Source organism: Saccopteryx bilineata, chromosome 5 (assembly GCF_036850765.1).
Source record: "Saccopteryx bilineata isolate mSacBil1 chromosome 5, mSacBil1_pri_phased_curated, whole genome shotgun sequence".
In the NCBI taxonomy this organism is placed as follows: domain Eukaryota; kingdom Metazoa; phylum Chordata; class Mammalia; order Chiroptera; family Emballonuridae; genus Saccopteryx; species Saccopteryx bilineata.
The window spans coordinates 213,506,698-213,628,593 of NC_089494.1; the positions used below are offsets into that span (position 1 = coordinate 213,506,698).

Sequence of the window (121,896 nt, forward strand, 5' to 3'; positions counted from 1 at the left end):
CAATTTAACCATATAAGAGTGGGTCTTTTTAAATAGGGTCATAAAAAAGGTAATATAGTCAATCAGAATGGTCTTGGTAAGAGCCAGGAAAGGGCCCAAGTCAAAATGCAGCTAAGTTAATGGCCTCAGGAAATGCAAGAGGGTCTGGAAGACAGAATTTGCAGATACTATTAGAATTTTCTCCTTTGCCTTATTTGAGCCACGACTTCAATACAAAAGTACCTAGATAGGGCCCCTGCAAAATATGTCCATGAGGCCCTTTAGCAGGCCCTGCTTTTCCTCAACTGGAGTAGCTGAGGCAAAATTCTATACAGGGAAACAATCTTTAAGGCCTTTTAATCACTGGTAGGCAGAATGGTACTGACTGCTTTTAAACTGCAAAGCAGTTCACTTCCCTGTGTCTTACAGATAGCAGGTTTTAGCAGGATCTAGACAGCAATAGAACCAAAAACCCAAATTTTATTTCATTCTTAAGGCCATGGATAGAGCTGTAGAAAGGCTAACTTTGGACTCATCTGGTGCTTAACACAAACTTAAGGATACCTTCTTCCCATAGCATGACCTTAAATTGACTACTCATTTATTTAATCTGTGGAAGCATAGATGGCTTCCTGCAGATACTCAACTCTTTCCAATACAGCAAGTCTTTTTTTTTTTTTGTATTGGTTTTGGGAATACAGCTTAATCATTAGACAATCATACTTTACATAGTGTTCCCTTTGATATGTTCAGTACCTCAGCTGACACCATACATAGTTGTTGCAATATTATTGACTATATTTTCTGTTTTACTCACTTTCCCAAGATTATTTCGTAACTACCAATTTTTGCTTCTTAGTCCCTTTACCTCTTTTACCCAGTGTCCTAAAACCCTCACCTCTGGCAACCACCAGTTCTCTCTCTGTATCCATGAGCCTGTTTCAACTTTGTTTGTTTACTTTATTCTTTAGATTCCACATATAAGTGAAATCATATGGTAGTTGTCTTTCTCTGACTGACTTATTTCACTGAGCATAATACCCTCTAGGTCTATCCATGCTGTTACCAATAGTAAATTTCATTTTTTTTTTGTATTTTTCTGAAGCTAGAAACAGGGAGAGACAGTCAGACAGACTCCCGCATGCGCCCTACCAGGATCCACCCGCACGCCCACCAGGGGGCGACGCTCTGCCCACCAGGGGGCGATGCTCTGCCCCTCTGGGGGGGGTCGCTCTGTCATGACCAGAGCCACTCTAGCACCTGGGGCAGAGATCAAGGAGCCATCCCCAGCGTCCAGGCAATCTTTGCTCCATTGGAGCCTCGGCTGCGGGAGGGGAAGAGAGAGACAGAGAGGAAGGAGAGGGGGAGGGGTGGAGAAGCAGATGGGCGCTTCTCCTGTGTGCCTTGGCCAGAAATCGAACCAGGGACCTCTGCACGCCAGGCCGACGCTCTACCACTGAGCCAACTGGCCAGGGCCTCATTCTTTTTTATTACTGAGTAATATTCTATTATACATATGTATCATTAGGTTTTTATCTGCTCATCAATTGATGGACACTTGGGTTGATTTTATAGCTTGGCTCTTGTATCTTTATTGTATGCGGCTTAAGTGTCTGTTTGTCGCCGATAGCTTATTGGTTGCTTGCGTAACTGTACTAGCCAATGGGGTGAAGTTGCCACGGCATTCAAATAGTCCCGCCTTCTGGCATGCCACCTCACAAATTGAGGTTAAAGATTGGAGCAATTATTATGCTGTTAAGAAATCTTAACACCAGAAGGGGTCTTTGCAATGATACAAGACTAGAGGTTCTCCAATTGAAAAATAATGTCATAATAGCTAAGTCTTTGACTGGCTCCTCTAAAGGTGAAATACATGTCATTCCAAGAATTGATTTGGCTCCATCTCAAACAGGGTTGCTGTTTCAATTGAGATGTAGACAATTTCCTGTAAAACTTGCCTTTGCTATGACCATCAATAAGTCTCAGGGCCAAATGCTTAAGCGTGTTGGCATTTTTTTTACCTGAGCCTGCATTTGGACATGGTCAACTTTATGTTGCCTGTTCAAGAGTTTGTGAAAGAACGGACGTAAAATTAAAAATAATTGATAGTCCTCTGCAAGGCAAGCTTAAAAATGATGGAAAGATCTACACGAGAAATGTTATGTACAAAGAGATCTTTGACATGTGAATTAACATTTTATTATTTAAATCACCTTTATTTATTGAGCTAGTGGTGGCTCTTAAGAAATGTACCGCCAGTGGTTTCCTTCATTGCACTCTACTTTAAGCAATTGAGTAAGTAGAAGGGGGAAACCCCGTGGGGCAGTAAGCAAAGGGGTGTCCTCGCCGCCTGCCCTGGGTAATTCAGTTTGAATTAGCAGACACCTTTGCACAAATCATTTTAATTACAATTTATAATATCTAGAACAGTGGTCATTTCATATGACCGCAGGGCTTTCTAGTTAATAAATAACCCTGCAATGAACATGGGGTGCATATATTTTTTTAAATTAGTTTGTTGAGTTTCTTTAGATAAATCTCCAGAAGTGGAATCACTGGTTCACAAGGCAAACCCATTTTTAATTTTTAGAAGAAACTCCATAGTGTTTTCCATGTTGGCTGCACCTATTTGCATTTTTACCAACAGTACATGAGAGTTCCCTTTTTTTCACATCCTCACCAACATTTTTCATTTGTGAATTTACTGATGAGCACCATTCTGACAGGTATGAGATTATATCTCATTGTGGTTTTAATTTGCATTTTTTAACAATTAGTAACATTGAGAATATTTTGATTTGTCTATTGACCATGTTTATTCTCTTTGGAGAAGTACCTATGCAGGTCCTATGCCATTTTTTAATTGGATTTTTTGGGTGTTTAGTAGTATAAGTTTTTTATAAATTTTGGATATTAACCAGGATATAACCGGTATATCATTGATAAATATGTTATAGCATTTAGTAGGATGTCTCTTTGTGGCTTTACTTCTTCAGTTCTTTCTCTTTTCCTTCTTCCTTCTGCACAAACCTTTTACAACTTTCACATACTTTCTTATTTATTCAGAAATAACCAGCTTTCAAAAAAACTTATTTTCATCCTTTTCCTTTAAAAAGTATCTCTATGCCTTCCAGGGGTCCCCAAACTTTTTACACAGGGGGCCAGTTCACTGTCCCTCAGACTGTCGTTGGAGGGCCACTACATACAGTGCTCCTCTCACTGACCACCAATGAAAGAGGTGCCCTGCCCCTTCCGGAAGTGCGGCGGGGGCTGGATAAATGGCTTCAGGGGGCCGCATGCGGCCCACGGGCTGTAGTTTGGGGACTCCTGCTAGACCTTTTATCACTAACCACACAATTTTTTTCCAATTAATCAGAATTTTCAATTTTCAGAAACCTTAACTTTCAGTGATAACTAAATGTGAGTTATTAGTATTTTTTTAGACCGATATATTTATGAATATATTTATGACCATTAGAAAGAGTTTCTTTTTTCTATTGGTAGACATACTTATATTTTCAGAAGACATAACAGAGATAACAGGAACTTTTTGCTCCCAAACAAAACAAATATTTTCTGTTAAGAATTTTAAAAGACCTTCTTTAAAGTTAAATCAGAAGTAATATCAAATGCTTTTCTAGACCACCTATTCCAAATGTGGGAATAATTTTATAGTTTCTTATATATGTAAGTGATATTATTCATAGTTGTAGGGAAGACAAGACTTGGCAGCCTTTTAAGAAGGCCAAAGAGAAGGGAGATGGTGGGCTATTGAGCTGCTTGACTTTTAAAAGTGCCACCTTCTTTTCCCTTACATTGAGGTTGTGGACAGCCGGCCTAGGGTCTGGAGTGGCATTAATTCTTCTATTGTTCTCAGGATTATAGCAGCTCCCAGACCTCCAAGAGGAGGCTTTAAGATGTTTAAAGGGCTTTTTTTTTTTTTTCTTTTTCTGAGTTTTACTGTCTGGAAAGGGAAGTGAGATCTTTTCCCTACTTTGAACTATTATTTTCTTTCTAAGTAGCTTTTTTAATAAGAACAACATGTAAGCTGATGCATATCATAATAAACCAAATCTAAAATAAAAACAAAATTCAAACAAAAGATATTTATAAACTAAATCCTTCAGAAGGAGGAGGGACTGAGACGCTAATCTTGAAACCTTATTTTGTACCAACCAGTACTGTAAACAACCTTTACAAGGTCCAGATGACACAAAGCCTGAATGGCAGAGACAGAGAATTCCCAGTGTGCACAGAACAGCAAAAATTCCTGAGAGAGAGGCAGACCTACAGACAGATGAGACAGATGAGAGCTCCCAAACCGAAACTGATGACATAGAAACAAGACAATTATTACAGTAGAGACACAAGCATGATACATAAATAAAAACTGATTAAACCAAATAGTAGAGTTACAGTTTGGCCCTTATTACAGGAGATAATGAACACAGAGCATAATAATTAACAAGGCAAGACTTTGCAGAATACAAAAACAAGTTCAGGATACACAATTCCATTCTATTCAAATTTAAATGAGTGCTCCTTACATATTTCAATTTTAAAGCAGCAATGCCTACAGCATCTAGATACAGAGTATCTATTGCACAGGGTCTTTAAAACCTGAACAGTTTATCTTAATGCTTTTCATTGACTTAGTTTAATTTTTGAGTCAGCATTTTTTGATTTTGAGAGGAATTTGATAGGTGGGTCAGGACTATCAGAGAGAATGAAGGGTGAAGAAGGCCTGGACATAGGGCATTTCTGGCTATTTTTCATTGCAGTGACAGAGTTATCAAGGTCTCCTAAGGTTTTGAAATTTAAACTGTCATTCTCTGGCCATTGAGAGTGTTTTTGGCTTGATGTCTCCCTTAAGGCTAAGCTGGACTAAATTTTTGAGGAGACAGCCTAAGGAAATGGTTTTCCAAGGTGTGGGGTGGGTGTTGCCCTCAGTGAAAGGAGAGAGAGAATGGCAACAAAGGCAAAGGTGAGAGACTGACTGAGCCCTGGGAGCAGCTCGTTAGGGACAGGCATCCCCATGGATAGCCCAGCTGCCTGGAAAGAACAGGAGTTCCTTGTCAGGCATCCTCAAGTCTAAAGAATCCTTAGCAAGGAGGCGGGGAGAGCAACCCAGCCTAGTGCAAGGAGTTTCAGATGGAGGCTGAAGCCAGGAGAGAGCTAATTGAATAACCTGGTGGAAGGGATTGTAAGGTCATTCATCAAAATTGATGACCAGTGTGGACTAAGAAGTCGGCAGTAGAGAGGAGAAATAACCAATGTCTGGCAGCCTTCTTGGCTGGCTCAAAAGGGTCATAGGGGAGGAAGTCAGTGTAAGTTGATCCTGCAACCCTGAAAAGGATTTGGAGGTTAGCCCATGACAGCTGTTCCTGCCTGCTACTCTCCAAGTTGCAAGCCCAGATGGTTCTGGACAGGGTGCTATTCTAACCCTGCCCACATGGGATCCTCCCAGGTTTTGGCACCAAATGTTTGTTTCTTTGTTTGTTTGTTTGTTTATTAACTGAGTAAGTAAGTGAGAGGAGGGAAGATAGTGAGACAGATTTCTGCATGCTCCCTGACCAGTATCCACTAGGCAACCCCTGTCGGAGGCCGATGCTCAAATCAATTGAGCTAGTTTCAGTGCCTGCGGCTGACATGCTGTAACAGCTGAGCTTGCCTCAGTGACCTCAGCCAACGCTTGAAACAATCAAGTCACTGGCTGAGGGAGGGGGAGAGAGAAAGAAGAAGGACAAGGAGCAGGTGAGAAGCAAGTGGTTGCTTCTCATGTGTGCCCTGACTGGGAATTAAACCTGGAATTCTACACACTGGACCCACGCTCTATCCACTGAGCCACTGCCCAGGACCTTCAGCACCTAATGTTAGGTTGCCAAAGAAAGGACACACAAGGCCTGATTAGTTTTATAAGAAGTTTATTTATGCATCTGTGAACAGATGGGATGAAACCTAGTGGCTTCAGCCTCGAGTGTCTGGGAATGCAAGCCTTTCTAGGGTGGGTGAGCAATGTTAACCAAGTGGCTAGCCTTGACGGAGAGCCAGGAGCTTAGCCTTGATGGGGAGCCCTGGAGCAAGGTGATGGTTGATTACACAGCAACAGTGTGATTAGATACTGATGGTAGGAGAGCTAGGGAATTGCACTGGAGCCTAATCACTTAAAGTTTCTCCTGGCTAATAGAGGTTTTGTAAAGGGGCCATGGACCTGAACCTAACACCTACATAATGATTTCAGATTCCATACTGCAACATTAATTCTTACCTGATATCTAGTCTGCCAGCTTGCCCTATGGGTTTTGGACTTGACTATCCCAAAAACCGTGTAAGTAAATCTTTTAAAATACATCTCTTTACATATATCTATAAATCTATACTCAACATTACCCCTTCCCATGCACATGTATATTTGTGTGCATGTATGTGTGTATAAATACATCTCTTTATAAATAATGTATGTACATATATAATATATACTTATTTTTAGTATATATATCTGTACTTATATAATAGCATGTTTACATAATATGTATTTATTTAGTAATATAGGTACATATAATATATGTATATAACATACATACATGCAGCAGGTCTTTGAATAACATTGTTTTGTTCAATGTTTTTTTCTTAATAATGTTGATGAGATGCCATAGGAACTTGTTTATAACAATTAGCCCATTGTATAATTGGCTTGCATTTCATTATACATTGTTTAGCTTAAAGTCACAGAAACTTCAAATGACTGTGAGAAGTAACTGTATATTTAATCACACATACACATACATCTTATCTATTTTGTTTCTCTGGAGAACCCTGAAAGATTTACAGCTTGTCTGGACAATTGTTATAAACTAATTAGCATACTGGAAAAGTTAAATCTAGAAATAATTTCTCCTTTTGTTGAACACCATTGATTTCTGCTATAATGTTAATGAATGCTAAGTAGTGGTTTCCGAAGCCCAAGTTTACCTGGAATAATTGTTTATGGAATATTCTTTCTAAATGTAGCAGAGGTGGTAGTAGGGTTGTAATTTTTTTTTGTGTATCTTAATTACTCTTTCAACTTTTTAATGTATTTCACATCAGAAACATTCCTTACATTCTCTAAAACTCTGAAGGAAACGCATCTATTCCAGTAATAAAAATTTAAGCTGCAACAATACAAAAAAACCCACCCTTGACAAAATTACTAAACACTCATTTGTCTGTGACTGATGAGAATTAGAAATTGTGAGAAATATGCTGAATTATGAACTTCTATTTCACAAAGGCAATAAAATTTTATTGTGTCTTCTTTGGACTTGGAGTTTCAATGGAATTAATATTTACTTTTTAACTTCCCTTAGGAATTTGTTGAAGAAAGTGAGAACATGATCAAATGTAGAATATTTCTATGCTGTTAGCATTTAATAATTACAATGTTTTATTTTATATTTTATCCCAATTATATAATTTAATTTTATTGCAGAATCTCTGATAATCTATTTTAATCAGCAGGCCTACACATAACTTGATTTAGAAATGAATAGAGAGTAAATTATGTAATGATCTTTAAGTTGATTTAATTAATGTGCTCTTTTGAGTCATTTTATGGTTTTCTATGGGAAAAAATCTGACTTCCCACCAGCAGTCCCAGGAGGATAGACTGGTATTGAAGGAGTAAACTTGCAAAGTTGGTACCAAGACAGCTCTGATTTAAACTGCTGATCTCATTTCTCAAGGTAAATGACTTCAGTCCAGGTTAATCATAGTTGAATGGTTAAAGCCATAAAAAAAGAGAACACATATTGAAAGAGTGTTAGTAGGGCATCTTTCTTCCTCCCCCTTTCAGTTTCCTTTTTTATGAAAGGAACTCTGTTAGTTACTCCAGGAATCCTTTTTCTACTTTACTAACACTGGTGAGGTGAAATCAGTATCTAATTCATATATTTGGGGGAAATAATTGAGCAAGCTCTGTTCAGCTGTGCTTTTCTACCAGCTTCTCTGCACACTAAAATATTCTCTTTCGCTCTTCAGATGTAGATCCCCCTTATAGTCATACAGACCTATTGCAATTCAGAATTACTTCCATCTAAGTCTGACTAATCTTGAGGTCAGAATTAACAAGCCGATCTGTCCAACAAACATAAAATTAAATTTACTGACTTGTTTTTAATTAATAATAAACTTATTTTGACTTTTATTCTAACCTTTTAGGCCCTTTCTCAGAACCTGGGTGGAAAAACAGAGGCTCTCTTTATTGAGATCTATTCAAACATCTTAATATCTGGTTTCAAAATTGTGCCAAATACAACTATGAAACTACAACTCCACATTCTCAACTGCCCTCTTTTCCCCTAAATAACTTATGGTCCTATTTCTAATGCACAACATCAGAACAAGAAGGCCAGGGCTGGTTAGCTTTGTGGTAGAGAGTTGGCCTGGTATGTGGAAATCCCAGGTTTGATTCCCAATCAGGACACACGGGAGAAGTGACCATCTGCTTCTCCACCACTCCCTTCTCCTCTTGCAACCATGGCTTGAATGGTTCAAGTAAGTTGGCCCCAAGTGCTGAGGATGGCTCCATGGCCTCATCTCAGGCACTAAAATAGGTCAGTTGCTGAGCAATGGAGTAGTGGCTCTAGATTGGCAGAGCATCACCCTGAAGGGGGCTTGCAGGGTGGATCCTAGTCAAGGTGCATGCAGGAGTCTGTCTGTCTGCTTCCCTGCCTCTCAGCATCCGATAGATCAGATCATCTTTTTCCCAATGATTTACAAACCTTATATTTTTAAATGAAATATACTATACACACACATACATAAATTTCTGGATTGATAAACTATGTAAGAAAGTTGCAGTCTTAAATCATGAAATTGTTTATATGAATATATGTTTATTTTATTTATTATTTGCTTTTTTCTCTATTGAATAACAAAGTACATTCATTAACTTCCTGAATTTCTTACCACTCTGAATTATGTATTGATATATAAGTAATTTGTCTATAACTGGCAATATATCTTATTTTTTTTCCAGTCAGCATAGTGAATCGCAGAATAAGTATTCACTAAAATGTTGTTGAATACATACATGTAACTGAAATACTTTACACAAATATAAATTATAGAAGGGATTATGGATATTATTAATATATATGTATTTTCTTGATTTTTAGGAGTCTTTGTATGACAGAGACAGAGAGATACAGAGAGAGGGACAGATAAGGACAGACAAACAGACAGGCAGGGGGAGAGATGAGAAGCATCAATTCTTTGTTGGGGGACCTTAGTTGTTTGTTGATTGGTTTCTTATATATTTCTTGATCAGAAGGCTACAGCAGAGCGAGTAACCCCTTGCTCGGGTCAGAGACCTTGGGCTCAAGCTGGTGAACTTTACTCAAACCAGATGAGCCCATGCTCAAGCTGGCGACCTTGGGGTCTCAAACCTGGGTCCTCTGCTTCTCAGTCCAATGCTCCATCCACTGTACCATCTCCTAGTCAGGCTTGATTTTTGGAATACTAAACCATTGTTGTTTTTTCTCTTTCATTAAACCTTGGGTTAAAAATATCATATTGTCAAACTTCACATCAATGAGGGTACTAATGTTAATAGGTTGGCTATAACTTGCTTTATCGTCTGGATTTATTAATAGGGATTTTAAGATAAGATGATGATACCAACTAATATCCCCTCAAAATCTTTCTACTATAAGAGACCTTCAACAGATGGTTATATAAGTAAACAGTAAATTTAGCCTGGTATGTAGTTTGTCCAGTTATGTCTGTAATGAAAATATGCTTTCCCATGTATGGGTACAGACAGCTTATGTAAGAGTGGAAGAGGGTTAAAACAAAAATTTGGTTTATAAGACGGTAAGCCAGTGTCTGAAAGGTGCTGCACAGGAACTCTCATTCAGATTGCCTTCTATCTCTTCCACTCAGAGTTTCACAATGCCAAAGTAGATAAAACTGAGAAAAGTCCTTCTTCTTGCTTTCACCGAGCAGTAGACTGAGTAAGGAGACTGGCAAGCATTGATACTTTCAGGAGTCTTGACTTTTAGATGGATACATCATACACTTATTGTGCCAACACAGGCAGCAAAGGAGATTTGTCTTTGTGAGCTGGCCCAGAAGACAGGAAATCAGAGACTACCATGGGGACCTGGGGTTGGAGCCAAGACATCCTTCACATGATTTTCAGGGGAAAAAAATCTGAGGGAATTTAAGGGTAACTGAAATTTCTGTTTAGCCAGCAGAATTTTTGGTGCTGTTATCGGTGCTGTGGTTTCTGTTTGTTTTTTATAAGAATTTGACTATCTTTAGCTAGGACATACAGTCTCCAGTTCAATGTAAGCTTCACTACTGCTTCTTGTTGATTTATGCATTTAGGTCACTTGCCTGATTCACAAAAAAAAAAAAAATTAGTTTTTTGCTCGTCCAGAAAGGTCTCATCTAGTTCTTCCACATGGTATATGGTTCTCCCTCAAAGCAATATTATTTGTCTGCACAATTTGGTATCAGATGTAATGTTCTGTTTGAATCTAAAATACATTGCTTTGTTAAACCATCCAAAATCTTTTCTGTTCTCACACGCACGGCACCAGTGGATTCTCATGGAGAGAAGGACTTGGAATATTAATCTCCAAACCACTACTTGGTACTATGAAGGAGAACCACATTTTTAAAAAATGTACCCTGACTAGGGATGGAACCCATGACCTTGGAGTATTAGGTTGATTCTCTAGCAAATTGAGCTACCTCAACAGGGCAAGAACCACATTTGAAAATTATATATAATTGAAGTTTTGGTATAGTGTCTTGCACCAATGAATTCTTACTAAATTTTAATGAACAGAATTATATTTGCAATGTTTTAATATATAAGGGAGAATTTTAAAATTATTAAGAGAATATTATGTCCAGATATATATTTTGAAAAAGTTAGGAACAAATGAATGTTCATGGAATAAACATACAGAGTATATATATTGCTTCAAAATTGTTCTATCAAATCCATCTGTCATGTGTATACTTCGGAATAAGAAATTAAATGTCATTAATCTTGTGTAGAGGTACACTTTAAAACACACACATACAAAGATAAAAAAATAAAAGAGGACAAACACAGGCACGCCCGAACTGGGAGGCAGTTATGAACTGCCTTAGGCAAAACTTTGTTTGGTAGTTGTGTTGATTCTGCCCCATTCTGCTATCACAGGTGTGTTTAGTTCAAAGCATTTATTCAGTAAAATTTCCCAGATAGTGAGAACATTCTGACATGAGTAGTGATGAGCTACTACGGGATGTGGTTGCCAAAAACAATGTTATATAAGCCAGCTTTCATACTCCTACATGGATCCTATAAAGTGTAAGTAAAACCCAAAGAAATAAATAATACTTTAATGTTATGTTTCATGGCTTGTTTATTAGAGACAAAGGAACTCTTGGATCTTAAAAGTCAATAAGAGTACTTGCCTATTCTTTTTCTGAAGTGAAAGTGATCTTGCTAAATACAGTGTCACTAAAGAGATATGAATGATTTTCAAACAAATTTCACACATATTTTCACATTTTGTCACGATAATCAAAGACCAATCAAAATTATTTCCAAGGTTATAATACAGCCTAATAAGTGGTTTTAGTAAAAATTCTAAAATGAAAAAAAGTCTCATTTTTTAAATTTTTCTCTGAAATTTCTTTTCTCTAACAATACTAAAGTATAGTTTCCTGTTTCATCTCACTATACATAGTTTAAATACATAGGTTTAAAATAATCTCAATAGTTTTATCACATTTCCAAATAGTTTCAAATTTAGAATAAGTGTATGAAAATTCTACAGGCAATAATTTGAAAAATTGGTTTCTTTCCTTAAAAACATGCTTATTGAATCTTTAAACATTTTTTACTTAGTAAAATGAGTTTTACTAAGCTGACTTCTGGCATTTAGTGGGAATGTAATAGCTTGAGATAAAATACCACTAGGGCCTTCTGTTTTGTGGAAATAACAAAAATTTTTCCAGGTACATAGTCAAATTAGAAAACCTAGTGACAAAAATAAGCAACATGAGTTGAGAAGAGACATTCAGAACTAGAACTTGATTTTTAATTCTGCCAAAACAACTATGAAATTATAGAAAACATACTTTATTTTTCTGTGTCTAGTTTTTTTTATTTATTTTAATGGGAAAAATCACATAGTGTCTGAGTGTTATTCTGCAGTTACCAAATCACCTCTTTCATTAAAATGAGGGTAAAATATTGCCAAATACGACTCTCCTCTAAAAGGTACCTTCTGGGAAAAAGTCAAAACGTCTCAGGAGGAAAGAGATATTGCAGATGTTTAAGCAGATGGTTTGCTTGGAGATGAAAGTAGAGCACATGAGGCTTGGAATGAACAACTTCCATGCAGAATTGGAAGTTGAAAATAATTTTAACTATAAAAGTGAGAGAAAAATGAATAGAACTCTGTGAGTGTGTGTGTGTGTGTGTGTGTGTTACTTAGATTATTTCCTTCCAAGAACATTTATTGTCAGCGGCCAGTAGCAAATGAAAAGTAAGGAAAAACAAAAAAATAGAGATAAAAAGAAGTTAAAGAAAAGCATGATGGAAAAGCACTGCAAGATGCAATGGTCTGAATCAAAACCAGTAGGTAGTAAATTTAAAGTCTTCTAAAGCCCCCTAAGAATTAGGGTTACCTAAGTAATTTCTGTACAGAATAATCATTGGCTACCTAAGTAATTTCTGTACAGAATAATCATTGGTTACCTAAGTAATTTGTGTACAGAATAATCATTGGTTACCTAAGTAATTTGTGTACAGAATAATCATTGGTTACCTAAGTAATTTATTTTTTTAGAACTTTGAAAGCAGGTGTTTTGTAAAGATTGTCTGTGAACTTTATGTAAAACTACTTGGGTTTCAAGAATCTCAGTTTCTCATCCTTCCAAATGTATATTTTTATTATAAATGCTACTAAAGCTACCACAAAATTTTTTCAGATTATTTTTCAAAAAGCAATAAAATACACATAGCATAAAATCTATTGACTCCAACACACATAGAATTGAACAAATCACTACAGAATTTATGACTGGGAAAGTCAAGAAAGGTCCATGACATTCAATTCACTGCAGCAAAATATTCAGAGGTTTTATTAAGAGTGATCAGACAATTGACTATATAATCAAATTATAAATGGCTTCATTGCTAAATGTAATGTTTTGGTATTTCTCATCTAACATGTATTTATACACGGCAAAATAAACACACAGACACACCACACACACATACACACACAGAAACAATTGTTAGTATTTCAGATTATTTTTTTTATGTAACAAACTATCCCAAAATATAGTGATATAAAACAAAACACTATTATTATCCTCAAAGATGCCAAAGTTCAGAGATCCAGACCAGATAAAATATACTGCTCACAAAAATTAGGGGATATTTCAAAATGAATATGAAGTGATAAAATATCTGCTAATTTTTGTGAGCAGTATATTATAGCTGTTTCTGCACCCATGATGTTGGAGGACTTAACTGGGAAGAGTCCAATCTCAAAAGGCTGGATGCTGAATCCCTCCATGGATGCCTGGGCTGTGTTGATTTGAAACCTGCACTCAGTTGGTGAGGGACACTAGTGGACTACATGTTCTTTTCTCATGGCTTTAGCTTACTCCTGACGGACATAAGGGCCTCACTGTAGAATGATTATTCTGTACAGAAATTACTTAGGTAACCCTAATTCTTAGGGGGCTTTAGAAGACTTTAAATTTACTACCTACTGGTTCTGATTCAGACCATTGCATCTTGCAGTGCTTTTCCATCATGCTTTTCTTTAACTTCTTTTTATCTCTATTTTTTTTATGACCCAGTATCAGAAGTTAAATAGTGTAATTTTTATTTACTCTCTTGGTTAAAGTAGTCAAAAGGTCACCCATACTCAAAGGTAAGTAACAAAGACTCCTTCTCACGAAGAGGAGTACAAAAACATTTTATAGCCATTTTTAAAAGACCATCACAATAATGTCAGTAGTAAGTATTGAAACAAAATTTCCTATTACAAATGAACTCTTGATTGTTCTTACTTTATTCATTGGGATAGAAAATATTATTAGATTTTATTTATAAATGTTTTTTTCATATTGATTCCAAATAAAATAAGAACAGTAGGATTTCTAGAAAAGGGGGTCACTTACTTACTTCCCCTATGTTTCTATCTAGTACTGAAATCACACAAACTATTCTTTGAGTTCTCCTGAGAGGTACGGATTTGCAGGTAAGCCATAAAAGAACTGACTGTTGCTGAAAAGGAAGAGCAAATCTTGGTTAAAAAGCATGAGGTGGCCAGATGGCCAAACTCTTCTGACCCAAACAAGAAATAAATAAAACAGGGGTTGACTCAAAGTGAAAACTATTCTTCACTGTTTACCCCTACACTCCCCAGTCTCTGGCACACTGGGCTTGTATGGTGCTACCATGCCATTAGTTCTTTACCATTCATCTCCTCATATGTTTGGTCTTCCAGAATCTTTCTCCTGCTAGTTAGCCTTACTCTGGAAACATCTCTTTCTATGGAGCAAGGAGTCTGGGGAAGCCAAGGATTCTGTTATTCCTTCTAGACCATGTTTTTGGAGACCCAATCCTGTAATTCCCAGCCCAAATAGTCTCAGCCCACTCCCAGATCTATGAAGGTTTTTGCCCAGGTCAGTCCTGCTTTAGGCAGACCTCTGCTGTAGGTATATTCACCCTTTAGGCTTGAAGAATGATGAAATGGCAGCTTTTCTTTGGAAGGAGAGATATGGACAGAGTCTGAACTTGTGGCTTAGTTTGACCAAGTACATTTACATAAGGTGCCTTTGGGTGGTAAATAAAGTTAGAAGAGGCTGTAGGCTTTTATTATTACTCTTGTCTTGACCTTACAAATGCTAGAAGCAGGATAGTTCCAGGTTGTTTTTTATTTGATTATATATCTACGATATAATCTATAAAATGGTTCTTTCTCCCTAGTCTCTCTTCACCTTGACATGTTATTTTCCTGACATGTGACTCACCAGAAATGGAAATGTTAATATATACATATTTTATTCTATGTGTGTTATCACTTGTCTGAATGAAAGGTACAGGGTGTACAGTCACCAGCAAGGACACTCACCTCTTCTGGCACTCTAAGTGGGAACTCAGCAAACATCTCAGAGGGTTATTGTTGGGTGGTGATTAAGGCATCCAGCATAGTTTATTATGTACAATAGTTCAAGAAGTTAATTATTTCTAAAAGTGTGTGGTTTAAGCTGGTTGCAAAGTATAGAAGAGGTCAACCTGGAATATTTGTTCCAAAATATATAATTTACAAATGAATTTCCTGACTGCAATTGATTTATAAATGACCAATTACACTGAAATAAACTGTAAAAGAGGTTTACCACTTAAAAATTCTCCTCACTAAAATAGTACCATTTAAGTTGAACTTATCTACATACAGAAATTTTTGAGAAGACTAGAGTACAAAAATAAAGAAACAGTGATATTCAGGTTAAGCCAGCTAGTTTAGGTCTGATTCCAAATGCTTCTGAGCTCTCCGGGGGTCCTGTATGGGTTACAGAATTTTAAGGGCTGAACACTCGAGGCTTTCAAAATTTCACTCTCACTGCTAATTTCTTGCTTTTATAAAATTGTTGGAAGTCTTATCTTTGAGTCCTCCTGAACCATACATTTACTGTGAAATACTAGAGCTACTTGAAAAATAAACATTTATTGATAAAGTACAGTGTCCGTTGATAACTTTCACTGTTGTTACATGGCATATGATGTAACTTTTTACTTTTATAATGATTGTATGTTAACTATTTCTCTTTTGTACTCTGGAGCTTATATAAAAGGATGAATCTGATATCTGAGGGTTGCCACAAGTTACCCTCACAGTCCCCTGAGTATGCTGAGTCAACTTGGACATCTTTACTTGCTACCAGAATAAGTGAGTGTGTTAATAGGTATATTTTGTCCTGATGGAGAAGTCTTATTCAAAGTGCTGACAAATAGCTTCAATGTACACAGTCATTTTATACTATCATGAAACCCTCAAAAATGTAACCTGGGAAGACTTGCCACAAAAGTCATGTAAATATATTTACCACATGTCTGAGTTGATTAAACATATTGTTTAGTACACTTCTCCCATCATATTCTGAATAGCATGGGTCAAAACATTTCAACAACACACTGGCCATGTAGCTCAGTTGATTAAAGTGTGATTCCTACGTGTTGAGGTTGCAGAGTTCAATCCACGGTCAGGGCTCATACAAGAATTAACCAAGGATGGCATAAAGGAGTGGAAAACAAGTCTTTATACTCTCTCTCTCCCCTCCCCTTCCTGTCTCTCTAAAAATTAGTACATTAAACAAACACCATTTCAACAAAAAGGAAGATCAGGAGTGGTTACCTAAAAAATAAAATAGAAAAGAGAGCAAAAGAAAACAAAAGGAGATGTAAGAGGATTTTTTAGAAAAGTAGGTGAGTGATTTGAGCATTGTCCTGATATGCCAGGGTTGCTGGTTTGATCCCTGTTCAGGACACATACAAAAATCAACCAACAAATGCATAAATAAGTGGAACAAAAAACAGATGTATTTCTTTCTCTCACACTTACTCTTTAAAATCAATTAAATTATTTTTTAAAGTTCCCTTTTAGATAGGCACCATTATTAGCTCCATTTTATAAATGGAGAGACTGAATGATTAAATACTCTAAATCAGAAAGCTCATTTACTTAGCTATTAAGTATGGCATAGTTATATAAACCTTTTGAAAATACAACTAAGATGAAAACAAGACCATAAAATTTTAAAATAAGTAAATAAGCACAATATTTATGGGTTGGAAAGATACTTCTTTCTGTACAATATGGGAAATACAGCAGTACTTAGAGTATAAAACTAAATAGAGCAAAATATTCTTGGAACCAGTTAACTAATGATTTTTGAGAGATAGAAGAAAATGAGCAGCCTGACCAGCATATATAAATTATGATGAAAGAACACTTTTGGAGATTTAGTCCCTTCAAACAAGAAGGCTACAAAAAAATGCATTAACAGGAAGATTTTTATTTTTTTTTTAGCGAGAGATACAGACAGAGAGAAGGACAGTTAGTCAGTTAGGGAGAGACAAGAAGCATCAATTCCTTGTTGTGGCACCCTAAATGTTCATCAATTGCTCTCCTATATGTGCCCTGATTGGAGGGGTTTAGCGAGTGAGTGACCCTTTGCTCAAACCAGCGACCCTAAGCTCAAGCCGGCGACCTTGGGCTTCAAGCCAGTGACCTTTGGGCTCAAGTCAGCAACCTTGGGATCATGTCCACATTCAAGCTGGTGACCCTGTGCTCAAGCTGGTGAGCCCATCATCAAGCCAGCGACCTTGGGGTTTCGAACCTGAGTCTTCTTTGCCTCAGTCCAATGCTCCATCCATTGTTCCACTGTCTGGTCAGACCCAACAAGAAGATCTTATTTAAGTGCTACACAAAGAACTCACAAAAGAAGAAAATCCTATTTAAATAGATTCAAGGAAAAAAGCAAGAGATTTTTTTAATATAATAAAAAATAAGAAATGGGACAAAAACATTTTTAAAAATTACGTTTTCCAAATTAAAAAATAAAATAGTGGAACAGTAATAAATATCCATGAAATCCGAGTTATCTTAAAAGTTAAATGAAAGAACTATCTTACAAAGAAAAATACAAAGAAAAAGAAAAACACTGGTGACAATTTGAGGTGTTAGACAAAGGAGAGATCAAGAGCACTATGTAAAGAATAATAAGGGGTTCAGAAAGACAGAAAAATGGAAAAACAAAATCAATAATCAAAAGTATTTTTAAAAATGTTTTACTGTGCTGAATAAAGAATTAAAATTTTAGATGAAATATGTTCAACAAATCCAAGGAGGGCTTTAAGAAACAAATTCTCCCAATGGAAAGATTTCAACATTTGAAGAGAAAAAAGTTTATGCTCAGTCAGAATAAATTGGTTTATTTCATTTCAAAGGGAAGAAAATCAGATCACTATTCAATTTCTCATTTATAATAATAGAAACTATAATGTCTACAGCTTTTCAGAAAAATAAATACTTGTGCCTTAAGAATCTCCTGCAAAAATATTACTCATGTGGCAAAACAAAAGTAAAATATTTTTGAGAACATTTAATGGTTGAAACAGTATTCCACTCATTTTCATTTTGAGAATATTATTAAAAGTATTTTTACCAAAAATAACCAGTATAAATATCTCATGATAAGATAAAATGAACCTGACCAGTGCTAAGAAGAAACTAATAAAATGAGTAGTAAAGTACACACACTGTTAATGTGCTTAGAAATTGCTTGAAAAGGATTTTTAAAATAAGAAACATAAGTATAAGCTATTCATAAACATATGTCTAACATATAGGAGAGATAATATATTACCCAAAATATACAAAATTGACAAAACAAGTCTTTTTAAAAATGTATGAAGATGGTGAAGAAAATTTTTCATACGGAAATATTCAAATGTTCATTAAACTTACTCTTTCTAATATTATAGTTCCAGTAATCATTTTTTATTGAATTTATTGATGTGATATTAGTCAATAAAATTATATGTTTCAAGTATACAGTTCTACAATACATCATTTGCACATTGCACTGTGTTAACATTTAAAGTCTAGTCTCCTTCTGTAACCATTTGTCCCCTATTTACCCTCTTCCACTTGCCCCCACCCTTCTCTTCCCTCTGATAATCATCATACCATTGTCTGTGTTCATGACTATTTTTTCTCTTAATTTCTTCACCTTTTCCTCCTGGTCCCCTGAAACCCCTTGCCCTCTGACAGCCATCAGTCTGTACTCAGTATCTATGAATCTGTTTGGTTTGTTAGTTTATTTTGTTCATTAGATTCCACATATAAGCTAAATCATATGATATTTGTCTTCCAGCAATCTTTTAACACAGTGGGACAGATATCCATTGATTTTTGCCACTTGTCCTATTCTTCATCTCCTCTCCCATTTTTGTTTACTTCTCTACCCAACAGATCTTATGGTTCATCAATCACTATGTTGCATCAATCATACATCTAAGCTACTCTACTCCATCCTCACATTGGTCTGACAAAACCCTAACCTTGACAGCTGTAGGAGGCTGGGAAATCCACTTAATCCTCCTGCATAGTACTATTTATTTTCATAATCATGAGTTTATAGTCACCACACTGCAGCATTCTTGTTTCATTCACTTTTCCACTCTTCTAAGATTATCCCATACTTTCTCTGCAGTTCTCAGAACTCTAAACCAATTTCCACTCCATGACAAAGGCAATTGAAAGAGAATGACCACAAACTCTTCCAAGCCAGCCTCTGCATGTCTGATTTTTTATGTTCTCCTCACCTTGTTCTGCGAATGTACTGTCTCTCATGCCCATTTATTCTCTTGGGTCGTCAAAAGTATCATTCTACCAATATATTCATCTTCCTTTCACAATCATTCAGTCATTTCATGAACATTATTTCTTCCATGTTAAAAACAAACAAAATGAATTAAAACAATAAATAGCAATTTTGAAAAATAAATAAGGTGTTAAAACCTTTGATAAATCTAAAAGAATAAGAAAAATAAATCAAGTAAGAAGAAAGAAAAGAAGGAAGGAAGAAGGAAAAAGGGGAGAAAGGAAGGAAAGAAGGAAAAGACAAAACACATAAAATGAGCATTTTGAATGACATGTCTAAATTATATGCTATAAAGAAGAAATAATGAACAGAAAATGTTGAAACTAAAATTATAGTTTAAAATAAACAAACATAAAGACAAAGATATTGAGGATTTTAATATTATCATTAATATTCATGACATAATTGAGTGATAGAAAAAATTTGAATAATAATGCACAGCCCTCTCATTCATGCATAAAGCATTTACCAAGTTAACCATTCAATAACTCTTAAATACAAAAAAATGTAAATATATTCCAAATTAAGAAATGATACAGGCTATATCTTTTTCTGATTAAGTACAGTACTAGAGATTCATTATAAAAAATGAAAACAAGGAGATGACGTCAGAGTAATGGCGGGGTAGGAAGCGATACCGATAAATCTCCCCCAAAACTCAACAAGATCTTCAACCAGAAACAGAAAAACCTATCCTTGGAGCCTCCAGATGTTTCGCAATACATCCGAAGGTATGGTCGAGCGAAAAATTGGCTAAATATATAACCAAACCACGAAGGAAATAGAGAGTAAGAAATGCTCCGCCTTCCTCACTAACCGAAACAGGACGACTTTCTCTGGGAACTGTGAATATAGAAACTGAGGCGGGCAAAGGGGGTGAATAGATCCAGGCCGTGGCACAAACGCCCGAACCAGGCTGTGGCACAGAGATCCAAGCTGAGGAAAAACTGTTTCTGTGGCAACCCGGGCAATACAAGCTAACACTCGCGCCAAACCCAGACAAAGAAAGACAAGCAGGGCAGCTATTTTACCCGATCTCCTGGTCGGCGCGCGCAGATAGTGGGTGAGAGATTTCCTCCAAAGCCCTGGGAGTGGGTGCCCGTGTTACCCCACAGAGAGGCAGAGTCAGAGGCCTTTGTGTGGGCCGAAAGCGGAATCTCTGGCCAGCCCCAGCGCCTTGGGAAAGCCACGCACGGGAGGAAGTGAGAACTAATTCCAAAGGTGGAACTTTTCCGTGCTGGTGGGGGTTTCACTCAGAGGGAAATGCGGCCGGCCTGATTCCTGGTCTGTGCACGCAGATAGCGAGAGATTCCTCCGAGTGCCTCGGCAGTGCGCGCCCGTGTTATCGCACAGAGGAGCAGAGTCAGGGGCCTTTGTGTGGGCCAAAGCGGAATCTCGGGCCGCCCCAGCGCCTTGCAAAAGCCACACACGGGGACAGAGTGAGAGCCAATTCCAACACTAGAACTTTTCCATGTGGTTGGGGGTTTCACTCAGAGCGTGAGATTGCCGGTCGGATATCCTGGTCTGCGAGCACAGATAGTGAGCGAGAGTTTCCTCCAAGTGCCCCGGGAGTGGGCACCCGCCGGTGTTACCAGACAGAGTGGCAAAGCCAGAGGTCTTTGAGTGGGCGGAAAGCCCGCCTGATTATGCTAGCAGCTCTGACTGACTGAGCCTTACCCAGAGCCCTGTGCTGAGTGGAAATAGAGTGGGGAGTTGCCAGCTCTTTGAGCCTCTTACTATCCAGGCAGAGGCAGCAGCAACCCCATAGCTGGATTATCAGGCTACTAATTGAGGAAGGAAAGACTAGGAGAAAGGCTCCAGGAACACGAACTCTCTCACTGTTGGAGCCTATAAATGCTAATGAGCCTCGACTGCCAACGAGACTAAAGCACAATACATGACATTGCCATAGAGACTTATCAACTGCAAACCTCTACCTGAGCATGCCAAAGGGGCAGAACCCAGGGTACAGAGTCACCGACCAGGAAGAGGGAGAGAAAAGAAAAAGCAAGAAGATAACCTCTCAAAATCAAGAATAATCTGCAGACTTTATAACCTATCCCATTTTATTATATTTGCTGGTTTGTTTCTCTTATCTTCATTCTTGATATTTTTTTTCCTCTTCCAATTTGGCCAATAAACTCTCTGCCGGTCTTACTCTCTCCTCTCCTTGAACTACACTACCCATAAGTGTTACATCTCCCATTATCTTTTCTTTCCTCTTCCTTTCTCTCTATGAGGGTTGCACTCCAAAACCCTTAACTCTCTCTCTCTCTCCTCTTTTTTCTTTTTTCTTCTTTTAGTGGTTCCCTCTTTTTTTCTCTCTCTCTCTTTCTTTTCTCCCTCTATATTAGTTTCTTCCTTTCTCCTTTACATCTCCTCTCATTCAAACCTCAATAACAAACAAATTATCTTATCTGGGACTCAAACTTATGTTTGTGGCATTTTGGGGGGTTTTTACTTCATTTTTTTTAACTCACTAGCAGTGCTCCCATCCCTGGCTCTCCATTTTATCTAGTTCTTGTTCCACTAAATACAATAGTAATTTTTTAATTTGTCCCCCCATTTTGCTGTTTCCCTCTTATTCCTCTCATCATAACTCTTAGTCAACCAACACCTAAAAGCAAATCATTTAATTCTTGACCCAAAATTTTTTCTTATTTGCTTTTTGTGGGTCCATACCCCCTTTTTTTTTCTTTTCTTTTTTTTTTTTTGCCCCTTTATTACTTTTCCCCAATTCAGGCCCTCCATTACAGGCATTGATCGTTATAATTCAGAGTTCACCACAAGATTTTCTCAAGAAAGAGGGGAGAGGAGAGGAGAGGAAAAAAGGAGGAGGGAAATAATTTCCTTTTTTTAAAATTTTTATTTTATTTTATTTTTCTTTATTTCATTATTAATTTTTTTTAAAAAAAAACAACTCTTTAATTTTTTATTTTTTAACTTTTTATTCTTTATTAAATCTCATTAATATTATCAACAAAACTACCCTCAAATGCCATTAAGGAAGAGAAAAATGGAATATCATGGATACAAAAGAAAGAGAGGTAACACAGCTAGATGAGGAAAAATCTATGGAGAAAAATTTTAATATGTTGGAAACCTTGGAGCTAAATGACAGAGAATTCAAGATAGAAATCCTAAAAATCCTCCAAGATATACAAGAAAACACAGAAAGGCAATTTAGGGAGCTCAGAAAACAACTCAATGAACACAAAGAATATATGTCTAAGGAAATTGAAACTATAAAAACAAATCAAACAGAGGTGAAAAACTCAATTCACGAGCTGAAAAATAAAGTAAGAAGCTTAGCTAATAGAACAGGTCAGATAGAAGAGAGGATTAGTGAAATAGAAGACAAGCAACTTGAGGCACAACAGAGAGAAGAAGAAAGAGACTCAAAAATGAAAAAAAAAATGAGATAGCCCTACAAGAATTATCTGACTCCATCAGAAAGAATAACATAAGAATAATAGGTATATCAGAGGGAGAAGAGAGAGAAAATGGAATGGAGAATGTACTCAAACAAATAATAGATGAGAACTTCCCAAGCCTGTGGAAAGAACTAAAGTCTCAAGTTCAAGAAGCAAACAGAACTCCGAGTTTTCTTAACCCCAACAAACCTACTCCAAGGCATATCATAATGAAATTGGCACAAACCAACAGCAAAGAAAAAATTCTCAAGGCAGCCAGGGCAAAGAAGAATACAACATATAAAGGAAGTCCCATTAGATTATCATCAGATTTCTCAGCAGAAACTCTACAAGCTAGAAGAGAGTGGACCCCAATATTTAAAGTCCTGAAAGAGAGGAACTTTCAGCCACGAATACTATACCTATCAAAGCTATCCTTCAAATATGAAGGAGAAATAAAAACATTCACAGATACAGAAAAGATGAAGGAATTTATCATCAGAAAACCCCCACTCCAAGAATTACTAAAGGAGGCTCTCCAATCAGATACAAAGAACAACAACAACAAAAAAAAAACAGAGCCACAAGTAAAAGCTCCAAGAAGAACACAATAAAACCAAATTTAAACCGTGACAACAACAAAAAAAAGGGGGGGGGAGAAGATGGAGATTAACAGTAGTAAAGGACGATGGAGTGCAAAAGTACTCACAAAATAGTTCGCTACAATGAACAGGGTAGGGACCCTTTTCATTACTCAAAGGTAACCACCATTGAAAAAACCACCACAGAAGCACATGAGATAAAAAAGATAGCAACAGAGGAAAGATGTATGAAATACAACCAAATAAAAACAAAAGACAGAAAAACGAAAGCGAAGGATCAAACAAGACACACAACTAACAGAAAGCAAGATAAAAATGGCAATAGGGAACTCACAACTGTCAATAATTACACTAAATGTAAACAGATTAAACTCACCAATAAAAAGGCACAGAGTAGCAGAATGGATTAAAAAAGAAAATCCAACTGTATGCTGCCTACAGGAAACTCATCTAAGTAACAAGGATAAAAACAAATTCAAACTGAAAGACTGAAAACAATACTCCAAGCAAATAACATCCAAAAAAAAGCAGGCGTAGCAATACTCATATCGGATAATGCTGACTACAAGACAGAAAAATTACTCAGAGACAAAAATGGCCATTTCATAATGGCTAAGGGGACACTGAATCAAGAAGACATAACAATTCTTAATATATATGCACCAAACCAAGGAGCACCAAAATATATAAGACAGCTACTTATTGACCTTAAAACAAAAACTGACAAAAATACAATCATACTTGGAGACCTCAATACACCGCTCACGGCTCTAGATCGGTCATCCAAACAGAGAATCAACAAAGACATAGTGGCCTTAAACAAAACACTAGAGCACCTGGATATGATAGACATCTACAGGACATTTTATCACAAAGTGACTGAGTATACATTTTTCTCCAGTGTACATGGATCATTCTCAAGAATTGACCATATGTTGGGCCACAAAAAAAAATTAGCAAATTCAGAAAAATTGAAGTTGTACCAAGCATATTTTCTGATCATAAAGCCTTGAAACTAGAATTCAACTGCAAAAAAAGAGGAAAAAAATCCCACAAAAATGTGGAAACTAAACAACATACTTTTAAAAAATGAATGGGTCAAAGAAGAAATAAGTGCAGAGATCAAAAGATATATACAGACTAATGAAAATGACAATACGACATATCAGAATCTATGGGATGCAGCAAAAGCAGTGATAAGAGGGAAGTTCATATCACTTCAGGCCTATATGAACAAACAAGAGAGAGCCCAAGTGAACCACTTAACTTCACACCTTAAGGAACTAGAAAAAGACGAACAACAACAAAAAAAAACCCCAAAACCAGTCGAAGAAAGGAGATAATAAAAATCAGAGCAGAAATAAATGAAATAGAGAACAGAAAAACTATAGAAAAAATTAATAGAACAAGGAGCTGGTTCTTTGAAAAGATCAACAAAATTGACAAACCCTTGGCAAGACTTACCAAGGAAAAAAGAGAAAGAACTCATATAAACAAAATCCAAAATGAAAGAGGAGAAATCACCAAGGACACCGTAGATATACAAAGAATTATTGTAGAATACTATGAAAAACTTTATGCCACTAAATTCAACAACCTAGAAGAAATGGATAAATTCCTAGAACAATACAACCTTCCTAGACTGAGTCAAGAAGAACAGAAAGCCTAAACAGACCTGTTAGTAGAGAAGAAATAGAAAAAACCATTAAAAAAACCTCCCCTAAAATAAAAGTCCAGGTCCAGACGGCTATACCAGCAAATTTTATCAAACATTCAAGGAAGACTTGGTTCCTATTCTACTCAAAGTCTTCCAAAAAATTGAAGAAGAAGCAATACTTCCAAACACATTTTATGAGGCCAACATAACCCTCATACCAAAACCAGGCAAGGATGGCACAAAAAAAGAAAACTACAGACCAATATCTCTAATGAATACAGATGCTAAAATACTAAACAAAATACTAGCAAATCGAATACAACAACATATTAAAAAAATAATACATCATGATCAAGTGGGATTCATTCCAGAATCTCAAGGATGGTTCAACATACGTAAAACGGTTAACGTAATACACCATATCAACAAAACAAAGAACAAAAACCACATGCTCTTATCAATAGACGCAGAAAAGACTTTTGATAAAATACAACACAATTTTATGTTTAAGACTCTCAACAAAATGGGTATAGAAGGAAAATATCTCAACAAGATAAAGGCCATATATGATAAACCATCAGCTAACATCATATTAAATGGCACTAAACTGAAGGCTTTCCCCCTTAAATCAGGAACAAGACAGGGTTGTCCACTCTCTTCACTCTTATTTAATGTGGTACTAGAGGTTCTAGCCAGAGCAATCAGACAAGACAAAGAAATAAAAGGCATCCATATCGGAAAAGAAGTAAAGGTATCACTTTTTGCAGATGATATGATCCTATACATCAAAACCCCAAAGAATCCACAAAAAGACTACTAGAAACAATAAGCCAATACAGTAAGGTCACAGGATACAAAATTAACATACAGAAGTCAATAGCCTTTCTATATGCCAACAATGAAACAATTGAGAATGAACTCAAAAGAATAATCCCCTTCACGATTGCAACAAAAAAAATAAAATACTTAGGAATAAACATAACAAAGAATGTAAAGGACTTATATAATGAAAACTATAAACCATTGTTAAGGGAAATCAAAAAAGATATAATAAGATGGAAGAATATACCTTGTTCTTGGTTAGGAAGAATAAATATAATCAAGATGGCTATATTACCCAAAGCAATATATAAATTTAATGCAATTCCCATCAAACTTCCAATGACATTTTTTAAAGAAATAGAGCAAAAAATCATCAGATTTATATGGAACTATAAAAACCCCCGAATAGCCAAAGCAATCCTAAGGAAAAAGAATGAAGCTGGGGGCATTACAATACCTGACTTCAAACTCTATTATAGGGCCACGACAATCAAAACAACATGGTATTGGTAGAAAAATAGACACTCAGACCAATGGAACAGAATAGAAAACCCAGAAATAAAACCACATATATATAGTCAAATAATTTTTGATAAAGGGGCCAACAACACACAATGGAAAAAAGAAAGCCTCTTCAATAAATGGTGCTGGGAAAACTGGAAAGCCACATGCAAAAGAATGAAACTGGACTACAGTTTGTCCCCCTGTACTAAATTTAACTCAAAATGGAACAAAGATCTAAACATAATACCTGAAACAATTAAGTACATAGAAGAAGACATAGATACTCAACTCATGGACCTGGGTTTTAAAGAGCATTTTATGAATTTGACTCCACAGGCAAGAGAAGTAAAGGCAAAAATTAATGAATGGGACTACATCAGACTAAGAAGTTTTTGCTCAGCAAGAGTAACTGATGACAAAATAAACAGAAAGCCAACTAAATGGGAAATGATATTTTCAAACAACAGCTCAGATAAGGGCCTAATATCCAAAATTTACAAAGAATTCATAAAACTCAACAACAAACAAACAAACAAACAATCCAATAAAAAAATGGGAAGAGGATATGAACAGACACTTCTCCCAGGAAGAAACACAAATGGCCAACAGATATATGAAAAGATGCTCATCTTCTTTAGCTATTAGAGAAATGCAAATCAAAACTACAATGAGATACCACCTCACACCTGTTCGATTAGCTATTATTATCAAGACAGGTAATAGCAAATGTTGGAGAGGCTGTGGAGAAAAAGGAACCCTCATACACTGTTGGTGGGAATGTAAAGTAGTACAACCATTATGGAAGAAAGTATGGTGGTTCCTCAAAAAACTGAAAATAGAACTACCTTATGACCCAGCAATCCCTGTACTGGGTATATACACCCAAAACTCAGAAACATTGATATGTAAAGACACATGCAGCCCCATGTTTATTGCAGCATTGTTCACAGTGGCCAGGACATGGAAACAACCAAAAAGCCTGTCAATAGATGACTGGATAAAGAAGATGTGGCACATATACACTATGGAATACTACTCAGCCATAAGAAATGATATCGGATCATTTACAGCAAAATGGTGCTATCTTGATAACATGATACGAAGTGAAATAAGTAAATCAGAAAAAACCAGTAACTGCATTATTCCATACGTAGGTGGGACATAAAAGTGAAACTAAGAGACATTGATAAGAGTGTGGTGGTTACGGGGGGAGGGGGGAAAGGGAGAGGGAAAGGGGGAGGGGGAGGGGCACAACGAAAACTAGATAGAAGGTGACAGAGGACAATCTGACTTTGGGTGATGGGTATGCAACATAATTGAACGACAAGATAACCTGGACTTGTTATCTTTGAATATATGTATCCTGATTTATTGATGTCACCCCATTAAAAAAATAAAATTATATATAAAATAAAATGAAAACAAAATCACTGTAACTTTGAAGTTTGATAAATAAATTGCTCCCCAAATGTGTTTTTCAGGTATGCAAATCTCAAAGTACTTACTTTAAAATGTCATTCATTTTCTCCAATATTTTCCCAGATTTCATACCCAGATGAAATTTTTTTTTGAAGATTATATAAGAAAATGGGTTCAAGAGTTGGTAAGTGCCCTGGCCAGTTTGCTCAGCGGTAGAAGGACAGCCTGGCATGTGGAAGTCCCGGGTTCAAATGCTTGCCAGGGAACACAGGAGAGGCATCCATCTGCTTCTCCACCCTTCCCCCTCTCCTTTCTCTGTATCTCTGTATCTCTCTCTCTTCCCCTACCACAGCCAAAGGCTCCATTGGAGCAAAGCTGGCCTGGGGCTGAGGATGGCTCCATGGCCTCCACCTCAGGTGCTAGAATGATTCCAGTTGCAGCAGAACAACGCCCCAAATGGGATGAGCATGGTCCCCTCGTGGACATGCTGGGTGGATCCCGTTGGGGCGCATGCGGGAGTCTGTCTGTCTGCCTCCTCCTTGCTTCTCACTTCAGAACAATACAAAAAAAAAGTTGGTAAGTACAATAGCTATAATTATATGCATAGATAAAAGGAAATGCAATTTATTTCATTATTTCATAGAAAATATAAATATATCATGATAGAAGTTTCTTATTTTTTATTAAATGACTTGTAGATTGTCTTCCAAACCTGGACTTCTATGAGGAAACCACTCCTATAGAGATGATTTCTACGTAGAACAATTAATTTGAATATTTTAGGGTTTGTTTAATTGGAACTGTTAGCAATAAACATTACCTTGATTATTACATAACCTTTATATCTATAATGCCTCTATAGTTGAAGGCCTGAATAAGACTATTAACTTGTGATATTTTTAGCCAAAAGATGATAAAATTCTTAAGATCAAAAAGGGATGCCAGAGTTTGGTACTTTCAGCTTAACATTTCTTGGAAAAGTACTTGAATGTCCACACAAATAAATTTAAGAGAGACATGAAGCCAGAAAACTTACCTTTTTATCTTCTAAGTGGGACATGAAACAGTTTATTATGAGGGGTAAGGAATGGAAATTGCAAGCCACAAATTCCTCAGTTTAGCTGAGATGGTGAATAGCATTTAAAACAAAGATCAAAAACTAATGGTTCCTTGAGATTTCTCTGCCAAGGTTTTTTTTTCCTTAGTGTTTTTTTAATAGTACTTTCTAAATTTCATGTTCTTCTGGAAACTGTTTTCTGTATAGGAGCCATCTCAAATTAATGACAGTGAAGTAGAGAAAAATCTGCAGAATTTTCTGGCCATGGTTTTATCACTGTCATTTTGCAGCCAAAATGTAGTGGAGTGAGAAATATATGGATATAACTCCTGAAAGTAAAATATACTTACAAAGCTTCCAATTGTCAGAAAGTTCTCAATTTCTCTGATCTTGATTTCTTCGTCTATAAAATAAAGATATAAAAATTTTGCCATGATTCAACAAGAAATTGTAAAAGCACTTTCAAAACTATAACATCTAAGTATGTATGTATTGTGTGACAGCTGTAAATACTAGGCCTTTGGTGAAACCCTCATCTTACTCATGAATTCTTTTCCATCAAGTACTTTATCTAGCTCTAGGAAGTGCTGCCCCCACGTGGATGGTAGCAAATAATGCTGACTAGGTATGATGAGTCAAAAATCGTTAGAATTTTCATAATTTTGTTAATGAAGTAAAAATTAAGTTTATCTAAATATTTCGGTGTACATTAGACATTTTGTTGTACTTATATAAATATATAAGTGTATATATTTAATAAAAAACAAATGTATGATATAAAGCAAATTATGTATTGTGTACATGTGTACACAGATATACAAAACCAATGTAAACACACACAGCATGCAATAAGAAATTTCATGGCTATTCTATAATCACTAGTTTCCTTGATATCTAACTTGAAATACCTTTCCAGGTTATAGCTATTGTTGACTATAAGTTAAGATAATAGAAGTATGTGTGTGTATATATATATATATACATTATATATATATGTATATAATGTATATATATATATACACACACACACACACACACAACACGATCAACAGTCCAAATGCGATAGAAACGTTTACCTGAAACCTATGATCAATGTCATCCTATTAAAATTAATTTCTAAATTAAAAATAAAATAATAATATATGTATAATAAAACTTAAAGCAGTTTGCATTAACAATTGACATGGACCCATTGACATGTTGTTTAAAGTAATTTAAAATAATAAAATTATATAACATTATTTATTATTAATTATTAACATTTCTAGAGTACTATCATTACAATTTAATTGATATCTAATATTGTCTGATGTAGTTTTCAAAACTATTAATATAAAATGTAGCGAGTTTTAAGCTACAGCTGAAAAATAATTTTATCTCTCTAACAAAATGTCACTCCCTGGTCCCATAAGAAATTAACAACAACAACAATAATAACACAACAACAGTGATAAACAAGATGGTATTATTTTATCATTATTGTGTTTTAATATTTTTTTGGAAATTATTCACATTTGCCATTTCATGAGAGAGAATGTTTCCAGGCCTCAGAAATTTGTTATTTCAAATTGTTCAATCAGGAGTCTAAATAGATTCAAGTTGTAAAGAACTGGATTGAATTGCTTTGTGTCTAAATTTAATATACATTTTATATAAACTTTATAGTTCTATTAGAAAAATATTATTTCACATGAAAGGAAACTAAAATTGTCATGATCAACCTTGTCAAAGGATGTGTGTGTGGGAGTGTGTGTGTGAGTGTTTGCATACAGTAGGTTGAATATTTATCAACCTACTATAACATATTATTCCCATTATACTGTGGTACCATCAACTTAAAGACAATATTCTCTCTTAATACTGGACAGCTACATACATACATAGAGAAATGGGACAGCAAGGAATTGTGTGTGTTTGTGCATGTGCAGGGGGGTGTGAATTGAATTTGATGGGAGTGATTATTAATTCTCTTGAAAATATATTGGGCATGTGAAAGTAAATAGAGGCAGAAAATCTGTAAAATTATATTAATCAATCTATGGGAAGTTCCACTGTACAGGGAGACAAAGAGAATTGGTACATAAACAGACTAAAAAACATAACTTTTCCAACATTTTAAAACGTACATCTATGTAATCTTTATTTTAGAACTAGAGCACTTCTGATAACTTAAAATATCCCATCATCATCAATCACTTCTTCCTCCTTTTATTTCAGATTTAACCACTATCTTCACTTTTTAATAAAGAATCTTTTTTTCTTCCCATAATTTTTTAAGATGTGTATTCATTACTAGACAAAATGATTTAGTTTTAGTCATTTTTACATCTTTAAGGAGTATTCTTTAGGAGAGTTTGTTTTGTGTAGATACATCAAGCTAAGGAAGATCCTTTTAATCTCAATTTTCTATAGTTTCTAGAAATCATAAAATGATGTTGACTTTTACTAACGGCTTTTTCTACAATTATTAAAATTATCATATTTCTCTCCTTTAACCTGTTAATATTGTGAATTATATTAATAAATTTTTGAACATTAAACTTAAATTCCTGAAATAATTCTGATTTATACATGAAGCTTATTAATATATAACTGATAAGTTTGTGCTATTTGTTTTTGGCTTGTAGATATCAATGTGATTTTTCTATAATATCTTTCTTGTACTTTCTAAGTCATGTTTCAGTATCGTTGTTATCTACCTCCATAGGAGAAAATTTTAAATGACCTATTCTTAGAAATTTGGTAAAATGTGTCCAGGAACTCATTAGTTCTGGATCTGGAGTGTTTTTGTGGGAATTTATTTAACAATTGACTCAGTTTCTTACATGGTTAATGGACAACTTTAGAATAGATTGATTTTTTTTCTTGCATCAGTTTTGGTAACTGAATTATCTATTTTCTTTATTTAGTTTTCTTATTTTACTTATTTTTGCATAAAATTAATCAACATTTTTACTTTTCTCCTCTTATAACACTTTAACTACATTTACCCCTTATGCGTCACCTGTTATTATTACAAATATTGTATTTATTTTTCTGTTATCCTTTTGTATTTTATGAGTTTTTTGTGCTGGTTTCAATTAATGGTAAGATTTAATCATATATGAATCATCTGTTTTACATATGCATATTTGGATACATATATTAAAATTAGCAATATTTTAAAAAATAGCTAAAAATAAAAAAATACAAAATAATACTATTGTTATTTAATGATAAAGACATAAATCACACAAAGAAATTCAGGAGAATGCAAAAAGGTGAATACTCTGAGGAACAAATGGGCAGGCAAGGTATAAAGAATTGTGTTATAGAGTTTACTTCCTCTGGCTGGTAGTCAGATAAATTAGTATTTGTGTTATCTCACTTTATATGTAAAATTATTTATAACATATTATTAAATTAAATAACATTTCTGAAATTACAGTTAAAGAGCCAGCTTTATACCTCTTATTATAAATAGCGTAATAAAACCCTTTTCATCTGAAAAAATAGTAAGCAAAAACAAAGACCTAGACAATAAATATATTAGAAGATGAAAGTAAAAACAAAGAAAAGGGGTTTACAGAATTAATACAGGCAAAGAAAGCCTAGATGAAGCTGAACAGGTATGTACATTGTAGAAGACAGGAGTCGGCAAAGGAAGTTTACAGTTGTGAGTACACAAAAGTTTATCCTTGCATTTTTATTTATTATTCTATTATTTATTATTATTAACCAACTTTTGTCTGCCCTTATAAAACAAGAATGTCTAATTTTTACAGATATTGTTGCCTGGCTTGGCTTTGAGACCCCCACTCTATTCAGAGAGGACATTTGCAGCTGAGATATTCCTTCAGATTCTCAGCCACTGCGAGTGGCTGAGGCAACAGCATTTTTTGTGTTTCTGTCTTTCCTGTCTTCTCTAAATCCTTGATTTCTCATCTAGTCTTTAGTTGATTATTCAGGTGGATTGTTCTATAATTTAGCTGTAATCCTGTTTGGACTTAGAAAAAGGTAAGCACAACTTCCACCTACTCTACAACCATCATGGATTCCCCTGAAAGTATTTTTTAATGAATTATCAAAAAAATTTCTGGCAGTTAAAACAGATGTACATACATTGAATGAGTTCATTATTTAAATACATTATAACAAATAATTTTTAGGAATAATATAAATCAAACACACACATACATACTAACAATATCCCACACATTGGCCTTTTGGCAGAAAAAACGTTGTTGATGTCAGTGTTATTTTTTATAAACAAAATTGGAAAAAGACAATAGAATATGATCTAATAAATATTTAGTGAAAATGTATTTATCAAAGAAATCTGTTGTTATGCATGCTTTCACCCAGGTATGTATGTGAATGATTTATTACTAGATGTACAAAGGCCTAAAAAGTTCTTATCCGAGGGAATGTCTGGAAATCTTTACTTGTATAATCAACAGTTGAAACTCTATAGAAACATTTCACTTGAAACCTATGTACTCTTATTGATCAATGTCACCCTGTTAAATTTAATTTTCTAAATAAAATTAAATGAAAAGAAATACTTGAAGACTCATTTCATTTAGTTGATAAATTAATTATATTAGTGATCCAAAGATAGAGAAATCAATCTGTAAAAAATGTGCTGATTTCCTTTTATCTAATTAAGAATGTTTGTGGTTAGGAATATGACATGTAAACAGACTAGAATTTGAAGATCTATGTGTAGCTTCTCATGTTTCCCTTTCTTTCATCTCCATTGCCATCATGCAAAGTATATCTTTGAGAAACTAATCCTTACATAAAATATGTATAAAATTATTGCCACATCTGTTTTCCAACTAAAAAAATAGTTGGTCATATTCTTTTCCAGGATTAGTTATTACTAAATATGACATTTTGGGAGTCTATGGCAAAACCAACTCTCACCACTATAATCTCAGAAACAAAAAAGGACACTTTAATTTTTAAAATTATTTTAATAACCAATAATAATACTAATTTTATGTTGCATGAGTTTGAGAGATATTAATTTTATATACTTCTTAATAATAACCCAAGATTATTAATCATTACAAATCATTATTTCAGTTTGATCTGGGCATTCTCAGTTGATGGGAGCACTAGAGATTATGAAAGCAAAGGCAATATTCAATGTAAATTCTATTGCCAGGGAAACAATAGAAGCCTAAACCTTTAACAAAGTTAATCTGTTTAATAATGCAATGTATGAGGAATGCTAAGAGTAAACAAATCTGTAAAATCTTTTCTCCACTTAAGATCATATTTCTCATCATACACAGTTACCCAACTAAGGGTTATTTAAGTTCAGCTACCTGACAGCAAGTAATTGCTATTAGCAGTTCAACTGGAAACTTCAGGTAAGAAATTTAAAGCAATATAAAAATCTATAGAAAAGCACTGTGTAATGAACAATTGGATTTATTTTATATTTTATTCCCAAAAGCAATATCAACTATGACAAATTTGTTGGTTAGCTCTTTGGTTGTTTTATTACTTCTTTTGAAAATGTTTTTAGTTCTGTATTGGAATAATTTAAGAAATTTTTCCCCCCATGGGTTTCCCTTCAGAATAATTATGTAGTTTACTGAGGGAAGTGTATTAGAGAGCAATAAATTGAGAGTTTTGTCTAAGTATCAGTCCATTGGCTTCTTTAAAAGTTCATCTATTACCTGTACTTCCTACCTGTGGAAAGGTTGTTTGTTCCTTCTTTAGCTACAAATAAAATAACAAATAAGATTTATAGTAATGTATGTTGAAGGCAAAAATGGTTCTTACAAGCGACAACAATGGTCTTCAAAACAGCAAGAGTATAAGTATCAAGAAGTCATCCTTTGTGGGCATTTTATTTTCTTAATATTGTACAATGGATCATTTGTATTTATGTATTATGTAGATATATAAGTTTTACAGAAAATCAAATTTATTTATAAAAGAGAAAATTTAAAATTTCTCAAGAAAATACTGTTGTAGCAGTAATAACCAATTATAATATAAACACTGCTTGTTGCTTTTTTGCAATTAATTAAAGCACATTTTATCATCATCTATAATAAAATATTTAATAACATCAGCTTCTCAAATATATTAATTTTTCTTTGAATAGACGATTTCACAAATACATGTGTCATAGTTTTAGCTATACTTTCTCCAAATTTTCTGGAAAGAATAGCCTAATTTTTCAGTGATTTTTAAGATCAAAATAATTAAAATCACAAGTATGAACTCTCATTTTGGAAAAATCTTTTGTTTCCAGCTTCTTCAAACTTTTATGGTTCTTCATTTAATTTTATAATATTTTTATTTTAATTCTTTTCTGTATTAATTTTTTATTGAATTTAATTTATTATATTTACATAGATTCTACTGTTACCCTGAATGCATCCTTCCTCCCCCGTATTCATCTCAACATCTCCCCATAGCGTCCTCCCCCCCTTCCCTTCAGGTTAATCCCATCCTATCATCCCCTTTCCCTCTGTCCTTTTTTCCTCTGATCCCTTTGATCTCTCCTCTGTCTCAATTCCATTTGTCAGTTCACATTGTTCATTGGATTCCTCAAATGAGTGAGGTCGTATGATATTTTTCTTTTACTGCCTGGCTTATTTCACTTAACAATAGTTTTTAGATCCATCTGTGCTGTCGCAAAAGGTAAGTTTTTTCTTTTTTATGGTCTCATAGTATTCCATTGTATATATGTACCATGGCTTTTTAATACACTTGTCCACTGACGGACACTTGGACTGTTTCCAGATCTTCACTATTGTGAACAATGCTGTCATAAACATGGGGTGCATTTCTCCTTTTGAAACAGTGCTATGGTGTTCTTGGGGTATATTCCTAAAAGTGGGATAGCTGGGTCAAAAGGCAGTTTGATTTTTAATTTTTTGAGGAATCTCCATACTGTTTTCCACAGTGGCTGCACCAGTCTGCATTCCCACCAACAGAACAGGAGGGTTCCCTTTTCTGCATATCCTTGCCAGCACTTATTCTGTGTTGTTTTGTTGATGAGCGCCATTCTGACTGGTGTGAGGTGATATCTCATTGTGGTTTTAATTTGTATTTCTCTAATGATTAGTGATGTTGAGCATTTTTTCATATGCCTATTGGCCATCTGTATGTCCTCTTTGAAGAAGTTTCTATTCATTTCTTTTGCTCATTTTTTGATTGGATTGTTTGTCTTCCTAGTGTTGAGTTTTACAAGTTCTTTATAAATTTTGGTTATTAACCCCTTATCAGATATATTGTCAAATATGTTCTCCCATTGTGTAGTTTGTCTTTTTATTCTGTTCTTACTGTCTTTAGCTATGCAAAATCTTTTTAGTTTGATATAGTCCCATTACTTTATCCTGTCTTTTATTTCTCTTGCCCATGGAAATAAATTGACAAATATATTGCTGTGAGAGATGTCAGAGAGCTTACTGTCTATGTTTTCTTCTAAGATGCTTATGGTTTCATGGCTTACATTTAAGTCTTTTCTCCATTTTGAGTTTATTTTTGTGAATGGTGTAAGTTGGTGGTCTAGTTTCATATTTTTGCAGGTAGCTTTCCAATTTTCCCAACACCATTTGTTGAAGAAGCTGTCTTTACTCCATTGTATGCTCTTACCTCCTTTGTCAAATAACAGTTGTCCATAAAGGTGTGGGTTTACTTCTGGGTTCTCTGTTCTAACTTTTATTTTAAATTATGAACACAGTCAAATTTAAATTTTACCTTCGTAACTTGAGAACTCTCTTTTTTTTTTTTAATAAATTTTTATTAATGGTAATGGGATGACATTAATAAATCAGGGTACATATATTCAAAGAAAACATGTCTAGGTTATTTTGTCATCAAATTATGTTGCAAACCCCTCGCCCAAAGTCAGATTGTCCTCCGTCACCCTCTATCTAGTTCTCTGTGCCCCTCCCCCTCCCCCTAACTCTCTCCCTCCCTCCCTCTCATGTCCTCCCTCCCCCCCTACCCTTGGTAACCACCACACTCTTGTCCATGTCTCTTAGTCTCATTTTTATGGAGAACTCTCTTAATACTGGTCACATTACAACATTGGGAATTTGAAGCTGGTGTATGGAATAAAGAATTTGCAGTTATTACCCACTGAATAAGGCAATACAAGCCACCTACACAAGGTTGGCAGGTAGCACCTTCAACATTTAAACTCTTACTTTAGGGAGATGAAATCCATTGGGTCATTTAAATTGAAGGTGCAGTTTTAATACAACCACACAATGTCAATAAAGTCACAAGATTTATTACTTACAGATTCCAGAAGTGAGTGCCACAACTGAGCCAGAGGAAGAGCAATCTTCCATCTGAGGTCACATGCCAGCAGGAAATCAAGAACAGGGTAGCAAACACTTATTACTTTTAAGGTGGTTGGGGTAGAAGTCACTAATTTTTCTGGACTTAACTCTAAGTGGTTATTTTAAAAGGTGCCCTGGGAAAAGTAGAATGAAAATTATGGCAGGCATTATAAATTTAGGTCCTTATCTAAATATCCAGATTTGGGGTGTAGGTTTATTGTTATACTGTAAAATACCTAGGCAGAAAAACAAAGTTGTTCTTTCTCCAAAGTTGTTTTTCTCATCACAATTGATTTCATGATGCCTAGAAACTAATTTCCAGGAAAACTCATAGGCACTGTCTAGACAGTGGGGATATTAAAAACCAGTAGCAGGGTTTTGGTCACCCTACACATAGAATATTTGAGCAAAGCAAAACAACAATCACCAATATCCATAGACAAATAACAGTTTGAAATGTTGTCCTTAGACATCACACATCTCCCTTTTGTTGGGGTCCAGACAATAACATAAATCGAAGTCCTTGGGTAAGGTTGAGGTAGGTATTTGTTTAAAAACATAAATGTTGCCCTGGCCGGTTGGCTCAGTGGTAGAGTGTCAGCCTGGTGTGCAGGAGTCCTGGGTTCAATTCCCAGCCAGGACACACAGGAGAAGTGCCCATCTGCTTCTCCATCCCTCCCCCTCTCCTTCTTTTCTGTCTCTCTCTTCCCCTCCTGCAGCTGAGTCTCCATTGGAGCAAAGTAGCCCGGGCGCTGAGGATGGCTCCATGGCCTCTGCCTCAGGCACTAGAATGGCCCTGGTTGCAACAGAGCAATGCCCCAGATGGGCAGAGCATCGCCCCCTGGTGGGCATGCCGGGTGGATCCCAGTCGGGTGTATGCGGGAGTCTGTCTGACTGCCTCCCCGTTTCCAACTTCAGGAAAAACAAAACAAAACAAAACAAAACAAAAAACAAGCAAAAAAACATGAACAAGATTATGGAATACTTGTACTTACGGGGTCATCTTTTGTTACTGTGTATAAATTTATCCAGAATTATTAATATCCATGCAGCAGTTACTACCTTATACAAACACATAAATATTTTCCTTGACTAATAAATAATCCAGAGCTAAATGGTTAACCAACCAGATGGCTGACCAGTTGATGTTTGCCTTAATGATTTGTCGCCGCATTCCCAGTGCATTGGGGCCTACCCCAAGCCCTTTGAGGGACAGTAGCACATATGTTCTTAAAATACTAAAGATGGATTTGCATACTTTAAAAAAAAGTATCATTTATTGACTGATTTTAAGAAGACAGAGGGTAAGAGATATATAGAGAGAAGCATTAATTTGTTGTTCCACTTAGTTGTGCGTTCATTGGTAGTTTCCTGTATGTGTCTTGACCAGGGACTAAACCCACAACCTTGGCATTTCGGGAAGACAAACTAACTGACTGAGGTAACTGGCAAGGGTGGATACTGCATGCTTTTGATGTGAGAAGGCGGAAAAAAAGATGACTGGGTACCTTGCTTAGTGACTTGAAATGTTGGTTCCGGGGACACTAAGTTACATAAGTTTAGACAGATAGAACTTCCCAGGGGCCAGCACAGAAACAAAGGAATTGAAGATTGAAGGTAAGAGAAATGAACATTTAGAGTGCCAGGTATGTGCAATAGCCTCAGGGCACTGGGTTCATGGTGGGTACCAATTGTGGCATCAGGGAGGTGAGAAGAAGTTGGGGTTCTTTCCAGATGGCTGGGCCACAGGGCCCAAGACCATGAGAATTGTGCTCTTTTAGTTGAAGGATAGGTTTGATTCATGTAGTGTTGGTGCCTGGGCAGATACAGAGGATTATGAAGGGCACATGGGGGCTTCTTCATGGGAGCTGTTGAACATCATAGGGAGCAGGAGTGAGTTGCAGGTTCATGTGGGGTACCTTCTTGTGGACAAATGGGGACAGGGTCAGTAAATCAGCTGAGTAAGCCACTAACTTGGAAAACAGCATTTGTTGATCCCAGAAATCAAAGAGACCCCCAAATCGCACTCTGGTTTTGGCCCGTATTAAGTTTATTGGAATCTTGAACAGAAGGATTTTGGATCCATGAGCAGTGATTGTGGAGAAGGGTTCCTGTTCTCTTGGTGGGTCCAGGTGCAATTATTTTCACTTCCTGTGTGGAGTTATGGTTAGGGAAAATGAGCCATCAAGTAAAGCAACTATATTTTGGTAAGAGAAGTCTAGAAATAGCATAGTGGGTCAATGTTCTTCTAAGGGGCCAAGGATATCTATGACCTGGGATCATAGTTAACTCCCTGCCTTCTCTAGGCCCAACAACTAGCCTCCCATTTCAGTGCTAATATAGAGGAACTCCCCTTGGCTTCCAAGATAGACTGTGTCCCCATTCCCTTCCTGGGGAATAGAGGCAGAGCTCTAATGTCCCATTAGCTGATCTTGGCTCAATACCAGACTGTCAAGTATGATTTTTGTCAATCACCTCCAGTCTTGACACTCAGGAGGGTCTTGTTGAGAGACTTCTGAGGAATATACCCACCTCAGACTGAGGCCTGTAGGTTGGTTTCCACAGGGGAATCTGATTGCCTACAGCGCCCACAATTTAGGGTGTGATTCATGGCAACACCCAGAAACTAAAATAGACAGAGCATAATGCAACGCCACAGATGGCAAGAAAACAGTGGATCCTTTCAAGAAAGTTAATAAGTGGTCCTGGCCGGTTGGCTCAGCGGTAGAGCGTCGGCCTGGCGTGCAGGGGACCCAGGTTCGATTCCCGGCCAGGGCACATAGGAGAAGCGCCCATTTGCTTCTCCACGCCCGCACCCCCCTTCCTCTCTGTCTCTTTCTTCCCCTCCCACAGCCAAGGCTCCATTGGAGCAAAAGATGGCCCGGGCGCTGGGGATGGCTCCTTGGCCTCTGCCCCAGGCGCTAGAGTGGCTCTGGTCGCGGCAGAGCGACGCCCCGGAGGGGCAGAGCATCGCCCCTGGTGGGTGTGCCGGGTGGATCCTGGTCGGGCGCATGCGGGAGTCTGTCTGACTGTCTCTCTCCATTTCCAGCTTCAGAAAAATACAAAAAAAAAAAAAAAAAAAGAAAAAGAAAGAAAGTTAATAAGCCATTTGCAGGTCAGAGCGTTTTGTAGGGGTGCAAACTGTATCCACAATCCCATCTGCCTGGTAACCAATTGTGTTGTATAGAATTAAGATATGCAGATTATGACCTACAAAATGAGGAGACATAAGGGGGGATGAGTGAGGGGGTGGGAGGGATGGTAGCTTTCTCAGCATCTGAGTTCCCACTTTGGGGACGTAAAATCCTAGGAGCTGTTTTGATTGGAGAAGTATTTTCAATACAACCACACAATGGAAATAAAGTCACAAGATTTATTACTTTCTGATCCCAGAAGTGAAGGTGCACAGTTGAACCAGGTGAAGTGCAGTCCCCAATCATAGGTCACGAGCCAGCAAAAGATATAGAATAGGGTAGCAAGCATTTATTACTTATAAAATGGTTGGAGCAGAGGTCACTAACTTTTCCCAGGTTTAACCCTAAGTGGTTATTTAAAAAGGCACCCTGCAAAAAATAAAGTGGAACTTACAGTAGGCATTCTTTTTTTTTTTTTTCTTTTTTACAGAGACAGAGTGAGAGTAAGGGAGAGGAATAGATAGGGACAGAGACAGGAACAGAGAGATGAGAAGCATCAATCATTAGTTTTTCATTGCGACACCTTAGTTATTCATTGATTGCTTTCTCATATGTGCCTTGACTGCGGGGTCTTCAGCAGACCGAGTAACCCCTTGCTGGAGCCAGTAATCTTGGGTCCAAGCTGGTGAGCTTTGCTCAAACCAGATGAACCCACACTCAAGCTGGCGACCTCGGGTTCTTGAACCTGGGTCCTCCACATCCCAGTCTGACGTTTTATCCACTGCACCACCACCTGATCAGGCACAGTGGGCATCTATTTTATAGTCTATCAGGGGTGGATAAGAAAACTGCATGTATAACTACAACAAAAATCAACATAGTTTATCAAAATCAGCATGTATTATGAAAAGAATTTAAATTTTAGAGTCATTTATGCCAAAGAATATTAACTTAACACTATGCTGGTTAATAATTTAAGAGGTTCTTGTGAATATCAAATAATGCAATTAAATAAATAACAAAATATGTATTACTATATAATAAATGAATAAACATACCATAAATAATATAATTGATGTAATATTATGTACCAAATATAAGATAAATATATATTTAAATAAATATAATAATAGTGATTAAACAAGTATAGTGCTTGGAATAAACAAATGTTTAAAAATTATCTTTCTCATTTAATTTCTTCTCTTAATTAGAGAAAGTAAAAAGTGCTCCAGATGAGATGAAATAGATAAAATGATGTTTTAGAGCTCTAAAGAGATTGCTTCTAGTTGTTCTTTTTTTTTTTTTGCAGGATTAAGTATAGGAAAAGTCTTAATTAGCAATCCAGTATTTGTTACTTATCTTAGAGTTAGAAGTATTCAAAAGAAAACAAGAGAAACAAGAGGCCCCAAATGGAGTCATTTATAATAAGCCTTGTTACAGTTTTGACTTTTCCCAGGAATGGAGTCTTAAACTGATCCATCAGAAATTACCGGGTTTATACCAGTGAGGCAGTCTGCCTGATGGATCCCTACCATTTCCCTAAAGGAAGGTGCCCTTGCCACCAGTCTGGTTTTTGTTAGTATAACTTCCTTGTCCCTCCCCCTTCAGCCTATAATAGTTGTTCATTTTGTACAGATCCTCTTAATTCCTTTCTGTCTGCTAGATGGGATGCTGCCTGAATCATGAATTGTAGAATAAAGACCATAAGATCTCTAAAACTTAATTAGTTGGTTTTCTTTTTATTAACAGAAGCATATGGACATAAGTGACAAGCAATTATACAAAAAAAATTTTGTCATGTGTGTTACATCATAAAAATTTTGATATTTTAAAATATCTTAGTAATTGTGATTTCGAGAAAACCAACTTTTGAGGGAAAAAAACACTTTGTTTTTCTCAGTTACTGCCTAGACATTTTACAGTACGATAACCTTACTTACACCCAGAGGATGGATGTTTAGATAAGTATCTCTTTGATTAATTAGTAGGGAGATCTGTGCATATTAGGTAGCCAATAAACTTATATAAATTGAATGAAAACTATACAGTCCTATGCCATTTAAAGATGGGGATGAATTCTTAACAAATGTCATTTGGTGATTTCATCAATGTGCAAATATCAGAGAGAGAACACTTCCACAAACCTAGATGGCTAGCCTATTACACACCTATTGCTCATACACTATAAATCTGTACACTGTGTTACTGTACAGAGTGCTGTATGCAGTTGTGACACAGTGTAAGTATTTATGTATCTAAATATAGGATAAGTACAGTTAAAGAGAAAAAAATACTTTAAAAAAGATTTTTTAAAATGGCACGCCAGAATAGGACACTTACTATGAATGAAGGTTACAAGACTAGAGTTGCTCTGGGTGAGTCAGTGAGTGTGTGGTGAGTGAATGCAAAGGGGTAGGGAATTAATCTCCACTACTGTGCCATTTTTAAATGCTGCGTTTAGGCTACACCAATTTTATAAAATAGCATGAGATTAAACCAAGCACAAGAAAAAACAATGCAATCAAGATATAATATGAGCTTGTGGCTGGTGTAACATAGTATATTGTTTTATAACAAACTTTTTAATAAATAGAAACTACACTCTAAAATAAAAATTGTACTATAGTAAATGTACAAACCAGTAAGATAGCTGTTTATATCATTATCAAATATTATGTACTGAACATGTTTGTATGTGCTGTACCTTTATATGACTGGCAGAGCAATCGTTTCGCTCACACAGGCATCACCACAAACACTCGAGTAATTGAAATGCAGTGTGATGGCCACAGTGTCAATAGGCAATAGAAAATTTTCAGCTCCACTGTAATCTTATGGGTCTACTCTCATATATGTGGTCCTTCAGTGATGAAAACTTTGTAATATGGCACATAACTGTATTTTAATTTTCACAACTGAATCTGACTTTTCTGATAGTAAATAAAATGGATAAAATAACAGAGAATTAAGATAAATTGTTTATTCTAGTGGATTATGATAACTATTTTAAAATCTCCTGCCAAGTCACTATGGATCAGGTGGACCCTAGCAGGCAGAAATTCTGTGTAGACTAGAAAGTCTTACTGCACAGAGCTTTGAATTACAATCCACCCTGTGACTGTCTGATTACTCTGCTAAGCTCTATAATGTAATTTGTAAAGGTTAGTAAGTGCTTTAATGAAGAAGTCAATGTCTCATCAGACATTATCTTTGGTAATAGGATAGCTCAGAACAAGCGTCAATAAGTATTGTAGGATTTCTAATTTTAGCAGATTTATTAAAACAAAAGAGTCACCTCTGTTTATTGAAGGACAAATGTATGCACAATTTTCAAAGATTTTTATTCTTATGACTTGATTCTACATTATCCAGTGTGGGTTACAAAAACTTGTATTATACTTTTTATATTGAGTTAGCATGTTCGGGGTAGTTTATCATTTATATAGATAGGTGCCTTATAGTTGATAATGTGATATCCATGATACACTCTAATGGGGTAATCTATCCTAGTAGTTGGTTGGTTACTGCTTAAGAATGTCCAAAATCAGCAGTCCTGTAGTCAGGTCTGTTTTTCTGTTAACTTCATAAAGAGTTGCTTTTAAAAAAAATGTTAGTTTGGCTCAGTCAAAGGTTATTTTGGTCAGTTTAAACATTTCAGATGCTCAAGGAACAAGATGTGCGTCTTGACATGGTTCCATTTCTATCAATTTTCTGAATACAATAAGCTTTGGAGCCAAAGAGCCATAAGGTAGCTATCATCAGTTTCTTAATTTGTTCTATGAACTTGGCAAGTTACTCAGTTTCTCTGTCCAATGCTTCCTTCTTTGATGTAGTAATAATGATTGTATCTACCTTATTGGACCTCTTTTTAATGCAAAGTAAGTGGTATTTACATATGTAAATACTTTGCATAACATCTGACGCACAGTGAGCAGTTAACAAATGCCAGCAATTATGAGAGTCTGGGTAGAGATGTAGTTGTTATTTACATAGGCTAGCTAGTTTTTTGAGCATCACATTTTATAAAAACATGCTGGATTTAGCAATCCTTTTCAAAAGTTTCTCTTCACATTACCCATCACCTCCTGCATATATAGGACATAGTTTAGTTATTTACCTGTAATTTTTTCTCAGTGATTGTCTTTTAAGTATTCTCTTTGTAATAATCTTTATCTATTAATAACTAGTAACTATGTATATAATAATAATTATTGCTAATGACATTATATAAAATGTATTAAATACTAAAAAACCTATAGAATTAGCATTTCTACATTCTAAGCAAAGTATAAAGTTAGCATCTCTACTTTTCAGGTAACATCTGAACTTTCAGTTCCAAGGTCTGAGTTAGAGTTCAGATATACTCTGGTGTCAAGCAATCTAACCATAAGAATTTAACAATTATGAGATGCAAAGAAAGAGTTGAAGGATCAAGTTTAAGAAAAAAAATCATAACCAAATCTAAAGCAACACATTACCCTTAAACTTGTAATTATCATAAGATATGAAGCTACCATGATGAATAACACTCAGTAGAGAAAAAGTTCTTAAGGATATCATTACTTTGAATCAAACTGAAAAATAATTTGTCTTTTTTTTTTTTTTTTAGTTTGAAAAGCAGAGAAATTCATTTGTGTCACATCTCATCAACATCTTCTACATCAAGCCACATCATGTTTAAAAAAAACATTTTGCTGTTGTCTCTTCAGATAAGTCTCCTAGGAATCACTCTTGGTGGGAATGTTCTAATTTGGCCAATGGAAGGTAGTCATTGGCTAAACGTTAAGACAATTATAGATGAGCTGATTAAAAAACAGCATAATGTGACTGTCCTAGTTCCTTCTGGTGCACTTTTCATTGAGCCCACCTATAATTCACCTCTGAAATTTGAAGTATATAAGGTGCCCTTTGGCAAAGAAAAAGTTGAAGAAGTGATCAAGAACTTTGTTTTGACATGGATGGAAAATAGACCATCACCTTCAACCATTTGGACACTCTATCAGGAGATTGGCAAAGTCCTCCAGGACTTCCATGCAGTATGTAGGGAAATCTGTGATGGTGTTCTCAAAAACCAAAAGCTGATGGAAAAGATGAAGAAAAGCAAATTTGAGGTCCTGATATCAGATCCAGTATTTCCTTGTGGTGATCTAGTAGCTTTAAAACTTGGAATTCCATTTATGTACTCCTTGAGGTTTTCTCCAGCATCAACAGTGGAAAAGCACTGTGGGAAGACACCATATCCTCCTTCCTATGTTCCTGCGATTTTATCAGAACTCACTGACCAGATGTCTTTTACCGACAGAATAAGAAATTTCATCTCTTACCATCTACAGGACTACATGTTTGATACTATTTGGAAATCATGGGATTCTTATTATAGTAAAGCTTTGGGTATGTAACTTTTTTTTCTATTATTTGAATCTAAGTAAACATAGCTTTGTGACCTTTTTTCTTTTTTATATGACTTTTTTTTCAATCCTACAAGTTGATTACTATCTATTATTATCATTTGATAGCAGAAAAAAAACATAAAAGACAATATCCTATAGTGTTTTCTAATTTTATGGACTTGAAAATACCAACTAAGTTTCTTTATGCATAAGATACAGTGACAAATACCTTAGTTTAAAAAAATAGACCTTGATTCTTACTTACATATTGCATTGAAAATAGAAATTGCCTAGCAACTTTAGTGGTACATGGGGATAGCTGAAAGAGATTAAACTTTTTACAAGGTCATTATAAATAGACATTTATGTCTGTGTGTGTGTTTAAAAACACATGTATGTGGATAATCTCTGATTACTGCTCATAGATTTCTTACTGTTTAATAGGCACTCCTTTGGATAGGGAAGGCACAAAAAAGACAGAGTTCCAGGCTTCATGGATTTCAGAGAAGTTAGACATGAAATGGAATATTTGCGATATGAATGACATGAATAATAAAAATATATACAACGTACAGAATGGTATATAGAAGATAGGCAGCATATGATAGAGTGGTGTTCTGAAAAACTTCAGAGGTGATGCGCAAGAGTATTTTTAAATAGTAAATATGAATTTTCCTAAAAACTAAGCGTGCCAGTGTTGTGGAGCCTAGAAATATACAGTGTGGTGGGTACTACTGATGAGTCAGTATTTAAGAAGGTTACAGTGTAGGGTGGGGAGGCATGGTAAAGCACTCTGAAGATGTCAGTATTGCAAGAATTAAATATTTTCAAAGCATCTTGTATGTCATGCTAAACATCTTGCTCTGTATCTAATAAATAATTGAGAACAGCTTAAAGAGATGTATTATTACATATAAAACACATAGACAGATGTGGACTTACAGGGGACAAAAGTTACACTGCAGGCTACGGCATCACTCCAGGCAAGATATGGCAAGAGCATGGACTAGTAAAGTAGCTTAAGAGCCAGAAAAATAATACAGATCAAAATATATAGTAACAACCTGGGAGCAGGCTCTTCAAAAGCAATTTCTGTTTACATATGTGACCAAAAATAAGTAATTAAGTTTCTTTGTACCTTTATTAATTTATCCCATCTTGAACAGGGCTCCTGAAGGGAATAAATTAGTTAACATATTAAAAAAATTAGAATAATGTCTAGAATATAGAAACTGATTAATTAATATTAGTAGTTTATCAGGTAAAATGAATAAAAACTGATGGCTAATTGGTTAGAGTATTATGAGGTGTAAGAAAGAGAATAATAATTATTTTTTAATTGAGGTATAATTGACATAAAATATATTTGTGTCAGGTGTACCACACAATGATTTGATATATTTATATATGGTAAAATGATTGCCACAGTAAGTCTAGTTAACATCCATTTCTACTCATAATTACAAGTTTTTTCCTTGTGATAAAAACTTTTAAGTTATCTTAGCTATTATCAAATATACAACACAGTATTATTAACTATAGTAACCATGCTGTACATCACATTTCCATGACTTATTTAGTTTATAACTGAAAGTTTGTATGTTTGACTTTCTTCACCCATTTTGACCCTCCTCTTCTCCCACCTCTAGTAAATACCAATCTGTTCTGTATATATAGGAGTTTGGGTTTTTTGTTTTTATGTTCCTTTTGTTTATTTTTTTAAGATTCCACATGTAAGTGAAATCATATGGTATCTGTCTCTCCCTGTCTGATTTATTCAGTTAGTACAAGACTCTCAAGTTCCTTCCATATTGTTGCAAATGACAGGATTTCCTTCTTTTTATAGCTGAATAATATGCCAGTGTATATATAAACCGCATTTTCATTACCTATTCACCCATTAATGAAGAGTTAGTTTGTTTCCATGTCTTGTCTATTGCAAATAAAATGTCTGAACATGGTGGTCCAGACATTTCTTTGAAATATTGATTTTTTTTTTCCTTTGAATGTATTCTCAAGAAGTGGAATTGGTAGATCGTATAATAGTTTAAATTTTTTTTTAGTAATCTGTTTGAAGTCATGCCATGTATAATAATGTTCTGGTAAAAAAATAGACCACGTATATGAGGGGGGATCCTATAAGATTATAATAGAGCTGAAAAATATCACCTAGTGATGACAGTTGTAGATACTGTAACATTGTAGTGCAATGCATTATTTTTGTGTGTGGTAATTCTGATATAAAACAAACCTATTGTGCTGATAGTAGTATACAACTATAGCACATACAATTATGTACAATTCATGATACTTGATAATAATAATCAACTCTGTTATTGGTTTATGTATTTCCAAAACTATTCTTGGAATTATTATTTTAGAGTGTACTTTTTCTACAAGTTTTTTCCTTGTGATAAAAACCTTTAAGTTACTAAAAAAAGTTTGCTATAAGTATGCCTTGTTACACTCGTAGCAGTGTCACACATCTTGAGTTTACTATGTCTCCTGATTGCATCATTTTCTCTTGTACTTGATTTAATCTGATGTTTTATAAAGTAAGTGTAGATAAAAATATAATGTTTAAAAATTTACGGTAGTGTGCAGAAATATCCTAGGCCTTCCTACTCACTAACCACTCAGTCACTGACTCACACCAAGCAGCCTCCAGTCCTGCAAGCTCCTTTCATTGTAATGCCTTGTTTTATCTTTACTGCATTTTCACTGTACCTTTTTAATGTTTATATATGTTTAGACTTTTATAATTACTTATTGTATTCAGTACGATAACATGTTATACAGGCTTGTAGCCTAGGAGCAATAGGCTTTGCCATATAACCTAGGTATCTAATAAGTTTTAACCATCTATGTTTGTGTAAGTGCATTCTATGATGTTTGCACAATAAAATTGTCTAACAATGCATTTTTCAGAACCTTATAAATGGTTTATGACTATATTGTTTTCCAGAGTAGCTGTACCAATATATATTCCCACCAACAGTGCACAAGGGTTCCCTTTTCTCCACATCCTCACCAATACTTGCTATGTCTCGTCTTCTTGATAACAGTTGTGAGGTGATAGGCCATTGTGGTTTTTATTTGCATTTCCCTGTTGATTAGTGATGTTGAACACCCTTTAATATAACTGTTGACCATTTGTATGTCTCCTTTCGAAAAGTATCAAATTCTTTGCCCATTTCTAGTCAGTTTTATTTTATTTTTTGTAGTAAGTTATATGAGTTTTATATATTTTACATATTAACACTTTATCATACGTATGATCGGCAATATATTTTCTCTCTTTTGGATGGTTGCGTTTTCACTTGTTGATGTTTTCTGATGCTGTGTTGATGCTTTCTTAGTTTTGTGTAGTTTCTCTGTTTATAGTTGCTTCTATTGCTTTTTGGTTTCAAATAAAAAAAAAATCATCATTAAGACCAAGTCAAAGAAATTACTGCTTGTTTTCTTTAAGGAATTTTATTGTTTCAGGTCTTAAAAGTAGGTCTTTAATCCATTTTGAGTTAATTTTTGTGTATGGTACAAGATAGTGTTCAGTTTTTTGGGGCTTTTTTTTCCATATGGCTGACCAGTTATCCCAACACCACTTATTAAAAAGACTTTTTTTCCTTGTTGCATATTCTTGGAACCTTTTTAATAAATGAGCTGACCATATAGGCATGAGTTATTGGTGTTAAGGGAAATTATAATTGCTGCATCGTCTTTAGATACATTAAATAATCCCCAAATTAAAAAAAATAGATTTTTCATAAAAAAATAGATTTTTATCTCTTGAAATATAAACAAAAACCTATATATTCTGTTATTTAGAGAGAATAAGCATAACTACTATAAGGATTACAAAGTATCCTATGGTGATAGAAATTAAATAGTCAACATTATGGGGATAACAATGAAAAGTAGAAGATAAAGAAATGGTCATTTATGAGGCAATGAACTGTTAAGATCTGCAAAATCTCTTTAATCTCCTCATGCATGCAGTAAACTAACAGTGACATCTGAATATGCGTAGTACCTCAGTTTATAAAATTGAAGAAGTGGAGAATTCTTTGTTCACTATATATGTCTTCATTTTTATCTCATTATTTAAATTTTTATCAACTGCTTCTAATTATCATGATTACAATGCTCCTTATTCATATTGGTGAGATTAGCCCCAGATAAACCTGCTCCATTGTATTTTGCTGTAAGTTAATGCCAGTAATACAACCACACTGTTCTACTATTCTCCATCTTCACACAAGACTAATACTTCTTAACAGTTTGTTCATGGGAATGTAATGAAGATTTCTAAAAATGTTCTTACGCTCTGATTTTGATATCATATTTCTAATCAAGTTATATTTTCCTGACTTAGAATGACTATTTAAGTTTGTTTTCCTAAAACACACTCTTGTTGAGGTCGAGACATGGGCACTCATATTCACAACACCAGGTAAGAAGTAATAGTAATAACATGACAGAGTAATTTTTTTGTTGCAAGTTTTTGTACATGTGATAAATGTAAATGATAAATAAGACTTACTTGTAAGAACAACATTTCCAATTTGTAACTTGAATTTATCTTTTACTTTAGCTTGAATGCTCTAATCAAAGTCATTGCAATGAATCCATATACCTTCAGGTCTCCCACCGTCAAACCTGAGTAAATAAGTAGAACAAACTTCTGTAAGATTAGTTTTCTGCAGTGTAATGCAATGAGAACCTCAAAGCGAGTCCTTAATCTTCGCTAATTGCTAGAAATTGGATATTTTAAATGTCAGAATTACTTCTTTTATTTCAAGTCATGAGTATTTGGTTTAAACTCGTGGATATCATTATGATAATTGCAGTTAATCTTTGTTGATCTTTTGTGCATCTGGCATAGTGGTAAAGGCTTCGTGAGCATTATATCTTAGTCCTTGCAATAAATTTGTGAAGGTAAAAGTGTTATCACAGACAATAATGTTAAGGCTTAGAAAAATCAAACACATTAAAATAAAATTATGTAACTGCCAGTTTGAGAAAATAATTTTCAAATTAAAATCTTTCTGATGCCAATTTTCTAGAATTTTTTTCTCTCCTTTTAAAATCTTAAGTGCAAATCTAGCATTTATTTTGAATATTTTAGGTTTATACTCTATTGGGTACTTTCTTCTTTCTCTCAGTGTCTGTGGCTTTTGAAATCTGCTGTTCTATTAGTTTGTCGAATGGAGTTTAGTAAGGCTTTGCTATCACTAGGGAACTTGTTATTTTTTTAGGCACAGGTCTCTAGGTGATTCTATTGCCTGGGGAAATTTGCCTGAGGATAGCTTTCTGGTCTTAAGAAAGCTTCTCTTTAACTACGGGAAAGAACAGCCTGCTATAGATTTCAAATATATTTGTTTAAAGGTGAACCAGGTAAATTTTATTTTTATGTTCATACTTAAATAAAAAAGCCACCGAAACTAAAGAAACATTTAAGGAAAGGATAATGTGGCATTTCACTGCCAGTAAAAAATATGTATAATCCATAAACATTACCTATTGCTACCAATAGTTTTACATTTTGGCCTTATAAAAACATTTATTGTGTGTGTGTGAATAATCTTTGTATATTATATTTGTATAATATATAATGTATTATTATATGTAAATAATTAGCTGAACAATCTCTAAGACCTAATGCCATCTATGACAATAAACTATCTTGGAAATATATTACATTAAATAAAAAAAAAAGTAGATCTCCAAAAAAGAAAAATTGTGACCACAATATTTAGATTTTTTGCATGAACTAAGTACTCACAGTGCACAAGTAATTAATGTAAAATAAAGTAATAGAAATGAAACAAATTTGAGTGTGATTTACAGTAGACATTTTAAAGGAGAAAAAAAATGTATTGAAATATTTTCCCTAAAAAGTAATATATTTTTACTTGCATCTTTTTTTCTTTTATTTTTTCTATTTCTTCTGTCTTTTCTTTGCTCTCCTTTCTTTCATTTATTCCTTCCTTCCTTCTATCTTCTTTTTGTCCTTTCTTCCTCCATTTTTAAATAAACTTAATCTTACTCTTTTTTAGAACCTTTCAAATAACTGCTGGTAGCATTAGCTTTTCCACAGTGACCCATTGTAAAGCCTGTATCCACGGCCACCATCCCAGCCGCCTGGCCCTTGCAGGTTCACATTAGATTTGGACAAACGTTAATGAAACAATGGAGCCAAGAACTGGTGGACCATCATCTTTAATCCTAGCTTGCACCCGGTGGGCCAGTAATACACACAGTGGGAAAACACTTCCCTTTCCATTCAGGGCTCCCAAAGCCACTGACTCATCCGAGTATTCCTCGAATCAAAGGTTTCTACCTCACCAGACTTATTCACTTCTATTCTCCAACTCCTTCCTTCTCCCTGCACAAACTCTGCACAAACTGGCTTCTCCCTCAGCACTCCACCATCTTGGCTGCTTCTCCTGGCCTCCTCCATATGGCCTAACTCTGCTATCCTCTCTAATGCTAATCTCAGAACAAGCTCCCAGTCTGCCCCCATTTTATAGTGTAGAAATCAAAACCTTTAATCCAGTACACAAATAGGGAAGTCTCTAATACAAAGTCACTTATCAGAGACATGATGGGATTGCACCACCCCACATCAAAAAGGGTGGGAAAGGCTTAGTCCTAAAACCAAGCCCCAGGCTACAAGGATCCTGCCTGCCCACAGCCTGCCGCCAATACACATTAAAAAATCACGCCCATCCCAAGAAGGACAACAAATATCACCTGGGCAATGAGCTTCACTGTGGGCAGTGCCATCTTTAATAAAGTGAGCATAATATATTTTATCTGTCCAACACCCATGAAAGAGATAGCCCCAGGCATGAAGCCAAGATGAAATTTGTTGTGGGTCATGCACAATTCCCAGAGAGTTACCACTCTTTATTCTCCCTTAATAAAAGATAATGGAGGTTATAATTTTTATAGGTATACTACTGAGTTTTATACTATTAACCTAAAAAAGCCAAAGTGAGAGGTAACAGACATTTATTTGAAATTAAAAAGAATAACTATCACCTGACCAGGCAGTGGCACAGTGGACAGAGCATCAGACTGGGACGAGGAGGACCCAGGTTCGAAACTCCGAGGTCGCCAGTTTGAGCACGGGCCCATCTGGTTTGAGCAAGGCTCACCAGCTTGAACCCAAGGTCACTGGCTTGAGCAAGGGGTCACTCGGTCTGCTGTAGCCCCCTGGTCAAGACACATATGAGAAAGCAATCACTGAGAAACTAAGGTGCCACAACAAAGAATTGATGTTTCTCATCTCTCTCCCTTCCGTCTGTCTGTTCCTCTCTCTGTCTCTCTCACAAAAAAAAAAAAAAAAAAAAAAAAAAAAGAATAGCTATTTTGGAAGCACTGATTCAGCCAGAACCCAAATAGTGTTCTGGATAGGAGACCAAGCCAATAGGTATATTTGAAAAAGGGAAAGGGAACAACTGCATCAGTAGAAGGAAGGCATTTCTAGTGGTGTAGATAAACCAACACAGGAGACATCTAAACATTAATACATCTAACATTAATACATCTAAACAGTGTATTAAATTTTTAGTCAGTCACAATATTTGTTTTTTTTTGTTATCTTTATAAATAGTTCTTTGGGACATAATGTTGCTTTAGGTCCAGTCCAAAGGTTATTTTGTCTTGTTTTAAAATTCCAAAGGATTGAGGCATGTGATGTACAAGGCAGTTCCCCTGCTATGTCAGCACTGACTCCATCTTAGATAAATATAATATATATATTTACAATATTTGTGTATTTATTAAAGTCATTTGTAAATTTTCGTACTAGAGACTAAGCACTGCTGAAAGTTGTGGGAGGACTTGCAGTGTTTGGGAACATCTGCACTGTGGGAGTGAAATATAAAATTTCTTCCTGTCTATCTAAATTCTTTCTGCTGGACGAATAACCAAATTAACATGAAACAGGTTAACAGTAGAAAATAATCAAAATTATTGTGTATGTACTTACAGGGATTCCATAGACTAGGAGACTGAGGACAGATCAGGCAGGCAGTTAAGCTTACATGCCATGCTGAGCTAAGGAGAACAAGGGGTATTGTGCTTTGGGATTTCAAAGAGTAAGAAGGCAATTCACATGGAGATAGAAAAGCAAATGTTTGGTAAATAAATGTCCGCTGGGCCATCTTTAACAATAAGACACTGAGAAGACTGACTAAAGGGGCCCTGTTAGGTTCTTCCTTGTCCATACCACTCTAGATCTATAAAACTATAATAATCTGTGATATTTCCTTTCCTGGAGCAGGTCCTCGATCCAATTCTTTTTGGGCAGTTAGGGGGAAAGTCAAAGTTTTCTCTTCAGTCTTTTATTTTTTGAAAATAACCAGCTTAAAATAATTAATACCCTTCCAGGCATATTTTAAGGCGGCAACTCTGCTACCCCTTGACACCATAACTCAGGTGCCCCAGAAAAGAATGAGAAGAGGTAGTGAGATCTGATTAAATTGGTCATTTTTTAATATATATTCATTTTAGAGAAGGGAGGAGAGAAAGAGAGAGAGAGAGAATAAAGGAGGGAAAGAGCAGGAAGCACCAACTGCCATAGGTGCCTTGACCAGGCAAAAATTGGTCATTTTTAAAGTAAGATTCTCTTTCTACAATATCACTTATAGCTATCATTTATTGCACACAGATCTTGTCTGACTAATTTATACTCAGTCCTCACACCTATAAGAAATAAGTGCCACCATTCTCTCCCATTTTGTAGTGAGAAAGTTCAGTAACTTGCCTGAGGTAATAATCAAGAAAGTGGTGAAGCATTTGATGGAAGACCTGGGGCTAAAATGAAAGCTCTAAAAAGATACTCAGTTTATATACAACAAAACAAAGGGGGAAAAGGTTTATCTAAATTTGAGCATTCAAAAGAATTAACTAAATGCCAATCAAGGAACACAAATAAAATTGAAGCAACAGATGTGTGGCTAAAACTTTAAAGTTAGTAAGGAGTTGATTCCTCATGTTCCTAAAACAGTATTAAGGCAGGTTTCCAAGCTTTTATGGTCTCTGGGGCTACCTCCAAGTCTGAGAAGCACTGAAAAATAAATCAGCACAATTAAATCCTAGCCATGCTGTGCAATGCTTAGGAAGCACATAAGAAGAGAGCTTCAAGTCAGGGCATGTTTTGGGGTGGAAAATACTATATATAAGAAAGAATTTCTATACAAAAATGTTGTTTTAAGGATTCTCAATTCAAACTAATAGCATTATATGATATATATATATTTTAAGAAACTTTATTCTGATTTTATTTTATACAGATTAAGCACTCATTAAGTGTTATATACAAAATCTTATTAAATATGATTCTGAGTACTTTAGAGTTATTTTATTAACCTTTGGAGTCCTCTTTTTAAAAAGATTGGAATGAAAATGACAACTTGATTAAAAGTACAAGGATAATGCTCTAACTGGAGTGTACTTCCTATGAGTATATAAAAATACCTTATATGAAAACATACAACTTGAAGGAACTTCATGTTTTGACAAAGTGATTTTAGCAATAAAAAGTTATTTTTTATTTAACTTAATTTTTGGAAAGATATATTAAATTGGGTCACATTTGTAATTTATGGTTATTATTATAGAGCAGGGGTCCCCAAATTACGGCCTGAGGGCTGCATGCGGCCCCTTGAGGCCATTTATCCGGCCCCCACCGTCCGGAAGGGGCACTTCTTTCTTTGGTGGTCAGTGAGAGGAGCACATTGACCATTTTATTAGCCAAAAGCAGGCCCATAGTTCCCATTGAAATACTGGTCAGTTTGTTGATTTAAATTTACTTGTTCTTTATTTTAAATATTGTATTTATTCCTGTTTTGTTTTTTTTACTTTAAAATAAGATATGTGCAGTGTGCATAGAGATTTGTTCATAGTTGTTTTTTTTTATAGTCCAGCCCTCCAACGGTCTGAGGGACAGTGAACTGACCCCCTGTGTAAAAAGTTTGGGGACCCCTGTTATAGAGTATTACAAATACCAGGCTTATAACCTTTCTGCTTTTTAAAATTTAAAAATAAGACTATTTCATTTTTTGTTGTTGAAATAATCATATTAATGAACATAATAATTTTAATTATATTGTTTCTTTTTAATTTATAGATCAATTGACCTATAAATGAGTATAACTGTTACATTAAATATTTTATTTGGAAAAAAAACCTTACCTAAATAAACATTGAAAGTTTATTTTCATCTGCAAAGAGCTACAATAGGTTGGTTTCTATAATGGATATCATCATACATAAGAAGTTTGTCTTTCTGTTGGTTCTTAATTTGACTCTGACTAAAATTGTTCTAAGTGGAAATGTGCTAATTTGGCCAACAGATGGTAGTCATTGGTTAAATATTAAGATCATTTTGGAAGAGCTGATTCAAAGAAATCACAATGTGACTGTACTGGCTTCATCAGCAACTCTATTCATCAACTCCAGTCCTGATTCTCCTGTGAATTTTGAGGTGATACCTGTTTCCTTCAAGAAGAGCAATATAGATTCCTTAATTGAACATATGATAATGTTGTGGATAGACCATAGACCAACTCCTCTCACACTCTGGACTTTCTACAAAGAACTAGGAAAACTCCTAGATACCTTCTTTCAAATTAATATACAAATCTGTGATGGAGTATTAAACAACCCCAAGTTAATGTCAAGACTTCAGAAAGGTGGTTTTGATGTGTTGGTAGCTGACCCAGTAACAATTTGTGGAGACTTGGTTGCTCTGAAATTAGGAATTCCATTTATGTACACATTGAGGTTCTCTCCAGCCTCAACAGTAGAGAGACACTGTGGGAAAATCCCTTCACCTGCCTCCTATGTGCCTGCAGCCTTGTCAGAGCTCACTGACCAGATGACCTTTGGTGAAAGGGTTAAAAATACCATATCTTATCCTCTGCAAGACTATATATTTCAGTCCTACTGGGGAGAATGGAATTCATACTACAGCAAAGTTCTAGGTAAGTTTTAAAAATGTCCTCTTATTAATGATTCTAGATACCTTATTTATTCATATTGTTAATACAGTAAAAGGTTCTCATCCTATTGCATATACCAATTGAAGTAAATATTCTTATTATATCTTCATACAAATCCATATTATCTTTGGATAAATTCCTTAAAAAATGAAATTATGGTGTTAATATGTGTGCAATTAATGCAAATGATCTTGGGCCCTTTTAAGAAATAGCTTTTCGCCCTGGCCGGTTGGCTCAGCGGTAGAGCGTCGGCCTGGCGTGTGGGGGACCCGGGTTTGATTCCCGGCCAGGGCACACAGGAGAAGCACCCATTTGCTTCTCCACCCCCACTCCCTCCTTCCTCTCTGTCTCTCTCTTCCCCTCCCGCAGCCAAGGCTCCATTGGAGCAAAGATGGCCCGGGCGCTGGGGATGGCTCCTTGGCCTCTGCCCAGGCACGAGAGTGGCTCTGGTCATGGTAGAGTGACGCCCCGGAGGGGCAGAGCATCGTCCCCTGGTGGGCAGAGCGGTAGCCCCTGGTGGGCGTGCCAGGTGGATCCCGGTCGGGCGCATGCGGGAGTCTGACTGTCTCTCCCTGTTTCCAGCTTCAGAAAAATACAAAAAAAAAAAAAAAAGAAAGAAAAAAAAAAGAAATAGCTTTTCAATGTATAAATCAAATCTTCAAATATAAATGGAAGCATCTTTAGTAGGATAAAATATGACACTGGCAAAAAAAACCTTGGCAAACGTTTTGAAGTGATATGTGATTTGCCTTTCCTTCCTGGTTCTTCATTCTTTTCTTGATAGGAAATTTAAAATCCAAGGATAGCGCATGGGAAACCTGACTTTATACCCTCCTCTGTCTCTCATGATCTCTCCACTCTTAGCCTCTTCTGAATATTTGGGCTAGCACTGTCTTCAACTTAATTTTTCAGTATCTTTTGGCAAGCTTCAAGTTTCCTTGTCTTGCAGATTCCTTATAGGGATCAAGCAAAATAATGCCAACTGTCAAGGCCAATTCTGATTGGCTATTTACATCATTTTTTTTTTTAGTCTATTATGAGCCTTCTTTCCTTTCTTTTTCTATTTTCTTCTTCTCTTAATAATTTCTCCCCTCTGGATCTACCAGTAGCATTAGGGATATTAATTAACAACAGGAACTAATAATTGATACTATCAATGGTACTTTCTTATAAAGGCAATATTTAAAATATTGTTCTTTTATACAACTTCCAGCCTTCCTCTCTTCCTCTGTTTCTTTTCCTTCACTTTTTCCCTTTTTTCCCTCTTATTCCTTTTCTTTCCTTTCTCCTTCCTTCAATATCTTTCTTATCTTGCTTTCTTTGTGTAAAAAATATTTATTTATTTATTTATTTTATTTATTTATTTTTTTGTATTTTTCTGAAGCTGGAAACGGGGAGAGACAGTCAGACAGACTCCCGCATGCGCCCAACCGGGATCCACCCGGCACGCCCACCAGGGGCGATGCTCTGCCCACCAGGGGGCGATGCTTTGCCCCTCCGGGGCACTGCTCTGCCGCGACCAGAGCCACTCTCGTGCCTGGGGCAGAGGCCAAGGAGCCATCCCCAGCGCCCGGACCATCTTTGCTCCAATGGAGCCTTGGCTGCGGGAGGGGAAGAGAGAGACAGAGAGGAAGGAGGGGGGGGTGGAGAAGCAAATGGGCGCTTCTCCTATGTGCCCTGGCCGGGAATCAAACCCGGGTCCCCCGCACGCCAGGCCGACGCTCTACCGCTGAGCCAACCGGCCAGGGCCTAAAAAATATTTATTGAACCACAATCCAGTATCTACAACTTCTCTGTGTTCTGGGAATACAACAGTCAGAAAACATCAAAATCTCTACCCCTACAGAGCTTATATTCTAGTAAGAGGAGACAGATGATAAATAAAACAAATATGCAAAATATATAAGATATTAAAGTGTAATATATGCTACATAGTAGGGTAAGAAAACTGGATTGTTCTGGGAGTATTTAAATAGGATAGCCAAGGAAGGTCTTAAATGAAAAGGTGACTTTCCAACAAAGACCCGAGGATAGTGAGGCTGAGAGCCAATAGGCTCTCTGGAGGAAGAAGACTCCATGCATAAATAAGAACAACTATGAAGACCTGTGGCAAGCTATACATGTAAGAATATTTTTATTGTAACTTGACATTAATCTTATCTTTCAGAAGTAGATTTGTGTATGTAAATATATACATATATATTTCCCCTAATGTTGAAATATTCTTCATCCAATTATCTATCACTTAAAGTTTTAAAATGTTTCATAGAATTAGTCTAGAAAAAGGATATTGACCAGATCACACATCTAAACAAAACTTATACAAGTTCATTGAAATTTACATATACCCTTGAAGATATGATAATGAGACTTTTAAAAATAAAATTCTGTTTTAATATTCTTTATAATGCAAGTTAACTATATTTTCTTTGTTTCTAATTCCAAATTTTATATGCTTCAAACCATATTTTCTGGAAATTTAGATGTTAGTTACATGATTATTTTTAAGACTTCCAAAATGTGCTCAATAATAATGATCACTGCCTGTATCTGTATCACATGCTGACTACTGCAGGTACTGGATAAGATAATAGTCTAAAGACCTTAAGTAAGGGGACCAAAAAAGTAAAATTGTGAAGGGTTCTGAAAAGCACCTAAGATTTTGCGTTTGAGCTCTACATGCCCACTGTGTGAACTCAGGCAAGGCCATGACAAATTATATAATATGTGGAAAAACATGTTCTCAACTTCTCATTTTCACAGGATTATCTCAGAAATCCCATATGTTGAGAAATTAAGTATATCATTTACTTAAATCCTTCATGCTCCTCATGTTACTAACCCTATTTAAACAACATATTGGTATCTTGAATATTTTATTTCAAATTGAGGTATACTGTCAGGAAGAACTGGTATAATCCAATTTTGTCTTTTGTTTTCAATTATATTTTTAAAGTGTCGAGGACACCTGGTAACTGTGAACCAATACTGAAATAATAAGGCACGTACTTTATATTTGATATCATCTTTGAACACAGGAGATTTAATGACGTGTAAAATATCATTGAAATAGCTGTTCTTCAGTTCTGTGGGAAAAGTAAAACAGAAAAATAGCATGATTAACAATGGTAAAGAAAACTCGAAATATCTATATTAAAGAAAAGAAAGGAAATATCTAAATGCACTGGTTAAAAATACTGTTCTATTTATCAGACAGAAGGTCCTAAATCTTATAGATGAACCAATAAAAATGATCATCAACTCAATTTCAAATATGCTTCTAACACCTAATGGGGGAGTAGACATATTTGAAAATATGACAATTATTGCTATTCAGTTGCAGTTCGTTGCACAGCAATTGTCTATCAATGACTCTCAGCCAGGCCCAGTGTTCTCCAGGGCACCTTCAGATTGCACTGAGCCTGATCTCTGCCCCATCCCTTGAAATAAGTGATATGCTGTAGCACATGTAGAAAATTCTTATATGGGTTGGATTTGGACTAACCTTTCCCACAGCTATCGAAAGGCATGGGCTTGAACACTGTAGTGACAATAGCTAAAGAGGTCAGGTGACTTGGATGGCCCCATTTTGCCTGTGTCTTCGTTCCCCAGTCTGTTGTTTCCAGTGCACTGCAAATCAGGAAAGCAAAAGGCCCAGTACTAACTTCTGCACTTCTTGGTCAGTGTAGTTAATTTATATCTGTCAGTACCATGCTGGTTCTGTGTTGGGCTCTCTTTTCATCTATGTTAGATAGATTTCCTAGAACTAATGCTATCTTTTTCTAGCTCATGAAGAAAAACAGCTTCTAAAAATTTCCCCTCATCCACATGGCTAGGACTGAGCTAAATTCCTTACATTTGATCGCTGGCTTCCTATTAGGACCCAGGATTTTGTTTGTTAGTTTTTTTGTGTGTGTGTGTCTCATACCCATTCTAAGCCCTTTTCCCAACCTCTCATCCATTTTCTGGAAAACTTAATTCTCTCTGTTAATCTTCTGTTATACAAGTCTTCTAATTCATTCTCACATGCAGCTTTCTTGTGGTCAGGGCTATAAACTACTTTCTTTTGAAATTTAAAACATAAAACAAACATTTACAGTTCATTGAGATTTTACAATATAAACCAAACCATGCAACCAGTACCCAAATGCAGAAAGAAAATATTATTACAACCCATAACTTCTTTCCATTCCTCCTACCAACCCCTACAACTCCCATCTAAGGGTGAACACTTTATTGACTCTTAACACCAGATTAATTTTGCCTGCTTTTAAACTCTAGATAAATGTCACACACTTTGTCCTCTTTCATATTTTGCTTCTTTTATTTAGCATTATGTTTATTACATTTGTCTTAGTTGTTGCAAGTAGGTAATAGTTTGTTCATTCTCATTGTTATATAGCTTCTATTAAATTAATAGATCACATTTTACTTATCCATTCTACTGTTGATAGACATGTAGCTCATCTTGGTGCTAACTATTTATGCTAAACACTGCTATAAACATTCTTTTACAGATCTTTTGGTAAATATGCATGTGCCATACTGGTAGGTATATTCATGAGTGAAATTGCTAGGACATAGCATATGCCTATGTTTAGCTGTAGTCGGTACTGCTAAAATCTAAATAGTTTCCCAAGTGCTTGTATCAATTAATAATCCCTTAGTCAGTCGCTAGAATTCCAATAATTTTCCATTCTTACCAGCTCTTAGAATTTTTTTAAGTTGTAACCATACTATTGATGTATAGTGTTATCCCATTTTTTATTGCTATAGGCTAATTGACCTCTGGCTAAAGATGTAAATAAAGCATACAGTGTGGCTTGTTTTGTCAAAGGTATATACCTCTTGGATCCCTCTAATACAAAGCTACTCTCCACACTTTCTCAGATCTTTATTAGACTGAATAACTCCTGAAAACTAATAACTTAGTTTTCATTCATCATTGTTATTTACTTGGATTTTCCTTTTGTCAGCCATCTAATTCATTCTTTAATTGTAAAAGTGACATAATTACATTACCTTTCATTTTCAGTTTGTCATCCATCAGGAATCTCTGGTCTAGTTCTCTATTTGGTGATTCTGTGCCTAATTAATGCCTTTGCTAATTGTATCATCTATATTTAACTTAATGACTAAACATTCTTACCAAACACCTATTCAGTACCAAGCATTCTGATAGGAATATTGCAGATAAGAATGATCATTATCTACCTTTTAGACATGATACATTAAAAACTCAGAAAGATTAAATTATTGCTGAGCTCACAAAATATCTAATTTAATAAGATAAGAACCTAAAAATATTAAATTTACTACATAAAAAAATCTTATGGTTCCCAGAAATAAGCTGCTCCATAACTTCCAGGATTTTAATTTCAGACGTCATAGACAAGGAAGGGAAAGAAACAAGGCTGCCCGACTCCCTTTCACCCTTTCCTTGGTGATCTGGTATGTCTTATGAGCATTCTGTCATTCAGCTTTTCTGAGGATACTGTTATGACTTTATCCTTTTAACTGGACACAGTTTGTTTTGCAAGTTAAAGATCTTTTGAATATTTTAGTACAAACTGTCTGTGCTCTCATAGAGGAGTGTATGGTCCTGAATTTGCAGAACTTTGCTTGCCTTATACAAAGCTTCATCCTCACGGAGAAGCATGGTGTTTACATTGTCATAACATTTTAGAGATACAGCCAGTCTTAGAATAATGTTGTTTCACTCCACATTGTTTTGTCATAAAGTTGGTAAGAAAAAAATATATCCATTCCTCACTCTCTCCCTGTCTCACTGTCTATGTGGGTTTTCTCCAGGTACTCCATCCACTTTCCTCCCACATCCTTACAATGTGCATGTTAGGTGAATTGGTGGTCTTAACTGTCCCAGGCTCAGTCTCAGTCAGGTGGGTGCATGTGTGAGTGCATCCCGTGATGGAGTGGCCTCCCGTCCAGGGCAGGTTTCCACCCTGTGTCCTGAGTTGCTGGAATGAGCTCCAGACACTGTGATCCTGAACTTGAATAAGTAAGATGGTAGTAATTATCTTGTTTTTACTAATCTTTCTGAAATGTATGTATAGCTCACATTTATTTTAATCTTTAATATTAGAAACATTTGGGGTCTTTGTTTAGAAGTTTTTTGGTGTTTCTGTGACCAGAAATATGCACAGAACTCTTGTTTATATCAATTAGCCTATGGCAAAATTGGTTTCATCATACATCATTGCAATTAAAGTTTCCAAAAACCTACTTATAACATTAAGTGAGGACTTACTGTACTCTTAACTAGCATCTGAGGAGAGAAAGAACCATTGTTTGTTGGTACACTTGAAGTTGGCCAGAGGCTCCTTACACTATCTTCATTTTTTTTAATTTCTTTTTCTTTTTGCTGTTCTGATTGGGTGTTTTTTGCTTTCTTATATTACAAATTGCTGATTTAATTTTCAGATTAATTTACTCTGCTATTGATTCCCTGTAAATTATTCTTCATTTCAGTTAGTGTATCTTTTATTTCTGACTGGTTCTTTTTCATGGCTTCTATGTCCTTTTCTTATGCTTTTTATTTCTCCATTGAAGATCTCACTAAGTTCATTGAGCATCCTTACAACCATAGTTTGTCTGCCTCCCTTTTAGTTCTTTCTCTGGAGATTTCTCCTGGTCTTTCATTTGAGACATGTTTCTTTGTCTCTGCATTTTGGCAGCTTCCCCATGTTTGTTTCTATGTATTAGGTAGAGCTGCTATGTCTTTCAGACTTGGTAGAATGGCCTTATGAAATGGGTTGTGAGGAGGGCCCAGAGGCACAGCCTCCCCAGTTATCGCTGGGAGCTCCTTTGTGGATTGTGTCCTTTTGCAGTTGAGCTATGTTTGCTGTAAGAGTCACTGGGAGGACCTGAGCCCCCAGCCAATCAGCTTTAAGGACTGGCTGCTACCACAGCTGAGCAGCCACTGTGTAGGAGTCGACCCTATGGAGCAGGACTTGCTTCAGTGGGGCTTTGGTGCTATGGAGTCCACCCCAAGAGTGAGTCACTTGTGAGGTGGTTGGGTTGGAATCTGGGATGACCTGAATCTGTCCACTGGGTACACTGGCTCTGCGACTTCCCGGGAGGTGCAAGGTCAGCCACGGTCTGTGCCCTACCTGGGGCCACCCAGCAAGAGATACAGAGCAATATGCAAATGGATGCTACTTGTGCAGGGCTTGAGGGTGCCCAGGAAAAGCCAAGCTGTGTAGTAAATTCAACTGCCATTATTTCCAGGTGTGGGACCACTTAATAAGAGGTATGGAGAACACAGAGACCAGATGCTGCTTGTTTAAGAGATGTTGGGAAAGTCCAAATCATGAGCCAAGACGGGCCATTTGTATGGAAAAGCCACTGAAAAAGGCTTGGGTGGGCTGCAAGTTGGGGGGGGAAGGGGTTCAGAGAATCACGTGAGCAGGACAAGCAGTGTGAGCCAGGTTAATGGAGACTCAGGTATGGCTCCTCTGTAAGGCATGACTCTAAGGAAAGGAAAAATGGCCTCTCCCAGTACTTTTGTCTAGCAGGAAGCTCCTCCCCTAGTTCTTGTCCTGATGTTGACAATCTGTTTTCTCTCTTTATATCCCTGAGTCCTTTCAAGATGCTGCCCCAGTGCTGGAGCTCAGAGAGAGTGAGTACAAGTAAGCCCATGCACGGGCCCTTTAAGAGGAACTGCCTCAGTCCTCAGTCTCACTCAGCCTCAATCCCACTGGCTTTTACAGCCGGAAGTTATGGGAATTACTCTTCCTGTCACTGTATCTCCGAGCTGAGGAACCTGGTGTGGGGCCGGGACCCCTTGTCCTCGGGCAGGACCTCCAAGGTTGAGATAACCCTCCAATATTATACCACCACATGGTGTGGGCACAGCCTGTTCAGCATCTCTGCCCTTTCTACCAGTCCCTATGTGGCTTCTTGTTTAATTCCCTAGTTGTCAGACTTTCAATATGCCGTATTTTAGGTGGTTCTGAATGATGGTTGTTCTGTAGTTTAGTTGTAATTTTGATGTGGTAGTGGGAGGATTCAAGCACCGTGTTTACCTATGCAGCCATCTTGACTGAAGTCAAGATGAAGTCCTCCAGTGCAGTTTTGATTTGCATTTTCCTGATGATTAGAAGTGTTGAGCACCTTTTTATGTGTCTGTTGGTCATTCTATGACTTCTATGGAAAAGTTTCTATTCAAGTCCTCTACCCATTTGTAATTGGATTATTTGATTTCTCCTTTTGCTACTGAATTGTATGAGTTCCTTACAAATATTGAATTATAAGCCTTTATGTGATTTTTCAAGTACTTTCTCCCATTCTGTAGGTGGTCTATTTGCTTTGTTGAATATTTCTTCTACTGTGCAGCTTTTCAGTTTGATGTAGTTTTACTAATTTATTTTTGATCCTTTTGTTTGTGTCATATCTATCAAATTATTGCCAAGACAAATATCAAGAACTTTCTTCTCATGTTTTATCCTAGGAATTTTATGGCTTTAGGTCTTCTATATTTCTTTAATTTATTATGAGGTAATTTTTGTGATGATGTAAAATGGAGATTCAATTTTATTTTTTTGCATGTGAATATTTAGTTTTCCAAAGACCACTTGTTGAAGAGACTACCTTTTCTTCATCGAGTATTCTTGGTTCCCTTGTCAAATAGTTGTTGACTATATGTATATGCAAGGATTTATTTCTGGACTCACAATTCTGTACCATTGCTCTACGTGTCTGTTTTTATGCCATCAGGCTGTTTTGATTACAATTGCTTTATAATATAGTATCAAATTAGGACATGTTATGTTTTCAGCTTTGATGTTTCTTATGATTGCTTTGGCTATTCATGGTCTTTTGTAATTTTATATAAATTTTAAAATATATTTCTATTTCTATAAAAATACTATTGGAATCTTATAGGAATTGCATTGGACATATAGATTGCTTTGGATAATATAATCATTTTAACAATATTAATTCTTACAATCTATGAGCACAAGATATTTTCCCACTTATTTGTTTCTTTAATTCCTCTCATCAATATTTTAAATTTTTCCAAATCTTTCACTACATTGGTTAAAATTGGTTTCTAATTATTTTATTGTTTTTGGTGCTATTGTAAATGGAAGAAAAACACTTTTTATTTACTTATCAGCTGTTTAATATTTAGTTTGTAAAAATATACCTGATTTTTGTATCTTTCAACTTTATCAAATTTATTTATTCATGCTGACAGTTTTTTGATGGAGTGTTTTGAATTTTCTAAATATAAGATCTTGTCATTTGCAAAAAGATATAATTTTGCTTTTTCCTTTCTGATTTAGAATAACTTTTATTCATTTATTTATTTTATTGCCTGACTGCTCAGGCTAGAGCCTTTAGTACTATCTTGAGTGGTGAGAATGGGTATAGTTGTGTTGTTCCTAATTTATAAGAAAAGCCTTTAATCTTTCACCATTTAGTATAATGTTAACTGGGGGCTTTTGGTATATTTTTAAAAACTATGTTAGGCTAGGGAATTCATTGCAAAGGAATATTTGGCAATTTCTATATTTTTTTAAATTTAAAAGCTGTACTTTGGTTAAGTATGATTAATACTCTAGTAAAGAACTACTTCAGCCATTGACTAACCTTGAGCACTGCAACAGACTTGAAAATTGAATAACATGTCTCCAATGTACCATATGTCTACAGGAAAAGAAGAAATAATAAAAAGTGACAAGTAATTGTTTATCTCCTGAAATATTCTTAATGTCTTTCATTTAAAGATTAGCAATTTCTTTTAGAATTTAGATGGCCTAGATAGAAAGATAGATAGATAGATAGACAGACAGATAGAACATAAATGCTATCATATTTAAGTTGTAAGTGTATTATTTAGAGTTCTGAGAACTACCTTTTGAAGTTCTTATATCTACTCTCTATACATTTTTTCTATATATCTATTCCTTATACATTTTTGTTCCTTTTTTATTATGAATTTTGCTTGTTTTTCTTATATTCACTCACATATGCAGTCATGTTTCACAGTGATTCTTGTCTTGGTTATTTATCTTACTTTGGTAAGTGTGGCTTTAATAAATATAGTACAAGCAATCTATTAAAAATCGAAAGTTAGACTCACTGCTTTTGAACTTTTTGTTTTGTCATTTAACTTATATTTTGTGCTAAATGGTGAGGGACATGTAGCCCCAAAATATTCACCTACAAAGATATTAGCCAGACTACTGCAAAACATACAGATGATGGTCTCTAAGGTCAGCTAGCCCTCTGCTGACCCATACTTACATGATCATGAACTAGACCAGCCCAGAACAGCTTTGCTTAGTCCATGTAGAAATTGTGAGTAGTGCCACGAGCTAAATAGAAAGTTATTGTTCTGAGACACTAAGGCTTTGGGTAGTTTTCATTCAATAGTGGAAAACTAATAAAAACCCTTCTAGCTTTGACTTTAATCTATTTTTTAAACCCTAAATATCTACCTTGCTTACACCTCTACATATGCTTTCTCTTTGTTGTACTTTAGTATACAGTGAAATGCTATAAATGTTTAACAACTGGCTCTCTGGGGTAAAAAAAAAATAGAAGAACACTTTGGTAGTATTTCTATCTGTGGTGTAAATTTTCCCACCTAGATTAATTTCAAGCTACTTGTAATGTAACAGACAGCTTGGAAAACTTCAAAATATTAACAATGAACGCTTATGAGCCTGTGGTAGCTAGATCAAGATAACCTCTGGAAGATATATTTACGACATCCTCCTTGATTCATTTATATGCTAAATTTCATGGGCACAAGTTTTATTACACAGAAGAATATTTTTGTTTCCAACATATTTTTCAGACTAATATTGGGGCTTATAAATATTAGACCCAGATTTTTTTTTAATAAACAAATATAAAAATTATTTGCTTAGCAAAACAGAAGCTTCTCTTTCTTGGACAAATCAGTTCCCCCCAAAAAATCTTGGGGAATCAATAAATGTCCTTTTCTGTAATTAATTTTTATAGGTATAGCATGCTCCATCTCACTATGTATATTATCATTATACGCATGTTCAATATACATTATTTTCACTCTTCAGCAACACTGTAACTTTAAAAAATATTTCTATAAAGTTAAATGGGTAGAATATCTCTATTTTGCCAACATCTTTTAAAGTACTATTTAAAAGACTACCTTCTAGGAAAAATATTTAAGGAAAAAGTATGTCATCTAAAAATACTCTAGTAAAGAACTACTTCAGCCACTTACTAACCTTGAGCACTGCAACAGACTTGAAAATTGAATAACATGTCTCCAATGTACTGTATGTCTACAGGAAAAGAAGAAATAATAAAAAGTGACAAGTAATTTTTTATCTCCTGAAATATTCTTAATTTCTTTTATTTAAAGATTAGCAATTTTTTTTAGAATTTAGCATTTTTTAAATCTGGCCAACCCTTCTTCTTGACACAGCGTTTTACTATTTATACATTTCTCTCACAATGTAAATATGCAGTAAATCTGAAGTATACACCATCGGGACACCATCAAAAATGGAATACATGAAGGCAAGCATGGCTTTTTTTTTTTTTGTATTTTTCTGAAGTGAGAAGCAGAGAGGCAGAGAGACAGACTCTCACATGTGCTCAACCAGGATTCACCCAGCATGCCCACTAGGGAGTGATGCTTTGCCCATCTGGAGTGCTGCTCCATTACAACAGGAGCCATTTTAGTGCCTGAGTCGGGGGCCATGGGGCCATCCTCAGCGCCCAGGCCAACTGTGCTCCAATGGAGCCTTGGCTGCAGGAGGGGAAGAGAGAAATAGAGAGAAAGGAGAAGGGAAAGGGTGGAAAGAGGGCAGGGTGGAGGAGCAGATGGGCGCTTCTCCTGTGTGGCCTGGCCGGGAATCAAACCCTGGATTTCCACACGCTGGGTCGATGCTCAACTACTGAACCAACAGGCCAGGGCCAGGCAAGTATGGCTTTTATTAACATTTGACAATAGGGTATCCAAGAAAATATTGGATCTCTGATGTATTACATTTTTTCAACCCTTAATAAAGGTATTAAAAATTAGATACCACACCATGCTTTATATTTCATAAAGGTAATATTTCAAACAGAAATTTAAAAAATATTTTGATTCACATTGTTAATTTAATAATGCAACATATTAGAATGATGTTTATAGATTTGAAATACCCCCCCCCCAGTTCAGGAAATATTTTTTTTTTTTTTTTACAGAGGCAGAGATAGACAGGGACAGACAGACAGGAACGGAGAGAGATGAGAAGCATCAATCATTAGTTTTTCGTTGCATGTTGCGACTTCTTAGTTGTTCATTGATTGCTTTCTCATATGTGCCTTGACCACGGGCCTTCAGCAGACTGAGTAACCCCTTGCTGGAGCCAGCGACCTTGGGTTCAAGCTGGTGGGCTTTTTGCTCAAACCAGATGAGCCCGCGCTCAAGCTGGCGACCCCGGGGTCTCGAACCTGGGTCCTTCCGCATCCCAGTCCGACGCTCTATCCACTGCGCCACCACCTGGTCAGGCAGGAAATATTTTTTTTACTACACTTTTAAATACAGGTGCACCATAAACCTGGCAAACTTAGCTATTACTAACATTGTAAAATTATGCTGTCTTTCCTTCTTGAATTTAACCCATTGGGAAAAAATAATCTTTAAGATGGTCTTTATTAAGATTTAAAACTTCTTCTCTGTGAAAGACAATGTCAGGAAAATCAGAAGACAAGCTGCAGAATAAAGATATTTGCAAAAGATTTGTCTGATGAAGGATGGTTATCAAAAAAAACCACAACTATTAAATATCAGCAAAAGAAAATATACTGATTAAAACATGGGCCAAAGATCTAGCCAGACACTTTGTCAAAGAAGATATATAGATGACAGGCATATTGTTTTTCATGAGTAAAATGCAAATTAAAACAACAATAAGATACTACAACACACTTGTTAGAATGGCCAAAGTTTGGAACATTGATTAACAGCCCATCCTGGTGAGGATGTGGAGTAACAGGAACTTTCATCATTGAATCCATTTTGCTCATATTTTTATAGAGATACTTGCCTTGATATTCATGAGCGATTATAGACTTGAATATGTTTCTTCCTTCAGTCCTTTCTGATAAGGTCGTATTGCCTTTTTGGAATGAGTACAGTCCTTCCTTCCTTCCTTCCTTCCTTCCTTCCTTCCTTCCTTCCTTCCTTCCTTCCTTCCTTCCTTCCCTCTTTCCTTCCTTCCTTCCTTCCTTCCTTCCTTCCTTCCTTCCTTCCTTCCTTCCTTCCTTCCCTCCTTCCTTCCTTCTTTCCTTCCTTCAATTTCTTTTTTCAGAGACAGAAAGAGAGAGTCAGAGAGAGGGATAGACAGAGACAGACAGGAACGGAGAGATGAGAAGCATCAATCATTAGCTTTTTCGTTACGTGTTGCGACACCTTAGTTGTTCATTGATTGCTTTCTCATATGTGCCTTGACCATGGGCCTTCAGCACACCAAGTAACCCCTTGCTTGAACCAGCGACCTTGGGTCCAAGCTTTTGCTCAAACCAGATGAACCCGTGCTCAAGCTGGCAACCTCGAAGTCTTGAACCTGTGTCCTCTGCATCCCAGTCCGACGCTCTATCCACTGCGCTACCGCCTGATCAGGCCCTTCCTATTTCTTTATTTCTTTCTTCCTTTCTTTCTTTCTTGCTTGTGAAAGGAAGAAAAATTTATATTTGGAATCATATGGGTGTAATATTTTCCTTATACAAAGTTATTTAAATGCTATAGTTCCACTGAGACATATTGATAAGCAAATATGCTCTGATTTACAAAGAGTTTTTTACAGGTCTACAGTCTAGCATTTCTGAAACTATTTCATGTGTTTAATAAGAATGAACAAATAAGTAACATATAGTGGTCATGGGAGACAGTTTTCTCACTGTTGTAAAAGGATTCAGAAATAAAAAGAAGGTTAGATAGGAATAACTATAGATATACATTTATGTGATTACTAGTACATGGAAGTATACTTAGTAGTTTTATATTTAATAAGACTAAAACTCCAGCAGCAATGAACATACTTAGCATGCTCATCTTTACTTTTAAATGCCATTCTCTAATAAAATTAACCAGCATTCCTTGGAGAGATGATTGATTTTAAGTGTAAGCCAGTTAAAATAATAGCTGAGCCTGAATCATCTTGTAGTATCGGAAAGTAAAAAGTGCTTAAAATAATGGAGTCATATTGAAGGGACATAAGAACAAATATATTAAAAAGTTTTCAAAATCTGGGACACTTTCAGCAATGAAATAAATTGTGATAATCATTTAATAAAATCTATAAAATAAAATAAATTTATATGAGTTATACTGGTAAAAATAAATAATTGAATAAACAAGAAATTCCTTAAAGTCCAATTATTAAGTTAAGAAACTTTTTTAAATTTTAAATTAAGCAAGTGTTTAAATCTTAACACTTGCCATTACCAGAATAAAATTACGAAACTGGAATTCTTATTAAAAAATAAACAATATCTTACTTTGTTCTTTCCACTATATAGTCCAGGTTTACCCCCTTTGTATTTATTTGTTTAGACTCTTTATTCTCTTCAAATTTGTGATAGTTTCCAGTATTTTTTGTTGTTTATTTATGAATATTGTCTACTTTTAGAATATTCATCAATTTGGGGTTTTCTAATATTTTCACATGATTAGAGTGAGATTATTAATTTTTAATAATCCTACAGAAATGATTTTATGTCCTTCACAGTGTGGCTTATCAGAATATACATAATATACATAGATAGGTTATTACTAGTGACAATAATTTTACTAACTTAAAATGGTATCTTCCAGGAATCTCCTTATTTTACCTTTGTGATTAATTAGTATCTTAAAGGGACATACAGTGAGACTGTGCAATCCATACTAATTATATATTTGGATATGTTTTTGCAATTCTTTACAGTCAAATTCCAATTAATATCTACAGAAAAAATAATAGAAACGGAAAAATTACCACTGGGCTAACATGATAATAATGACTGCAGGGTATACAGAAACCTCCATAGCTCTTATGAAACATTTTTGTCTAAAATGATCTTTAGTAAAAAATTAAAAGTAATTGGAAGATTGAAAGAACACAAATGCACAGCTTAGTTATGCAATCTGGTTGTGTGAAGAAGGCACAAACTTTAAAGGGTGAAAACAGAGTTAGGGGAGACTTCACCAGGTAAGCAAAACCAGATAGGATCAGGCATTTAGTCTATTTTCCAAGTCTCTTAATCATTCTATCATTTTCCTCTTGCATGTTTTCTTAATTAAGACTGTAGTTCTAAACTATATCTTCAATTTTATATCTGAGTCATTGCTTATTTCTACAGCTATGTCTAATCTATTCTTTAACCATTGAGTTATAAATTTCATTTGTTGAATTCTTCATTTCTAGAAATTCTCTTTGGATCTTTAACAAATTTTCACAATTATTCTTTTTACTCTCTTGTTGTTTGCTCATTTTTTTCAAGCTTTGCTTTCATACTCAAACATATTTTATAAAATAATTTTATAGTTTACATCAAATAATATTTTGATTCATTTTGTTAATATTTCTGGTCTTTGTTGCTGTGCTGGTTCTGAGCCATGAAACCCTGTTTCTTTGTAAACGGGAACGGTTTACTCACCTTGAAATACTTTTTGTAAGGAGCCTTTGAGCCAAGGTCAAAGTTCTTCAGAAAAGCTTTTCTAGTTTGAATTTGAATTGGCAATCCACATGATGGCTGACTGTGTTAAGAAATCTAAAGAAATATTGCCAAGTGAAAACCAGCAATTGTCCTTGTTGTAAACTTCTTTGTAAAGAAATTCATTTTTTCAGGTGAGGTTAGATCTTGGAAATCTAACATTATATGAATGTATGTGTGGGGTGGGAGTCTGGGAAGCATTCAGATTTTCTTATTCCCCCCTCTTGCCACATATTGTGTATTACTCAAAGAAACAAGTCAAGTTTTGTTGAAAGCTTGTACATCAGAATTCTGTTTTTACTTGGTTTAAGAAGTCTGCTAATTTTATTTTCTTGGCAAATTAAAAGAAAGGGGGGAGTAATTTTATGTTTTATCCAGAATTTTAAATATTTCAACTTGACATAAATAAAAGCAGGCTTATACTTCTAAATTTATGCAAAAATAATCCTCTACATAACCTGCGTTCTATCTGAGTTTTTTCACATAATAAAATCATTTAGAGATATTTCTCTAATAACACATATATTTTGAGGTCAATATCTGAGCTGTATTATATAGCATTATTCTTTCTTTAGCTGTGCTATTTATAATAAATCATGAATTTGTCATATAGTGAATAGATAAATTTATTTGACTTTTTTTTCTTATCAGTTCTGGCTATTTAGTTTGTATCATATATAAGGATTCTTATCCTAAAATTATAATGCTATCTCAATTTTCTTCTAGTAGATTTGTGGCCCTGTCCTGTCTTCATGTTTCTGACTCTTGTTTGGTCTCTGTTTTCTACTAGTTACCATCAGAAGTTATGCAAAGCCAAATTATGCAACAGAGTACATTCTCTTCAATCCTTGACCCTAGATTTATTTATGCATCTTCTAAACAAATCTACTCTGGATTTTTTTTTTTTTGCAAAACAGAAATACTCTCAAAGGATTTAAAATTTCAATACTATGTCTCTTTCAAATTATTGAATTGAATATAATTTATAACAATACAACCTTATATCTAACTATATCACACTTAGATCATAAATACATTCACATTCTCTTTAACTTCCAAACAATACTTTTCAACCTGATAAATTTCACTCTTAAAAACTAAATTATTATTTCTTCATTTTCTTCCTCCACCAGGCAACCTCTTTCATGGGCTTTACCTCTCCTCAATTCATCTTTACCATCTAAGATCTATCTCCATCATACGTGTACAATATGTATTAACTGAACTGACTTATTTTCTGCAATAATCTGTAAACTTATTTTGAATTGAAATAGTATCTTACTTGTCTCTTTATCCCTTGTGCATTGTATAGACTATGGTACCTGCTAAATGCTAAATTGCTTCTTGAAAGTATGAAATATTAAAGATTTGGAGAGAAATTAAAATGAATAGATGAATGATTGAACACAAAATCTGTATTTCTAAATTTATCGCCAGTTTTAAGATTCAATTGTTGATGGGCCAAATTGGTATCTCCACAAACTTGTGCAATCATTAACTCACACACTGCAGATCAAAAAGAAATCTTCCCATAGTTACTTCTTTTTTAGTGTTTTATTATTTTGCTAGAGTCATTATCATACTCCAGTTGCTCAAACTAAAAACTGAGCACTTCAATTGTTTTTCAGCTACTGGTTATCTCTCACTTCTCATCAGTCATAGATTCTCATTCTATGTTTTTCACCCACAAACCAATATTATATTCTACTTAGCACTCTATTAAACCTTACTTCCCTAGTATTTTTTAAGCCCTGTTAACATACAAATAAAAAACAAAGAGGTAACAAGTATTTATTTGAGATGTTTTTAAATTGTAATCCAGGAGCATAGATTCCAGCAAAGAACTAAATTATGTCCCAGTTACAAGGTGAAGAAAAGGGGTTTTTATGAGTAAGTAAAGGAAAATAATTATAAGAATAGAAGGAAGGAGTTACTATTGGTGTTAAGTTACTCTTTAGCTATACATGTGTGGTTACTTATTAAGAATTTCTAGACGACTCCAAGATGGTGGTGGAGTAGGTAGATTTTACGCTCACTTTCTTTCAGGACCAAACTGGAATTACAACTAAAATATAGAGCAGTCAACCTGAATAACTAACTAAAGACTAGCCAAAGAGAAGTCTTTTAACCAAGAATTTACAGAAGAAGCCACACTAAGGCTGGTGGGAAGGGTAGACATTTAAAAAGCATTGACCCCACTCCCAAAAGGCAGCAGCTGAAGACCCGGAGGGATGTCTCAGCTGCAAAGTTTTCCCCTGAGAAGTGTGGAGTCTCAACCCCAAGCCAGGCTCCCCAGGCCAGAGCACCAGAGACAGGAAAAGAAGCACATATAACATTTGGCCATAAATATCAGGAGGGCTTCTGTCTTCCAGGGAGAGACAGGAATCTGCTAGCAACACAGTTGCCCTTGTAAAAGTCAACACACAATATTTTATTCACAGTCTTTCACCCTGGATTCAACTGGAGGAAGGGCAGAGCAGCCTGGGGTCTCATGAAGAGAGACTGAGGATTGCGGCTATGGGGAAAGAGCTGAAGGGACCTCAGCCAGGATCCCTGTGCTGAGTTCTTCTCCCACATCTCATATGTCATTTTTCTTGGGTACAGTCTCATTCTGGGAGTATGTAACAACCTCACCCTCTAGACCAGGGGTCTCAAACTCGCGGCCCATGGGCTGCATGCGGCCCGCCTAACAATTTTTTGCGGCCCACAGACTAATCCACGAAATTCAAAATATTTTGGATAAAATTAAGTAAGCCTAGGGGCCTACTTGTATTTTTCATTTCTCTAGCATCCTAGCTAGACATTAGCTTAGTTAACAGCAGTTGTGATGCGAACTACAGTTTCTGGTCGTTTTGTGACACTGAGTAAACTGCATGTAAGATTGTGCTTGTTGTACTGATTTTTTTTGTTTTCAACTGCAGTGAGAAAAGTGTTGCGTAACAGTTGCCTTTTGTAGACCTAGTGCGGCCCGCCGAATGGCTGTGATCTTGCTCTGCGGCCCACATGCTGAGTTGAGTTTGAGACCCCTGCTCTAGACTCCTTGTTGGCCCACTTTGTGGAACCTGCACCCTCCTGAGGAGTCAATTGCCTGGTCCAAGGTGCTGAGGTCTGGGCAGGATCAGGGGATGTCAGTTACTGAGTGGCATGGTTTTAGGCTATTCTTCTCACTTTTTCATGAACCTAATTGGTGCCTTCTCTCATGAGAGATCCACTAGACCCACTCTCTGGGCTTCTGGTTACCCCAACCTCCTGACTCCTAGAGTTTTGAATCTGGAGAAGATTGAGTTGTGCGGCTCTGAGGTGGAGCCACTACCTCCCACTTTTCACCAAGATTAGACAACACCTCTCTCTCATGGTAGATCCCTTAGCCCTATGCTCCCAACTCCCAGTGGGCTTTTCCTGCTGAGATCTAGCTCTGGGAAGAACTTCGGGCAGACTGAGTTGTATAGCTCTAGAATGGGAGACTTTTTACTTTATACCCAACTAGTGCAGAGACCTTTCCTCAAATGACCAAACCTAAGTCTGTTTGGATATGATAAACTCCACTTGTCTCACCCTGACAGCTCCCTAACACCCCGTCACACCACAAATATATGCAAGCACCCAGCAGGTGATATCTATACTTGGAATATCCTTAGACATCTGTTGAATGGCCTCAGACCCAGCACTGGGACTGAGTTTGAACCTATAACAATCTTGTGAATACCACTCATCCTTACCTGGTAACTCACTGTGAACTTACCTCATACAACTCTAGTAATTCCAGTGGCTCTTTCAGTGACTGAGCTTACCAGGCAGTCAGCGGGAAGCAGGTAGAGGCAGATCTCAAGGTGCCTTGGGACTTCTATTGACTTGTCCCTGGGTCCGGTGCTAGTAACAGCCAACTTTGGTGTGAAGCTAAGTCGTTCTTATGTGCACCCAGTTTCAGCAATGGCAGTCATGAACTTTGGATTGTTTTGTAGCTCCAAATAGGTTTCCTAGGGCCAATCACAGGCAGTATCTGACATTAGCCTACACCAGAGTCTCTTCTAAGAGGCACTAGAACTAAAATACTCAATGGCCAGCTTCAGAAAATATTAGAGTAGGATCCAATTAGCCTCACAAGTGCCATATCTGAAGGTAGATCTCAGCAGATACCAGACTCTGCTGAGAAAATTCCACTTCATGTCATCAGCACCTGCATAGCCCCTCATACAATCCTGGTTGATCTTCACGGTCAGTCAATAACAATCAGACTAATTATAACAGAATGGCCCACATAACCCACACAAGAGACATTCATGGAACATTCAACTCAAGTGTTCAAGAAGATTACACCACTGGGGTTCACAAAGCACCTACTATACAAGGCTACCCTACCTAGGCTCAAAGTCATAACATATCTACTTAATATATAGAAACAAATACAAACAGGCAGCCACAATGGAGAGATAAATAAACATGCCCCAAAATGAAAGAACAAGAGAAATCTCCAGAAAAAGAATAAAAAAAAATGGAGAACAGCAATTAATCAGATATAGAATTTTTAGAAAAAGGTTATAAGGAACTTAGTGAGATCTATAACAGCATGAAATAAGACAGAAACCATAAAAACAACCAGTCAGAAATGAGAGATAGAATGTCTGAAATAAAGAATATACATGAAGGAATAAATAATTGGTTAAATGAAGCAGAAGACTGAATCAGTGATTTGGAGGACAAGGTAGCAGAAAATATCTAATCAAGACAGTAAATGAAAAATAAATTTTTAAATGAGGATAGTTTAAGAAACTTTTGGGACAACTTGAAGTGTAACAACATCTGTATCACAGGGGTACCAGAAGGAGAAGAGTGAAAGCAAGGGATTAAGAATTTATTTAAAAAAAATGATGACTGACTCTGGCCAGTGGCTAAGTGGATAGAGCATTGGCCTGGTGTATGGATGTCCCAGGTTCAATTCCTGGTCAGAGCACACAGAAAAACCAACCATTTGCTTCTCTCCTCCTTCCTCTCATCCTACTTTTGGTTTTCTCCTCCCACAACCAGTAGCTTGATTGGTTCAAGCATAGCCCTGGGTGCTGAGGATAGCTTGGTTGGGCCAAACACATTAGCCTCAGGTGCTAAAAATAGTTCAGTACTTCAATATCGGCCCCAGATGGGATTGCCTGGTCAGAGCGCATGTTGGAGTCTGCTTCACTATCTCCCCTCCTCTCACCTCAAAAAGAAAAGAAAAGAAAAGAAAAGAAAAGAAAAGAAGAAGAGAAGAGAACAGAAGGGAAAAGAAATGAAAAGAAAAGAAAAAAATGATTACTGAAAACTTCCTAACTTGATTAAGGAAAAGAAAAAAATAGAAGAAAATAAAAGAAAACATGGGAACAGCAGAGAGTCTCAAACAAAATGAACACAAGAAGGTCCACACCAAGACACATCATAATTAAAATGGAAAAATTAAAGACAAAGAGAGAAGTTTAAAGGCAACAAGAGGAGAGGAAGACAGTTAGTTACGAGCTCCCGAAAGACTCTCAGCTAATTTATCAACAGAAACATAACAGACAGAAAAAAATTACATAAAATACTGAAAGTGATGAAAAGTAAGGACCTATAACCAAGAGTACTTTTAACCAGCAAGTCTATCATTTAAAATCAGAGAAATAAAGTGCTTAACAGACAAGAAAAAGCTAAAAATATTTAATACTGTCAAACCAGCATTACAAGAAATGTTGAAGGAACGACTTTCAAAAGAAGAGAAAGAAAAAAAAGAACATAGTTAAAAGAGTAAAATGGCAATAAATATGTACCTATTAATAATCACTATCAATGAAAATGGCTTAAATGCTCCAAACTGCAGACATAGGGATGTTGACTGGATAAAAAAATAAGATCCATTTATGTGCTGTCTATAAGAAACTCACCTCAAAACAAAAGAAACACATGTATCCAAAGTGAAGGGATGGAAAAAGATATTTTATGTAAATAGAAATTAAAAAATAACTGGAGTAGTAATACAGTACTTAAAATTGACTTTAAAACAAAAGTTATAGTAAGAGACAAAAAAGGACACTGATAAAGAGAGCAATAAAAAAAAGAGGATATAACCCTTGTAAACATTTATATACCCAACATAAGAACATCTAAGTATGTAAAGCAAATCTTGACAGACAATACATACACTGGAATAAAGATAGTCTATTTAATAAATGGTATTGGAAAAACTGCAAGAAATGAAAACAAACCACATTCCTCACCATACACAAGAATAAACTTAAAATGGATTAAAGACTTAAATGTTAGGTTCAAAACAATAAAAACTCTAGAAGAAAACATTGACAGTAAAATCTCAAACATGTCTCATAGCAACATTTTTTTCTAGTATATTTTCTCAGGCAAGGGAAACTAGAAAAAAATAAACAAATGGGACTACATCAAACTAAAAAGGTTTTGCACAGTAAAGGAAGCCATCAACAAAATGAGAAGACAACCCACTAAATGGGAGAACATATTTGCCAATGATACATCAGATAAAGGGTTAATATTCAAAATTTATGAAGAACTTATTCAACTCAACACCAAAAATACCCCCCCAAAATCCAACTAAAACATAGCCAAAGGACATGAGTAGATACTTCTCCAAAGAGAACATACAGATGACCAATAAACATGGAAAGATGATCAATGTCACTAATTATGAGAGAAATGAAAACTAAAATAAAATGAGCCAGCACATCACACATGTCAGAATGGCTGTCATCAATAAATCTTCAAACAACAAGTGTTGGTCAGGATTTGGAGAAAAGAGAACCCTTGTGTACTGTTAGTGGGAATGCAGCTTCTGCGAAAAGCAGTATTGGGTTATCTCAAAAATTAAAAGTAGAACTGTCTTATGACTCAGTGATTCCACTGCTGGTAATATATCTGAAGAAAATCAAAGAATTAATTTGAAACAATATATGTATCCTGCTTATTGCAGCATTATTTAAAATAGTCAAGATTTGGAAACAGCCCAAGTGCCCATTGGTAGATGATTGAATAAAAATGCTGTGTCACATTTATGGCTGGAATATTACCAGCCATAAAAAAGAAGGAAATCTTACTTTTTGCAACAGCATGGATGAACCCGGAAAATATTATGCCAGTGAAATAACCCGGTCAGAGTAGATAAGAAACTTATGATTTCATTTTTATGTGGAATCTAATGAACAAAATAAACTAACAAAAGAGAAGCAGATTTATAAAGACAGAGAACAGACTGACAGCTGTCAGGGGTGAGTGAGGTTGTGCAACTGGTTGAAAAGGGTGAAGGGGGTTAAACAAACAAACAAAAAAACCTTACAGACATAAGAGAACAGTATGGGCATTACAAGATAGAGGATGAGGGGAGGTAAAAGAGGATAAAAGGGATAAATAGTGATGGAAGGAGACTTGACTTGGGGTGAAAACACAATACACAGCTGATGTATTTATTATATAGTTGTACACCTGAAACCAATATAGTGTTATTAATGAATGTCACTCCAATAAACTCAATTTAAAAAAAATTACAGAAGTTTACAACAACAGAAAAAGAATGTCCAAAATCATCAGTTCCTGTCAAGATGTCTGCTTTCCAGTTAGCTTTACAGTTATTTATAAGACAGTGTTTGTTTGGCTCAGTATTCCAAAGAATTCAAAGTGCAAGATGTGCAAGGCACTTTCCTCTGGAATGGAGGCTCCAACTCCATTTTGAAGTGGCTCTATTGATGTCAATTTTCTCATGCCTTAGACATTTTTTTTTCTACAACCCAACTCCTACTTAGATGCCAGAATTATTTTTAAAGGGTACATATGATCATATTCTGAACCTGATTTGAAAAGTTGAGTAGACTTCTTTTTATTGAGATTTAAACTGAACCCAAAGTATAGCATTGAAGGTTCTCAGTAATGTCCTAGTTTAACGAACTTTTTTTCTGCACTGCTTTATGTTAACTTCCACTCTAGTCATACTGAGTCAATAACTGTACACTTAAATGATCATGATTTCCATATAGTCATTCTTTTTCCTTTCTTCCATTTCCCTTCAGAACCCTTCTTCTCCTACCCTTGCATGTGGGCTCAGCTAAAATGCCTCCTTCAACCTGAGCCTTCATTTAATTTTCTTCACATTGGAGTGACAGCATCTCTGGTGACCTGAAACACTATGCCTTTGTACAATAGTTTGCACATACCTCCGGTTATTAAGCAATGTTTTGTGTTTTATCCACATACTAGCATGTAACCAACTTTATGGCAAAGCCTACCTTTTTATGTTTCCTTAAATTGTCAATCATCGTGTTCCATAAGATGTACCATATTATAAATTAGACTACTTAAATGGGTTATTATATAAAATTAAAAACGTGTAAATTAAAAATACTTTTTTCTGTTTTCATATTTAAAACAAACTCCTAGAAAGCTGCAAACATTTCCTATAAAATATTTGAATACTTCCTATCTCGTCTTGAACAAGTATCATACAGTGCTGTGCCCAGTCAACAGCCCTGACAGAGTTCTCTCATGTGTCAGTGACTACAGAAATTAATTTTTAACTTTATATCTAAATTGCTGCTTTACCTCTGTGCCCAGCAAATAGTGAAGCCCTTCAGAGCAGCGTGTGAGAGAACTCTGCCATGGTGTCTGAGAAATGGATTTCAGTGATTCTGCTGCTGCAGCTCTGCTATCCTGGTTCTGGATTCTGTGGGAAGGTCCTGGTGTGGCCCTGTGACATGAGCCATTGGCTCAATCTAAAGATGGTTCTGGAGAAACTCACAGAAAGGGGGCACGTGGTTACTGTGTTGGTTTCTCCAAACTCTTTCATCATTGACTACAACAAGCCTTCCCCACTTAACTTCCAAGTGATTCCTGTGCCTCAGGATGAAGACTTTGCTGCAAAAATGCTAAATGACTTTTTAGACTTAGCAACTAACATCATGCCGACATTGTCACGCTGGCAGTCAGCAGCAAAAATGCAAGACTTTTTTTTTCAAGTAAGCGGACAATTAAAATTTCTGTGTGAGAGTACAGTCTACAATCAACCAATCATGAAGAAACTTCGGGAAGCCAACTACGATGTAATGGTTATAGACCCTGTGACACCCTGTGGAGAGCTGATAGCTGAGTTGCTGGAAGTTCCTTTTGTGTACACATTGAGGTCCTTTCTTGGTGGCACCATTGAGAAATACTGTGGGAAACTTCCAGCTCCGCCTTCCTATGTGCCTATTGTCATGGGGGGACTACCAGACCGAATGACTTTCCTGGAAAGAGTAAAAAATTTAATGCTTTCCATTTTCTTTGACTTCTGGCTCCAGCAATTTGACAGTCAGCTTTGGGACCAATTTTACAGTGAAGCATTAGGTAAGAGGTTGCTTATCATTCCAAAGTAGTTATTAAAAGAAATTTTAGAGGTTTAAGAAGAGTCTAGGAAAATGAAAGAGCTATATTCTAAAACTTTAATATCTACCTTTTCAACTTTTTTTTTTTTCATGGCACAAATACACACTAATTACTAAGGTCAGTGCCCCTGATTAAATACAACCATTTTCATCTCATGGCACAAATAAATTAGTTACTAAAGAAGAAGAGGTCAGGGCCCCTTTGTCTTTAGTAATTAGTTTATGAGTGCGTGAGAAACAAAGGTTGAAAATCACTGAAGTAATAAACTGTTATGATTAGTGGGGAAAAGGAAGCAAGAAATATCTTGCTATGGTTACTTTTTTTTTTTTTAATTTATTCATTTTAGAAAGGAGAGTGAGAGAGAGAGAGAGAGAGAGAGAGGAGACAGAGAGAGAGAAAGGGGAGGAGCAGGAAGCATCAACTCCCATATGTGCCTTGACCAGGCAAGCCCAGGGTTTCGAACCAGCAACCTCAGCATTTCCAGGTCGACGCTTTATCCACTGCGCCACAACAGGTCAGGCGTTATGGTTACTTTTTCTTTACAGTCATCTAATTGTTTTGTAAGAGACCTTGCTACTTAACATACTGATATCAAAACAAAGCAAAATATAAAACATACTAACATGTGTTAATCCAATAGAAGATGTATCTTTTGTCAGATGTAGGACATCACAAATAAGTACTGTACACTGAGTTTTCATAGTGAAGGAGGTTTCTTACTTAAAAAGAGTGTAATGTTTGCTGGAAGAGTAAGATAATCACCTTGCTTGATTCCAGTAATGAATTAAAACGAGCTATATTAGAACTAGGATTAAATTTGGAATATATATAATTTACTTTGAATTTTGCTCCACAAATTTTGAGATTTATAGATTATTGCATTCGGAATGTAAACCATTCTCTTATTGGACCATAGTACCTGTCATTCTTATCTTTTTCATCATTTTATACTAAAACTTCAGTAAGCCCAATGTGAACTGTTTTGTAATAGGTAGTCACAATGAAAGTTTTCTATTATAGAATGTTTTATACTTCGTAGGAGACTATTGTACAAAAACCTGAATGAAAAAATAAAACTATGAAATAATTTTTAGTTTGTGGTATTGAAAAATAGCAAATAGCATAAGCCTGACCAAGTGGTGGCACAATGTATTGATCATTGACCTGGGGCGCTGAAGACCCAGGTTTGAAACTCAAAGTCACCAGCGTTGAGCACGGGCTTACAAGCTTGAGCACGGAGTCTATAGCTTAAGCGTGGGATCATAGACATGACCCCATGGTCTCTGGCTTGAACCTAAAGGTCACTGGCTTGAAGGCCAAGGTTGATGACTTGAGCCCAAGGTTGCTGGTTTGAGCAAGGGGTCACTGGCTCAGTTGGAGTCACCTGGTCAAAGCACAAAGGAGAAAGCAATCAATGAACAACTAAAGAACCACAACAAATAATTGATGCTTCCCATCTATGTCCCTCCCTGCCTGTCAGTCTGTCTGTTTCTCACTTAAAAAAAAGAAAACAGTATTTTTTACTTCACTAATTACATATATCTTATCTATTTTTAATTGACCTTTCTAACAGAGAATGGCTTTGTTTTGTCACGTTTACATGTATTGTGCTTATCTGATTCTATCAACTGAGTTTGGCTTCCACTCCATTTTTGAGAATCATTAAATATGAACTAACAAATAAAAGATGATATTGAGTATTACAAATATTAATTAATTTAACTCTCTGCTTATATTATTTCACTAGAGTTGCCATAACTAAATATTGTAAACAAGGTGGCATAAATAACAGAAATTTATTTTCTCACGGTTCTGGAAACTAGTAGTCCAAGACAAAGGTGTAATTAGGACCGGTTTCTATTGCGGCTTGTCTCCTGGGCTTATTGATAACTACATTCTTGTTATGTCCTCTTATGGTCTTTCTTCTGTGTACACACATACCTAGTGTCTCTTTTCTCATAAAACTCCAGTCATCTTGAATTAGGGCCCATTTTTATGACCTCATTTAATCTTAGTTCCTCCTTTAAGGGACCTATCTCCAAATGGTTAGTCTTTAACACATAAATGGTAGAGGAATATAGTTCAGTCCATTAACACTGTCTCTAATAGATACATTGTTTCACAGAACTAATATTCAAAAAAATTCACTTTAAAAATCCTTAGCTTTATACATAATTTGGATTTATGTCCCATTGATTTCACAGTAAATTTTTGTTTTAGCCAGAGAGAGACAAAGAGAGGGACAGATAGGTACAGACAGGCAGGAAGGGAGCAAGATGAGAAGTGTTAATTCTTTGTTGCAGCACCTTAGTTGTTCATTGATAGCTTTCTCATATGTGCCTTGACCAGATTGGGAAGAGGGGCTACAGCAAACAAGTAACCCTTTGCTCAAACCAGTGACCTTGGGCTCAAGCCAGTGACCATGGGGTCATGTCTATGATTCCATGCTCAAGCCAGCAACCCTGCGCTCAAGCTGGTGAGCCCATGCTCAAGCCAGATGAGCCTGTGCTCAGGCCGCGAATTCAGGGACTTGAACCTGGGTCCTCTGCATCCCAGTCTGACACTCTATTCACTGTGCCACCTCCTGGTCAGGCGCACAGTAAATAATTTAACAAACAGTAAGCACTACCTGGTGCTGGCAAGTGTGCTTGGCTTCATAGATTCAAAGTAAATAAGAGCAGGATCTTGGATTCAATTCTACGCTAAAAAATAAATGCAAGACATAGATTATAAATATATTCTACTAATTAGGAATTTTTTCTAGTTCCAGTTAATAACTTTCTAGAGATATTTGTCATATTATGCATTAATAGATGCAGTATAAGATTCTGTATGTAATTATTGTAGAATAAATGCAGTCCTTAGGACAGTGGTTCTCAAGTGTGCTCTAGGGTGCACTGGTGTGCCCTAGATTACCAGTTGCTCCCTATGGTATTCCAGAGAAATATGTGCCTGTTGGGGACCAAAAAACCAACAGGGTTTTTTGAGTTTACATGTTTGGGGGACAGAGCTGTGGGGAATTGGCTGTAAGCTGACAGTCTGCCCAACCCCCCACCTCACTTGCCTGATTAAGTTGCAAAAGGCTGTTAAGCTGTGGTGCTGGATTGTTTACACTACCCCCATGTTCCCCAGAAAGACTGGAGACAAGGTGCTTCCATCCTTTGTTTGGTGTAAAGTTAAGATGATATGTATGGCAGGGGTTTTGGATTAATGATTAAATATAAGAAATTGTCTCCTAAAGCCTTTTGGATTTCTATAAAAGAAGAATATGTGGCAATATCGAAAAATTTCAATATCCTATTTATGTGAGTTAGGGTTTTCTACCCTCAACATATTTAAGAGTAAAAAGAGGGGAACTCTTCAATGTATTGATGAGGAAATGAGAGTTTGCCTTTTTTTTTTTTTTTAATTTTATTTTTTTTAATTTAATTGTTTTTTAGTTTATTCATTTCTAGAGAGAAGAGAGAGAGGAGAGAGAGAGACAGGGGGGAGGAGCTGGAAGCATCAACTCCCATATGTGCCTTGACCAGGCAAGCCCAGGGTTTTGAACCGGCGACCTCAGCATTTCCAGGTCGACCCTTTATCCACTGCGCCACCACAGGTCAGGCGAGAGTTTGCCTTTTAAATATATGCCCAACATTAAAGAAATCGCTAGGACACATTAGGTTCATGTTTCTCATAAATACAAGAATGAAAAAACTTAAGACATTCACGCCGGGACCTGCCAAATTTACTAAATCTTACTAAGAATGTATCTATATATATAAAAAGATAACTTTTTGTCTTATTTTATTTTTTAACCCCTCTTTTTTATGAATTCTAAAAAAGTATAACTCAAAAATGTAACATAAAAATGTTTTTTGGCCCTGGCCGGTTGGCTCAGCGGTAGAGCGTCGGCCTGGCGTGCAGGGGACCCGGGTTTGATTCCTGGTCAGGGCACATAGGAGAAGTGCCCATTTGCTTCTCCACCCCCTCTCCTTCCTCTCTGTCCCTCTCTTCCCCTCCCGCAGCCAAGGCTCCATTGGAGCAAGGATGGCCCGGGCGCTGGGGATGGCTCCTTGGCCTCTACCCCAGGCGCTGGAGTGGCTCTGGTCGCGGCAGAGTCACGCCTGGAGGGGCAGAGCATCGCCCCCTGGTGGGCAGAGCGTCACCCCTGGTGGGCGTGCCGGGTGGATCCCGGTCGGGCGCATGAGGGAGTCTGTCTGACTGTCTCTCTCTGTTTCCAGCTTCAGAAAAGAAAAAAAAAAAAAAGAAAAAAATGTTTCTTAATGTCAGAATAAATTTAATTTTGTTGTATTTATTTCACTTAATTACCATAAAAGCTCACTTGGGTTTTATATTTTTTCTTTAATATCTGACAATTATTAAACATATTTCTCAGAAATTTATATATAGTGTGCCTACAATTATTTATAAATAAGCTCTGACATCAAGAAGTTTGAGAATCACTGCCTTAGAACCTACGGCAAATTTGTAACTCTATCATCTTTGATAGGTTTTTCTTTTGCACTAAGTACTTTAATTGATTTCATTCCTGTATTTGTGCATTATTAGGTAATTCTGAATGAACTATGAGTATAATTTCAGTCTTGATATTATAATAAAAATACTAATACAAATGGCTAAAAAATTCAAATGAAACAAAAACAGATAATTAATGGTAATTGTTTTGGTATTTCTTCTATGTAAGCACTATTAAATTGTTTTGTCTTTTTTTTCTAAGCTTTTATTTCTAATCAATTTAACTTTCGTATTAGATTTTATTGGAGTGACACTAGTTAACATATTATACAGGTCTCAGGTTGGCCAATTCTGGAGCATAACTTGTCTTTACATCATAACATTGTCTATGCTTTACTAAACATAACTGTGTATATATATATATATATATATATATATATATATATATATATATACGCGTGTGTGTGTGTGTATGTGTGTGTGTATGTGTCATTTTTCTTTTTTTTTACTAATAAAAACAATCAGAAAACATTCATTTTTGGCTGCTTTTTTTTACCTAATATAAATTTAACAACTTTCTGTAGAACATTTTGAAATTTGTATCATTCTTTACAATGACTTAAAAATATTGATTTGAATGGATGTATCAAATCATTTAACTAGTCTAATGCTGAGAGCGACTTTGGTTGTTCCAACTCTGATATTATAAAAAAATATTGTACTTATTGTACTATGTGCCTCCTTTGGAACCCCTCCTGAAAAACCTGCTTTAGGCTCTACTTGAGGAGCTGTCACTCTTTTCAGAAGTATGTCCATGGTGGGTGTTCTTGTTTGTTTTCATTGCAGATCTGCTAGTAGCAAATAATGCAATATGAACATTCCTCTCTATTAATGAAAACATTTTGGTGTTGGAGTCTCTGTTTTCCAAAATTTTAAGGAGTGTGTTGAGGTCTGAACAATTTTTGCTAAACCCTTCACTGTAAATTTTCTTGGGGGTTCTTTTTATTTCCTCTTGCAGTTTCCTTTTCTCTTTCCTCTTCTTCAGCTATGTGTTCCTGTTCCAGTCCCAACAACTCCTCATTAGTCAGTCCCTCAGGAACCACCTCTAGGAGTTCCTCCATGTTATCCTCACCCACCTGGTTAAAATTGTCTGCTACTTTAGTGACTGTGCCTTTGGACTATGAATTTCACCATGATTTTTCAGTGTTTTCCTCCATTTTACACAGAGCAAGATGGTCTCGAGTTGGGTAAGTCTCTTTCCCCTTGTGGTAGTCTAGACTCTAGAGGTGCTGGAGTTGACTACTTCTATTCCTTCAGGTCAGTTAGGTTCTAATAAACCCCTGTACAGTATGCTCTGGTTCACTAGTTTCCCCTGAGGGCAGATGTGATAATAATAGAATGCTCTGGCTTATTTCAAAATAATTTCTTTCTTCTCCCCAAGCTAGAAGTAGGGGTACTTTTTCATTAATATTTACTGTGGAAAATTGGTCAAGCTCCTTAAAGTAAAGCAGACAAAATTGTGGGGACTCTCCTTATAACTAGATCCCCCTAGAGTTTTTAATTCTTGACTTTATTACATTGATCTTCAGGAATTTGTCAGTTACAGTTTGGGTTTTTATACCCACACACTCCCTTCCCCAGTGATTTCCATTCCTGGGTCTCCGCTCCTGAGTGTTCGCTCAGGCAACTGAGAGTACCGGTATGTTCCAAAAGAATATATAGCTATATCATTAGAAACAGTAAGAGAGTTTGATAATTTTGATAGATAAAGAACAATATGAGATTACTGTGTATAAATAAAGAATAATTAAAATGTACAAGCCCTGGCCGGTTGGCTCAGTGGTAGAGCATCAGCCTGGTGTGCAGGAGTCCCGAGTTAGATTCCCGGCCAGGGCACACAGGAGAGGTGCCCATCTGCTTCTCCACCCCTCCCCCTCTCCTTCCTCTCTGTCTCTCTCCTCCCCTCCTGCAGCCAAGGCTCCATTGCAGCAAAGTTGACCCGGGCACTGAGGATGGCTCTATGACCTCTGCCTCAGGTGCTAGCTAGAATGGCTCTGGTTGCAACAGAGTGATGCCCCAGATGGGCGGAGCATCGCCCCCTGGTGGACATGCCGGGTGGATCCCGGTCGGGTGCATGTGGGAGTCTGTCTGTCTCCCCATTTCCAACTTCAGAAAAATACAAAAATAAAATGTACATGCCAACCTTTAAATTTTTTAATAATTTTACATATTGTGTAAAAAACCATTTATGACTAAAATCATAAAATGTTATTGAAACCCATTATAGAAAAGTAAGTAGAGCTATCATGTTTGTGATAAAATAATCAAAATTGATACAGATGTCCATCCTCAATAGAATCAATAGATTCATTTTAATTCTCATTAAAATCTCAAAATCCTGTTTCATTAAATTTGACACTTTTTGTAAAATTTTTTTTTCTTCTTTTTCTTATTTATTTTTATTTATTTTTTTTTTGTATTTTTCTGAAGCTGGAAACGGGGAGAGACAGTCAGACAGACTCCCGCATGCGCCCGACCGGGATCCACCCGGCACGCCCACCAGGGGCGACGCTCTGCCCCTCCGGGGCGTTGCTCTGCCGCGACCAGAGCCACTCTAGCGTCTGGGGCAGTGGCCAAGGAGCCATCCCCAGTGCCCGGGCCATCTCTGCTCCAATGGAGCCTTGGCTGCGGGAGGGGAAGAAAGAGACAGAGAGGAAGGAGTTGGGTGGAGAAGCAAATGGGCGCTTCTCCTGTGTGCCCTGGCTGGGAATCGAACCCGGGTCCCCCCGCACGCCAGGCCGACGCTCTACTGCTGAGCCAACTGGCCAGGGCCACTTTTTGTAAAATTTTACATGTGATTTTAAAATCCATATAAAAAGAACAATGCACTAAAAATCAAGGTACTCTAGTAGAAGAGGTGTAAGAGAGGGAATTATCCTTTCAAATATCAAGAACTAATTATTAGCAAGATACTGAATAAGATATCCTTTATATACCCCACCCCTAGCAATAATAATTTGGTATTTAATTACAGATAAATATGGCTTTGTGGGAGCTTTGATGTTTAGGTAGGAGATTGAGAAACCCCAAAACAGTTGAAGACCAAGGAAAGACCTTTTTGAAGACAGGCTTACAATCTGTTGGCTAACTCATAAACTGTTCTTGGCCACAGACACAAAAACAGCTCTGTTCCCTTGAGAACTGAGCTACAGCTTGTTTTAATTTGGTCTACCACTAGCTCTATATGCCTAGGTCCCAAGAGAAGGAGTCATGCTTACCTGTGTGTTGAGTAACAAATAAGCATTGTAGCTTAAGTATTGAAGAGAAGGAGACTTGAATAAAAAGTAGTCATATAATTTCTTATCTCTGAGCAAGGGTAAGGAGAAAGAAGGAAAAGAAATAGAGAGGTAAGGAGGCAGGGACGAAGGAAAAAAGAGAAACAACAGTAAAACAAGAAAAATATGGCCCTGGCCGGTTGGCTCAGCGGAAGAGCGTCGGCCTAGCGTGCGGGGGACCCGGGTTTGATTCCCGGCCAGGGCACATAGGAGAAGCACCCATTTGCTTCTCCACCCCCACCCCCTCCTTCCTCTCTGTCTCTCTCTTCCCCTCCCACAGCCAAGGCTCCATTGGAGCAAAGATGGCCCGGGCGCTGGGGATGGCTCCTTGGCCTCTGCCCCAGGCGCTAGAGTGGCTCTGGTCGTGGCAGAGCGACACCCCAGAGGGGCAGAGCATCGCCCCCTGGCGGGCAGAGCATCGCCCCTGGTGGGCGTGCCGGGTGGATCCCAGTCGGGCGCATGCGGGAGTCTGTCTCTCCCCGTTTCCAGCTTCAGAAAAATACAAAAAAAAAAAAAAAAACCACAAGAAAAATAAAAGAAAATCTTTATGCTTTCACAGAAAGAATTTCCTCAAGTGCATAAAGAAAAAACATAAAGATGGTTAATTAATTCAACTCCATTAAATGTAAAACCTGAAAGTAATCATATAATATTTAAGGGAATAAAAAATACATCATAAACTGTAAAAAGATACCTGCAATACATCAAACTGAAAAGGCTTATATAGAATATATAATTTCTTGAATCGACAATAAAAACCACAAGCAAATCCATTAAAAAATTAACAAAAGATATGAGCATAATATTCTCTGAAAAAGAAATAAAAATGACTCATAATACATCAATTATATCTCAATACAACTGTAAATAAAAGTCATTCAATGATATGCTAAATAAGTATGTGGAGCAATGCGGACTAAAATCTACTTCTGGTTAAAGTATAAATTTTAATAATCTTGGATAAATTAAAATTTTTGAGAAAAATCTGAAGTTACCTAAAAGAGAAAAATATATATAGTTTATACCAGATTAATATTAAGCAATATACTATTGCTCTTAATAAAATAATGTTCATGAAGAATGGGGGAAATAGAAGAGGATATGGGGGATAAATGGTGATAAGAGACTTGATTTGGGGTGCTGAACACACAATACAATATACAGATAATGTATTATAAAACTGTACACCTGAAACATATAATTTTATTAACCAATGTCACCTCAGTAAATTCAATTAAAGATATATATATATTTTTGTATTTTTCTGAAGCTGGAAATGGGGAGGCAGTCAGACAGACTCCCGCATGTGCCCGACAGGGATCTACTCAGCACGCCCACCAGGGGGCAATGCTCTGCCCATCCGGGGTGTCGCTCCATCACGACCAGAGCCACTCTAGCGCCTGGGGCAGAGGCCACAGAGCCATCCTCAGCGCCCAGGCAAACTTTGCTCCAATGGAACCTTGGCTGCAGGAGGGGAAGAGAGAGACAGAGAGGAAGGAGAGGGGGAGGGGTGGAGAAGCAGATGGGCACCTCTCCTGTGTGCCCTGGCCGGGAATCATACCCAGGACTTCTGCATGCCAGGCCAACGCTCTACCACTGAGCCAACCAGCCAGGGCCTAAAGATATTTTAAATGTTTATATATATGTATATATAATATACTTAAATATATTATATATACATGTATATATAATATAAACCTATAAACAGCCAGTTGTACATGCACCAAATGCCATGGTGCTGTCACACAATGGAACAATACCTACAGAGCTTTAAAAAAAAAAAGAAAAGAAAACAATACATGATTGCATCTCCCAAAGAATAATGCATATAAGTAGCAAGTCTACACTTGTATTTAAATGACATGAAAAAAACTAAACACTAAAGCGTTGAGGGAATCAAATTGAGATGATAAATATAAAATTTCCAAGATGATGTTCCATGAATGTTATTGTCCCTGAAGACATTCTAGTCAGACAAAATATGGAGATGGAAGACAGTGATATTGATTACACTGGGGAACAAAATTTTTGTTGTGTCCACAAAAGCACTTGTTCTTACCTAATTCAAGTGTGCTGATCTCAAATCTGACATTAGTTTTTCTCTGTAAGCTACAGTTTTTTTTGCAATTTCAGATTTTAGGTTTTCATCTTATTGTAAAATTTTTAACATTTAGTTTAACATAATGAAGTAGAATGTCGTCTTGGGCATCATATTAGTAAAAATATAATAATTTATATAGTGCATTAAATTCACTAATATACTAAAAGATATGATTGCATCAGAATTTGTCTACAATTTCAAAATAGAACATACTAAAACACTTATTTTAATCATAAAATTTGCACAAAACTTATTTAAATTCTATTCAGACAAAAATTTGCGTTTGTAACTCTTGCGTTTGTGTACTTGTTGAGGACGATCTCATTTGATGCTCCAGCAGTAGTCTGCCATCATTTAGAGCTGTCAAGAAATAGCTGCCATTCAGTTGGACTGTGTGTGGTAACACTTAGTTGGCTGAGAAGACTATTGATATCATGACATTAAACAAAGTGTTTGTCTTAAAAAAAAATTCACAAACATTTGTTCACGCTTTCTGAAATGGGATACTTTAGCTGAGCAGTAAAATATATTCTTTTCTTGAAGCCTGGAGGCTAATAACTCAGCTGCTTTCTTTGATAGGCCCAAATCTCTTACTACGTCATTCAATTCGGGTTGGCTAAACTACTGTGGCAGGAGTCGGGAACCTTTTTGGCTGAGAGAGCCATGAACATCACATATTTTAAAATGTAATTCCGTGAGAGCCATACAATATGTTTAACACTAAATACAAGTAAATTTGTGCATTTTATGTAAGACCAACACATTTAAAGTACAATAAGTCTTCTCTGAATTCTTTGCAATAACGTTGTTATGCTGTTGCTAACCAATGATGAATAAAGTACTTACCACTAATGCAACTTCTGGTGCTGCATGATTTTGCTGGTGGCTTTGTAGTCTGGTTGATACATGGTGAAGTTAAGCTTCATGCAGGCATTGAGACTTCCACCCATTAAACATGATCATAGGTTGGTCTTAACATTCTTTAGACGTGAGAAAGACAGCTCACATGCATACGTAGAGCCAAACATTGTCGGTATAGCAATACTCACATGCTGCAGTGTGTGCTTTGTGACGGGAAGTGCGTTCCAAGTTCTGACAATCAGCTGGTCCGTGGGTTGAAGTTTTTTCATTTCTCCCCACTTGTGTTTGCTCGCCAACTCTGCTTGCTGTCATGCAAGTCTTTCCAAATCTTCATTCAGTGACTTGAACTTATTCACCCACATGTCTGAGGCTTTCAGGTCAGTAGCTTGTAGCTTAAAATCTCTGACGAACACACCAGGCATGTAACTCAGGTTGGCGCTGTCCACAGCACACTAATGTGGATAGGTGATGAACTTAAAAAGATGAGTGCGCTCACGAAATTCTCCAAAACGCACTTTGAATGACTGCAGGAGATTAGATGTGAAGCCTGCTAGCTGTTGGAGATCAAGATGTTGAGCAGGGTCACTTGCTGTGCATGCGTCTTGAAACTCTCTCAGTTTTTCAAAGTATAGTAAACAACCTGTTTCATTGTCATTGATGAAGAGTTCCAGCTTGTTTTCAAATGCAAACACTGCTTGTTAAAAGGATAAGACTGTATTTCCAATGCCTTGCATTTTCACATTGAGCTGGTTCAGATGTTCAGTCATGTCCATGAGCTAGTAGAACTTCAGGAGCCACTCAGTGTTAGCTAACTCAGGATGCTCGATGTTTTTCATTTCAAGAAAAGTCTGGATTTCGCTCAGACAAGCCGCAAAACAGCTGAGCACCTTCCCTCTTGACAACCAACGCACATTGCTGTGCAGAGCAGACCAGGATAATTATTCTCAACTTCATCGAGCAGTGTTTTAAGTCTTTATTTTTATTTATTTATTTATTACAGAGACAGAGAGTGAGTCAGAGCGAGGGATAGACAGGGACAGACAGACAGGAACGAAGAGAGATGAGAAGCATCAATCATTTGTTTTTCATTGCGCTTGCAACATCTTAGTTGTTCATTGATTGCTTTCTCATATGTGCCTTGACCACGGGCCTTCAGCAGACTGAGTAACCCCTTGTTGGACCCAGCGACCTTGGGTTCAAGCTGGTAGACTTTTGCTCAAACCAGATGAGCCCACGCTCAAGCTGGAGACCTAGGGGTCTCGAACCTGGGTCCTCTGCATCCCAGTCCAATGCTCTATCCACTGCGCCACCGCCTGGTCAGGCCTCCAGCAGTGTTTTAAACTGGCAATCATTTAAAGCTCGGGCAACAATAAAGTTGACCACCCGAATGACCAGCAACATCACCTCACCAAGATGGTCGCCACACATCTGAGCACAAAGTGCCTCCTGATGTAGGATGCAGTGAAAACTTTTAGGATGGGTCTCTTTTCATGTTCACAAAGAAGCGCTACAAATCCTCTGTTTTTCCCCACAATGCATGGAGTACCATCAGTACACACTGAAATAAGTTTATCCATCCGTAGATTTTTTTCTTTAGCGAACTCAGTGAAAGATTTGAATAAATCCTCCCATCTTGCTGTCTCTTTCATAGGCAAAACAGCAAGACTTTCCTCATGTAGTGTGTCACCTACAGCATACCTTACAATCACGCTGAACTGGGATAAATGGCTTATGTCTGTTGACTCATTCAAAGCGAGAGAAAAGAATGGTGGTGCATTTATGTTCTTTACTTGTGTTGCCTCAATTTGATTTGCCATCATGATGGTATGATTGTGAACAGTTCTTGCCAACAGAGGCATGTCTTTTATTCATTTGATTATCTTGTCTTTATCTGAAAAGTCATCAAAAAGTTCATTGGCAACATCAAGCATGAATGTTTTGGCATACTCTCATCTGTGAATGGCTTTTTAGTTCTCACAATTGCTAAAGCACCAGCAAAGCTAGCTGAATTCCAGTCACCTCGTTGGGTCCAAACACAAAGTTGCTTCTGACTAGCTTGTACTCTGCACAGAAGCACTTGACATGCATTCTTCCTGCTGTCCCCCAATGGATATTTTGATGCAAATATAGTTGGGGTGTGTTGAAGTGCCACTTTATATTTGACCGTTTCATCGATGCAATTTTATCATTGCATATTAGACACACCGCAGAACCTGTTCTCTCCACAACGGCAAATTCCTCTGTCCATTTTTGCTGAAAAGTATGATACTCATCTTTTTTCTTTTAGCCATCTTCTTCATCAAAAAGATTTCTGCAATTAGCTAGCTGACTACTTGATTAAAAGGAGGGAAGTTTACTTCCTGACCTCACAATGACCCGTGTATGTTTTGCATTATCTAATAAAAATTTGGTGTTATCCAGAGGACAGCTGTGATTGGCTCCAGCCACCCGCAACCATGAATATGAGCGGTAGAAAATGAACGGATTGTAATACATGAAAATATTTTATATTTTTAATGTTATTATTATTTTTTATTAAAGATTTATCTGCGAGCCAGATGCAGCCATCAAAAGAGCCACATCTGGCTTGTGAGCCATAGGTTCCTAACCCCTGTGCTGAGGGGTTAATGACTGCTTGGCATCAGAAGAAGACCCTTCAGATTCTACAACCATTTCCTCATGCATCTTATTAAAATACACTTGATCATCATTCACTTTCTTCATCCTTAGAAGAAATAAAACCATTGAAAACTGGAACCGGGAGTGTCTCAGAGTGTGGGATAGTTTGTATTGCTAAAGAAATTAAGATATGCGATCATATGCCATTTTTTCTTGCTGATGCTCTTTGTATGGATCAGAAAGAAGTAACAGTCACTGCCGTGGTCCTTAGGTTTATACCAAAGCATGGGAATACCAAAAGGCATTCCTTTGCATTTTCCTTTTGTCCAGTCATGAAGCATTTCCTCACAATTATGACACTCAATATGAGGAGCCCAATTTCTGTCTTGATCTCCAAGGGGAACTTGAAAATAGGCAATATATGCATGTGTCACAAATGATGAAATATTGCGCCTTTGATGTTGAAGTGTGTAACAGCCTCATATATAACAGAAGGTATCAGGACTATTCTTACATTTAAGCCTACTCGAAGAAGCCATGATTCAATCTTAAAACAAAATAAGAGAGTGTTTTTATGAGATAATAATTTTTTACATTTAAAAACAACTACAATTATGTAAAAGTGATGTTTGCAAAACATTAAATTGCCTTGTGGTGATGTTCAATCCAAGAGTCATTGCTCTTTAACTCCAATTTAAAAACCAATGCATGCCATTAACTGTAAAAAAAGGAAATTAAAATAGCATAAAAACTAGAGCATGCACCAAAAAATAGATTTTAGATTTGGAATCAGCAATGCAGAATTATATAGAAAAGTTTCTAAAACCTCATGCAACAGAAAGTTTAAAAAATAAAATTCTTCCCAAGTGTAATCATGACCTTTGTAGGCCTAAGCTAATGTATGTGTTTGTCTTAGTTTTTAACATAGTTTTTAACAAAAAAGAAGTTTAAAAAGCTAAAAAATTGAAACATAGAAAGCTATTTTGTATAGCTGTAAACTGTTTTAAGCTCTATTGTTACAAAAGAATAAAAAAATTGAAAACATTAGAAGGCTTATAAAGTAAAACCGTTTAAGTAAGCTAAGGTAAATTTTTAATGAAGAAAAATATTTTTATACATTTAACATAGTTTAAATGTACAGTTTTTATAAACTCTACAATAATGTACTGTAGTGTTTTAGGCCTTCACATTCCCTTACCACTCACACTGACTTACCCAGAACAACTTCCAGGCCTATAAGCTCCATTTATGGTAAGAGCCCTATAAAACTATACTATTTTATATCTTTTATATCATATTATTATAGTGCTTTTTCTATGTTTAGATTTATTTAGATACACAAATATCATTGTGTTATAACAGCCTACAATAATTATTATTATAATCAGCTATATACCATGTAGTAGGCTATGCCATCTAGATTTGTATAAGTGCACTCTATAATGTTTGAACAATAACAAAATTGCCTAACAATACATTTCTCAGAACATATTCCCATCATTAAGTGACACACGAATTTATGTAGAAAACCTGAAATAATGGACAAAAATCCTTACTGGAACTAATAAGAAATCATAGCAGGGTTACAGTATACAAGGTTAATATAGAAAACTCAGTCACTTTTCTATATATCAGTAACGAACAATGGGAATTTAAAACAAAAAACACTATCATATAGTATATTAGCAACCTCAAAATGAAATACTTAGATACAAATTTAATGAAATATATTCAAATTCTATATGAGCAAACCTACAAAACTCTGATGTGCAAAATTAAAGAATTAAATAAATGGACAGATATAACTCGTCCATGGAGAGAAAGACAATATTGTTGATATGCCAGTTCTTCCCAATTTGATCCAAATATCAATGAAATACTGATCAAAATCTCAGCAAGTTATTAGATGGATATTGAAAAAATGTCTCTAAAGTTTAATAGGGATGCAAAATATTCCAAATAGACAACGTACTTTTACCATGCTATTGTATTCTTTGGTTTATTGATTTACCCAAAAGAGTTGAAAACTTATGTCTACACAAGAACTTGTACACATATGGTTATATCAACTTTATGCATAATTGCCAAACAAGGTATGTGGAAAATATCTTGACATTCCCAAAAACTATTTTAAAAAATATAAACTTATTTAATTATAAGTAAATATGAACCTATTATAGAGTATTAATTTTTAAACAGTGATTCAGAAATTATACAAATTAGTTTTCTCTTGTGCCTTTGGAAAAATATTAATAACTTAAGGAGCCTAGAAAAGTTATCTCTCAATAGCAACCCAGCTAACATGACTTACCTCTGGGAAACTGATAAATGTCTATCACTGAAATTCTCACCTGTATATCTCATCTACATGAAGGCATTTTGCCATAAATTTAGAATAACTCTAAAATTTTTTTAAGAAGTCATTTCGGTAGACTCACATGTAGGATTAAAATAATACATGTGAACATGTAACTGCTTGTTTATTAATTATATATTATTTACATAATTCCCCACCGTGTTCATAACTCATTTTGTAGAATATAATTTTGGAGAACAGACTGTAGTGAATTTTAATTCTATATTTTTGTTTCATAATTTCTCAGTATGACATTTAAAATGTCTGAATAGTTTTGCTCAATTTTATTCCTGTCACTTTTGATTGGCTTTATATTTGATACTATGCATCACTGCTTCAGATATAGAATTTTAGTAAATTCTTTGAGCTACATCTTTCTTAAAATGTAGGCTATAGTTTATGCACAATAATTTTACTTAGAAAGTCGGTAACTGAGGCAAGTTATCACACAAATGGAACAAAACATTTAAAAAACATAAGCATTTTGGCATGGAAGTTGTGAGGTGGCATTCTCATTCAATCTTGTAATTTCAAGCTAATCATTATAAATTTAAGGCATTTAACTATTTAACTGCAGACACATGTTCAAACACTACAAAGTAATGACTAAAAAGAGACTATTTAACCTGGGGTGTATTTAATCACCAATTTTGATTAGAATCCTCAAGAAAAGAGGATTGTCATCTGAGTGTTTCTTTACTTGGACGCAAAACATGTGTTTCTCTGAATAAAAATGATTGATTTGGTCATTTGCAAATACTCTCTCTCCACTAATTGCCTAAAATTAATACTTAGAAACTGCCCCTTCCAAGAAACATCACTTTGCCCTGGCCGGATGGCTCAGTGGTAGAGCATCGGCCTGGTGTGCAGGGGTTCCGGGTTCGATTCCTGGACAGGGCACACAGAAGCACCCATCTGCTTCTTCACCCCTCCCCCTCTCCTTCCTCTCTGTCTCTCTCTTCCCCTCCCACAGCCAAGGCTCAATTGGAGTAAACTTGGCCCAGGAGCTGAGGATGGCTCTATGGCCTCTGCCTCAGGCACTAGAATGGCTCTGGTTGCAACAGAGTAACGCCCCAGACGGGTGGAGCATCGCCCCCTGGTGGGCATGCCGGGTGGATCCCAGTCAGGCGCATGCGGGAGTCTCTCTGAGTGCCTTCCTGTTTCCAACTTCAGAAGAAAAAAAAAAGAAACATCACTTGAAGTTAACACTGAAATAAGTGAGTGATACTGGTAATGTGTAATGTATACTTCACATCCCAAAGGGGGTTGTACTAGGTATAAATTACTCAGGAAATTCCTAGGAAGAAAAAAAAATGACAAATCAATTGAAGTTGATTGGATTTGACTTAGGAAGATAATAAGGTAAACTGATATTGATGGGATTTTTCAACAGCATGAATGAACAAGAAAGTATAACAAGCTGGAAAATGGAAATACATTTCTATCAGGAAATTAAAAAAACATTGGAAGGTGATTTAGTGCTAATATGATAGGACTAATTTATCATCTGTCATTTGGAGGCAAACAATAAATATCAAATTCATCAATAGTTGGAGTTTGGGTTAAATTTTTATTTATGTTTTGTGAATTTATTTTTACATATTCTGATTTGATTTTATAAAATTTATTTACTGAATGTATTATTTATTTTACATATTACTGTTCTTTCACTACCCAAATATTATCTCACCTACCCTACCTCTCTCTCTACCTTATTACTTTAATCTCCCCTTCCTTTTAAAATCTAAACATAAAAAGCAATCCAGAAGACCGAGATTCATTTTATTCCTTAATAGCACATCAGAAAATTAGTAGTACATTTGTTTTCCTAGCAAACAAATATGCTAATAACATCCACCTTTCTTTAATTTCTCCAGGAAAACCCACCACATTATGTGAGACTATGGGGAAAGCAGAAATTTGGCTAATGAGAACATATTGGGATTTTGAATTTCCTCGTCCGTACTTACCTAATTTTGAGTTTGTAGGAGGATTGCATTGTAAACCTGCCAAACCATTACCTAAGGTAAGTCTATTAGAGTGGAGGACATAACAATTCTGATTTTTCCTCTAAAGTTTGTAGTCTAATAACAGAGATATGCCACTGGGGACCTTCAGTTTATTACTTCAAATCAATTTTTCAAGTCAAAAGTCTCTCTTATTAGTAATAATACTACATTTTTTGAACTTTGATAGTTAAGCTGAAGAATGAAGTAGTTTAAGAAGCATGTTAAAAATATCTGTGTCTATAGTGTCAGTACTTGATTGAAGGGATGAGAAACTAGAGCTTTGAAATGTCACTAACGAGATTGCTGTAGTCACTCTAAATAAGCATGATGGAATTATGAAAGGGAACACTTACAGTGGTTGTTTCAGTGATAAAGAAGCTTTCATGTGAATGGCTGGGTTTGGTCCACAGAAGTAAGTATTGCTAGAGGACATGGAATCGGATAAGGCTTCCTGGATAGTAGTGTCCTTGACTGAAATAAGAAACAATTAGTGGAAACACTTTTTTAAGATAACAATTATGAGTTCATTTTCAAATTCACTTTAAGGAGCTAAAAGAATTTCAGATGGAGATTTCTAGAAATTGTATGGGTAAAACAAGGCCTCTCTCTTAGCAGAGAGCTTTAGAAATAGATTGGGAGTCATCACCATAAAATAGAAGTCAGAACTGAGGGACCCATAGGTTGAATTGTTTTTTTGTGACCATCCATGGTGACAGTTTTTTTTTCTTTTTAAGTAAAAAAGAAATTGTTTAACATTATTCAAAAGTTATAAAAGAATAAATGTAGAGTGTAGACTGTCAAAAATGTTGGAAGAAAAATAATATTGAGAAGCAAAAGATAATAAAAGGTAAACATAGTAATCATATCATATTTAACTATATCCATAGGGAGTGAAGAAATACTCATTTGCTTGGGTTGTAGGTAAACAAAAATAAGTTCTGTAGAAGATGGTAAGTTAAATGGTGTTCCAAGTAGAGTTCTTGATTTCTGCTTTGGGTAAGATGTATATTTTTATTTCATGACTGTGAATATGGTCTTCTTAACAGCCAGTTACAGCTGCCGGCAAACTCTATTGAGTATTATTATGGGAACTAATGAACCAATATCTAAAAAAAGATAGAATGAGAGCCACAGCATATTCTGTGGCCTACTACATAATACTTTGACACACTATTATGTTTATCACAGTTTCATAAAAATAACTCAGATATATTTTCAAAAAAGGAGAATTATTTCATGTCAAACCCAGTTATTAATACAGACATTTGAGCACCATGAACACCACTCATGTATTATATCTGTGATGAAATTATTTTGACAATCGCTACATACACAGAGTAACAAAGCAATGAGAAGCTGTCAAATCAAGAATCCAAATCAAACAGGTAGGTATGTAAGTCTTAAGGCGTGTGTATATTCTGTATTTTTTAATTCAATTATGTGTTTAGAGAAACAAATTTAAAAAGTGGTTACTGGAGGAGGGAGTTGTGGAAGTAAAAGTAGGGGAGGGAAAAAAGAGGAACTAATATAAGGTGTGGCAAAATTATTTGACTTTGTGATGGGCACACAATACAATCAACAGTTCAAATGCTATAGAAATATTTACTTGATACCTATGTACTCTTATTGATGAACATCACGCCATTAAATTTAATTTTCTAAAAAAAATAGTAAAACATTAATTCCTGGGACTTTAGAAATAGTCTTCTAACATTAACTAAGCTAAAAATAGCAATCTACTTTTATGGCATCATTATTCCCTTAGTAAATTTACTAGCTTTACATTAAGTAACACCAGTGATTTCAGGGCAACCACAAATGGTAGTTAAAAAAAGAATGCATGATACAACTCTGGAGGATGACTTATTAAATTAGATGTGAACAACCCCAATCCCAGACTTTGCAGTGCTCAACTCACACAACTGTAGGCAATGAAGAAGAGAATTTCATCTTGCAGAGAAATTTATATTTTACTTCTGTGCTAAGGCTCAAATTAAGGGCATGCTGTTAGTGTCACACTTGTGGGAAGAAAGAGAAACACTGCTTCATAAATGTTATCATGATTATAGCAGGAGTTTAACTGTGTTGTCACCTTTTAAACATATTCCTATCTATTCCATTTTTAAAAACAGTCCTTTTTAGCCCTATGAATTAGGAAAATAATAAATATGAGAAAAATACCTTAAATACTTAACAAAATTAGATCAATTAATTTATAAATTATTGGCTATAAACTGATATCCTAAAAAAAATAATAAAGCCTAGTTCTAAATTCTTTATTGAGAACTTTCCTACAAGGAATATTTTTTATAAGTTTGCAAATTCTATTGGTTTATAAAAATTAATCCTTGGGAGGGACAGTTTCACGTACTATGGGAAGATCTACCTCTTACTTGATATAATGGTTTGACTCCATGCCTTTACTTATAACTATTCATTATATTTTTAAGCCATAGTTTTCAGAAATATAACTTGTTTTAAAGAGACTGGATGATTCTATGCGGTAGAATAAAGAACCAGTCTATCAATGCCTCTGGCACTTCTCTTACCCTGCCTGTTTAAAAGTGTGAGTGAAAGTTTTTCATTGATCCTGTACTTTTATAATAGAATTTTATCTCTTCAGGAAATGGAAGAATTTGTCCAAAGTTCAGGTAAACATGGTGTTGTGGTGTTTTCTCTGGGGTCAATGGTCAAAAACCTCACAGAAGAAAAAGCCAATCGCATTGCCTCAGCCCTTGCTCAGATTCCACAAAAGGTCAGTACAACTTATGATTCTAGTAAGCAGCCACTTTGCCACTTTGCTAACAATATTCTTTCAAGATGAAAGTATACATTGAGCATAACTGGCAGCATTTTCAGTAAAAATTTCTCAAATTACTAAAATGTTATATTTGAGCACATTTGATCATTTGCCTACATAACTTGTAATACTATGAAAATGCATTTTTATAGTTATTTTTAAGGAAATGAAGATAATAACTTCTTACTATTTGAAATCTTATAACCTGCACTGATTACTCATAAAAGTTCTAGATAGAGGTTATACATAGAAAAATCATGGTCAAGAATATACTTTGTATTTCTAGGTTTTATTAGGACTCTATCAAACTGTAGTTGGTTTAGAAGTAGAAGTTTATCATTCTAAATTGATTTTCCATAGTCAAAAAAATAATAATCCCTCGTATTATTATCAAACAATATATAATTTCTAATTTGATATTCAACTAATTTATCTCTGTTTTTATTATAATTCTAGGTTTCTATTCTTTATATATAATTTCTTAACCTATAAAAATTAAGGTCCAAACAAAAAAAAAATAGCAGACACAAAATAAATATTCAAAAATTAATTGCACTTTTATATTACAATAATAAACTATCAGGAAGAGAAATTAAAAATATAATCTCATTTACAATTGCTTCAAACAGAGTAAAACACCTAGAAATAAATTTAATCAAATATGTAAAAGACCTGTACTCAGAAAATTTTAAGATATTGAAGAAAGAAATTGAAAAAGATTCAAATGAATGGAAGCATATACCATGTTCGTGGGTGAGAAAAGTTAACATCATTAAAGTATTTATACAACCCAAAGCAATCTATAGATTCAATGCAATTCCTATGAAAATACCAATGCCATATTTCATAGAACTAAGCAAATATCCCCAAAACTTATATTGGACCACAAAAGACCTCAAACACCCACAGTGATCTTTAGAAAGAACAAAGTTGGAGGAATCATACTACCTGATATCAACTATACTACAAGGCCTTAGTAATCAGAACAGCATGGTTCTGGTATAAAAACAGACATATAGATCAATGGAACAAAATAGAAAGTCAAGAAATAAACCCACACCTTTATGGTCAATTAATATTTGACAAAGGAAACAAAAACATACTATAAGGCTAAGATGGTCTATTCAATATATGGTGTTAAAAATATTGGACAAATACATGCAAAAAAATGAAACTAGACCACCTTCTTACATCATACACAGAATAAATTTAAAATGGATAAAAGACATCCTGACCAGACATTAGTACAGTGGAAAGAGCGTGAGACTGGGATGCAGAAGACTCAAGTTCGAAACCTCAAAGTCACCAGCATAAATGTGGGCTCATCCATCTTGAGTGCACACTCACCAGCTTGAGCGTGAGGTCACCTGCTTGAGCGTGGGATCACAGAAATGACCCCATGGTCACTGGCTTGAGCCCAAAGTTCACAGGCTTGAAATCCAATGTTGCTGGCTTGAGCCCAATATCGTTAGCTTGAGCAAGGACTCACTGGCTCAGTTGGAGCCCCCTGGTCAAGGCACATGTGAGAAAGCAATCCATGAACAACTAAGGTGCTGCAATAAAGATTTGATGCTTCTCATCTCTCCCTTCCTGTCTGTCTCTCTCTCACTAAAAATAAAAATAAAAAAGAATTAAAGACAAATGTTAGACTTGAAGACATAAATATCTTAGAAGAAAACATATGCAGTAAATTCACAAACATTTCTCAGCAACATCTTTTTCCGATCTATCTCCTCAGGCAAGGGAAACAAAAGAAAAAATAAACAAATAAAACTACATCAAACTAAAAGGTTTTCATACAATAAAGAAAACCATCAACAAAATGAAAAGACAACCTACTGTATGGGAGAACATAGTCACTGATATCATACATCTCCTAAGGTGTTAATAACCAAAATTTATAAAACTCAACACCAAAAAGAAAACAATCCAGTTTTTTTTTTTTTTTTTTTTTTAAAAAAAGAGGAGCAAAGTATCTGAATACACAATTCTCCAGAGAGGACATACAGATGACCAATAAATATATGAAAAATGCACATCACTAATCATCAGAGAAATACAAGCTAAAACCACAATGAGACATCATCTCACATCTTTCAGAATGGTTATCATAAATAAATCAACAAACAACAAGTGTTGGTGAGAATGTGGAGAAAAGGAACCCTCATGCACTGTTGGTGCGAATGCAGACTGGTACAGCCACTGTGGAAAGCAATACCAGTTAACTCAAAAAAGTTCAAAATAAAACTGCCTTTTGACTCAGTAATTCCATCTTGGGAAATATATTTGAAGAAAACCAAAACAGTAGTAATTCAAAGAATATATGTACCCCTGTGTTCATTGCAGCATTATTTGCAACAGCCGAGTTTTGAAAGCAGCCCAAGTGTCCATGATTAAATGAGCGCATAAAAAAAGCTATGGTATATTTACACACTTGAATACTTCTAGGCCATAGAAAAGAAGGAAATCTTACCCTTTACAACAGCGTGGGTGGATGTGGAGAGCGTTGGGCTAAGGGGATATAAGGCAGTCAGAGAAAGACAAGTACCATATTATTTCACTCATATGTGGAAAATAATGAACAAAATGAACTAACAAGCAAAACAAATACTAAGATAGGCTGACAGCTGTCGCTACAGGGGGAGTTAGGGAGCTGGTTGGGGGGGTGAAGGTATTGAATACAAAGGGGAAAAGAGAGAAAATACTCATAGCCATGGAAAACAGTGTGATGATTACCAGGGTAGGGGGTTAGGGTGAGGGGAGGAGTATATAAATGGAATAAATGATGATGGACAGAGACTTAACTTGGGAGGTGAAAACAACACTGTGTGCAGATGATATGCTATAGAATTGTGCCCCTGAAACCTGTATAATTTTGTTAATCAGTGTCACTCCAATAAATTCAATAACAAGGAAAAAATTAGTTCAGAGATCTATGAATGAATATTATTCATTGCCAGAAAAAAAATGGAAACATGAAAAAAAAGTGAGAGGCAGCGAGTGTTTGGGATCAAAAAAGTATTGCAGTTCTGGAAAAAAATGATATAAGCAGAAACTGAAAGAATGTTCTCATTAGTAAGGTGCAGGCAAAGAGTATTTATGAACAGGAAAAGGGAATAATTGCATAAACAAAAGGAAAAAAGTTCTGTTAATGTTAATAAGTCAAGGAAGAAATTCTTCTAGGTACAAATTAGCTAAGTGATTCTTTAGCGACACACGGTGGTGCTAATTCTAAAGAATGTCTTTAATTTTCAGTGTAGGAGTCAGGATGTCTGTTTTCCTGTTCACTCTGCAAACAGTTGTTTGGAATACAGTGTGGTTCTCAGCCCAATCTAAATGTTACTTTGTCCAGTTTAGACCTTCAAAATGCTTGAAGAGTAAAACATACAAGGCAGTTGCTCTGGAATGGCAGCTTTGACTCTATTTTGAAGTGGCTCCATTTAAATTATTTTTCACAACTCCTATTCATGAAATACTCAAGGACTCTATATTTGTATATTAGTTAACACTCTGTAATTGTCTATATACTAATTAGGCCTGTTAAAACTTTAGATTTTTTTTCCTAAAAACCTTTTATTTGTATTTCTAACAAATTTTCCTGTTAAGAGTTTGCCACCTATTAGTATATAATCTGGAAGTTGCCCTACAGAGTCCTCCAAAAGAAAGATTGTGTTATGAAAAGTTAACATCCTATCAAGATACTACATTAAATAATACAGTAGAATATAAGCACACCTCCTATCTAATTCTCTCACCAAAACAAAAAAAAAATGAATGAATGAAAGAAAAAAAGAAAAAGAAAGAAAGAAAGAAAAGGAGGGAGGGAGGGAGGGGGGAAGGAAGAAAGATAAGAAGGAAGAAAAGAAAAGAGAAAGGAAGGGAGGGAATACAGCCAGTCATTCAAAAACCAGACAATAAAAATTAAAGAAAAATTAAAGTTAATTATATTTTTGGAAAATATTACATTTGAAACTTGGAGTTAGGATGGCCTCCTGACAAATTTACATGGCATTTATGATTGTTTTAGTGATTTTTAATCTGCAACTCTGGTTGACTAAAATAGTTTTATTTTATTTATTTTTTTCACTTACAGTCTCATTCTCCAAATTTTTTAAGTGATAACATCACTTTTAAGTGATAATAGAATATTGAATAAACTATTAGTACAAGCCCTTTTGAAAAAAAAGTAGATGTAAATGTCCTACTGTATCTCTCAATTTTTTTAAACTCCTTTTGTACAGTCTTCATAAATATCACATAGACAGGGCTACATGATTAAGTAACTTGCCAGCCCTAAAATTCCTTAATGGTGTTTTTACTTGCAAAATTAAAGCACTGTTCTCCACAGGTTTTATGGAGATATGGAGGAGAGAAACCAGCTACATTAGGAGACAATACTCGGATCTATGATTGGATACCCCAGAATGACCTTCTTGGTAAGATTGAAGGGGAAAAACTGTATAGTTGGATGATGAACAAATTAAGTAACTATAGCAACTAAATTCAACCAACATTTAGGAATTTAGTCAGAGGGGAGAGGGTTTGGAGGACTGAATAAGAAGGTGAAGGGATTAGCAAAAAAATATTTACATGGATACATAACATATAAACAAAGTCAACAGTATGGGTACAGGGGGTCCCCAAACTTTTTACACAGAGGGCCAGTTCACTGTCCCTCAGACCGTTGGAGGGCCGCTACATACAGTGCTCCTCTCACTGACCACCAATGAAAGAGGTGGGCCTTCCGGAAGTGCGGTGGGGGGCCGGATAAATGGCCTCAGGGGGCTGCATGCGGCCCGCGGGCTGTAGTTTGGGGACGTGGGCGGCAGACGGTGCACCGAGTGGTGGGCAGGCGTTGGTTTATTGAATTGTGCACTTGAAACCTATATGGTTTGTGAACCAATGTCATACCAATAAACTCAATAAAAGTATAAATTTTTAAAATTCATCAAAAATAATTTTAAACTTTTACATTTCACTGCCAATTTTAAAGCAGATATAAAGATATAAAGAATTGGCCATTTATAGATTCCTGATCCCTCTGATTCACGAAAGACTCTCATCACTTTTCAAATTTCAATCTTTGTTTAGATATTATCTCTTCAATAAAGTCTTTCCAAACAATGCAAAGGGAGTTAATTCTGACATTTTCTGAGATCACAGGTTTCTAAGATAACAATAATCCCTGTGTTCAGCTTCTAGAGAAAATACTGCCTTCTTCATTGGTTTATCCTGTAGTTTTTCTCCATCTCTCTGAAATTCTGTTAGCATATTATAATGAAATTTTCATCTGCTTCTCACCCAACCCTCAAACTAGGTCATCCCAAAGCAAAAGCTTTTATCACTCATGGTGGAACTAATGGGATCTATGAAGCTATTTACCATGGGATCCCTATGGTAGGAGTTCCCATGTTTGCTGACCAGCACGATAACATTGCTCACATGAAGGCCAAAGGTGCGGCTGTGGAGGTGAACATAAACACAATGACAAGTGCAGATTTGCTCAACGCCTTGAGAATAATCATTAATGAACCTTCGTAAGTACTACTGCTTCAAAAAGCTTACCATTGATTACATTACCCATCATATTCAAGAATGTCCAACATTTTGTGTATTTGTAATCGGTATATTTTGAAATAACATAACTAATATAAAAATTACTTTTTAAATTAATTCCTCAAATTGATGAAATTATTTACTAAAAAAGCAAAAAAAAAAACCTCAAATTTTATTTATCTATCTTTTTCAAAATAATGTCAATGATGACATACATTTTCAGATATTGTTTAGATCATCTGCTTATTTTTATAAGTACATATGCTTCTCTAAGTATTATAAATGTTCAGTAAGTACAAAAAAAAAGAAGTGATAATTTGCCAAATCATTAATTATTCAAAAATAGCCATCATTAATACTGAGTGCATTCCATATTAGCCAGATGCATATATACAGGGAGAAGATAGAGAATAGTTAATAACTTTATAAATATAGATTGTGTGAATTCTTAAAACTTTATATTTTATCTGATTTAACTAAAGATTAGTTTAAAGGAATATATCAGGGGTCCCCAAACTTTTTACACAGGGGGCCAGTTCACTGTCCCTCAGACCGTTGGAGGGCCGGACTATAAAAAAAACTATGAACAAATCCCTATGCACACTGCACATATCTTATTTTAAAGTAAAAAAACAAAATGGGAACAAATACAATATTGAAAATAAAGAATAAGTAAATTTAAATCAACAATCTGACCAGTATTTCAACGAGAACTATGCTCCTCTCACTGACCACCAATGAAAGAGGTGCCCCTTCCAGAAGTGCGGCGGGGGCCGGATAAATGGCCTGAGGGGGCCACATGCCGCCCGCGGGCCGTAGTTTGGGGACCCCTGGAATATATAACTTATATTGGACTTTAGATACCTATAATTATATCTTAGTTTTTTTTTCTGAAAGAGCTCAGCAAAGTTAAGAATTTATTGAGTTTTAAGTGGTTTTTGTTTTTGATTTGTTTTTAATTTTTTTGATTGTTAATTTTTACTACATGTTTTCAATTTAGCCACCATCAGTTTAATTCAAGCTATGGAAGAAATCTCATCTCTGATATGCATTAAATTTTAATTTGTCAATATTTGTAGTACTTACTTTCCTCACATTTATTTAGTCTTTTTTTATATTTTAAGGGAGTCAAATTTCTCCATTGAATCAGAGATTATTTATTCCAAAATATGTATTTTGGATTTGTTTTTAAATGAATATATCATATGGAATTTTCACTCAATAAAAACTCATGGATAATAAATTTCTTGAGATCATGTTTATTGATACTTGCTCACTGCCTTGATATGAAAATGATAACTATCTGAATATATAATACTTAGCTCTTTCTCTTCTTCAGAATTATGTAATGGTTACCCATAGTCTTCTAGCTTTAAATGCTGTTATAGGTTTTGAGAACTATTTGATCATTTTTCTTTTTACATGTTTCTTTTCCGGTGTGGAAAAAATATCACTGATTTTTTTTAATTCAGAAACTTAATTATGTTGTATCTTTGTGAATTATTTTCTACATTTTTCCTGGATTACAGTGATTTCTTCCAACATGTTAATATATAAATAAAAAATTATTTAATTTTTAAACTTTTTTCAGAAAGTAAATTTGTATGTAATTAGAATTACTTTTAGTTCCATTTTTTATCTCTATTCAAGGATCAGATTTCATTGTTCTTTATGTTAAAATATTTTCAATTGTTCTCTTTCTTCAATATTTTCTAATTTTTCTGATCAGTTTTTTATTTTCATAATTCACTAAAGTTGCCTCAAATAGTCTATAATAGTCATTTTTTCAATATGAGATTGCTGTTTCTAATTTATTTAATCCTGTATGTGCTGTCTTTAATATTTTAAGAGCTCACCTATATCCTTTATCATCTCTTCTTGTTTTATAATCTGATATTTGTCTCTTATATCAGTGTTCCTCAACCCCCGGGCTGTGGACCGGTACCGGTCCGCAGAGGAAGAATAAATAACTTACATTATTTCCATTTTATTTATATTTAAGTCTGAATAGTGTTTTATTTTTAAAAATTGACCCAATTCCCTCTCTTACCTCCGTCTAAGACTCACTCTTGACGCTTGTCTCGGTCACATGATACATTTATCCGTCCTTCCCTAAAGGCCAGTCCGTGAAAATATTTTCTGACATTAAACTGGTTCGTTGCCCAAAAAAGGTTGGGGACCACTGTCTTATACATAACCCTCACATTCTTATTACATTTCAAATCTCTCCTTACTGTAATTGTGTATTATGCCTGTGTCATTTTTTTTGTGTATGCTTTTATCAAGAAATGTTTTTCATCTTGCTCTCTCAGTATTTATTCTGAATTTGTATATGTGCCTTATATTTAAACTTGTCACAGGTTGTTTCAGATTCAGTTACTTTTATTCAAAGGCAAAAATTGAAGCCTAGTTATACCATTCTATTCACATTTATGAAAACTGAAATTCAGGGGATAGGAGAAAAACTCAGATGAAATTTTATGTAGACTCATTTTTACTGAAACTATTTTGAATAAAAGTTTTTGTCAAAGTCTTGGGATTACAGTTATCTAGACAAAATTGTCAGTGCACCTGTTTCCAAAAAGAGATAGATTATCAGTACAGGGGTGGGCAAAAGTGGGTTTACAGTTGTCAGTATGTAAACCACAGTTTATTCTTATATTATTACAATCATAACTTTGGTTTTCACTATTTCCTCCTACTCACATTTTAATCAAATGACTTTTATTAATATGTATGTTTAAGTCATTTTCAGATTATTATAAAAATCAATTCAGGAGCTGGGTCTGGGGTTAGGAGGTTCAGTAAGACTTACTATAATTTTTTTCTCTTGATATCTAATCTTTTAAACTATTACTGGTTGTTAATTGCTGATAATTTGTTTCATTTTACCAAAATATCAGAGTGAGAAAATTCTGTAGTTTTCAAACTCCACTTCATTGAATGCTCATTAAATTTTAATAAGATTTGAAAACTATTGATGTAAGCAACAGAAAGAATCATAAACATTCTTAGAATTTTCCCATAAAATACCTAAAATTATTTATTTTAAAATACCTTAACATAAAACCTAATATCAATTCTGAAATTATCTGGGAACAAAAGAATCTAGTGTAGACTTTACATATGTATATATTTGTATTTCATTTTCTTATTCTTTAAAAGAATTAAGGAACACAAAGGATTATATTTAAGTATATAAACCATAGTATCAATTAATCACAGTATTATGTCATAAAACATTAGTGTAGAATAAAATAAAAATAATAATTTAAAATATTAACATAGTTCTAATTTTATCTCATTTATAAGAAAGCATACTTTATTTTTATTTCAGTTCATATGTATAAATTTATCTATACAGTATATGTGGATTTCAAATATTAAATATCTGTCTATAAATTCTAAAAAGCTTGAACAAAAGTACGATTTGGAGAGGTAGGCTTTTACTACCACTATAATTTTCCTTAAATGTATTTTAAAAAGCCATCTGAAGTTACTGTTTTGACCTTATCATGTCATATACTCTTAGGAGTATATGGTTATTCTCTCTAATTCTGCACAAAAAGAACACTGCTGGATCTGTTGTATCACATTGACTGGTAAATGATGCTACATTTCTTTTTCCCCAGTTCCAAAAATGTCCTGCTCACACTAGGACATCTCTTCAAAAACCCTTAACCTCTGTCATCTTTATGTTTCCAGGTTGAAAATTTTATTTCCATCACAAAACAAAAAAATATATATTAATTCATCTCAGCCACCAAATGTCAAGTGAAGACATAACTCACCTTTTAAATACAGATTTATACCCATTTTTGTTTAAGAGACCATTAGAGATATTAACTCTATAATTATGACTATGGTGATGCCACAATGGTTAGGACAGGGGTCGGGAAACTTTTTGGCTGAGAAAGTCAAAAACGCCACATAATTTAAAATGTAATTCCATGAGAGCCATACAATGACCTGTGTATGTTGTGCATTATCCAATAAAAATTTGATGTTGTCCTGGAGGACATCTGTGATTGGCTCCAACCACCTCAATCATGAACATGAGCAGTAGGAAATGAATGGGCTGTAATACATGAGAATGTTTTATATTTTTAACATTATTATTATTTTTTTATTAAAGATTTGTCTGCCAGCCAGATGCATCCATCAAAATAGACACATCTGGCTCGCAAGCCATAGGTTCCCAACCCCTGGGTTAGGAGTTCAAATTCTATAGAGTTATTTTTATTTATATTGGAAACTCAAATTACATCTCCTTAGCATTTCTAAAATTGCTTAGTACCTTCATCCAATTTTGATGTTGTCAATATAGACAATGTCCTGTTGTGTATAATGAAAGACTCTCAAACACTGCAAAAACGACTTATCGAGGCTGACTACTAATTTTCTTTTCTTGTCATTATTAACTAGTCAGACATAAGGGTCCATGCTTATAAACTTTTTAATGGATATTTTCCACAATGTGGTTTAGCCACAATTTTTTTCTTAGAACATCCTTGACAACCACACTTTATATAATATTAAAATTTCTTCTTTAAAAATTTAGTTATCCCTTTTTTTATATGTTTACATTTTACCACATTGTGTCAGAAATGTATTTCTTACATACTCACCCATTTACAACTTTTAAAATGCTATACAGTCAGCAAAGTTCATGTCATAACAAGAATTAAATATTTCCTCAACACATCTATAGCCTTTGTATAATATAATGTTATACAAAGTTATTGCGTACTTACCTTCAACCAAAACAAAAGCTGTCTATGTCTTTGTCTACCAGCTATAAAGAGAATGCTATGAGGTTATCAAGGATTCATCATGATCAACCTGTAAAGCCCCTAGATCGAGCCGTCTTCTGGATCGAGTTCGTCATGCGTCACAAAGGAGCCAAACACCTGCGGCCAGCTGCTCACAACCTCACCTGGGTCCAGTACCACTCTCTGGATGTGATTGGGTTCCTGCTGGCCTGTGTGGCAACTGCTATATATTTGCTCACAAAATGTTGTTTAATTTTTTGTCAAATATTTAGTAAAACAGAAAAGAAAAAAAAGAGGGAATAGGTCATTCTAAGGATATTAAAAGCCTAGATGGACAATCCTATTCAGTTTATCCACAATGAACTTAATGAAAATATATCTTCTTTATGTTTTTAAAATTTCCATTCCTCTACCTTAACCTACAGATAAAGCCTAAATGTTAGTAACTAGTGAGCATGCCCCATCTTCCTTTGTCTTTTCCCAGATAGATTTACCCCCTTCCTCTCTCTTTCCTAAAACAGGAACACTAATAATTGTATGTATATTCTTTGATAATATCAAATTTTTCTTTACCTTTAACCCTAAGTGATATGCTGAGTAATAACATGCTAAGTGCAAGGAAACATACAAAATGTGAGCTGATTTGATGGATGTAGGGGATACAGAAGAAAAAAATTAACATGTTTTTTAGAACATATAAATTAGGAAAATATAAGAGATTAATATAAGAATAGTATTAAAATTTTTATATATAAAAATAATCCCTCTATTTGACCAGTGTTACTATGGTCTAGGGTCTGAGCATGAATTGATAATAACTGTAATGGCATATCACACTGAGATAGATCTACAATTTCTGTTGCACACATACATAATCATGGTTTATGTTTCACTTTTAGTCAACAAGTACTCTTGCATACCCTTTAATGCAAGAGTCTGGCTACTGCCTTCAAACAGAAGAAATCAATTAAGTCATTTTTTTCTCAAAGACAGAATTTAACAATATGTTAAAGGTACACAGATTACTTTTAGAGAATAACAATAATAAGTAGAGAAAAAATAGTAATTTTATGAAAATTTTAATTAACAGTACAATTAATAAATTTAAAGTTATATGTCAATTCATTATTTTTAAAAATCACTAATGCTTATAATCTATAATCAGTAAAACCAAAGGTTAGTTTTCTGTCAAAAAACATTTACTTGGAATGTAAGATCATTATATTATTTTTCAGTTTTTATCATTTACAAATTTAAATTTATCAAATAATTGTTATGCCAAGAAAATGAGATATTAGCAGATCTTCTTGAACAAAAATGTTACAGTAAATATCAAGGCAAAAAACTAATTGAAAGTTAACATTAATATTTGAATCAGCTTTGCATTAGTTCAACAAATAAATAAAAGACTGAACTTTCTTTTTATAAGCTTAATGACATGTCTAACTAAAGGTTTCATTTTAGTGTTTGATGTGTAATTAAAGAGATAAATGACATTCATTGGCTTACTGACAATTTTTAAATTCTTATTCATTTCAATATGGTATATTAAAAATTACTTCCAATATAAAAATAACTGTATCATGAAAGCATCTAAGTATATATTTCCTTCTTGAATATATTCACTACTAAAATCTCAAATAAATTCTACTACTTTTTTGTGAAGGCTGCAAATGTATTTATTATAAGTTAACATTTCTAAAGGGTGATTCGTATTGATGTATTTTGATCTTAATACTTTTATTAATTCTTCTTTTTCCTGAATATCATCAGAAGCCAGCTGGCAAAAATTCCTGGGTGATACCTACTTCATTAATTAGTGTAACTGTAACACATACTTTAAAAAGATCTTTCATGGTTTTTCTTTATCAGTCATTCATAAAATTGTTCCAAGAAGGAAACTCTCAATCCTAACAAAGCAGAAACCATGTGATATCAAAGAGTACTTTGCACAATTCTTACATTCTTAGAACATAGAGATGCTCAGGAGCCTGGATTTAATACTTTTACTTACTTTGTTCCATGGGCCCTTTATCCTATGGCAGCATTTCTGCTGGTCAGGGTTCTTTACTGGGCAAGACGATTCAAATCTTCGTCCATTCCAAATCAATGTGATAACATATACAGTCTGAATGATTTGCCACAGCATTCCATTGATCCTTACTATTAATAAACAGCAATCTAGTTTATCTTTTTTATTTTGTATCAATCACCACAGCCAGGAGAGGAACACTTTCTTCCACTAAATTCAAAAACAGGAGCTCAAAATAATCAAGCAGCACTCGAAGTTCTAATCTGAGTAAATCATGGTCATATCTCAAGGCTGAATCATTCATTTCTTGAAAAATGCAACCTCAATACTGCCTGACTCCAAGTTGCAATAATGAAAAGCAAAGTTGCCTAAGGGAAATGGTGAAGCATATTTGTTAGGGAATCTACTGTTTTCCAATCCCTTGAACTCTGAACCCATGTACTCAAACTAAAATACTGAAGGCATATATCAGGCCTTGATTTCAAGCATTCTGCATCTTTCAATACAGCAGCTAAAATACACAGGGGATTGTCTCAGCTAAAATCCTGAAATGCTTTCATTAGCTAATAGGAAACTTGGTAAAATCAGCAAAGTGCATGGATATTAGATTTTGTTGCATTTCTTTGGCTATAAATATATATCTTGATCATTCACATGCTGATACCAATACCATGATTTTTACTAGGACTTCATGACCATAGTTTCTCAGGCTGTCAAAAATGCTACAGAGAGTGTGTGTGGGGGAGAGATATTTGTTACTTGAAAATTTAATTACTTCTGTGGAGAAAACTGATGCATCCTGTAGGATGGAAGGTGAGCAATGCAACCTTTCACTTTCTGACTGGCTAGATCCCTAAGAAGTGCTGCCAACTGAGAAGGCGGTGGGGGGATATCTTCTATTAACAGATAGAGTATATAACAGCTGAAACAATCAGATAAGCCTTAGTGAGGTGAATTCAATGTTGTACGTTCATGTATAGTTTCCATTCCACTCTGCATTGCTCTTCTATACATGAGTTTTATGATCAAATTCTGGAAAGTGGAAAATATAGTGGCATACACAGAACTACTCCTCCAGAACACCTTATTATTGAGACAGGTGTCTGCAGCACTTGGTTTCTGGAGGAAATTCCCATTAGATATGAAATTCTTCATAATTTAAGCAAATTCAAATCAGGTTTATCTACATAATTCTACTCTAGGTATTCTTGTCTTTAATCTTTCCTCTAATTCTTTCCACATCTTTGACCAACCAATCAATCCATTAGTGAATGACCATGGGTCTGTAGATCTGTAAAAGCAAACCAGTGCCTTATAATTCTATCAACATTTGTTTTACAAAGTATTGATATAAAGTGGTAATAGCTTCATTTAAATAAAATTATATAACTTCCAAATAAATTTAAATTTTAGTTATTATTTTATTGACTTATTTTTGGTACTGTCATTTGAGTTAAAATCAATTATTTTCTAATATCAATATAATAATATCTACATTATTTTGTTAAGTACACATATGACATATTTTTTATATATTTACTTTAAATGTTTTAATGTTTTATACATTCTTTTCTTAGTCAGACTATAACAAGACTTTTATAAATTAACTGTTTATATGTACTTTCTAAACAAAATTTTTCTTTGCTTCTGTGTACTGAAAACTACTATAGTTCATTTTCAATATTTTTTCACTTTCTGTTTTCTAATTATATTTCCTCATTTTGCTTATCCTCCTTAAACTAATGAGATGTTTGTTTTGTTTTGATTTTGTTGTGCTTTCAAATTTTTTTCTTCTAAGTATTTAGAAGTTACCCACTGTACTAATATTTAGATGTGCCTTTTTTAACCAGTACATATATGAATTTTTATAATCTAATATAGGTTTTACATCTTTCTTGAGAATATTTATCCAGTTATATTTGCTAGGATAACTGACATATTTTGGTTTTATGGTCATTTTATAATTCTAATTCTCTGGCTTTTTTCAGGTCTTCTTAGTTTTTGCTTTTTAAATGTGTTTTTAATAACTACTTGAAAAAAAAATTTTTTTTTCTTCATTTTTCTGAAGCTGGAAACAGGGAGAGACAGTCAGACAGACTCCCGCATGCACCCAACCGGGATCCACCCGGCACGCCCACCAGGGGCGACGCTCTGCCCACCAGGGGGCGATGCTCTGCCCATCCTGGGCGTCGCCATGTTGCGACCAGAGCCACTCTAGCGCCTGGGGCAGAGGCCATAGAGCCATCCCCAGCGCCCGGGCCATCTTTGCTCGAATGGAGTGTTGGCTGCGGGAGGGGAAGAGAGAGAGAGGAAAGCGCGGCAGAGGGGTGGAGAAGCAAATGGGCGCTTCTCCTGTGTGCCCTGGCCGGGAATCGAACCCGGGTCCTCCGCACGCTAGGCCGACGCTCTACCGCTGAGCCAACCGGCCAGGGACACTACTTGAAATTTTTATTATTTTTTTTGAAGTCCTTTCATTTAATTTCTTTTCCTTCCAATGGTAAGGCTTTTAAACATATATCTATTTTTTTAGTGGCATATTTTTAAAATTCAAGAAGATAATTTATTTACTATATTAGTTAATAACATAAGAATGAGCAAAAATATTATGACCATGCAACATTCAAGCTTGTGTTTATAGGTTTGAATTGGTTCAGTTTTCTTTGTTTATGACCTTTGCTTTCAATCTTAGTCCTTGGATGGTCTCATCCAGTTAAATGGTTTTAATTTTTATTTGTATGACAATGACTATGAAATTTACCTTTCTTATGTTTATCTCTACTGTACTACATACAGACTTATACCTGTATGTCTAATTGCAATCTCCTCGTCTATGTTAGGATGTTCACATGTAGTTTAAACATTTAATATATTTGAAAGTAAGCTCCTGCTCTTACCCCATCCAAACAAGTTCTCCTTAAATTATCCCTATTTCAGTTAAAAATCAACTCAGTTCTTCCAGGTACTCAGGAAAAACTACTGGGTTTATTATTTATCTGTCTATTTTTCTGTTACAATTTTTTTATATCTGTCAGCATTACCTCAAAATACACGGTGACACAAAAGTAGATTTATAGTTGTTCATATGAAAAATAATACAATAATTAGTAATGCAAAAATTAACTGTTTTGCATACTAGAAGGCTGGTGGTTGTGGCCATGCAGATTTGAATTGAATTCAGACAAGGATAAAGAAACTGTGGAGCCAGAAAATGGTGAGCCATACCAATTTATTAGTTGCTCGCAAAGACAGGCAAGCCAAAAAAGAAAGAAAAATAAAACAAAGGAAAACCTGCTTTTCCCAGTGGAGGAAACAATGCACCTCGCTGTGGTGGGGGCTCGATCTGCTCTCATGGCCCCTGAGGAGAAGCCCTTATCCTTACAATAATGCTGTCACATGCTCAGGCGCTCATTTCACAAAGTACTTGCAGCCAGTAAACCAGCGAGAAAGCCTAACAGCTGTTTTTTCCACACAAACTCACAACTGTAAGCCTACTTTTGCCACACCCTGTATACCCAAAATCTGTATCCTACTCTTCACCTCATGGGCTTTTCTTGGTGAAAAGTACCTTTGTCTCTTACTTGGATTAAAATAATAGACGTAGCATTATCAGCTTCAGTAAAACAAGAGGCAAACTATCTTGCTACATGTTGCACAGAAGTGTATTTCTAATATAAATGTCTTAAGAAAGGAAGCTCTACTGAAGAATTCATCCAGGTATGAAGGCACCAATTATCTCATTCCTTCAGTGTCCCTTCATCACTTAAGATGTTGTTCTTGTCCATTTACTTAGGTAAACACAGCTATAATCTAGCTCTAGATATTAAGGAAGTGAAGAACAAATATTTTCTTGTTCAAGTTATGTGATCAAGATTCCATACCTAAGTTGCTCACCTGCTTTGCAAGAACTCAATAATATGGCAACACCTAAAAAGCCTAGAAAAAGTTATCTATAGATAGATAACCAGCTACCTGGTGTTTGCAATGTTAGTAATTGCTAACCACTGAAACTCCCTCTGCCCTTGCCTTTTACTTCATTTGCAGTAAAATATTTGATGCATCTGTTCAGGTTCATTCTTTATAATTAAGACAATCTCATTTAAATTATAATGTGATCTTAGAAATACAATCATCAAATAAAAATATACACACTTGATATGTGAAAATTAATAAGCTATTGATTATTAACTATTTTATAGATTGGTACATTGTATTTATAACTCAATGGTATATGAATAACTAAAGGAAATAATTATTAGTCCCTTATACTTCACTCATTTGATCCACAATACCTCAGGTCTGACATTTCAAATAAACTAATATAATAATTAACTTTTGTAAGCTTTCATTTAATTTCATTCTCTTTTACTGGTTATGCTCATATTTATTATTGTGAACCACTCCTTTAAACATAAAATTTTGAATCATGCTCAAAGCTCAGTCATTTCTAAAATGTGGCCTAACTGTCCTGAATATCAAATTCACCTATGGGTTTGATAGTCAGGGGAGAATGTGAAGCCTAAAACAAGGAACCTAGAGGATGTAAACACATTGTCGAGGCAGCTGTGAGATGTGATTCTCATCAGTTGCTAACCCTATCATACTGTCTTCAGAAAAACTTTCTTATCAAATTAAAAGCACAGAACTGTATGACCTCAGACATAACATTTTCAACACTAAAATGTGATGACTTAAAAGGAAACTTTCTACCTTGGGATGCATTTCACAGCAACTTTGATTAAATTCTTAAAAAGAAAAGAATTCTCATCTGAGTTTCCTCTTTAGTTTAGTTGCAAAGGACTTGAGTGTGTGTGTGTGTGTGTGTGTGTGCGCGTGTGTATATAAATGTTTGACTTGATAATTTGCAAATAGTTAATCCTAAAATTAATACCTACTATACAATTCCCCTTCAAGAAACATAAAGGCAGTATGGGCTGACCTGTAGTGGCACAGTCAATAAAGTGTCGACCTGGAACTATGAGGTTGTGGGTTTGTCACCCTGGGCTTGCCCAGTCAAGGCCCGTAGAAGCAACTACTATGATTTGATGGTTCCTGCTCTTACCTCCCTTTTCTCTCTCTCTCTCCCTGTCTCTTCTCTAAAATCAGTAAATAAAATGTTTATAAGATAAATAAAATAAAGGCAGTATGAGAGTTGTAGCTGTACATATGTCCCTCACATTCCAAAAGGGTGATCATGGAAGTGAAATACTACTATAAGTATTTTTAAATACAGTGGCCCATCAAGAGATATGACGAGATTTGACTCAGGAGGATGCAATAGACCAATTTTCAAAAAGCTTTCAAGCATGAGTCAACCAGAGACTGTAGCAAAATGAAAACAGAGATACATCCATGACTGCACTGAATAATCGTTGATGATGATTGTTGCAAATATGGTGGGACTAATTTATTATTTTCAATTTAATTTGGGAAAAATGAGCTTTAAATTCATCAGTTGTTTGGAGTGGTGATTAAATTCTTAGTTGACTTTCTTACAGTGAAAATACACTAACATGTTACTGTTTTTTTTCTATTTTTCTCTGTCTTATTTTATCTTACTTTCTCTTTCTTAATTTCTCTTTCTCTCTCATATTATTTTCTCCTTCCTTATTTCCTTTATTTCTTTCTTCCTGCTTTCTTTCATTCCCTCCCTCTTTTTCCCTTTCTACTATTATTTAATGCCTTCTTTCTATTTACATCTATAAGATAATTGTTCTAGAGGACTTAAACTTATTTTTAATACCTTTACCAATAACTTAATGGTAAATTTTCTTCACATTAACTTATATGCTAATTTGGTCCACTTAAACTTCTTTTGTTTTCTTTAGGAAGACCCACTGCATTATGTTAGACTTGAAAAAGGTATAAATTTGACTAATCAGAACATACTGGGATATTAAATTCTTCATAATCTATTTTTTAACCTGTTGGAAGATTGCACTGCAAATCCACCTAAATCTTATTTAAGGTTGGCCTATTACAGTGGAATTTTTATATCCCTTATGACATAACACCTGAAACTCCTTTAAAGAATACAACCTCAATACAATGAACACATGGTGAAAATTTTGGTTTGCAACTCCAAAACCATTCTCCACTCCACAGGAGATCTTCTAAGTGAAATTAGCTCATATGGACATAACATTGCTATGCTTAGCTGAAACATGACATGAATGAAGTGGCATTTAAAAATGCACATGAAGTTAAAGTGCAGATAATGAATTGTAGGCAGAGGGAGACTGCTTTAGTACTCCTGACAAGCATAGATCCAAACAAACGTATTTATCATTATGGTAAAGAGAGAAAGATACTTTTATGAGACATTTTGGTATAAATTCAAAGGTTTGGTAATGAAAGAGAAGGAATTAAGGTAAACTACTGGGTTTCTATCTTGTGTATTTATTTGAATATTGATGATGGCTTTTACTGAAATAAAAAACAATTTGAAGGGACTATTTAAACTAATTGAATTTATTGTGATGACTAGTAAATCTATAGAGGTTTCAAGTGTACAGCTCAATAAAACACCATCTGCACCTGCATTCTGCATTGTGCACCCTCCACCCCAAGCAAAATCTCTTTCTGTCCACGTTTTCCCCTCCTTTGCCCTCCTCCACCTACCCCTCTCCCCTTTCCCTCTGACCATCACCACACTGTTGTCTGTGTCTATGTATATATGTTTTTTTGGCTAGTCCATTCACTTTCTTCATTCAGTTGCCCCAACCTCTCCCCTCTGACACCTAGCAATCTGACCCACGTGTCTGTGTTTCTATTCATTAATCAGTTTATTTTGTTAAGTAAATTTCACATATTTTTTATGACTGGTTTATTTTACTTAACATAATAATCTCCAGGTCCAGCCATGCTGTTGCAAAAGGTGAGATTTCCTTATTTTTTTATGGCTGCACAGTATTCCATTGTGTAAACATACCACATTTTATCCACTCATCTACTCGTGGGTACTTGGATTGCTTTTCAGGTCTTGGTTATTGTGAAAAATGCTGGCTGTTGTAATGAACATAAGGGTGCAAATAGTATTAGAAACAATATATTAAGATATATGTTCTTTCAGATTTAATCACTTCAAGAAATCAAAACAATATTTAGGTGGAAAATTTTAGAAATCATTTGGAATATGGTCAATTATATAATAAC

The 121,896-nt window shown here is 35.5% G+C and overlaps 1 protein-coding gene across 4 annotated transcripts; it reads left to right on the forward strand.

The window, feature by feature from the left end:
* Nucleotides 1-44,957: 44,957 nt before the first annotated feature.
* On the forward strand, nucleotides 44,958-114,380 carry LOC136337916 (UDP-glucuronosyltransferase 2A2). 4 transcript variants are annotated; one of them, XM_066279846.1, is made up of 7 exons: nucleotides 44,958-45,739; nucleotides 56,103-56,732; nucleotides 99,453-99,601; nucleotides 102,208-102,339; nucleotides 106,733-106,820; nucleotides 107,702-107,921; nucleotides 112,736-114,380. In XM_066279846.1, exons 1-7 carry the CDS (start codon nucleotides 45,022-45,024, stop codon nucleotides 113,013-113,015), a joined length of 2,217 nt encoding a protein of 738 aa, XP_066135943.1. In that variant the 5' UTR covers nucleotides 44,958-45,021; the 3' UTR covers nucleotides 113,016-114,380. The 4 variants fall into 4 exon arrangements, with proteins under 4 accessions (XP_066135943.1, XP_066135942.1, XP_066135940.1 ...); XM_066279843.1 differs by lacking the exon at nucleotides 44,958-45,739 and adding an exon at nucleotides 50,167-50,188 and having other exon boundaries at nucleotides 55,877-56,732; XM_066279845.1 differs by lacking the exon at nucleotides 56,103-56,732.
* The last annotated feature ends 7,516 nt before the right edge of the window (nucleotides 114,381-121,896 follow it).

What these genes read in the sequence shown, in the direction of transcription:
- LOC136337916 (XM_066279846.1), top strand. Translation starts at nt 45,022, where the DNA reads ATGTTTAAAAAAAACATTTTGCTGTTGTCTCTTCAGATAAGTCTCCTA. An exon ending in ATACTACAGCAAAGTTCTAG is followed by an intron (nt 56,733 to 99,452) that starts GTAAGTTTTAAA and finishes TAATTTCTCCAG; the next exon opens with GAAAACCCACCACATTATGT. An exon ending in ATAATCATTAATGAACCTTC is followed by an intron (nt 107,922 to 112,735) that starts GTAAGTACTACT and finishes TTTGTCTACCAG; the next exon opens with CTATAAAGAGAATGCTATGA.